Genomic DNA, 144,179 nt, shown 5'->3' on the forward strand with positions numbered 1-144,179 from the left:
CCTCAGGGAACTGATGGGCAAGGTCCCCTGGGAGAATAACATGACGGGGAAAGGAGTCGAGGAAAGCTGGCTGTATTTTAAAGAAACCTTATTGAGGTTGCAGGAACAAACCATCCCGATGTGTAGGAAGAAAAGTAAATATGGCAGGCGACCAGCTTGGCTTAACAGTGAAATCCTTGTTCGTCTTAAACACAAAAAAACAGCTTACAAGAAGTGGAAGATTGGACAAATAACCAGGGAGGAGTATAAAAGTATTGCTCAGGCATGCAGGTGTGAAATTAGGAAGGCCAAATCACACTTGGAGTTGCAGCTAGCCGGAGATGTTAGGAGTAACAAGAAGGGTTTCTTTAGGTATGTTAGCAACAGGAAGAAAGTCAAGGAAAGTGTGGGCCCCTTGCTGAATGAGGGAGGGAACCTAGTGACGGAGGATGTGGAGAAAGCTAGTGTACTCAATGCTTTTTTTGCCTCTGTCTTCACAGACAAGGTCAGCTCCCAGACAGCTGCACTCTGCAGCACGGTATGGGGAGGAGGTGACCAGCTCTCTGTGGAGAAAGAAATAGTTCGGGACTATTTAGAAAAGCTGGACGAGCACAAGTCCATGGGGCCGGATGCGCTGCATCCGAGGGTGCTAAAGGAGTTGGCCGATGAGATTGCAGAGCCATTGGCCATTATCTTTGAAAAATCATGGCGATCGGGGGAGGTCCCGGACGACTGGAAAAAAGCTAATGTAGTGCCCATCTTTAAAAAAGGGAAGAAGGAAGATCCAGGGAACTACAGGCCAGTCAGTCTCACCTCAGTCCCTGGAAAAATCATGGAACAGGTCCTCAAGGAATCAATCCTGAACCACTTAAAGGAGGGGAAAGTGATCAGGAACAGTCAGCATGGATTCACCAAGGGCAAGTCATGCCTGACTAACCTAATTGCCTTCTATGATGAGATAACCGGCTCTGTGGATGAGGGGAAAGCAGTGGATGTGCTATTTCTGGACTTTAGCAAAGCTTTTGATACAGTCTCCCACAGTATTCTTGCCAGCAAGTTAAAGAAGTATGGGCTGGATGAATGGACGGTAAGGTGGATAGAAAACTGGCTAGATGGTCGGGCTCAACGGGTAGTGATCAATGGTTCCATGTCTAGTTGGCAGCCGGTATCAAGTGGAGTGCCCCAAGGGTCGGTGCTGGGGCCTGTTTTATTCAATATCTTCATTAACGATCTGGAGGATGGTGTGGACTGCACCCTTAGCAAGTTTGCAGATGACACTAAACTGGGAGGAGTGGTTGATACGCTGGAGGGTAGGGATAGGATACAGAGGGACCTAGACAAATTAGAGGATTGGGCCAAAAGAAATATGATGAGGTTCAACAAGGACAAGTGCAGAGTCCTGCACTTAGGACGGAAGAATCCCATGCACTGTTACAGACTAGGGACCGAATGGCTGGGCAGCAGTTCTGCAGAAAAGGACCTAGGGGTTACGGTGGATGAAAAGCTGAATATGAGTCAACAGTGTGCCCTTGTTGCCAAGAAGGCTAATGGCATTTTGGGTTGTATAAGTAGGGGCATTTCCAGCAGATCAAGGGATGTGATCATTCCCCTCTACTCAGCACTGGTGAGGCCTCATTTGGAGTACTGTGTCCAGTTTTGGGCCCCACACTACAAGAAGGATGTGGATAAATTGGAGAGAGTCCAGCAGAGGGCAACAAAAATGATTAGGGGGCTGAAGCTCATGACTTATGAGGAGAGGCTGAGGGAACTGGGATTGTTTAGTTTGCAGAAGAGAAGAATGAGGGGGGATTTGATAGCTGCTTTCAACTACCTGAAAGGGGGTTCCAAAGAGGATGGATCTAGACTGTTCTCAGTGGTAGAAGATGACAGAACAAGGAGTAATGGTCTCAAGTTGCAGAGGGGGAGGTTTAGGTTGGACATTAGGAAAAACTTTTTCACTAGTAGGGTGGTGAAGAACTGGAATGGATTACCTAGGGAGGTGGTGGAATCTCCTTCCTTAGAGGTTTTTAAGGTCAGGCTTGACAAAGCCCTGGCTGGGATGATTTAGTTGGGTTTGGTCCTGCTTTGAGCAGGGGGTTGGACTAGATGACCTCCTGAGGTCCCTTCCAACCCTGAGATTCTATGATTCTATGAACTGGAAAGGAGATCTTTTAAAGCAGTATAAGTGGGACCTTAATTGGTTCCAGCTGTCTCCATTAGCCTAACAGCCTTAACTGACCCTTTGTCAGTTAATTGAGGTCAGGTGCCGGCATTAGCCTAACGACCTTCACTGGTTAAATTGGCATCAGGTGTCTTGATTGGCCTGGAATAGCCCTTGTTTGGCTATCCAGGACCTGCTCATTCTGAGGCTAATATACCTGCCTTCCACTACCCTCTTATATCCTTCTGGCCTGAGTCCATCACACTACATTAAAGGAACAATAAGATAGCAAACTGAAGCATTCACAAAGAATGATAGGAAATGACAAAGTTAAGGCATGGCCATGCTACTGTGGTTACACTTTAGGGCACTAGGTCTCTGAGACCTAGTTGGACTATGTCTACTTGATCTGGGAATCACACCCTCAGCTCCAAGTGTAGACATAACCTAAGTGTATATTTCAGTTTTGTGTTTTTAAAGAAAAAACACTAATGCTACCACATGTGATTATTTGTTTGACAGCACAGAATGCTCTGATCAGCACAATATCTGCCATTAATAAAGCTGGGGCCTTTCCTTTCTATACATACAACCTGTAATGGTGCATAAAGAGGTAGGATGAGTCCTGCCTTCTTATCTAGCATCATGTACACACCTATGTGCAGCTTCAGTAAAATGTTGGCAAACTGCATAACTGTACAACAAAAACCAATGTGTGTGTGTGTGTGTGCATGCGTGCGTGTGTGTGTGTGTGTGCATGCGTACGCGTGTGCCTATTTTAAACCACTGTAACTCAGATAAATCAAAATAGATTTTCATCAGACCACTAAAAAACTCACATCTATGATGTAAAATGTAGGTCCAAATTTCAATAATCTCTTCTTCTAAGAAGTTGCAAAAAATTTTACTTCAGCAAAAAGACATTTTTGCCCTCTCTTTCTGCAGCTGAAAGCAACTCAGCCATTTTTGGTAAAGCTTTCAGAATAAAACTTGCTCTCCAACCAACAGCAATCATGCCAAAACTCTGAGAAAGTTATAAGCAAGTGAAAGTGACACATTAGAAAGGAAAAGTGAAAAAGCTTGAGCAATCTGAACTAGAACATAAGAACGGCCATATTGGCTCAGAACAATGGTCCATGTGGTCCAGTATCCTGTCTTCTGACAGTAGTCAATGCCAGGTGCTTCAAAGGGAATGAGCAGAACAAGGCAATCATCAAGTGATCCATCCCCTGTCATTCAGTCCTTGCATGTGTCAGTCAGAGGCTGAGGAACACCCAGAGCATGGTGTTGCATCCCTGACCATTTTGGCTAATAACCACTAATGGACATATCCTCCATGAATTTATCCAATTCTTTTTTAATCCAGTTACAGTTTTGGCCTTCACAACATCCCCTGGCAATGAGTTCCACGGGTTGACTGTGCATTGTGTGAAGAAATATTTCCTTTTTTTGTTTTAAACCTGCTGCTTATTAATTTAATTACGTGACCCCGGTTCTAATGTTACATGAAAGAGTAAATAACACTTCTTTATTCACTTTCTCCACACCATTCATGATTTTATAGACTTCTATCATATCTCCCGTTAGTCACCTCTTTTTCCAAGCTGAATAGTCCCAGTCTTTTAAATCTCTCCTCATATGATAGTTTTTTCCACATCCGTAATAATTTGTGTTGTCCCTCTCTGTACTTTTTCCATTTCTAATAGATCTCCTTTTGAGATGGGGCAACCAGAACTGCACATAGTATTCAAGGTGTGGGCATACCATGGATTTATATAGTGGCATTATATTTCCTGTTTTATTACTTATCCCTTTTCTAATGGTTCCTAACATTCTGCTTGAACCCTGCTGCATATGGAGTGGATGTTTTTAGAGAATTATCCACAATGATGCCAAGATCTTTCTTGAGTGGTAACTAATTTAGAACTAATCATTTGGTACGTACAGTTGGGATTATGTATTCCAATATACATTACTTTGCATTTATCAACATTGAATTTCATCGGCCATTTTGTTGCCCAGTCACTTCGTTTTGTGAGATCCCTTTATAACTCTTCGCAGTCAGCTTTGGACTTAACTATTTTAATTATTTTAGTTTTGTCTGCAAACTTTGCTACCTCATTGTTCATCCCTTTTTCCAGATCATTTATATGTTGAACAACACTGGTCTCAGTACAGATCCCTGGGGAACATCACTATTTACTTCTCTCCATTGTGAAAACTGACCAAATATTCCTATCCTTTGTTTCCTGTCTTTAATCAGTTACTGATCCATGAGAGGACCTTCCTTCTTATATCCCATGACTGCTTAGTTTGCTTAAGAGCCTTTGGTGAGGGACCATGTCAAGGCTCTCTACAAGTACAAGTCCAGCTATAGGCATCACTTTACATTCTGCCTGTAACAGAAAACATAACATGTCAGATGCTAAGGTATTCACTGAAGGCCTGATTCCACACATACTTCCACAATAAGTTCTCTTATATGTTTAAGAGTTTTTGGACAGTAGGACTCCAGTCATGCAAAGAAATCTGCACAGTGGATCACCACACCCTCTGAAGTCAGTTGGGGTAGCCTACATAAATCCCTTTCAAGATTTGAACCTCAGTTTTACTCAACCCATGGAAACTTGCATCAGGATCAATGGGAGTCTATGGGGGTACAGGCTGAGTAAAAACCATCATTTGGCCCCACAAAGAGTAAAACCCAATTCCACCAGCATCACTGAGAAAAGCCAGAGAATCCTATAGGGCCAGATCCAAAGTCTACCATATTAACCTTGATTTAAAAACCACTTTCAAATAGGGGGTGCAGGTGTTATTTGGGATTGAGTAGGTGTGATGGGATGTTCACCCCATGCTAGCCCAAAAAGGGTTAATATAGTCCAAGCAGGGTTAAGTAACTTCATAGGACATACCTGAGAGAATTAGGTTTGATGACCAAGCACTGATTGAGCAGGCAGGACTAGTATAAAGCCAGAAAGTTTGCAGCAGAAAGGGGGGCTGCAGTCAGAAGCCTGTAGTCACTCTGGGTTGAGAGAAGGAAAGGAGGAAATCCACGGGGGAGCAGAAGCCCTGGGATCCTGGCCTGAGGGAAGGTTTTATCCAGAGGGGTGGTGGAGCAGAAGCCTGAAAGAGGCGGAATAGGAAAGACTCAGAGAAACAGCAGCAAGGGGCAGACGTTGGCCACTGATTCAACTGAACTGGAACCCAGAAGTGGGCAGGCCTGGGTTCTCCTACCAGCATTTGGGGAAGTGGCATTGCCTTAGATTGGAGGACTGCTGGGAATTATATATGATCACCTGAGTGAGACTTTGGTACACCAGAAGGGGAAGATACAGTAACCTGGCCAGAGGGCCAAGCCATGAAGATGGATCTCCTTGGGTCACAAAGTGGAAGCACTGCAACTCCTGGAGCATGAGAGGGGTCGCAGTGCAAAGGAGACAGAAGGGGGCACCAGACTGGGCGGAGCTATTCCTCAGACGTAGTTACAAGGAGGTGCCCCAACGGTGAGCACAGGGCCCTGCAAGAGAAGGGATTGCCAGCAGTAGATGCCCAGAAGGATTGCATTCCACAGCATATATAAGAAAGTTTAGGCCATATCCTTGTCCCATAAAATCAATGAGGGCTTTGCCTTTGACTGCAGTGGGACAGGGACTTGTCTCTGTTTTTTAGGGGCAGGCTCAAAGTATAGTTTCTGGCGAAAACTGAAACACCAGAACTGCTATGAAGTGGCAGTGCGCTAACAGGGCATTTTGGGCAATGACTAGCATATCAAGCATCCTGCATGTCCATTACTTCAGAATCCCTATACACAGCTTTGGTTTTACATACTGCTTCAAAATATTAGCTTCTTCGTAGTTCATTCTGACCAAAGTGTCAGTCAGCCCCTTCTTCACACATTGTCCTTGCAGAAATCTGTGCAGTAGAAGTACAGTTAGAGGTTTTTTTCCCCCAGTACTGCAGCTTTATGATCAAGAATAACTTTCACAACCATCTCAAACACAAATATTTAAATCCTGGGACATTTTCCTTTCTGCACAGAGAACAAAGTTAGCAAAATTACATATTCCATGACACACTCCCTACATACCAATATTGAAACACAGGAAAAGGAACGACTTCAGGACTTGACAGTTATTTCTTAACCTACTGTGCCACCGTGAGGCCAGAAAACAAAAATACAACTATAAAACACTAATTTTTGAGGCAGTGTTCTGTGGAAAAAATAAATATTTGCAGGTATGAGATTGTAAAAGTGCTTTCAATTTTCCAGAAGATAATATCTCAACTTCAAATATTTATAAAACAGAAGGAAAGAAATACTGTGACTGAAATCTCCCAACCAGCAGATTTCTGTGAAAAACACAATGTACATTTCAAACCGATTGCAAATATTGGCAAAATACATAAAGTCGTAGTGACTTACAAATCTGCAAGGAAATGCAGCTAAGGAATGCCATAGAACTATAATCACCATGGGTTAAGTTTAGAAGTATATGTAAGTTAGACCCAGAACGAATTTAGACTCCCTTCAATTTACTTACACCCATTTACTGATATGTAAGGGAGTCTAAGTACCTACACACTGAGAAGCCAGTGAAAAGGTATAAGGAATAAATTAATGGAATAGGGGCTATATTAACTTGCAGCTCCTTCCAGTTCCCCTGAGAACACATTACACAAATGTAGACTCCTTTGCACGGAGCGCCTAAATAGGTCTAAACATTAACAAACAATAAACCAGTCATCTAAGACAATCCACACTGGAGCACTCATCTGATTCACGAAAACCTCCAAAACAGTGATTAGTGTTCCTCACATGCCCATTAATGCTCAGATTCAGATGAAAATGAGACCCTTTTCATTTCTTCTTTAAAGTGAAGAATCAATACTGCATGTGATGGTTAACCTGTGATCCACCACTCTGTTAATGTGTAACGTTGCAGCCACAGTGGAACTGATAATGTTAAAGAGGTAGAAGCATTTGTAGGACACAGAGAAATATACATGCCAATATTATGTGACAAACTGTCAGAGATCAGAAAAGCTGCAGGAGTGGCAGGTTTTTATTTGTACTAAATATGTCAGAGGTACATGCTCACAATATGAAAAAGATGTGCCTCGAAATTTTGGAATATTCTATGCAAAGAGATACTACTTAACAGTGTTAAAGGTCTGCCATTCTGTGGCATTCCTTCAACACTGAGAAAGAAAACTTTGAAAAGAATACGAAATTTTCATTAGCAAATGCAGAGAATGAGCAAAGTGATGGTCAGGAACAAGAAAATATATACCGGCAGTACTGACAACCAGCAGGCACTGTGAGGCTAGGGGAGGGATAGCTCAGTGGTTTGAGCATTAGCCTGCTAAACCCAGCGTGATGAGCCCTAATCCTTGAGGGGGCCACTTAGGGATCTGGGGCAAAAATCCATCTGGGGATTGGTCCTGCTTTGAGCAGGGGATTGGCCTAGGTGACCTCCTGAGATCCCTTCCAATTCTATGAACAGAAAGGAAAGAACCTTTGATGATACCACCTTACCTGTCAGGGCCCCATCATCTCAGCTAGATAATCAAATATATCTAGTTGCCATGGACTATAATTTGGATATTGCATGTTTGCCATAAGGATGAACCAATTGTTCTGTTACTCATCATGGAAGTCCAGAGTAACTATGTTTTACAGGACAAGACTCAAACTTCAAAGAAAGATATGGCCCAGATCCAAAAAGAGTATATTTATATTGACATCAATGGGATTATACCAGTTTACAGCAGCTGAGAACCTGGTCCACAGATTCCATCATATCAATATTAGCCCTCAATATACTCAGAAATGGAGAAGCTGGAAGAGCTGTGTAGACAGGAATCATACATCAGGAAGACCCATATTTAATAGGGCTGACTGGAAATTTTCCATTGAAACTGTTCATCCAAAACAAACAAACAAACAAAAACCTGAAACAAAAATATTTTTATTTGGAAAGTATGCTGCAGGGCCTCATAGGAGTTAAGGTTTGGTTGCTTCATCAGATACTATGGTGATAAAGTGCAGCATAAGAACTTATACATAATTTAATAGTGTGTTTTGAGAAGACATTTCTCTCTTTCCTCTTATGCTTATTTGCAGTACATCATTCACAGCCAGTAGATGTTTCACTGTGCTGTTTTGAATTCCAGACAGAGTGTAGACCCTTGTAAACAAAGGAAAGAAAGCTGGAATTCAAGCTGTGTGGTAGTCTATTTGTTTATGTCTATAGTTGCAGCTGCTTTCTTTAAATGTCTCCAGTTTCAGATGGACTCTAACTCCTTGTATTATGACAACTACACTTCAAGGTGTAGCGTGAACTGTGAAGATAGATGCCTTCCCCTGGAAGCATTAAGACCTATGTACTATTCCTCCTCCCATCAATGAAATGGCCTTTGAGGAAGAAGCCGAAAGGGCCATTTGCCAAATCCACTTACAACAAGTGGAAATTGGCTTTGTTTTAAGTGGAGTTGGCCTGTATTTCCCACCGGAGAGCATGAGTGGCTCCCAGGCCCCGAGCCCGGCCAATCAGTGATTGGCTCCCAGTTGCACAATCAGTTTAAAAAAAAAAAAAAAAAGCTTTATAAGCTGCTGCCGCAGCTGCGTAAAATTCATCACTGAGTGCCAGTCCTTGCTTGATGTCAGACTGTTTTCTGCAGTTTTCACACCGAACTGTCTCCACCCTGTACTGATTGGCTAATTCTTCCAAGCCTCCTGCCCCATCCTCACTTATTTCAACCCCATCCTGCTGAAGTAACAGTAGCCAAAGGAGTCAACACTACCATATGTTTCTAACGCGCCGGGGGGGATCCAGACAGAGCCTGAGTGGTCTTTTTTGTGGTAGAGCTCATCTTGCCGCCACGGTCTCCTGTCAGTATCAATGGTTTCTTGGAGCCCAATATTTTAGGGTCTCTACGCTTAGGGTCTCAGTGTCTGAGTCACCAGCAGCCTCAGGGTACCATGTCAGAGATCGAAGGGAGCTGGGGGAGCTGACATCTTTGACTTTTTTGAGGTAGATTCCCTAACCTGGAGAACTCAGGGCAGAGTCTTTGGAAGACTTATGAGAAGAATCTCGGGTCTTCCTTTTAGATGCCCCTGCAGACTGTGGTTCAGAGATAACAGAAACACAATTTACTTGGAGACCAGCGAATGGGGTGCTGGGTCAGAAGCTAGACACAGCGAGCTCTCCATCATAAGGAATCAAAGTTTTATCTCCCTGTTCTTTCTGGCTCTAGATTTTAACAACAGACAGAAGTTGCACTTTGGGAAAATATGAGATTCTCCAAAGTTGCAGATGCAACAGGCATGGCCGTCGCTTACTGAGATCACCTCCCAGCACAACAGGCAACACTTAAATCCAGGAGAACCAGGCATACCCTCAGAGAGGGCAATACCTCCCTAGAGTGGTGTGGGGGGGAGGGGAGGAGGGGACTAAAAGCTATGTCTGTAAACCCTTTTTTAAAGAAGAAAACCTAACACAGCTAATGCTTACGAACTACAATAATATATCAGAGGGGTAGCTGTGTTAGTCTATAAGGTGCCACAGGACTCTCTGTTGCTTTTTACAATAATAAACTAACTACAAAAGCTAAGAACACAACTGAGGCAAAAAACTCATCTCGAACTAAGCTAAGGCTCTGTCTCTAACCAGGGTGGTTGAGAAGGAAGTGAGGATGGTTAGCTCACACAGTGCTATACAGCAATGGCCTGGGGCAAGAGGCAGAGTAACACGCGTGCACAGGCTGAACGACACTTCTGTGCAAAATCTCCAATTGAAGGCACAGGGAGCACATGCACAAGTAAAATGGAGCACCCACGGGGACACTACTTGAAGATCACAATGTTACTACCTATCACTTTCCGAATGGTTCCTAAAACAGAAAAGATCATATTGCCACTACATAAATCCCTGGTACACCCACACATTGAATACTGCATGCAGTTCCTGTCACTCTATTTCAAAAGGGATATTAGAATTGGAGAAAAGTTGTAAAGAAGGGCAACAAAAGTGATTAGGAACATGGAACAGCTTTCATATGAGAGGAAATTAAAAGACCAGGACTGGTCAGCTTTGAAAAGAGACGACCGAGGGGCGATATGATAGAGGTCTAAAATCATGACTGGTGTGGAGAAAGTGAATAGGGAAATGTTATTTACTCATTCACAAAAACTAAGGGTCATCTGAAGAAATTAATAGGCAGCAGGTTTTTTTTAAAAAAAAAAAAAGAAGTACTTCTTCACACAACGCACAACCAACCTATGCAACTCATTCCTACAAGGTGTTGTGAAGGCCAAAAGTATAACTAGGTTCAAAAAAGAATATGATAAGTCCATGGAGAATAGATCCATCAATGGCTATTAGCCAAGATGATCAGAGACACAGCCCCATACTCTGGATATCCCTAAATCTCCAACTGCCTGAAGCTGGGACTGGAGGACAGGGATGGATCACTTGAAGTTATCCTGTTCTGTTCATTCCCTCTGAAACATCCAACACTGGGTATTGTCAGAAGACAGGATACTGGGCTAGATGGATCACTGGTCTGACCCAGTATGGCCATTCTTATTTTCTTATGTAAATTGTGGTCCAGTGATGGACTCTCTGTGATAAGGCAGCCTGATACAGCAGGTGGAGGAACACGAAAATGAGTGCAGATGCTATTTTAAAAAATTCTGAAGTATTTCTAGATTAGTTTTCCTGTATATGATAGTGGGCTGTGGTATTACATTTGTTCTTACACCCATTTGGGATGACCTGCACTTTGGGATTTACAGCTGCTGAGTCATCCCAGACAAATGCTGATAAGATACCAAACCATCCTGCAGTCACACGTTCATACATACATACACACTTAGTTGTTCAGCTGTTAAGGACATGCTCTCTTCTCCTCCACTTGCAGGCCCTCTAGGTATTACTACCACAATAACTCTATTCAACATATCACAACCTTAACTCTGTCTCTCTTCCCTGCCTTTCTATACTTGTTGCCCCCTTTTCAAGCTACCCCTCCCACCACTATTAGCAGGGGGTGATGGATGCAGCAGTTGTAAGAGGAGGGGGATCATTCGGTACAGGGGGTGACAAAGTTAGTATCCTGGAAAGGTTCTTTTGTTTAACGTTTGAAACCTTCAATCCCACTGTATGAATGCTGTGTTTTGGTTCCAAGAGGTCTATCCTTAACGTGCAGCTACTGACAGAAAAGACTTCATCAGCAACTGCATATAAAACTTTGTTACTGTAGGATAAAAATCTAACAAAAATGTGCAGCCATTGATGAAGATTTTATCTGTTGACTGCCTGCTACACAAACTCTCAGTTATTAGGATTAATGGATAAAAGAATGATATATATAAGATATACATTTAGGATTTATTTGTTGCATCAGACCTCCTCAAGAGTCTCCTCTCTCACTTTTTGAGTAGTTAGACAATTTTTTAAAATGGTATCAACTGACAGAAAAAGGTCTGATTGCCACAGTTAAATTTAATCTCCCAATACATCAGCTTATTTTCAAACACCTGTTATTAAACATTTACATAAAGAAATCCAATAACTGAACAGAAAATTCAAAGGAGAGAACAAATACTGTTTGAAATTTCAGACTGAAAAGCTACCTACCTTAGGGAAATCCAACCTCCCTCCCCCCAAAAATATGTCCATTTTAAGTCCATTTCAGAGCTACATATGGAGCTGCAACCTGCACCCTCTATAAGATCACAAAAAGATAACTGAAAAAAGTTGCTTTCAAATGTACTCAGATTTATCTATACCAGCAGCATTGTTAGAGAGAACATTTCACCACATGAGGGCAGTGGCTACAAATAAAACACTGAAGTTTAGAAGTCATTTTGTACAGTTGCTCTGAGTTATACAGAGTCTTTCAATGTCATACATAAAAAGAATAATTAAACAAATGGACAAATATTTGTCCTGGAGGGAGCCTGATTCAAAGCCCATCAAAATCAACATATAGGAGTCTGCCCATTGACTAATGAAGTTAGATCAGACCCAGAATCCAGATTAATATTCTTGACTTGCATTTTTTTCTGAGCAGCAGTAGTTTTCATTATTGAGCTGAAATAAAGAATATAAACATATTACTTAAGCTCTAGAACATCATGAATCCTTAGCTTGAAAGTAGGCAAGCCAATATGAAATTCAGAAACCCCAGACAAAGCCAGGATTATTGGAGTGTCCTGTGTGGGGCTGACGAATGAAATCCACTCCATCTCCAGTTTGCTGCAGGCGTTTCCTCTTGGCATTCCCAGTGAAAATGTTCTTTTTGAAAGATTTGTATATCTCAGTCAAACTCCTTCAAGCAGGGCCCTGGCTCCAGCTTTTCTGCTGCCCCAAGCAGGAAAAAAAGAGCGGTGGCACTTCACATTTCTTCTGCAGCAGTTTAGCGGCAGGTCCTCCCTCTCTTCCTGTTCAGTGGCAATTCGGCAGTAGCTCAAAGAGGAAGCGAGGGAATGAGGGTCCCGCCGCCGAATTCCCGCCGAAGACCCAGACGTGCCGCCCCTTTGAATTGGCCGCCCCAAGCAACTGCTTCCTATGCTGGTGCCTGGAGCCAACCCTGCCTTCAAGGCACCATATTAATCTGCCCCTTCCTTGTCAAGTTTCACATTGCCCCTACTACCTCTGCTTTACTTACGTTCCTACCTTCACTGCCCGTTCAATTCTCTCCAGCAGTGGCCTCCAAGATTTCATAGCTTGCACAGAAGCCATCTGGATGATCTCCCTGAACTCACCACAAGATCTCTACCATCTCCACTGTTAAGTTCCTCTTAAAATCTCATGTCTGACCCTAGATTCGCCTAGAGTGAATCTATTTGTTGCCCCCTTTTCCCCGACCATTTTGTTGATCCTTAGATTGTGAGCACCTCAGGGCATGGATCATTGCTTCTTGTATGTCTGGATAGTGCCTAGCTAATTGCAGGTGCTACTGTAACAAATAGTTAATTATAATTAAATATTGGTTTGGCCCCAGCTTCTACCCCATGACTTTTCTTAACAAAAATTAAATCTTATCTCAAGTATCCATTTGTACTTTTACATAGGAAGCCATACAAATATTTTTTTCAGGTTATCCTTATTTTACTCATAATTTGATGATATACTGCCACAGTTGCAGTGAGTGGGGGCATGGATGTTAGATCCCCCTTGATACAATGAGGAGTTTCCTGGCAGCTTGTTCTCCATATGGCTCCAGGGCTCTTGAATGCCTTCCTGCCTCTGGTCTGAAATAACCCAGACTTGTTGACGCTAGAGGCCCACTTTTTTTTCTTCCCACCTGGACTTTGAGGAGAATTTCAGAGGCTGAAGTATTGGCCAGTGTGCTAGGTTTTATTTGTATTTAGAGCTACTGTGTAGTAGGATATGGTGAGATGATTAAAATTTGCATTTGGATTTGCTATTTTAAGTAATTGGCAGGGTGCCCAGAACCTCTGTACAAGGGATTTTTGTTGTCCTGAATCAAAATAAAATGTAAAAATACTTACAGGTTATCTAGTCCAAAGGCTAAGTGATAAATTAGGGCTCTTCAGCCATTGCCATGGTAGGACGCCAAAGAGGTCAATCATCCCAACAAGCTCTTTTGCACCAGCCAGCAAGGTTGCTGCCACCATATTTTGAAAGAGCAGAGTGTGCCCCGTCTCTATATTGACCCAGCTGTCCAGGCTATTGCAAACAGAATATATGGCCATAGTCCCACTCTTTGGTTGAACTAGCTTCCAGCATTCCTTGTGACCAGAGAAAGTAAGGGCAGGTCTACACTATGGGGGAAAATCGATATAAAATACGCAACTTCAGCTACGTGAATAACGTAGCTGAAGTCGAAGTATCTTATATCGAATTACTTACCGTCCTCACGGTGTGGGATTGACGTCCGTGGCTCCCAATGTTGACTCCGCTACCGCCGTTTGCGTTGGTGGAGTTACGGAGTCGACATGAGCGCGTTTGGGGATCGATATATCGCGTCTAGATGAGACACGATATATCGATCCCCGAGAAATCAATTGCTACCTGCCGATACGGCGGGTAGTGAAGACGTATCCTAAGTGATGCAATTTTGACTGACCCCATGGCAAGCACTCAGAGGGAAGGCTTTTTGAACATAGCTCTGTAGACTAGTCACAATCTAGTCCTTATTCCTCAGACTGTCCCAATTTAATGATACAGTTGAGTAATGCAGCAGTGATGTGTCCTTATGTGTGTTTGTGCAACACTGAGCACAATGGGTGAGATCCATGAATATAAACAAGTAGCATTAGCCAATAATTATTCTAAGAGTATCTTACATTAAACATAGCATCTTTTATCCCAAAATATTCCCAGTCATGTTACAAATTATAGTCTGATCCATTAGCTCTTTGCACCAACAATTTTTCATGTCTCATTTTGCCCTAGTATGCATATCCATACAAATTTCATTTGCCACTGAGGTGGAACATGTTGGCTGTCCACTGCAAACCTAATTCACAACAGGTGATAAGAGCCTTCTCACCCTGAAAACGGGGAAATGGATGTGACGGGACCTTACAACAACTATTAACTATTTTGAAAGATGATACACACACACACACACATATCACAATTTTGGGGGATACAATGTGGTTGATTCACATTCCCAGCTGATGTACGTTTATCCCAACTGATGATCTGGCCCACTAATTCTCTGAGGTATGCATACATGATTTCAATATTAAACAAACCCAACTACTGAATAAAGTAATTCTAAATTGCTTAAAGAAGGTTCTAGCTTTAGCTATCGGCACATGATTATATGTTTCTTTATAAAAGGCAAGCAAAAACACTGATTTCAACAAGAAAAATAATGGTTATAACAATAAACCTAATGGTTCACAAATGAAGAACCTACTATGAAAGAACAAGAAAGGAAATAAATTATAACATTCATTATGTTGAGGTGAAAGGAAAATTACAGGTCATTTTATACTGTAAAAGACTAATCAGTTTCTAACTTTAAATCCCACTCCAAAAGTAAAATTTGAAGTTGGGACACACACAAAAAAATAAAAACAAAAAAACCCAGAACAAAACAAAAAAAAAACCCTGCAAGGTTCTATATCATATTTCATACATTTGTCAGTCATCCTGCTTGTTTTAGCAAAGCCTAGCTATTTAATGGGAGTAATGGCCATATTTATAAGTGAATTTGCATTGTATAGAGGAAATTAACTGATTTTTTTAAATATCCCATTGGTGTTAAGCCCGTAGTTCTTTTGCCATGGATTTGGTGGTTGAAATCACAAGTATTTAATCTTTCCAAATTTTAACCCAATTTTCATAATTAACACAATTTACTAGAGATCTGTAATCAGTTCTGGGGACAAAAAAAAAACTGGCCGAACAGAAAAGAAAGGGAAAGAAATTAAATCAACTCAGTCTCAGAAAGGTGAATGAACAACAACTCTGTCCTTCTCCTTTTGGGTTTCTGATGACTAGACAGCAGCTTTCGCAGATATTGACCAGCAGATTCCTATTAGGCTTTAGCAACACTGTGAAACATCTACCATGCTGTTGGCTCTTGCTACAACATGATATGCAGCTTGGTTAAGACATTTCACACTTACCAAGTGGACAAACAACTGTATTATCACACGAGTTCCTGGAATATGCTTCAGCCTTTCATCTTTGATGGAACTATGTATATATATATTTTGGACATTTTTCTACATTTTCAGATATATTGATTTCAATTACAACACAATATAAAGTGTACATTGCTCACTTTATATTATTTTTATTACAAATGTAACTTTAGCGCCCTCGTGGCCAAGATGGAGTCTGCTCTGCAGGCAGCTCTGGCGAAGAGAAAGTGTGCGTAGGAATGCAGCAGGAAAAATCCCTTCCACCCCACGGGCACCTGTTCCAAACCCCCCAGAGTGAACACACACACACACAGGAAAAGTACAATGGATATAAGAAAGATAAATATTTATTTACAGAGGGATGAGAGGAGAGAAACAACAAGGGGAAATATAGGGGGAGCAGTAAAACAGGGCTGCATCCAAGCCAAGGCCCCACGGGCCCAGTGGTAGCACAGTCTGGAAGTGCAGACACTGAGCAATGTGTCTGCACACAGAGTTCAGGAGTGATGAGCAAAGTTCCAGTCCAGTAGTGAGTCTTGGGTACTCCTGGTCGTCTTTGGCACTAGTGAACTTTCCCCCAACAAACTCCTGCGGTGCCCTCTTCTGCCGCTCTCTGCAAAGCCACACAGAGCGACCACGGTCTAGCAACCTCCCTCCTTGTTCCCAATGCAGAGTCACAAGCCCCAGTACTCATAGCTCCATGCAGCTCTGGGCAGCCGTGATACTGGGTCCAGATCCGGCCTGTCCTTCTCGGGCGATTCCTCCCTGGCACAGTGCTCCTACTGGCTCCTGTCCTGGGGTGTCCCCAATTGGCTCCTCTGTCCTTCCCAGGCTTCAGGCAGGTTCTCTGCTGCTTCCTTTGCAAGGGCCTGTGGACTGCTGCCTCTCTCTCTCTTTGAGCTTCAGAGCACCACCTGGAGTTTCCCTCCTTTTTCCTCACTCTCCCCCTCCCTCCTAGGAAAAAGATTTAAAGGGGCCATTCTCTCTAAACCCCAAAGGGTTTACACAAATATTTGCACTGTAAAAATGATAACCAAAAGAAACAGTATTTTTCCAATTCACCTCATACAAGTACTGTAGTGCAATCTCTTTATCGTGAAAGTGCAACTTACAAATGTAGATTTGGTTTGTTACAGAACTGCACTCAAAAACAAAACAATGCAAATCTTTAGAACATACAAGTCCACTCAGTCCTATTTCTTATTCAGCCAATCACTCAGACAAACAAGTTTGTTTACATTTACAATAGATAATGCTGCCTACTTCTTATTTACAATGTCACCAGAAAGAGAGAACAGGTGTTTGCATGGTGAGTTTTGTAGCCAGCATCATAAGGTATCTATGTGCCACATATGCTAAACATTTGTATGCCCCTTCATTCTTTGGCCACCATTCTTGAGGACATGCTTCCATGCTGATGATGCTCATTAAAAATTGTGTTAATTAAATTTGTGACTGAACTCTTTGGGGGAGAATTTTGCATGTCTCCAGCTCTATTTTACCCTCATTCTGTCATATATTTCATGTTATAGCAGTCTCGGATGACGACTCAGCACATGTTGTTCATTTTAAGAACATTTTCACTGCAGATCTGACAAAATGCAAAGAAAGTACCAATATGAGATTTCTAAAGATAGCTACAGCACTCAACCCAAGGTTTAAGAATCTGAAGTGCCCTCCAATATCTGAGAGGGTTGAGGTGTGGAGCATGCTTTCAGAAGTCTTAAAAGAGCAAGTATCAGAGGGGTAGCCGTGTTAGTCTGGATCTGTAAAAGCAGCAAAGAATCCTGTGGCATCTTATAGACTAACAGACGTTTTGCAGCATGAGCTTTTGTGGGTGAATACCCACTTCGTCAGATGCAAGAGTCAGATTAAAAGAGCAACACTCCAATGTGGAAACTAGAGAATCCAAACCACCAAAAAAGAAAATCAACCTTCTGTTGGTAGCATTTGACTAGGATGATGAAAATGAACATGTGTCAGTCCACACTGCTTTGGATTGTTATCAAGCAGAACCCATTGTCAGCATGGACACGTCTTCTGGAATGGTGGACGAAGCATGAAGGGACATATGAATCTTTAGTGCATCTGGCATGTAAATATCTTGCAATGCTGACTACAACAATGCCATGCGTACACCTATTCTCACTTTTAGGTGACATTGGGAACAAGAAGTGGGCAGTATTATCTCCTGCAAATGTAAACAAACTTGCTTGTCTGAGCAATTGGCTGAATAAAAAATAGGACTGAGTGGACTTGTAGGCGCTAAAGTTTTGCATTGTTATTTGCACTTATTTTTGTACATAATTCTACATTTGTTAGTTCAACTTTGATGATAAAGAGATTGTATTACAGTACTTGTATGAGGTGAAATGAAAAATACAATTCTTTTGTTTTTTACAGCACAACTATTTGTAATCAAAAATATAAAGTGAGCACAGTACACTTTGTATTCTGTGTTGTAATTTAAATCAATATATTTGAAAACTCCCAAAAATATTTAAATAAATGGTAATCTATTATTGTTTAGCAGTGTGATTAATCACACAATTAATTTTTTTAATCACTTGCCAGCCCTACTTGAAACTGATGCAGTGTAAGAGGGATTCAAAGCACCACAGGAGTGTGACGTGCTCAGGATGGCAAAGACATGATCATAGAATCTGTGCTTTGTATGAACTGGAAAGGACACCATCAGGTAAGTCAGAGAGGACGACATTGAAATGATCAGGACCTGAAGAAGATTTTTAGCTGAAGGGGTCGAGACAAAAGTGTGGAGCTTAGATGTTGAGGAGAAAAAGTCTGGATAGAATTAGTACATGTGAGAGATACAGAGGAGTCAAAGATAACTCCCAAGTTATAGTACTTGTGGTTATCATGTGTGATCAGCATTGATGGGAAATGGAGAGTTTCAAAAGAATAATCAGAAATTGAGTTTTGGCCACGTTAAAATAAACTGTGGCAAACCATCCAGATCTTGTGAGTATATCATACATTTTACCTTTCCTTAGACTAAAGGAAAATATTGTCTGAAATTTTAAGTGACTTTGGCACTTGTGGAAGATTTCAGACTGACAACCCAAGAGACTAAAGTAGTATTTTTAGCCACAAAAGGAATTCAGTTTTAGCAGCAAAAATGTAAACTTGCCCTTCCAGTTCAGCGTTGGAGCTTGTCTAGGTGTCAAAGGCTAGCTCAGGCTTTGTATCCATTTAGGACTTTTTGCTGAAACTGAGAACAGGAATATAATTTATTGCTATTTACTGTTTGAATGGTCTTGTGGTTAAAGTGCTAGATAGAGATTTAGCAGATCTGGGTTCAGATCTCAACTCTGCCACAGACTTCCTATGTGAACTTGGGCAAGTCACTTACTCTCTCTGACTCAACTGCCCATTGATAAAATGGGGATAATACTTCCATTACCTAACCATTGCTTATCTTAGCTATTTAGACTGTAATCTCTTTGAGTCAAGAACTCTCCCTTGCTATGTGTTTATAGCATGTCCAATCTTTGTTGGGGCCTTTGGATACTACTGTAACATGTACATAATTACAGCCCTATGTAATTTACAATATTGCAGAAATTATGATCCCTCAACATTAGGCTTCCACGGCAGTTTTGATATTAGCTTGCTTTGCACAGTCCCCAATTTTGCATACATTTTGAGGTTTGCAACATACTTTTTTCACCATTAGTACAGTAGAATCCCAATTATCCAAGCTGATAAAGGCTGGGGCTTGGACTGTCAGCGCCACGCACGGCAGGGCTCTCGCTTTCAGCCCCATGCATAACTGTAATATACTTGCAGCAAAAGTTAGCATGCATTACATAATACTTGAGTGTTTATATTGTTCAAGCATTTTTTTCTTAAACAAATAGGTCTTCTCTGGCTTTTCCAAATTACTTCAATTGATAAAGGTCCATTATTACTTTTCCACAAATTTTCCATGTCTTGTCCGCAACTCAGATGCAATTATTTGACAATCATCCTGCAATTCAAGTAGGGCCTTTATATATATTAAAATCTTAACGGTAGCAAAAAGCTCTGCCTATAATATTAATTTGTGATGGTGGTTTTATGATGTAGACTTCTGTCCACTAGGAAATGGCCTGAGACAACCAAGTCATTTCACATAGGTCATGGAACAAACCTGAAATATTAAAGTTAATGCTTTGCTGTAACTTTCTTATGACCAATTACATTTCACTCAGTATTAGGATAGTCAAGAGTTGACATTCCTTTAAATAGAGAAACAAGGTGGGTGCACCAACTTCTGTTAGTATGAGAGAAAAGCTTTCAAGCTTACACACAGCTCTTCAGTTGGTCCAATAAAATGTATTACCTCACCCACCTTGTCGCTCAAATATTGTCTGGACCTACCCAGCAAGAACACTGCATTGCTTTAAATTGCAATACAAAAAACTCATGTATTGTTCACATTTTTTTTCTTACACAACATTTTTCATAGCCTACTACTAAGCCAGCCAAATCAATCTTAGTTATCCTATAACTAGTACGCAATTAATAGGCTATGATTACTGCTGCATATTATACAAAATATCTCACAGTTACCTTGTTCTTCCCTTATTTGTTTATTGCATCTAGTTGTGCTCTTTCATCATGTGCTAAGATCGTAAGGCAGGGATTAGAGCTTGGTAAAACTAGGGGGTGCAGTGGTCGGTCATGAAATGTTTGGTTTTCAGCTTATTCTTAAAAAAAAAAATCCCCCCCCCCCCCAACGATTTTGTTTTTTAAAATATTTGGTTTGAATTTCAGAGGTTGTCATCCTTTCCCCCTATTAATTCCCCTCCACCAGAGTGAAAAAAAAGCAGATTTTAAGAAGTGAGAGGGGTCACTTTCTCTAGTTTCTTTTTGTTTTAAAAAAGAAACAAAAAAACACTTCCAATAGAAATATGGGCAGGAAAGTAAAAACAGTTGAGAATGTTTTTTCCCCTCCAACAGTACCTTTTAATTACCCCTTGAAGAAAGATTCCAGTGGGTAAAAAATGTCTCCCCCCCCATTTTTCTTTATTTTTTGCCTTCTCCCCGCCCCTCCCCCCTCTTTTCAAGCGGACGAAGGGTGAGGGGACAGAAGAGGGAAAAAAAGGAAAAAGAAAACACTGAGAAAGTAGAATTTCCCCATAATTTCAAAACAAAAAAGTTGCTTTGTCTCCCATGAATAATTTTGTTTTCAACAAAGTCCTGTTTTTGCCTAAAAAGATTTCTACCAGAACTATCAAGAACTGTTTATTGCATGTCTGTACAGAACACAGCACAATGGGACCTTGATGAAAACCTCCAGCTGCTACTACAACACCAGTACCTAATACTCATAATTTTCTCTGCTTGATTATAAGAGATTATTGCAAAAGACTGTATTGCCCATCAATCCTTTAATTTTATTTTCCCCACATACGTGTGCAATAATGTTATTTGAGTTGCTCTGGTGTTTGGATTCTACAAAATAGAGATTTCATTTAATTTTGGCTACACCCATTTTTAATTACTAGTATAGTTAATAGCACTTTGATTCATGGATATGTTGTAATCCCAGAGGCAAGAGAAAACGTTGGTTGGAGAAGATACTAGTTTGGTAAATCCTACCTATCTAGCATTGGCTTTAAATGTGAAAGGAGGTCCAGAAAGGTTGACATCTGCCTCATTTCTCTGCTGTTCACATAGCAGGAGATTGGGAAATGGGGGCACTGTGAAATGAGTTTATTAAATATACCTATATTTGAAATTGTATTGTGACATTGGTAGGGAGATACAAAGACAGCAATAGAGAACCAGGCATAAATCAGAAGTTTATCCAGTGGACTTCACTGTTTACGAAAGAATTGCAATTTTCCATTTACTTTACACAGAGATCTTGCTTACAGTCAATGGCTCTGGTCATGTACATCTGGAGGCATTTCTTCAGCAGAGATTTACTGTCTTGATTATGCAAAGCTGTCTTGCAGTTAAGGATGGTCAAACTCACTTAGCTTGATTTTCAAGCCCATTCTAAAATCTTGGATTTGAAACTAAGAACAGAATTCAAACATTTTGATGTGCCAATCCCATATGGAGCTAGCAAAATACCAGCTGCTATGTGTGCCTGCCAGTGCTCTCTGCACCTGCACTTAGCAAGTAAAGACAGCATTTAGGCTCCTCCATTAGCAGTGTTTTATTTAATATTTATTTTAGAGGAAAAAGCAGCTTGAACAGTGGGGGAAGAGCTGACTTGAAATATCGTAGCAGGTCTTGCACTCCTCACTCACTCCCACTATCTCTACTGTATTCCATTCTTTACTCCTAATTCCTCCCCTATGCTGTCTTTTTCATTTCAGGCCTCTCAGAATAATCTTAAGCAATGGATCTTCTCCCTCTATCACAACTGACAGGGTAGGAAGTGAGGCTGCAGAAGCAGAGCTTGCCAGGACTTGTAGAATTAAAATCCACTCTTGACAATCCCTCCATTCTTCAGAAGAGAAAAAGGTGGCTCTGCAGTGCTCCATCATTTACAATACACCCTTTAAAAAACCTTATTGGTTGCTTATGCCCCAATTCTGTTACTGCATCTAAAAAAAAAAAAAAAAAAAAATGAATAAAACACATTAGTTGGATGGTTCTGCTACAGTGATCAGAAGCTGTCATATAATTTTAGCTTCTTTTCATATGTCTCAGAGAAGTAGTCCAGAAGAGATGACAATTACTCCCAGCTAGGGAAATCACGCTTAATTACCAGGTAGTATTAACTAGCTACCCTCTTTTGAAGCTTGGATGATCCATGGGAGGAAGTCCTGTGTAACTCCAACAATGAAACCCAGACTACTGAGACATCTCGTAGGCAGGAAAAACTACAAGAAAGTCTGGAATTGGGTGTGCATAGAAATATTCATATTCCTTTTCAGGGACTTTGCTGGATCAAAAATCCTCTCCTCTCTTGGAAGGCCACTCTGCCATTGTGCTTTGTGTAAAAGATGTACTCAAATAACGGACCTTCCTTAAAAGCAGAAGGAAAGAAGGTACAAGGAGATTTATTAGTTCCTGGAAATTTATTTTATGAGGGTTTTGGTTCTTTTTTTAAGCCACTTCGTTTATTTGGTGTAAAATTGGTGAATCCCTCCCACCCTCCGCCAATTCATTTTCATTTAAAACCTTTTAAAAGCACATTCTCAAAATGTGTCCCAGACTCTCTCTCATATTGTGTCTTATTTTGGGTTATGTCACTTGGACATTTTCCTGTTTTATTGCTGAAATTTCTGACTGGGCTTCCAGTTTAAACAACTGACAGACCAACATTGTTCCTGATTTATCCTTCTTGCTCTTCCTGAATCACATAACTCCCACCCAATAACATTTCCCTGGTGTACAGCTCACAATACAACTTTGGAGTAAGTACATTTCAATTCAGACTGGAAGATAGACTAAAGCAAGGTTCCTTAAAAACAATTAATGACATCAGTAAGTTAGCCACTGCTCTCCCCAGATACAATATCTGAATATAGTTGGTTTCTCAGAACCTGCTACATACCAAAAACATTAAGTAGCATGATTATTGTGCTGCTTCTGATCTCATTCTTGTTTTAAAATCTTGGTGCTCCAGAAAAAAGATAAATTCCTTCCCAAAATAGGTCTTCTAACCTGCCGATTGGTAGAGACTCTACAAATGGGATTTGATTTCAAAATATAATCTGCTCATTTTAATGAACTTTTTTATAATGAACCAGTAACAAAAAAAATATATAGATGGTGGAAAACATTGGATCTACAGAGTTCAAGACAATACGTGTACTGTAAGGACATTCATGCAGTGTCTTGACAATATACACATTGTAAAGAAAACAAAGGAGAAAAGAAATAGAGCTCCTCAGCCCACTTTAAAAAGGAAACAAACTGAAAGCTGTTGGGTTTATATAGCTTTGCTGAGACAAGGAATGCTGAGTAAGTAATAAACTTAGTCTTGGAGTAACTAAGTACTTCAGCTGTATTCCCAAATTTAGTCATTGGCTGATTTTCAGTACCTTTGAATAAAATATTTGCCATAATTGGTGTTTTCCCACATTGTGATGATTCAAATATCTGAAGATAACAGCTGTCTAACCTATAATGAGTGTTTTTTCATATCACACTAAACATGAGAGAACATGAGTCACCAAAATGTTACTGACAACACATCATAAACACAACACAAAACATCCATAAAAGATGTAAGTGCTCTCCAAGTGCTGTTATTTATTTCTGGAACTGCCCACAATGTTCTGGGACTTTCCAGACATAAAAAGGAGATATAGGCCACTGAAATGACAAACAAAACAAACAGATAAATGGTAGGACAAAAAGGGATACACACAGGCAATTCTTATCAACTAAACTAAAATTTATTAAAAAAGAAAAAGAATTGGTTAAAAGATCAGCATACATACAGACATGAGCACAATTCTTGAGGTTCGGATTCATAGCAGAAACGGTGAGCTTTGTAGTTGCAAAGAGTTCTTGCAGAAATAGTTCACAGGTTATAGTCCAATGTTTATATTCAGGGCGGTCCAGTCAGGACTGGGATCTCAATCCTTATGGCTTAGGCTTTCCCTGCATGAAGCCTCAAGGAGATCTGAGATGACAGGATCAGGACCTCGAGGTCTTTTATACAGTTTTCTAGCAGCCACTTGACCACACAGTCCTGGGGAAACAATTGGCTTCTGATGTAATCTTCTGTTTCCTAACTAACTACATGGATTAACATAAGAATTTATCCACTAAGCAATTTATCACAAACCTTAAAAAGACATATAGACAATGACATTATTGCATTCAAGATTCATCTAAATGTTAATATTCCCTTTTGATCTCTGAATTAATAGCTTTAGTGTCTACATGGCTAGTATCTATAAATAAACACACACAATTAGCATCACCTCTAATTCTCTAACAATACAGGATTGCACTTCAAAGTTCTAGCCTATCTAGCATGGAATAGCCCTAATTGTCATTCACATACTTTCTTACAGCTCTTTAAAAGGTTGGCTTTGGGTTAGTTAACCTGCAAGCTGTTTAACCCTTTCTGGCCATGTGTTACACTTTGAATAAAGTTTGTTGTAATTATATATCCGTGGTAGCAACACTGGTTTGCATGGTTATATTTTAATTAGACAAATGTCACAGGCACCTGCAGAAAGAGTTCCAAGAACAGCCAGGCTTGGGTTTATGTTTGGTTGTTACCACTTGAGTTAGCAATAAAACCAAACCCCAGTAAATTTGGATTATATACATTGAGTATATTCTGTTTAGAGCATCATGAAAACTGTAGGTGCCCAATGAGAACAAAACAGTAGGTTTGGCATAACAGCCTCAGTTGTCTGAATTATCAAAATTAATGGTCCAGTACACTTAGCTCAGAATGGGGGTTCCAAATCTATTTCTCTACCACTTAATGAATCCTTTATTGCCTTAGGATAGTTAGCATAGGCTATTCTATGGCCTTTAGAAATACTGTACATTCTCTGCCCTGCAGCTCCACTGACATGCAATGAAAAGTAAAAGGCTCACCTTTAGAGGACATGCCCTGGATGTGCACATAGATAAGAGCCACAAGGGGCTTAGTTGTACATACTCTTGCCTTTTAGAATGTGTGGTATGACAGCTCTATTTGTGTATTTGAATGTGATATTTTATATGACCTACATTAAGAAAACACTGAAGTTGTACACATCACAAGTTGTCAAAGTTCTATCTGTCTTAGGATTTCATATTTCTGCCCACCCTTGTAGTACGAGAACTTTCCACATTTAAAAAAAAAAAGCCTTCATAGATTCTCTGGCATTTTTCCCTCTCTGGGTTATAAAAATTGTTCAGGGCAGGATTTTCTTTAGGGTTAGGGGAGGGGGATTGAGCTGAGGGAAAGGTTTGTATAGGGGTAGGTGTTGGTGTTGTGGCTATCATGGTTATGCTAGGAAAGCTTTATAAAAAGAAGGAAGGCTTTTAATTATATGATCACAGACTGGTTCTTAATTATACACACGATAGCACATCACACAGTGTTTTCTGTAATCTTAGATATGCATTACTGTGTAGGCCAGGTAGAATCAATGAAAGTCCTTTAACATAGCAAGCAGCCATCTCACAGAACTTACCTTGCCTATAAAAGGCTTGACAACGATCACTGCTTTTTGGGCTGACCAGTATCACCTCATTGTTTCCTTGTGCTTCCCCATCTCTCTACTGCATCCGCTTATATCAGTTTATCCTTAGACTGTAAACTCTTTGGGGTAGGGACTGTCATTTGTTCTGTGTTTGTATAGCACCTAGAACAATAAGGCCCTAATCCATTACTAGGGCTGCTAGGCACTAATGGGATACAAACAACATTGATGAACTAACAATGTAGAGCAGTGGTTCCCAAACTTTAACAACCTGTGACCCCCTTTCACTAAAACATCAAGTCTTACAAACCCCCTCCTAAAAATGAATATTTCAAGGGATTTTCTGCTTTACCTGAGTATAAATTATAAAAGCAGTGATCTTGGAAACATAAAATTTGTTTTTATGACATGCTTATTACACACTATTTATTATTATTAATCATTACAGTATTTTTTATTACATTGTGAAAACGGTGACACTTCCAAGATCTCACATTCGTAGCTTGTATCATTTTGAATAAGCCTGTTATAAGATAAGGCTCCTATGTTTCATCAAGGAGTATCAAATGTGAAACATGAAGATATTTAAGAAGCCAATTCAAAGAGTTCCTCCTATACAAACATTCAAGTCTTGAGCAGTCCAGGCAAACAACGCACGTTACAAACCTTAAACTTGTTCTTCATAATAATCTTAAAAACAATACTAGCTGCCTGTTTAATTTCAAAAACAGCAAAAAATATCCACTTCCCTTCCCATTTCTTATAAGGAGTCTTGAAGTTTAAATCTTGAAGTGTGATAGATCTGCTTGCTTTGATCTGCTTAGCTCTTGGAAGTCCAGAGGCTGCTGGCCCAGTGCTGCCCTGGGTTTCTAGGGACAGCTCTGTCTGCCATTAGGGAATCCCGAACCCCCTGTAACATTTCACAAAAACCCAGGGGTTCACAAACCCCAGCCTGGGAACCACTGATGTAGAGCAATAATGAAAGTGTTGAAGTATTTCCTGCAGAGGAAATAAAAGCATGGATCCAAAACTTCTGCATCACAAAAAGAACAAGATGAATTGTGAAATGTTTCACAAGACATCTAGAAGGTTGACTTTCCACTGAAGAAACAAGCCTCCAAAAAAAAAAAAAAAAAACACCCCCAAAAAAACAAAACAAACAAACAAAAACCCCTGTTCTGCCCTCACTTGCTCAGGTATAACATCAACTGACTTCAGTAGGGGTTGAACCTTTATAACTAGGCTTGGAAGGATTTAATTTTTAATCCGTAAATGTCAGTGAACACTAATTTCACTGTACACACAAAGTATTTCTATAGACGATAATCAAAATTTACATATAGGCAAAGTAGGAAAAATATTACTTGATAACTTAGAGCGTGATTTAAAGATATTTGCTTTATACATTTTGATATGATTCTGATCATTTGTATTTTAACAGCTATAAAGCTTTAAATTTTTGAATCTTAAATTTGTGATTTAAATAATTATTTTTGGACCTGGCTCCCATAATTTCCTGCAACTGTGAAAATTTAAAGATAAAAAAGTATTTAAAAATAAATATCTAAATAAAATAAAATTCTGCCAAGCTTATTTATAAGAGAGGGGAGGACTGAGTACTCAGTTGGGTGCCCAAAGCTAGTCTACAAACTCTATATTTGGACACTGAAATAAGACTTTTGAAAGTCAAAGAATTCACCAATCCCAGTGAAATCAGTGGGAGCTGCATGTGCTCAGTACTTTAAAAAAAAGCCATATTTATTTAGGAGCCTAACTTAAACGACCACTCCTGTGTGAAAGTTTTGGCCTTTGAATCTTAACTATAGTAGATTTGTTGTTCTGGAATACATGACAAAAGAAAAAAGGATAAAAAGGTAACATCTAGAACCAAATATTTAAATAAAGTATGTCATCCACTCCTCAGCATTAAGACAAGCAGAGAAAAAAAAAGACAAAAACTAAACTTAAAATAAATCTGTGCTATCTGCATAAGAATAGAAATCGAATCCTAAGAACAATGTACAGTAAATGCTGACTCATCACAGAGCTCTAGAGAATACCAGAGAACATGACAGAAAGGGAACATTTAAAGAGCAAAAGAAGCTAACTGCACACAAATGTATTTTAGGGTAGGCTGGTAAGGTTGCCCAACATTTCCCATTAAAACACTCGGTTTTCAATTTCTTGTAACTTTGCAAACTTCAACCTTTGGGGCTGAAACTTTCCATGCTGGGTATCTGCCTCAGACTGAATATTTTGGGAAAAATTCATTCAAAATGGTCTACCCATTTCTGAGAATGAGGAGGAAATATGTTGCTTACTCATGTTAAAATAATTCTAGTGTGGCCTTATCTTTAGCATTTTGGAGCAGGGACTTGAAATTTGGCAGAGGGAGACCTTTGTATCAATGATGTGCCTTTTACAGTCCCAGAGAAAATTTAGCCATGTTATGAGCCTTCCAAAAAAACCCCCCAACAAACAAACCAAAAAAAAACCATTTGCACATGCTCAGTAGAGACTGATTTTAATCAACTAAATTCCCCTAAGATGCCATCTGCACTGGGCATGCTGAAGCCAGGGTGAACTGTGAGAAGGAAAACTCTTCTTCCCTGTGCAATCAATAACACCCTGCTGGGAGACTCAGGCAACTGGGAGAAGGAAGCTGCCTGATTTGATTGCAGGGGAGCCAAGAGGCTGCTGGGGGCAGAATGGGTTGCGGGGGGGAGGGGAGGAAAGAGGACTGACAGCCTTAATTCATTTCCTACCTTTCAGGGTTCAACATCACAACCTACATAATGTCCTTTTAATGTAGTTTGCAGGTGTAATACAAGGAGTACACTTCCTGTAAAGCTTAGTGTGTACCACTCTGTGATGAAGCAAGCAGCTGCTGGAGGTGAGAGAGCCCAAGGAGTATAGCCATTAAAGGGTTAATAACCAAGTCTGATTTTTATTAAAATTGAACAATTTATAAAGTCTCCACAAGAAAAAAAGAGGAAGGGACCTAACTGCAGAGCAGCTTCCTACTTCCATTTGCCCTGACAGTACCAGAAGTAGAGACAAGGGCACTCTTACCTTAGACTAGGATCTTCTTATCTGGACTGAGTTTTCTCTGGCCTCAGAAAAGGCCAGCATCATTTATTGGTGAACACCATTTTGGGTCACATGAGGAGTGTTTGTGAGTGTAACCTAACACAGCTCAACCTACTCCTAGGGCTGCAAGTTAACACAACAACTTCCCACTGAGGAATAGGAACCTGTCAAATATTTGTAGTGGTTGGTTCTAATTCAGGTTTGTTTTGAGAGTTCATGGGCGGGCAACTGGTATCCAGGCTTTTTATTGCCCCAGTCCAGAGGAAGCTAGAGTAGCAAGCTGTTTTAGTGGTTAAAACAGCAAAACATACACTTTGTAACAAATTAGTTAGATGGGAGTAGGAGGAAAGGGTTTTCTGAGCCTGGGTGTTGGGAAAGTGGGGAACCTTGAGGATTAGGTGTGTTTGAGAGAAAGTCAGTCCTGACAGAGAAACAAAGAGGGACTTATTTATAGCTAGGGTTGACCAAGACCACATGACACATTTTTAAAGATGTTAAACATGGTGTACACTAGGTGCGAAGTGGTGTTTAAAGTGTATTAGAACCTATTTTCCTCTCCAGACACAACCCCTGTCTCTGCTTTCAGTACATCACTAGCCCCAAATGCAGACCTCCCAGCAGGGAGGGGAAGCCTGTCACACCTGCTGCCTATCTACCGTTGTTCCCATTGACATCAGGAGAATAAGGGAATAAATTGTATTCTTATTCATGTGCAACTTCCATTAGGGCACATGTTGCTCCAGCTGAAGTTAAGAGAAGAATCTGGCCTTATGGAAAAAGGCAGGACATCACAGGAGCAACCTGAGCCATTATTGTTGTGTTGTATTAGTGCACAAACCCAGAGGATGACATCTTGGATCTTACATCCTAGTTTAGGACAAGATGCAATTAATGGGTTTGACAAACCGTAAGAAGGAGGATAAGGGAAAGAGTAATGCATTCATGCAGTGCCATAAGCTGGTTATGTGCAGAACTTGATGGTTCCACTTGGTTCTATTGTTTACACAATCACCTGTGATATTACTTGGAAGTTCTTGTTCTTGAAGATTAGAGCTTGATGTGACCTACGTTAGGCAAGTGTAGTGTGTCCTTGTTTACTTTTTGGTAGTTTGAGTGCTGTACAGACTGGATAAGTACCAGGGGTAATGCTGCAGCAAATTCCTATCAGTCCCAGTTGTAAGTTAAAGTTTATAATTAAAAAAAAAAGTCACCTTTGTCTAAAATATGTTTGAAAGGCATATTAGGACACTTCTTTCCTTTGGATTGAGGGACTTCATATAGTAGGGTTTGTTCTGTAGATTAAAAAACCCTTTTCAAATAACTGAATTCAATCTGCTGAGATTATTCAAGATCAACTTCTGTTTACCTTTGACAACTTCCCTAGGTTTAGTATCAAAGTGTGTGTGTGTAGAAATATCCAATTTTTCTCTTGATTTGCCACCTTATGTAATTACACTACATTATACTGATACAGAACACCAATCAAAACAAGCATAGAACTTATGTGAGTGTTCTAAACAACTAACAGTAATAATTGCAGTGACTATTGCCTGTGCTTTTCTGATTACATTCTCCTCCCCGACCCCCCAACTGGTTTGGAATCTAATACAGATGTATGTTTTCCTGATTACAAAAAACAGTGTTCAAGTATTGTCATTTTGGCCATTTCAGGAAAGTCTGTACCTTGCATTCAGACTTTATTATACTTCCTCATAATTGACACTTTCAATAGGCAACTTACATAGATTCTGTATACATTGAGGGGTCATAATTTAACTCAGGGAACTGATCTTTTTTCATCCCATTCGGGATGAGTCTACATTTAACAATGGTAAAGAACAGATTTAACTTCTAGATGTTAAAAAATACTTTTAATTAAGTGGCCATGAAACAAACCCAGAAGTCATGGTGCCTCTAGCAATAAACAACAATTTAAAGTTACTTGCACTACTAACAGTATTCTTTTGTGAGAGTTTGTCTTTGAGAGTTTCATTTTCTTTGGTGGAGGCAGAAATAATTATAGAAGTTATTTTTGCCTAAAAGGTATCAAAAGGATAAAATAAGTTTGAGTCCACTTGAACACTTTCTGCTTCCATCACAAGCACACAGTCTGTATCGTGCAATGTATGCATGGGGGCAAAGGCAGGGGGGAGAAAGAGTTCCAGGGAGAGAGGATGCGTCTCCTCATCAGTCTGACCCCACTGAGCCCTTTAGCAAGTGATGGCAATTTGGCATTCAGTGAAAGTCATTTCATTGGGATTATGATGAATTTTCTATGGGTGCTGCTAAAACCCACCTCTTGACATTATTCTGCAAGCTGTTCAAGCACTTGAATCAGAGACTGTCTGAAATTTTCAGAGTAGAGAAGAACTGGCTACAGAGTCAAAATAACAATGAACACTCTCTGTTCTACAAGCTGAAATTGATGGTGCCACATAGCATTAATAAGAGTTCTTAGAAAAGGCAATGTACTCTTGCACAGCACTTAAAAATATAACCATGACAGTGTCTTGCTGTCCAGTATGAATTGTACTTGCTATACAAACCTTAGGTGTGTTCTGTGCCTTACAGCGTACTGTAGATGACTGGAGAAGAGTCACTCGCCAGCCAGTGCATCTCATCATGGCCAAGCCTGGTGTAGCAGCTTCTTCAGCTCTGGCATCCCATGATAATGGACAATTCAAGTGTGGGACAGCTTACCCCTTTTCACAACTCATTCCTCCAGCTAGATCACTTGTAGTTCCACACATTCCAGGGTAATAAAGAGTCCAATAAAAACAGAAGTCTAACAAATCTGGCCTTCAGCCCCACCATAGGCTCAACAGCCCTTATCCTGCTTTGTGTCAGGGTTTATTTTACCTCTCTTTCTTTGGGATGCAGTAAGGGAACCCACAACCTCCCTCTGCTCTGGATTCCAGCCAAGGACCTTGCATTAAATAGCCAGGCTCTGCTTCCATAGACTTACTGCTGCTTCTCTAGTCTAGACCACTTTTACCTTCAGGCTGATGCAGAGTCCCCTAAGACTCCCTAGCAGCATGTAACCCTTTACAGGCAAGACTTCCTCCAGTTCTCTAGAAAGTCTCTCCCTAAGTAGCTCTTCCTGAGAGCTCTTCTTCTGGGGAAGGGATAAAGAGGGAGGAGGGGCCTCTCTCTCAGGATTCTCTCAGCTGTTGTGGGTCAGCCACTTTACCACAGATGGGGCTGTAATTGTCTGCCGTTTAACCTCTTTGTGCCTGCTATAGTTTCTTGCTTGTTCTATATGCATTTGATGTACTAGTTCTCTGTTTGTGGACTTCATAGAAAATATTCTGACAATGCATTTGCCTCTGCCCTCTCTGCTTGTATTTCTGTTATCATGTTTGTTTCTTTGTTTTTATTTTTGTATTTAATATAGATTTATGAAATATCTCATAAAAAGTGGCTTAAAAAAGAATTTGGTAAAACCCAGAACCAAGTGGTCTAGCTGAGAGACCAAGTTTTCCTCAGCAGATGACCTCAGATCAGGTTTGGAACTGACCAAAGCCAGGATTTCCCACACTTTCAAATTCCTTTGAGGTGGGCATGGTGTTTCCTGACCTTTTAATGCAGAAAAGGTATTACCCTTCAAGGACTGACCTAGACAAGACTTCCAATATCCCTGATAGAGCTTTCCTAAACATGAACACAGATGTACTTTCCCTGGCCCTGACAGGCCAAAATAATAATAAATAGACAAAATAAATAACCCACAAAGCAAATAACAATGCAAGTGTAGAGAACCAAGGCAAACACCACACACATAGGGCATTTCTGGAGAGAAAAATTTGAATCAGGACACATACACATGAATAAATATGTCAGAGAAGGCCCAGTATGAAATGAAGCAGTGCAAAAAGCAAAGCAAAAATAATAGGTGGGACTGAGATCTTGTTCTAGGTGTTTGTAGGTCACTGATAACTCAAGGCAAAAATAGACTCAATCCAGACCTCTACTGGTTAATAGGTGCTTATATACTGCCAGGACAAGCTCATTGCAAATGCCATAGGTAAACTAGACTATAAAGATCATTTACGCCTGTATAACATATTTACTTTTTAAAACCCATATGTTTTCTAAAAGACTATATTGCTGTCTCAGCACCAGATTCTGTCACCCTTCCTCACAGTAATACTGCAACCAGCTCCATAAAGGTGGACCCCAATGCTCATTGCAGGATCAGGGCCCTACTTCAAAAGTACAGTAGTTCAATTGAAATCAATAAGGCTACTTGCAAAGATACTTCTTATTCTATGTGAGCAAGAGTGACAGATTCTGACCCTTAGCTATTTTGTGTGTGTAGGTCAGGTTTTCTCAGCTATTTACTAATCCAGTAGTTTATATGTCATTTATAGTTTTAAAATTTGCAGTGTACCACGAGCATGCAAGGTAAATGGTCAGCACTTATGACAGGCCAGATTTTCAAAAGGGCTCAGCAACCAGCAGCTCTCATTGTGACACTTGTGCCAGATTTTCCAAAGAACGGTGCACCCAACATACTCAGATCCTTCGTGCAGAAATCTGACCACTTATTTTGGTGCCCAGTGGGAGCTGAGCTCTTTGGAAAGTCAAGCCGTGAATGTGGTGGTTGAGCTCTTTTAAAGGGCTTGTCTGGCCTGTAACTGCTACAGTGACTGGATCTCTGAATATCTTTAATTGATACCAATAAAGCCATTCTTCCTGTAAATGACTTAAATTAGGCAGGTCTCCCCTCCACCACCACTTTCTCTTTTTTTGCTAATGGTGTATTTTAATATTAACATTTTGGGCCAGGAACTTTTTCTTTTTTTCTGTTTGGAAAGAGCCGAGTATTTCCATTCAAATAGAAAAATAACAAGAATATGTTACATTTGAATAACCCCTCTCACTTCTAAAGCACTCTATGAATTGTTAATTGAAATGCAGTCACTTCTAGGGTGTGGCAGGCATTCTGCTCTGCACTGGAAATAGTTCACAACAGTCTTCAGGCAAGGGCTGAAGAATAACTGCCCCAAAGGGAACATCAGTGGGAATTTCTAGGAATGCAGAATGTAATTACACAAAATGGATTTTAGCCAGGGTTAAACCCTGTATCCTTGCAAAGAGATGAGATGGAATTTTTAACAACTTGGGAAATATGGGTCTCAAAGTTACATTTCATCTGAAAGATCTGGAGTCAAAGTGAAGAAGAGCTAGAGGGCAGGAGAAGCAGGGAGACAGCTCCGCCACCCTCTGCCAAAAGCAGAGAGAGATCTCCCACTTCTAGCTTGGAGGGGGAAGCAGTTCCCCCTCCTGTTTCAATCTACTTTAACCACTGTGAAAGATGGCACCTCCAGTGGCATGTTCCCTTCCAAAAATCCTGTTGGAGCATTGAGTAGCTACTGACTCAATGCCAACCAGTTTAACGCCTGCACTTGCAGCACTTGTGTTTTCCTGGGACCTCTCCCAGCAAAATACTGACCAGATATGTTTCTGCTTAGCCTGTGAAACCTGAAGAGCTCACATACCAAGATGATGTGGCCACACACATATTTGAACAGGACAGCCTGTTGTAATTTTTATAGCACCACAGTGGTGCTTGTTGAACTGTTCTTCTGCATATGGGATCTGTTCATGTGATCCTAAGCTCTCTGTGGCAGGAACCAGGTTTTTTTGATGAGTTTGTCATTTGCCATGTAATGATATGGTGCTCTATAAATAACAAAAATAGAAGCCCCACCTGCTTGTGGATCATAACATTCCCAGGCCACTTTTATGAAGAGAGGAGGTTTGTCCTGGTGACCTTGACCACAATGCCTCTTCACCACTCTCCACTCCCATGGTGCAAGGAATGTTGGTAAAACTTCCACCCCAGAAATAGCTGCATTTCTAGCTAGGATGCTTTATTAAATGCTTGGGCATCCTTTTGGATGAATAGTGCTGCACATGAAGCAACATAGGCGATGTTCCTTCAAAACAAAATTCCCTTCCTGGGAGACGGGGAGGCTTTCCATGGGGCTGGCCTCACAAACTGTGAAACAGTGGCAGACAAAGCAATGCTGTACCTCACTCCCAATTCGTGCCTAGCAGTGGTCCCAAGCTTGCAGCTCGATAGACGACCACAATCACTTTCCAGTATAGGGGAGAAGAGTCCCGTTTAGCAGGAGAGCAGGTGAGGCTCCCCCTGGATCCGCACTATTAAAACGCAGCTGGTAGGAACCTCCCCCGCCCTGGCAATCCCCAGCTGCAGGGCAGCTCCAGGGCCAGGAAAGGGGAATTCAGGAGGGCAGCGTTCTCGCGGCACGGAACAGCCCATCCAGCAGCGCAAGCCGGGGTAGAGGCTCGCAACTGCTAGGCACCGCCGCCACTCCCTGCGAGCCTGCACCCCGCTGCGGCCGGCTCCCGGGGCCTTGGCTGCGCGCGCGCGCGGCACCGCACCCCCGCGCCCGGGGAGGAGCGAGCCCCACACCCGTCTGTGGGCAGAGCCAGCCCGCCGCCCCTCCCCGCGGAGTGCGGCGGTCCGGGGGAGGGAGGAGGCGGAGGATGACTTCATGCCGCCGGAGCGCCGAGAATTTGGGCGCTTCAGCTGGCGCTGGGATGCGGGGAGCGGAGTGACAGCGTGAGCCGCGGACACAGACCCCCCGCTCCCGCACTGAGCTTCGGCCGCCCGGGGGGTCCCCAACGCAGCAGCGGGGCGCGGGGGAGGACGATGCACTGAGTCGGTCGCTGGGCAGGTGAGTCGCGTAGCGTGTCCGCGGCAGCGGGGCGTCGAGCCGCCGGGAGCTGGGGGACGGAGCCTTTCCGACAGCAGCGAGCGCGCAAGCCGGGGGAAGCCCGCGGCTCGCTGGGAGAGGCTGCAGCCGTGGGGCCCGGCCGGGCGGAGGGTGCTCCTTTCAGCTCGGATAAGCAGCGGTCCAAGTCGGGGTCCCCCGCCCTGGGTGCGTGACCCGGAGCGTGGGAGGCTCAGCTGAGCCCGGGACTCTCTGATGCGCGCGGGGAGGCGGCCCCAGTAGCTCCCGGCTGAAAGCTCAGAGCAGCTGCGAGGTGCCGGGCCTGGGGGCTTCCCTGGGAGGCGGCCGAAGAAGCCTCCTCACCGCCCCAGAGAAGCTGCCAGGCGTCAGCCCCCGGATTCCCTGCAGTGCCTCCAACACTGGGAGCGTTTGGCTGGAGAGACGCAGGCTGGCAAGTGTCTGGAGCTGTGTTTGGTTAATCTGTCACTTCCCTTCAGCAACAGAAAATCCCTCCAACTGAAACATGGATTCTTTTGCGCCAGAATGTGGGATGTTTGATGCCAATTCTCTGCTTCACAGCAGGGCTGCTTCCCTTCAGCTTGTCACAAGCCAAGTAAACAATGGGAATTATATTTCCCATTTATTGAACAAAGAAATTTTAAAGTGGGAAGACCTATTGGATCATCTAGTCCATGCCTGCCACAGGTGCAGGATTGTTCCCTGTAGCTGTTTTATTTTCTAGTGCTTTCTCCAGGCTACTTTTAAATTTCCCCAGTGATAGGAAACAACATCTTAAGGTAGAAAGGTTTGACTGGAAAGGAACCATATTAGATAGAAGTTGGTCTCTTGGTTTACATCCCTAATTCTGGAAAGCATCTATAACCGAAAGCCAATGTAGTAGAAGTTACAGGAGTAGCAGTAGTGCCTAAAATGGATTCTGCTGCTGCTCCGTGTTCTTTTATCTTATGTTTCGATCCAGAGCATCAAGGTAAAATGTCCGATACCACTAAGAGTTCCTAGGTTTAGTAGAACAGAAGGCTTGGTGAACCACTGATTGATGGTATATATTTTGGAAGAGTAAGAGGAGCCAGTTCTGCTCCCATTAGTACAGCCATATTACAACTTGTCTATTGACGCTGTATCTTGCTTATGGAATACACCCAGGAGTTCGTGTTTCCTTGATGAGAGAGATTTTTAAGAGTTGAGCCAAGGGAGGAAATCCACCTGGCGTGTGTGTGTATATATGTATATGTATTTGTTTTGTTCTAATACCCCAAACAGGCTTCTCTGTACAAGAAAGGGACTAAGACTGGCATGCAGAGACAGATCATTAAACTGAGAACTGATTATAGGAGCTACTGATTAGCAACTCTACATGGGTTGAAAGAGAAAATAGAAGATGCTTGTGGGAGGACAAGGAGGGGGCGTGAGTTTATATTGAAAGAAAGAGGTACTACTGAGAAGAGGATAGTAGAAGTTTAAACAGCTGTTTTATTTATATTTTCAAGTGAAAGTGTGCTGACTTGGCCTGTCTCCTTTTACGTGTCGGTCAAATGAATGGCACAACTGAGGCCTCTAGATGCTACTGTAATTAGATGAAATGCAGATAAGAAAGTAACTCTGGTGGTTTCCGCTCTTTCTGGGAAGATGTGGCTTAGCAGTGTTGTGGAGATTAGAGCAGAAGGCAGAGGAGATGATGTCAGTAGAATCAGGGAGTTATAGGACATCTAAGTGTGTTCACTGGTTTGGAAAAATACTAACAAAGAACGATTGGTTAATGACCGTATTAAAGATGAATTCAGCTGACACAAGTATTGGCTCTGAAGAATCTCCATTAAACATGACAATTAATTTTAGTTTCTAAGGTATCCCTTTTGGAACACTCATAATAGTAGAGCATTGGTCTATGTCTCCATTTCAACCCAATGAAGTTGTATTATTTTTTCAATCAAACTATGGCTTAAAATTCATTAAAAGTCTTGGAAGTCTATTATGACACTTTTACATGTTGTTCTGATTAACAAAGATCATGCTTGATCTTTGCTAATTCCAAAGGTGCACCTGCTAGTATCATATGTACTGGTTTCTCTCATAGCTGTCCCTGAGTGGCTCACACTCCTGTGTCAGGCCATATAGTCTATATTCTAGAGTTCATCTGTCTGCTGAAGAGAACAGGTGATATTTTTCCATTTTATGTTAAATTATATAGTGTCAAATGGCATAAGTAATCACTTACATTGACACAGCATTAGTGCAGTAAATAGAACTATTTGTGTTTTCTAGGAAAAGAAAGTAATGCTTCTACCTAGTGTTTTAACTAACAGCTAATAAAGCTGGGGTGGTGGAGGTGGGGATCTAGTGAGACTCTAGCATTATTGAGTAACAGACCAAACACGTACATTCACATCCGTGAGGATGTCGATATTATTAGTTTAGTTTAAATGGAAACTTCAGTTGCTTTTATTTGGGTCCTTGGTGCACCTTGCAGATGCATGCACAGTGTAATTAAATAAAGTGCACAGAGAGGTAATATTTGACTATTAAAAAGAACTCTAATGCACTTGAAACTGCAGAGATACAATTTAATTTGTGTTAGTGCCCTATGGTTGAATTTAAGCAACTCAGTCAGTCTATTCTCTTATCTTAGATTTAAAGAGATTGCAGTGAATATTGTTTCATGTTTCATGTTTCCAAATGTTGGCTTGAACTGACAGAAGTGCCACATTTCAGAGTAAGCACATAATCTTTCAATTATGCTTTTATTTTGTTACTGTCTTTTGAATCTGCTAATTTTCCTAAATTAAGCAATCTTCCAATCCTTATGTCATGTCAACGGTATAAATCAGCATTTCTCAAATGCAGTCACATGTGGCCACCAGGGGCTTTTCTTGCAGTCACAGCTTCCTGGGGTGGGGGTGGGTGGCAAAATAGTGGCTCCTCCCCCTCCGTGTTGCTCCCGGATGCACGGTCTTGGTGTTAGCTGCTGGGACTGCCAGCAGGGGTTGCGCTTCCCCCCCCCCCCGCCCCCCCCCGCTGGAGACACCAGCGGCACAATGCGGGAGGAGCAGGCAGCCAGTGAATTCCCCACCTTCCTGGGGGAGTGGGGCTCAGGCAGATTTGAGGCAGATTCTGGCCGACGGGCTTCAGGCTCCAGCTCCAGGCTCTGGCTGTGCGGTGGCAGGCCCCAGGCTTTGGCCACAGGGCTTCAGGCTCCAGCTCCCCGCTGCCTCCCCCAGCCCCCACCCACCAATCCCCAATGCCCCTGGCCCCCGTTGCCTCCCCTGACTCCCCATCCAGGGCTTAATTTGTCCCCATACTTGGCAGGGCTGTGAAAAGTGATACTTGTATGTTAATATCACTTTTCACAACAGACTTACTAGCTAACAATAAATAAATTACAATGATTTGGCTTTGTATAAATATGCATATTTATTTTTCCTAAAGCTAAGATCTTTACAAATAGCTGCTTCAGCTGCCCCTGTAAACATGTTTTTCAATTATATTTACAATTCACTTTATCATCCTGAAGGAATACTTTACTAACCTTGATGAGTTGCATACTCTAAAGATTGCATTATTGTACTTTGCACACCAAAAAAGTTAGCATAACATTTCTTATACACCTAATTTTATAAGAAATAGTCGTTATTTGCAAATATAGAGGGGAAACTTCCCTCTGCGATTCAAATGGCACCTGTCAACTTTCATATCTCCCTCTTTCTGTGTAAGTAGATCTCTTACTAAAGTCTGTTTTTAGTAATTATTGTCAATCGAAGACCTGTGTGTGCACAGATGAGTATTGAAGTTGATTACTGCAGTACAGATTTGAGAGAATATCCACTGTTAATAAACAGTGATGGGTACATGATATATCTTCATACCCACAGCCAATTAAGTATGTCAAAACATTTTGCACTTCAAAAATTGGATGCTGAGACCCTGAAACTAACACATAATTAGGCTAGGCAGAATACATATTTTTGTAATTTTGTCAAATAATATTTTAAGCTTTTTTTAATTTATCTTTTTTAAATGTTTATGGTTTTAGAAAATTATGTAGTGAGTAAGTAATGGGGATCAGACAATAATTATTTAACAATGGTAGAAGTTGATATTTCCCTGACCTGCTTGCTTGATGTTCCAATGAAGGATATACATTTTAAACAGAATGACATTTTTTTTTTGGTACTGTTAGCATGATTTTTGTATTTCACTTTATTGGGAGAAATGTGACTTCTCCTATGGAACTATGGTATAGTAAAATATGGACTGTCCTTGTAATGAATAAACATTCACATCAAGTACATACACAACAGAAATGACAAAAGAGGATAGGTATTTAGAAATGTGGTCACCCTTTTCAGCGTACTCAGAGGAAAAGGGTTCCCCAACCAGCAAGCCAGAATCTTTAGCCAGGGTCTTTGAATATTAACCTTGTGCTTAGTAAGTAACTTATGATGTTGTATGTTAATGTTTTATTGTAACTTTGCCTTAATAAAAAGTTTTAAAAAAATATAAAGATCTTTAAATCACAGTCTGATAGGTTCTGAAGCAGCAGTTTTCTTACTTTTGCCTGTCTGTAAATTTAGATGATTATCCTTTGTGTTTGTGCAGGGAAATTGACATTTACTGATTATGCATAAGCTTGGAAGGATTAGATTTTTAATGTGCAGAGAAACGGACACACAAGGCTAGATCCACAAAGGGAATTTAGGCTCAGTGTTGCTGTGTCTAGGGACTGGCCTACACTACAATATCAGGTCGGCATAAGTATGTCGCTTAGGGTTGTGAAAAATTTCAGGCACTGGGCAATGTAATTAAGCCGACCTAGACCCCCCATGAAAACACTGCTAGGTCCACAGAAAAATGCATCTGTCAACCTAGCTACTGCCTCTCAGAGAGGTGGATTTACTACAGTGACTATTTATACACAGTGGAACAGCTTCAAGAGGAGACATTAAGACATATCACAGAGCTTAGTGGTTAGAGCACTCACCAACACTGTGGGAAACCTGGGTTGAAATTCTTGCTCCACATTGGGCAGAGGGGCTGGATTTGTACCTGAAACTCCCAGATCCTGAGTGGATGCTCTAAGAAATATAAAAGGGGTGGCAGAACTCCTCCCCCAGCTCTGGTTTCAGTGAGGCCCAATCCAGTAGTCATGCTGTGAGTAGTCCTATAGGATCAGGCCCCACAGGTAAAATAGGCAGGGCAATGCCTAGTTTGAGGATCCCTCTGAGGCTAAGGCATGAGCTAGGCAGAGTTTAGGCAGCTGTGCACATGCCCGCTGGTAGATTTGCAGATTTTAGGTGCTATGGAACTTTATCAGCAGAAATACAGGCACGTATGGCTTTAGGCAGCAACTGAGTAAGGGTTTTGAAGATCTAAATTTTAGATTTAGGTGCATAAAGTCACAGTTAGGCCCCTAAATCCTTTTGTGGCGCTAAACCAATATCACATACATTTCTCCCAAATGCAAAATGAATTTGTAATCTTTTAAAAAAGAGATTGTTTATGCTGCTGCCACATCTGCTGTGTTTCAGTTCAGGAGCACATGCAGATCAGATCAATCTTCTTAATTTGTCATGTCATAGCATGATTAAAGGAAAGACCAGTTCTGGCAAATTATCCTTTTTATGGCCTCTCTGTGAAACAACTCCACTAAAGTAACACAACTTAAAAAACAAACAAACACCCTGTATATTCAGGAACTTCCTTTATTAAAAAAACAAAACCAAAAAGCTTACAAAGGAGTTTATATAAAGATATCAGGAACAATAGAGCAATAATTAAACTGATAAATATCTCAGTTAGGGGTGTTTAATCCTAGTGTCTTGGCCTCCAGTAATTGCATTCTGCATCCTTAAATTCTTCTTGTGGTTTCAATAAGATACAGTATTCATATTTTCCCCTAGATTAATGTAGTTGCTGCATTACGCTACATTTCTGAGGTGGCTAAAATGGTTCCTTACATGTCCCTAATCTACTTCCTGGGTTAAACTGAGTTTTTCTAAAACTGTTCTCCACAACCCTTCTTGAATAATTAAAGACAAGAAATAAATTCCCACCTCACTTTCTGTATGCATTTCAGTGTGTCACAGGTACTCTGGTCTTTCCCATTGTTACTTTCCTTTCAAGTCTTCCCTAAAAGAATCTTTAGAGATGTTGCCTCTATGATGCTGGCAGACCAGGTGCCTTACTGAACACTTACAAATGCATTTTGAAATTATTAATATGGGAAATCACCAAAAACCATTTTAACCGTAAGTTTATTTATTAAGTCCAAAGGCCAAGTACTTTATGTAGTTGCTCTAAACATGCCTAAAAAGCCTAAATAATAAGCAGGTTACTACATCCAAACAGTAACAAAATATTTATAAGCATTTGATCAAGATACTTACAAACGGGCTAAACCCAGGGATGCTTAGGGCTTGGCTACACTTACAAATTTGCAGCGCTGCAGCAGGGTGTGAAAACACACCCTCTCCAGCGCTGCAAATTGCGGCGCTGCAAAGCGCCAGTGTGGTCAAAGCCCCAGCGCTGGGAGCGCGGCTCCCAGCACTGTACGTTATTCCCCACAGGGAGGTGGAGTACGGACAGCGTTGGGAGAGCTCTCCCAGCGCTGGCGCTTTGACTACACTTAGCGCTTCAAAGCGCTGCCGCGGCAGCGCTTTGAAGTGTAAGTGTAGCCAAAGCCTTAGACTCATATTGGTCAGCTCCAGCGATGAACCCTTGAAGAGTTTACTTTTTACACCCTTTAACAAACAAATGATGTCGCTGCCAGTTACTGACTTCAGCTAAAAACCTACTTGGAGACAGTTCTCCCTTATTTCCAGTCTTAATCCAGATAAGATTTATAATTTCCTTTCCTCCCCTCCTTGCTGCCCAACAGTTTTCCTGTTGCACCTGGGTTTACGCAGGCTTTAACACTGGTGTGTGGAAGTTGGGGAAGGGCTATGTTGGCTTATTTTGAGACAGATTCTGTTAGATTTAAAATCATCTGCAGTCAGAGGCCTTCTTTTTTAGAAACTTCCCCTTATCTCATTAGTTATTCTTTGAACCAGACATCCTCCCTTCTTCATTCCTTTTGGCCTTAAAACTCGTTATTTCCAAGGCCTTCCTTCTACTTGCTAGTCAGAGCCTTTCTTTACAACACACACATATATATATTTCCTTAACCAAACTTAAGATAACTATAATTCTTGAATTTTATACTTATCCTACAGCTAGAAACCAGTCTTGCTCAGCTGTATGTTAGCACTATCAAAATAAATATTAGATGTTAAGTCTAAACACATTTTTATCAACTTTATAGAATGCTTATATGGTGCTGTGTGTATTGATCTCTCTTACAACCTCTATAGCCTGTGGTGCAAATTTATGTTTGCATTGTAAACCTCTGTGGTTGTGTAACTCCCCAAACAGGAAAAGAGGCTTTAATTAAGGGAAAAGGCTTGTTCTACTACAAGATTGCCCATGGAAGGTAAATAAGGTATTGCATAGCATCAAAGCAGAGAGGCCCTGTTGATGCATTTCTAATTCCCTTCAGGAAGGAGAGATCTATGCATGAATTCATCCCATCAGTTTGGACTCTGGAGTGGAGGGGATAAAAATCCCTGACAAGGAGAAATGGAATCTCTCTAATGCTGTTTGGACTCTGAGGGGCATAGATTCTTAAACATAAGCAAAGAGATCCTCATGCTGCTTGGCATGGGTTAGCCCTGAAAGACATTTTGAGCTGACAGGTTTCTACAGCTCTGTTACCTTTTGGATTACAGACTGAAACTCATTTGCGTATTATATGCTTGCCTGTTTTTAATCTGTAAATAATAATTCTCATTTCTTTTTCCTAGTTAATAAACCTTTAGTTAGTTTATTACAGGATTGGCTACAAGCATTATCTTTTGTGCGAGATCTAAGGTGCAAATTGACCTGGGATAAGTGTCTGGTCTCTTGGGACTGGGAGCAACCTGAATACTTTGTCATCTTTGGTGTAAGTGACTATTTGTCACTAAGTCCAGCTTGCTTGGATGGCAAGATAGACTAGAGTCAGTGCTTAATTTGTGCCAGAGCTTGCCAGGACTGAGCCCTGGCACCTCTAGTCTTGAGAGCCCTGCCACCTCTGGGCTTGCTGCATCATTTATGAATGTAAAAAAATTGCTTGTGGCCTGGCACCTCTTTTATTACAAATTAAACACTGACTGAAGTGCCTAAGGGGACTGTCTGTGACTCCATGGTAAGACTGTCAAATAGTGCTCCAAGATTTCCCCAACCCAGTAACAAATGTCAAATCTAGTTATAGAACGTACCACCAGTTTGGGGTGTCTGCCCTGCTTTTCGACAGTCTTCCCGGAGGTTGGCACACATGGTCATGAACCACTCCAGATATTGTGACAGCATCTCTGGTTTTGCAGGGTTTATAGGGTGCTAAATCTTCACTATTTCCATTGAGTGCTTTAAACTGAGTAGCAGGTTCTAAACAAAACTATGGGAGGTGAGGTGAAATTGCATCTCAAGCTGTAAGCAAGCATGCCCTCTTCCAGCAGCGTTCTCTCTTTGGTTGTCTTAACCTTGATGGCTCTTTCCTGTTGGCTCTTGTTCCAAAGCCTATTCTAAAAGATTCCTGACTGCATCTATCTAAGTTACCGTGGCAACCCATAGCTATCCTGTAGAATGTCTCAAAGCTACAGTTCCTCAGATGGTTATACATACTTTTTTTTAAAAAATTTATATTTATTTTAAACAGGTGCTTGTCTATTTAGTATACCCCTACAGGAATCACCATTTTAAACTTAAGGTGAGCACATAACCATTGAGAAAAGAGCTCACCACATGCTGTTTTAAAATCACACAAATGCTTGTTAACTCTCCTCCCCCACACTCCTCCTTCCTTCTTTGATTCTCTTTTTAGCACTGTTAAACCTCATTTGAACTATCATGTATCATATTGGTCAGAGCTTCCAAGAAAGGATATTATTACCTCAGATGGATACAGCAGAGGTAAAGCCTTAAATACGGCCCAGGTTCAAGAACTCCATTTACCTGTTGGTCCTTTGGAAGAAACTTCTTAGGCAAATCTTGGCTTTTCTAGGCTCTGATCCTGCAATGAGTTCCATATGGCAGTTGAAGTCAGTGGAGCTCCCTGTGGCTGTAAGAGATCTGCCCATCTGAGTTCACTGCAAAATAAGGGCATATTGTTTTATTTCTTAAAAAAAAATTATGATGCAGCATGGCTGACACTGGAAGAATGCCAGGAGCACAAAGCAGTAAAGTTGATACTAAGCTTTCATAAAGCTGCATCTGGCAAATATATGAAAGCACCAAATATGACCATATATGGACTGGGAGACCAAGAGGAAAGCTCTGTCTGAAATCTTTTCATAGTTTCATATCGCTTCAGATGTAGTACAATTAGTGGATGATGGCATTCTTACCAAGCTGAGTTAGTGTTTGTGTGTTGAAATGTGGTGAGAGGAAATACTAAATGGAGCAAGATTGGTTAATTCATAGATTCCAAGGCCAGAAGGGGGACTCTGTGATCATCTGATCCAGAGATCAGCACCTTTGGCATGCGGACCGTCCAGGAAATCCGCTGGCAGGCTGGGACGGTTTGTTTACCTGCAGCGTCTGCAGGTTCGACCGATTAGAGCTCCCACTGGCCGTGGTTCGCCGTTCCAGGCCAATGGGGGCTGTGGGAAGTGGCAGCCAGCACATCCCTCGGCCCACGCTGCCTCCCACAGCCCCTATTGGCCTGGAACGGTGAACCGCGGCCAGTGGGAGATCTAATCGGTCGAACCTGCAGACGCTGCAGGTAAACAAACCATCCCAGCCTGCCAGCAGATTTCCTGGGCGGTACGCATGCCAAAGGTGCTGATCCCTGATCTAGTCTGACCTCGTGTCTAACACATGCCATAGAACTATTTATGAAATAATTATCACACATCTTTTAGAGAAACATCTAATCTTAATTTAAAATTTTCTGATGATGGAGAATCCACCACAACCGTTGGTAATTTGTTCCAATAATTAATTAAATAACTGTTAAAAATGTACACCTTATTTCCAGCCTGAATTTGTCTAGCTTCCGCATCCTACCATTTGGTCATATTACACCTTTCTCTGCTAGACTGAAGAACCCATTATCAAATATCTGTTTCCACATGTAGGTATTTATAGACTGTAACCAAGTCACCCCTTAACCTTCTCTTTGTTAAGCTACGTAGACTGAGCTCTTTGAGTCTATCACTCCATGCGAGAAATGGAGCATGTGAAAATTTCAGACTCTTAAGGGGCTGACTTAGTGTGTAACACTAAAAGAAAGCATCACGTCTAAATATAGAATACTGAATTTTAAGTAACCTTTATTTGTAAAGCTTTGTGAAGCCAAAGTCTGACATGAGATGTGCATGGATAATATGTGATCTGAGGAGGCAGCATGGCTTGAAAAATGGGTGTGATTTCTATAAAAATAGAGATGGCATGCATTGGGAGCATAAGGGCACCACAGTTCATCACCTAGGTAGGTTAATTGTACACTGTAACACAGTAGTGCCCGAACTTTTCCTGTTGCACCCCCACCCTCACCAGTAATGGAATCTGTCTGCACCACCCCTCCATTACTGCACAGTTGGTTCAGCAGAGGATTGTGGGCTGGGGGCGGAGCTGGGGCCGGGAGCTGGACTGAGTGGCGCTCCCTCCCCAACCCCTGTGGGGCTGGCTCGGCCCTGCTGCACCCTCCGAACTTTCCTCCGTGCCCCCTTGCTGTAACATATCAATCACTTTTATATAATAAGTATTGTGTAGGTTAAACTACTAAAACCAAAACCTCAAACCTCACTCTAAGCGAAGAGTTTTTGGGTTTTTTAACCTCAAATCGGAAGAGGTTCCAGAGACTTGATGAAGCCCATTGGAGACTGCACTGTTGGTATTAATTTTACATGCAAGGTGGTGTGGTGATGGGGAGCAGTATAACAACATAAGGTGAAAGAGATAGGAGCCACAGGATGCTGGTATTATCTAAGAGTAAATGGTGATGTGTGTAAGAAATATGAAACTTCCTAGCACACAGGTCTGATGGCTGTACTAAGTGTGGTGGTACCAGAGCATGCTCAGAGGCAATGCCGTGGTTCAGCTGGCATGGTGAAACACAGTAAGGCAAAAACTGACAATTGGAGACTAGGATATGCATATCCTCCATCAGAAATGCTGCATGCCCTGTCATCTCCACATCAAGCCACTATATGCATGAGAAATATGAATGCCCAGAAGTACTGCCACAGTTACTTGCTAGATATGTACCAGCAGCAAACAGTGGAACCCCAGATATTATGTAATTTTGGAACATACATGTGACATCTGCCTCGCTGTGCTACAGACACTCAGTACGCAAAGACTTCCAAACAGACTAGTAGGTCTTATACAGATGACTCTCCACATGTCATAAGCCTCCAGTATTGGGAATCTGATTACACGGGTACAGGATATGAGAGTGGGGATTAACAGAGATGTTATATACCATGCAATAACTGATTGATTGCCACTCTGTGCCTCGGAGGTGGATGCATTTCGGTTGTACTCTGTATGTGTGTTTATGTAATTGCTTTTAAAGACTGCAGATCAAGGACACACATTTCTCTTAGCTTCCACTTTACATATTTGGGGAATTTTTATAGATGTTATATAAATATTATCTTGGAAGATCTGAGAACAATTTCCAGCACTTTGTTTAATGCACAGCATTTTTCGTATGTGGGTTAAAAGGTGCTATGTAAATATATTCCCACAGTTGTACAGTCAGTAGCACAAATGACTGTCCTTTGATCTGTAGCCCTCATCTCAAGTGGAAGATACAGGTTTCTAAATATGCTACAGGACATTTGACCCACGCTGTTCAAAAATGTCTCTCGTCCATGACTGCTGTGCCTCATAAAGGCTACACTTTAAGGCCATTCATTTATTGTAGAATGCAGCTGTCTGCCTCTGATGCTAGATTCCAGTGGGGAGCATGCATACATGTGCCCTGTCCTGACTAGTAGTTCATTTCCAGATTAAGTCTGAAGTGTTAGCTCTAAATGGGTCCCTCTCTGCCTATTTTAGAGGCTGTCTCATTCCTTTTGTGATTCCACAGCACTTACGCTCAGCCAAGATGCTTGAGATAATGGTACCAGGTTTAACAAGAGATGCAGCTGATAGCAGGTTGTTCTCATTGGCTTTAGAATTTATTTCCCCCATGCTCACTTGGTCTGCCAGAGCCTGACTTTGATGATCCTGCTGAAAGATCCATTTATTTTCCCAGGCTTTTCTGGAGGGAGGTATTAAGCAGGGGTTTCAAGTGGGTAGCCAGGAGAGTCTTTTGTTGGCAATAAGCCATTTTATAAATCAGGTTCTTTTTAAATTAGTGTCTCAAAATTGTATACATTTGCTTATGGAGAATTGATTAACGTACCTGAAACAAATCTAAAATAAATGTCTGGATATTTATGGAAAAAACTTACACTTAAGTAGCTTCCATGCTGAGTTTACTATAACTGAATCACAGAAGATGAAAAGGAAGGCATGAATAAAACCATTCTTGGCAAGACTTATTCAAGTCAGAGAGGTAACATTCAAATAGTTAAAAGTAAGCCAACAGAAAAGGACATTGACTATGGATGCTCAAATGCAAGATGGAAATTAGGAAGGCTAAGAGGGAGTTGGAATAGTAAACTACTGAAGATCTAAAATGAGACACGGGCTTCAGAATGTTGCTGAAAACCAGGGTACAATACTCTATCCCAATTCAGGAGTCCTTGTGGGCCGTTTTACACAACCCCATGCTCTGAGTAACTCTAAACATCCAACTACCAGAAGCTGGAACTGGACAACAGGGAATAGGTCACTTGATAATTGCCTGTTCTGTTAATTCCATCTGAAGCATTTGGTACTGGCCACTGTCAGACAGGATACTGGGCTAGATGGACCATTGGTCTGACCCAGTTTGGCCGTTCTTATGTCTGTCTTGCTTCCCACAAAAAAAAAATGCCGCTTTTATCTGTCCGAGTCAAACTAGAAAACTAGCTCCTTCCAAGTACATCTGTCAGCTGTTTGAGCAAATTCGGCAAAGATTTCTGCAGCTTCTTGTCGTCATCAGTTTTACTTGGGGCTTCTGAAAACCCCACATTAATATGGACCCAACAAAACTGCCAAAAACTTATTTTGAACCACTCATTTCTTGTCATTTCCTGTCTGCAGTGACTTCACAGCGAGCGAGCTTTAGAGACTAATTCACTTTATACCAAGCTTTTCAAGGATAAGTTAGCTTCAAAAATCAATCTCAGAGAGATTCTTAAAGGTGGGATCAGAGTTCAGCCTTCACGACCCTATTTATGGCTCCTTGGTGGGGCACTTTTTGAACGTTTACAGTGTCTTCAGATATACACACTAAAAGTACCACTTTTTTACCTACTTCTTGTTTGTTACCGATGAAAGTTGTTGAAATAACAGAACTGTGTAGTTCCATGCATTTTTGTTTGGCTTGTCATATGACTTACCACTTTCCTCACCTTACTTAAACACTTTACACCTTATTAAATGCCTGTGATTATGTTTTTGTGCCTTGGTTCTTCCAGCTATTCCAGCTTTTTGTGTGGGACAATAACAACTTTGTTTGGTCTCTTTATACTGTCGGCACTGAACTTCAGTACAAATTTGTCTATTCTGAGTTCAGAGTATTTACCAAATTCTTTGTTAGAAACCCCACATTAGTATAATGATCTTTCAACATTTGTCCATATGTTATCTGAAATTCAAGGGATGATTAAAGTTGCACTATCTACCCAATTTTTCTGAAGACTAGAATTTCACTATTCTGAAATCTGTCTAGGATCAGAACAGCTCAGTCTGGGTACTGTGTCTGATAGTGTGAAGAGATAATACACACTTAAATAGGATGCAGTCAGAGAATGATTACTGTCTCTATTTATTAAATCTCAAATCAGAGTATGAGACACACAAAATGAAAGTGGAACAAACAGCAACAATTATAATTTGAAGTTTAAAAAAGGCTCTGAAAAAAAACAAACAGCTTTCCGCAATAAGAAGGTGTAGATACCCATTTTGCTAATAATTATGGGTAAATTGCTATTCTTTATCAGAGGGATAGCCATGTTAGTCTGGATCTGTAAAAGCAGCAGAGTCCCGTGGCACCTTGTAGACTAACAGACGTATTGGAGCATGAGCTTTCGTGGGTGAATACCCACTTCGTCGGATGCATGTGACCAATACATCTCTTAGTCTATAAGGTGCCACAGGACTCTTTGCTGCTTCTGCTATTCTTTGATGTCATGACGCATTTAGCATCTCTGGCTTAGACTTCTCCACCCCTTTTTTTCCCCAAAGGACTGAGAAGAAAGTCAGGTCCACACCATGTGTAGAGGGTGTGTGTGTGTGTGTGTGTGTATGCTACATATTCACATCTATGGCCTATCTTCTTGATTCCTTTCAAAACTATGTTAAACTAAATAGCAAAGGCTTTGCAATATCCTATAAAGAAGATCCCGATGGGAAAACATGGGTTTTATTTAGCTTCCTCCCACTTAAGCAGTTGTCGTCTTTTCTTCTAATTTCTTCTCATATCTTGATGGAATTTCTGCGCTGTTTTTTTACAACCTGAACATTGTTTTTTAAATTTGGATCATTGTTCATTTTGTATCTTTATGTAGGAAGGCTTCAATTAAATACATAAAAATAGGCTCACAGACCGATATGCACTTAGCCTTAAAACGTACACATGGCATCTCCTAATCTCATTTACATTGGCACACATCACCCTGTGTCTCAAGATTGACTCAGGTTATGGACTCTGTGTGTGTATCAAGATGCACAGCCATGTCTCTCAATCTCTTAAGGCCAAAGTTTTCTTTGTGAAATTGGCAGTTAAATATGCAAGCTCCTCCCCAAAACATGAGTATGTGGGTAGAGGCTAATGAGAACTTAGTTCCTGGATTTGATGCATTTAAAGTAATTGAAGGTGATGTCTTGAGAAACAGCCAAAAGCTTTGGGGTGGTTTATTTCATGTGAGACTGATATCTGTTATACGTTGTGGCCTTAATTTATCAAATATTAGTGATCACTAAAATGTGAGGCCTTGCTTTGAGCCAAAAAAGCAAGGCAGTTTATTAAAAACTTGTCCAATACATGCACAACATTAAAAAACAATAAATCTGATTCTGGTCTTCTACAGCAGAATAAATCCAAAGATAACTACATCAACTTCAGTGTAGTTACATGAATATAAAACTAGTATGAGATCAAAATCAATACCAAGATGTAGTCCAGGGGTCGGCAACCTTTCAGAAGCGGTGTGCCGAGTCTTCATTTATTCACTCTAATTTATGGTTTCGGGTGCCGGTAATACATTTTAATGTTTTTTTAGAAGCTCTCTCTCTATAAGTCTGTATATTATATAACTAAACTAGTGTTGTATGTAAAATAAACAAGGTTTTCAAAATGTTTAAGAAGCTTCATTTAAAATGAAATTAAAATGTTGCTCTTACGCTGCCGGCCCAGTCAGCCCACTGCTGGCCTGGAGTTCTGTTCACCTAGGTCGGCAGCGGGCTGAGCGAGGCCTGTGGTCGGGACCCCGGCTGGCAAGGGACCGTCAGCCAGAACCCAAGACCAGCAGCAGGCTGTGCGGGGCCGGGACTCAGAGGGCTGGAGTCAGGGCTGGGGGCTGGGTATTTGGGGGGTGTAGGTGTCAGGGCAGAGGGGGGCCTGGGTATGGGTGTGGGTGTCGGTGTCAGGGCTAGGGTTGGGGGGGGGGGGGATGAAGGAGTCAAGTAGAGGGCTGGGTGTGTATGAGGGAGGTACAGGGCTCAGGGCAGGGGCCTGGGGGGTGTGCAGGGCTCAGGGCAGAGGGCGTGGTGTATGTGTGGGGGTCAGGGCTCAGGGGAGAGGGCTGGGTGACTGCCCCCCCTAAGAACTCCCAACCCCACTGCTCCTTGTCCCCTGACTACCCCGTCCTGGGACCCCTGCCCCCCAGGACCCCACCCCTATCTAAGCCTCCCTGTTCCTTGTCCTCAGACTTGACCCTATCCCCTACCTATCCCCTGACTGCTCCGACCCTTATCCGCACTCCAGTCCCCAGCCATACCCCCGGGACTCCCATGCCTATCCAACCACTCCCCGCCCCTGACAGGACCCCCAGCTCTCCCAACTCATACAAACCCCCCAGCTCCTTGTCCCCTGACCACCGCCTCCAGAGACCCCTCCTCACCCGAACTGCCCCCCCCGACCCTCCTTGCTCCCTGTCCCCTGACTGCCCTGACCCCATCCACCCCTACCCCTCACAAACCCCAGGACTCCCATGCCCCATCCAACCCCTGCTCCCTGACTGCCCCTCTAGAGACCCCGCCCCTAACCCCGGCACCCCACTTCCCCATCCAACCCACCCTGCTCCCTGTCCCCTGACTGCCCCCACCCCTTATCCAACCCCCCCAGCCCGGGGCCCGTTACCTTGAGGCTCCACGCTGAGCCAGACACGCTGCCCCGCCGGAGAGCGCTGCCCCGGCCCTCAGAGCGCTGCAGAGCTCCAGTTGAGCGGGGCGCGTGTCTGCCTCCCCGCGGAGCCAAACGCTGCCCCGCGGGAGCGCACAGCCCCAACCCCCAGAGCCCTGCAGGCGGCGGCAGGGCTCGAGGGGAGGGGCCGGCAGCTTGCTGCACTCAGCCGGGAGCGCGGACCCCACGGCTTGCCGTGCCGGGAGAGTGGGGCCATTTGCCCACCCCGTGCGCATGGCTATGCTTCTGCTCCCGCAGGGAGGAGCAGAGGGCAGAGGAGAGCGGGCCAGGCTGGGCAGGATTTTTAATGGCACGCTGGAGTCCGGACAGGCTCCAGCGTGCCATTAAAAATTGGCTCGCGTGCCACAGGTTGCCGACCCCTGATGTAGTCAAATGAATAAATGTACAAGCAGTCCTTGGACTTGCGACACAATTGGTTCCTGAAAATTGCGTCATGAGTCAAAACATTGTAACTCGGAACCGCAATCCGCTCCATTGCAGGACCAAGCGTCATAAGTCGAATCAGGGTGTCAATTCAGAAACGTTGTAAGTGCCATTCGTCGTAAGTGGAACATAAAGTCGAGGACTGCCTGTATCTTTTTAGAAAAACCTAAATAGATACCTCACAAGTATCCCAGTGGAAGATGAGAGGTTTTACTCTGTGCCTAGAGGGCCAGCAAACTTTGACTTTCAGATTAGTGGAGATAGCAAATTGTAGAGTCAGGAGAAATTATTTGAGATATCCATGAAAGCAGGATAAATCTAAGGACTTATAGCAGAGGCTACACTGCTGAACTGGGCATCTGGATTGGCAGGCTAAGTAGAGAAGCAGTCCAGCAGATAATTAGAACCTTAACCATATATATGTATGTGTGCACAATTATCTGCAGCAATCCAAGTAATATAGAAGAGAGACCAATTTTGGGACATCTTTTAAGAATGCCCAACGATAGGCTACCTAAGCATTTCTTTGGCCACCGCAGGGCAAGAGACAGGCTGATCTAGAGGCACACTCAATAGCACAGTAATGGCTGAAGTGGCATTATTGCATTTGAATATAAAAGGCCTGGAAAAACAAGCCCAGGATAGGGATGGTTAGTTCTGTTTGACTTCTGCCTCTGCACCTGGTGGTGTCGGAAGAATGATGATGAACTAACTGACTAAATTTTTGAATTGCCCCAGCACACAAATGAGTCTGGTTCAGTCTTAACCCCTGCTATGATCTCTCAGACAAGGCAAGCACAACAAAATCAGGTCTTGGACGTTCTGTGCAAATAACATAATCACCTTCCTGAGCTGCTCTCTTGTTGCACGGAGTACCTGTCCAGAGCAAGCGTAGTTAAAGCAGAGCCAGCTGAATCCTCCTACCAGGACTCGGATAGACAAAATTGAAGGCTGTATCTATGATTCGGTGTAGATAATGATAACCTCACTCGCCACCAACCATGGGTTAAACAGCATAAACTGAAGAGTAGTGTCCCTATCTGCCAATGCCCTTTGCAATGGCAGTGTTTCTACAAGACTCTGTACTAACATCTGAGTATGAAATATTATTGTCCAATTTCCCATCCCTAACTTTAAGACAAATACAGTGTTCCTTTCCCAATAGAAAAGGCAAACTGCAAAAGTCCAGCAGAAGGTGAAGGCACCATTAAGAACCTTGCATCCTCAAGGACACTTACACTAGAAATAAAATGCTGGAAAAAAATAATCTTCTCCTCCTCAGCCTTTAAAACCTGGCGGTGGTAAGGACGCTTGCTTTTAAGGCTGTCCCCATTTCCCCACTCCAGTGGATAGTGTGAGCTGACGTCAGGGAGCAGCCTCTGCTTGACAGTATCAGTAAGTTCGCTTATTTGCCTAACAAGTCTCTTCAGTAATGGTCCCAAGCTTTGTACGCTGTCTTGTCCTTGAGAACTGGTATAAATGTCTGTTTCACTTAAATTTATTTGGCTTATGCCCAAATAAATTTGTTAGTCTCTAAGGTGCCACAAGGACAACTCCTTGTTTTTGTTGATAGACTAACACAACTACCACTCTGAAAAATGTTTTCACTCTAAGTCCATCAATGAGAACCAGAAGAGAGGGCACTTTTGCCCATACTCTTCTGCTTTCACACTATGTCCCCAAGCTACATTACCATGCAATTGCTTTATATTAAGAAGAACTTTTTGAAATAGGTGTGACTTTCATTCTGATCTTGATGTTCTCCTGTACACAGGAACTCTTTCACTAAACTGAAGTTCTTTTTAGTTTTACAGCAAATGCTATAAAATTACCATGCAAAGTGTTTCTGTGTGGTTGTCTCATGAGGAAATCAATCCAGGATTATAATAACTAGCTCCTATTGTTACTAAACATTTACCCTCTTAACTATAAATTACATTTTATAATACAATAAGACTTTTCTTGTTCCTAGGAAATGCAAGATGTCTCTAGTTCAGGATTCTTGTAATGGACTGGTGTATTTTGTTAAAGGGAAAAGATGCATTACAGAGCTGGATGAAATGTTACGATGAGAAGCACTTCTTTTGATGTATAGACTGAATTATATTTAAAAATTACTTTTTACTTTCAAATATATCTTACCAGGCTTTTACAGCATTGGTTGAAAACTCTTTGGGGCAAGGATCATCTTTGTACTGTGCCTAGCATGGTGGTGTCCTGGTCCATGATTGATATTCCCGTGTGCTCTGATGATACAAATAAATAATAAATACACAAGACCAACAGGTGTTATGAAGGATAAGCATGAAATATAATGAGAAGCTTAGTAGAGAATGGCATTTCTGAACCAATTGCAGTAGTGATCAGGGGTCTGAGAGAGATCGTATGCTACCCTGGCTGCATGGAAACTCAATGTAAAAATAGAAAATAATTTCTAACCCGTTCTCCTAATACTTATTTAACAGTCAGACTTTAACAGTTTTCCCTCTGATTTGCATAAATCAGGTGATTAGTTTCTCAATGGTGGCAGTCATGTTGGGGTTTGTTTTTTATGTGGCTCTGAAAAGCTAACCATAACTGAAAGTGTTACCATGAAAAATGTTCAGAACAAGTTCTTGTGATGTGGGTGTTTTTAACCTTTTGTACTCTGATTGCTAGGCTGAACTCAGTGACTGTTACTGTTTCATTGAAATTATTGAGGTTAGCATGAAGAGGGCATTATTTTTAGGATTTCACCCATGCTTCCAAAGAGCGTCCTCATTGCATTGTCAGGCTTTGTCAGGACCTGAAAGTTTGTACACACCCAGCTACCACTCTTGTCTTCAGAGAGCAAAAGATAACCACCATCTTTGTGTTTGTGGTGAATCTGAGTCAAGCTATACATATTGCTTCTGTGGAGGATCCCAGGAGGGGGTGGTTGGGGGGACAAGGAGCAGGGGGGGTTGGATGGGTCAGGGTTCTGAGGGAGGCAATCAGGGAATGGAAACTGGGAGGGGGCAGGGGCCAGGCTGTTTGAGGAGGCACAGCCTTCCCTACCTGGCTCTCCGTACAGTTTTGGAACCCTGATGTGGCCCTCAGGCCAAAAAGTTTGCCCACCCCTGGCGTAGCAGCTGAGTTCCAAGTACCACTCAAAGGGACATTTTTCACTGATGTGAGTGACCTGAGCAGTATCTTTCTGATTCCACCTCCTTCCCCCAGTATAACATACAGAGGCTAAAGGTAGATCGAAATAGGAAGATGAGCTTTCAGGCCAGGAGGATGGGGAGTGGGGTGGAAGCATTGTTTACCCAAGCCAATGAGAAGAAGGAAAGCTCTCCTTATGCTTTTTAGCAAAAGAGGGGGAGGAGTGTGCTCCCCACACCTGCTACCATTTTTAAGTCCTTGATATGTAAGTGCTTATATAAAACTTTCCAGAGTAAAGAGGATCCAAAAGCTCTTTACTCTACCCATGAGACAGACAAGTATTCTCTCCATTTCACAGAGGGAGAAATTGTAGAAACCTTGCAGCCTTGCATTAGTAATGCCCTCAACACCACAAAATGAAGCAAGTAAGCAACTGACATTCCAGGTGAGGCATTTCAGGCACTTGGCAGGTATGTCAATGCCATGAGTGGGGCCTGCTTGGCAGCAGTACCCACAATCACAAACTGATCTGGGCTCTCCTGAAGAGCAAGGGACCTATAGCCATGGTTTCCATAGCTGCCAAAAAACTCTCTGAGGGTGTCAAGTATCAGAGGGGTAACCGTGTTAGTCTGGATCTGTAAAAGCAGCAAAGAATCCTGTGGCACCTTATAGACTAACAGACGTTTTGCAGCATGAGCTTTCTGAGGGTGGCCGTTCAGTCTTACAACTCAAGCCTTTTTTTAAAAAAACAAAAACAAAAAACATTTCACTTGTATCTTTACATGGCAAAGAATTAGAAACCATTTTTTGTTGTTGTTTATCGTAAAGCTGAGATTAGCCTTGACATTTCTAGGTTTGCCACATCTGAGAAAGGTGGAAGGGATACCTGCCAATTTTGCAGGCCTCACAGGCTACTTCTGAAGCAGTTTACACTAAGTAAAGATATCATAACATCTTTCATATCACACCAGATTAGGAGCCAGGATTTCACTCACTCTGAAGAAACACTGCACGGTGCAGGAGAAGGAAAAGACTTAATCCGTTTTTCTCTCTGCGTTACTAGAAAGTTACAGGCCAAGTTTCCAAATATAAGATCATAGAAATGTAGGGCTGCAAGGGACCTCAAGAGGTCATCAAGTCCAACCCTCTGTGCTGAGGCAGGACCAAGTCAACCTAGACCATCCCTGACAGGTGTATGTTCCACTTGTTCTTAAAAACCTCCAACGATCAAATTTCAAAACCTCTCTTGGGGTACGTCTTCACTACCCGCCGTATCGGCGGGTAGCAATCGATTTCTCGGGGATCGATATAGCGTGTCTCATCTAGACGCGATATATTGATCCCCGAATGAGCTCCTGTCGACTCCGCTACCGCCGTTCAGGTTGGTGGAGTTCCGGAGTTGACATGGGGAGCCGAGGACATCGATCCCGTGCAGTGAGGACGGTAGGTAATTCAATCTAAGATACTTCGAAGTTGCGTATCTTAGATCGATTTCCCCCCGTAGTGTAGATCAGCCCTTGGAAGCCTATTCCAGAGTTTTACCATCCCTACAGTTAGGAAAAACTTTCTACTATCTAACCTGAATCTTCCTGGCTGCAGATTAAGTCCATTACTTCTTGTCCTGCCATCAATAGACACTGAGAACAATAGATAACTGTCCTCTATATAACAGCCCTTAACATATTTGAAGACTGTTATCAGGTCCCTTCTCAGTCTTGTTTTCTGAAGACTAAATATGCCCAGTTTTTTTAACCTTTCCTCGTAGGTCAAGTTTTTTCTAAACCTTTCATCATTTTTGTTGCTCTACTCTAGACTCTCTCAAGTTTGTCTCTTTCTTAAAGTGTGGAGCCCAACATGGAACTGACTGTCTACATCAGGGTTTGGCAACCTTTCAGAAGTGGTGTGCTGAGTCTCCATTTATTCACTCTAATTTAAGGGTTCACATGCCAGTAATACATGTTAACATTTTTAGAAGGTCTCTTTCTATAAGTCTATAATATACAACTAAACTATTGTTGTATGTAAAGTAAATAAGGTTTTTAAAATGTTTAAGAAGCTTCATTTACAATTAAATTAAAATGCAGAGCCCCCCGGACTGGTGGCCAGGACCCGGGCAGTGAGTGTGCCACTGAATATCAGCTCGTGTGTCGCCTTTGGCATGCATGCCATAGGTTGCCTACCCCTGGTCTACATAGTGTGCACATGTGTTTTGCAGTCATAGCTGCAATTAAAACTTACCATCACAGGCACACATCTATTCTTCTACTAATTCCTACCATAATAGCTAATATAGTGACCGGTCTACAAAATTAACAAACTGTAAGCACACTCTCCCCCCCCCCCCCAAATAAATAAATACATAAATTGCACAGCAGACAGAATTTTACAAGGTTGTTGCTGTATTTCAAAGTCTCTTCCAAATGTACATTGAAGAGTTACCTGTATTTTCAATGGAAAACAGTGACAAAAAGGAGGGACTGATACTTTAATGACGTATGGAATATAATTTGTTTACTCCTCAACTATAGACACCAACATAGCTCATGGTTAAGCCACGACTAAAATTCATCCCTAGAGTCTCTGAACTCCTAGAATGGGATCTGAGGACAATGTGGGTGAAACAGAGCTCAGAAAACAGTGTTCTAGAAATTTTAGTCTGATCAGCTTCACATTCACGTCTTTTGTAGTTCTTCCCTTTTGAGAAGAGCAGGCAATTTGCACACAATGCCTATTAATTTATTTCAAATTAGAGAAATATTTAATTATGACCTTCAGCATTTAGCAACCCCTTCTTTCTCCTGTATTCTGCCATCCTTCCTCCCTCCGACCCCCAAAAGCCAGCATGTTGCATTAAATTAAAATGCAGAGCCCCCCTTTTTGGCCTGAGGGCCACATCAGGTTTCCAAAATTGTATGGAGGGCCAGTTAGGGACAGGCTGTGCCTCCCCAAAGAGCCAGGTGTGGTCTGGCCCCCGCCCCCATCCGACCTCCCCTACTTCTTGCCCCCGATGCCCCCCCCAGGACTCCTGCCCCATCATATACCCCCATTCCCTGTCCCCTGATGGCCCCTCCGGGACCCCTGCCCCATCAACCTCTCCTCTCATTCCTGACCACCCCCCTGAGACTCCTGCCCCATCCAACCACCCCTTCTCCCTGACCACCCTGGAACCCCTGCCCTTGCTGCCCCACCTTTCCTTCCTGCCTTCCCCCCTGGGCCCCAATCAACTCCCCTCTTCCCCACCCTCTGACCACCCCAAACCCTATCCCCACACCGATGCTGACCACCCCTCAAACTCCTCTGCCCTCTATCCAACTCTCCCTGCCCCCTTACCGCGCTGCCTGGAGCACTGGTGGCTGGCGGCTGTGTTGCCCAGGTGGAGCGAGCCATGCTACCACGCAGCACAGAGCACCGGGTCAGGCTTCGGCTCTGCAGCTGCGCTGCCCAGCCTCCCAGAGCATTGCACCCATGGCACAGTGAGCTGAGGCTGCGGTGGAAGGAGAACAGCCAGGGGCGAGCCTCCTGGGCCAGGAGCTTGGGCCGGGCAGGAGGGTCCCGTGGGCCAGATGTGGCCCGCAGGCCATAGTTTGCCCACCTCTGTCCTTGGTGGTTTTTAAATAAAAAAGATAAAACCAAATTGTGTTGTGTACACTTGTAACAACCCCTCCTCTTGCACCCTGCAGGACTTGAACCCTGAACATTCATCATTTTACAGTCTTTTCTTACTGAGGCTACAGGACTATATTAACTGGCAATGAATAGGAGAAGGCCGTTATCCCAAAGGGGTGAGGGGTGTGGGAGGCTGGTGCTATGAACTGGGTTGAGGAGATTGTTGAGGGAAGCCTGGTTCTCTTTTTGATAAGGGGAGTTGGAGGAGCTCCTGCCCCATAAGGTGCCTGAGGGGGTGAGGAGTGGATATTGGGTCTGAGGGAGTGAAGTTGCAGGGGATTACAAAGCCAAGCTCTCAAAACCTAAGAAATGCCTGATTTATGGTTGCCTGGGCAACCTTAATTCTACTGCCTTGTGGTTATGTAATGATAGTCTTTTTAGGTATGTGCTCTCACACAGTTTTTCCACAGGTTCTCTGTCTTATTCAGTGTTCAGGATGGACACACAATGAGGCAAAATTAAAGATGCATGGGAAACTGTACATTTCCTAACTTTCATGTGCTTAATTGTGTGTCCTGAATAACTAGTTTTTTTAACACAGATTTTTTTTTAACATAACATAAAATAAAATGAGGGAAGGTTTGTGTGTCATCTTGTGGTGTTTTCAGCTTTAAATTGTTAACTTTCTAAGGTGAAGATAATCAATTGATGGCATGATCCTTGATAATGAGAGAGAGCTGCTACAAGGAATTTCTTGCTACTTTTTAAGGAATGGTGTTGCAGTTCATTAAGCTAATCCGTGAACAATCAGTATTCCCTTCAGCACTCTGAAGGCCACTGATGAGAAGGAGGTTGGTGGAGGATTGGAGATGAGCCCAGAATACTGTGTTGGGGATGGTGGGGTGCTGAGATAGAGGGAAGAGTTGCAGCCAGGAAGAGAGAGATTACAAGATTCATTGTGCATGGCTTTGTGTCTGAAAATTTGCACACAGGGTCACTTCTATGATGGAACTGGGATGGCAGCTGCCTAGAGCAGTAAGTTCTCCAAAGCTAATATTAGACCAGTGGTTCTCAAACTGGGGGTCAGGACCCTTCAGGGGGTCACGAGGTTATTACATGGGATGTCACGAGCTGTCAGCCTCCACCCTGACCCCTGCTTTGCCGCTAGCATTTATAATAGTGTTAAATATATTAAAAAGTGTTTTTCATTTATATAGGGGGGTTGTACTCAGAGGCTTGGTATACGAAAGGGGTCACCAGTACAAAAGTCTGAGAACCACTGTGTGAGACCTATCTGTGTGAAAAACTGGAGCCTTGGGACCAAGTTGAGCCCTGATCAATGCCTGCTGAAATCAATACAAGTTGCACTCCCTTAGTTCAGGGCTGAATTTGGCACAAACTATATTTTTGTCTTTTTCAAAAAAAGATCTGTTCTTGGCTATAGTTTATGGTGCAGGATAAATTCTGCTTATCTCCAACAACCTTTATTCTTTGAAATGGGAAACCTCTTATTAGGGTTGGTCAAACAGTTTGCGCCCAGCTTGAAACCCATGTGATCTGGGTGTATTTGAGCCTTCTGAACTATAGCCATAATTTACGAGTTCAGGTTCAGCAGGAGCCTAGAGAGCTAGTGCTATTGTCTACGTGAATCCATCCAGAAGAGACAATCTCAAAGTGAGACAGCTCAAAAGAATTCTTCAAGCCTTGTTTGGCTGGAAAAGAGCCCTAAAGGAGTCATACTGACTTTAACAAATTAAAAAAGCAACTAATAGTATTTTGTTTTTTTAATCTGGTCGGTCCACTACACCCTCAAATCCTGTTGCCAGTATCCTCTGGTGAGTCAGGTAGCCAGCTTCTTATGCAGCAGTGGGGCCCAGAATTTCTCTGCTGTAACCCTTCCATTTGGTAGGGCTCTGACTCTGAAACCCCAGAGTGCAAAGTATATTAGGAAATCTTCCTCCCACAAACACACTTTTTTGGACCAAATTAAGTAGTATCTTCCTTACCACTCTGAAACATTATGGAGCGGAGGGATAGGCTGCTAACCCTTCCTGTCCATATCCTGCTGTAGGGCGGAGAAGGAATGACTGTGGTAGTTCAGATAAGATCTTTGATAAATTGGTGCAAGCAATTAACCACAAGGTCTAACCACATTAATCCTCTTATTTAGGAACTGTAAATCTAACCCCTAGTCTCTATGGGCCACATTTTCAAAGTCTCCTTAACCCATTCTCCATTTGCACATGTGCAATTTCTTGTGTGGCGGGGGGGGGGGGGCGGTTACCCATCATCTGTGTGTACAAGTTATTGCATATGCTATTTCATACATACAGCTAATGACGACTGAATTTTCAAAATCTGACCCTCTGAGACTGCCCAGCAAAAAAATCAGCCCACAAAGTTCCTTTAGCTAATTCTTGTTGTAATGCACCTTTGAAAGGAAGCTTCAGGGGCCAGGATGGAGAACGTGGCCTGTATAAAGATTTTGGGTAACTGTTTTCTTGGCATGAGTACAAAACACAGTTGTGCACAGATGCTATTTTAAATAGCCCATCTTTTAAAATGATTGAGAAGTTATATCATGCTTGTCAGAGACCAGGGTGCTATGTGAGAATCAAGGAAGTATGTGCTGTGTTTTGGTTTCTTTCCTTCCTTGCACTGTGCTATCTCCCTGCTTCCTGGCCACCCTCCTCTTGTCTTCTAAATGAAACATTCCAAAAACTATCCTGTTGGAAAAAAAATAGGCTTTGAATTTTTGCTGAAAAGTGGGACGATAGCCACACTTGAAACTCAGTCTTCAAAGCACAAAACTAGCACTGATTCTCTGTAGTTCTCTAGAATCACACAAGCTCTTTGCAGTGATCTAAAGGGGCCTCTTTCCATTATCTAAGGTGCTGATGTATGAGTGCTTGTGTTTGCTGAATGAAATTTATCTGTCGAAAACTAGGAGTAAAATCCACAGACTCTGTGTAATATGGTGCAACCGCTCATTAAACATTTGTGTATGCAAGTCATTTCTTGGTTTCCATCTGTTGTCAGCACACAGAAACTTGTCAGTATTGTTAATGAGGCAGCTTGGATTAATACCACTTGTACAATGTAGGATTGCCAAAAGTCTTGTATCAGGCCCTCAAAACAATACGATTAGCTTAAACATGAGATTTTTTTTTTAAATAAAGAATATTGGGTTCTTTATTTGCCTTGTTTTTGAGCTTTTCAGATTCATGCTTCCAAGTTTCTCTTCAAACATTGACTAGATTTCTTTTAAATATTATTATTTATTATCTGAAAGCTGAAATTCTCATGTAATCATGTAGCAAAGGATCTGGGACTTGAAGAATAACAGATTTCACAAGCCTCGTGATAAAATTATAGGAGTTCACAATATTGAAAATGTCTTAATCAAAGCTGCGATTTGAGTGGCTAGCTGAAGAGGATTCAGTTTCAAACCATGTAATTCTCTCCCAAGGAATGCACGCATCTGAATTGTAAAGCTTCTACCCCAGTCAGATTGTTACACAACATTGAAACTTTCCACTCAGCTGAGCAATGGGGACTGTGTTTTAAGTCCCTGTGCCCTTTCTTCCCCAGATGATCTGGGGACAGAACTCCGAGATGAAACTGCTAGCCTGTCCAGTTGTATGGGCCTTGTTTGAAGGCTTCTGCCTGCTGCCGTAATAAGGAGAAATTACAAAACTGATGAGAGTCTGATTCACAGTTTAAAAAAAAAAAAATCCCACTTTTAGTATGAATATTTTTTTTAGGATAAATACTTTAAGTACACTGCTAGTTTTAAGAATTATTTTCCCCTTCTTGGGGAATCTATTAGAGTGGGACCAGATTATTGGGTAACCACATCTACTTGCATTTGCCGAGTCTGCTCACTGGATAGATTTTTGGTATCCAAATGATGCCCTCTGTAAGACTGGGAATGCCACCACAAGCCTAGTGTTCTGTCTTCGTTTGGCTGAAGCAGCTCACTATACACTATAAGGAGTTTGAGGCACAAGTGGTGTTCTCATCCATCCTACCTGTGCAGGGAAAAGGCCTGGGTAGAGACCGTCGAATTGTGGAAGTTAACAAATGGCTATGCAGGTAGTGTTGGAGAGAAGGCTTTGGATTCTTTGACCATGGGATGGTGTTCCAAGAAGGAGGAGTGCTAAGCAGAGATGGGCTCCACCTAATGAAGAGAAAGAAGAGCATCTTCGCAAGCAGGCTGTCTAACCTAGTGAGGAGGGCTTTAAACTAGGTTCACCGGGGAAAGGAGACCAAAGCCCTGAGGTAAGTGGGGAAATGGGATACCAGGAGGAAGCACGAGCAGGAGACTGCAAGAGGGGAGAACGCCCGTCTCAGACTGAGAGAGCGGGACAATCAGTGAGTTATCTTAAATGCCTATACACAAATGTAAGAAGCATGGGAAACAAGCAGGGAGAACTGGAAGTCCTGGCACAGTCAAGGAACTATGATGTGATTGGAATAACAGAGACTTGGTGGGATAACTCACATGATTGGAGTACTGTCATGGGTGGATATAAACTGTTCAGGAAGGACAGGCAGGGCAGAAAAGGTAAGGGAGTTGCATTGTATGTAAGAGAGGAGTATGACTGCTCAGAGCTCCGGTATGAAACTGCAGAAAAACCTGACCGTCTCTGGATTAAGTTTAGAAGTGTGAGCAACAAGGGTGATGTCGTGGTGGGAGTCTGCTATAGGCCACTAGACCAGGGGGATGAGGTGGACAAGGCTTTCTTCTGGCAACTGGCAGAAGTTATTAGATCGCAGGCCCTGGTTCTCATGGGAGACTTAAATCACCCTGATATCTCCTGGGAGAGCAATACAGCAGTGCACAGACAATCCTGGAAGGTTTTTTGGAAAGTGTAGGGGACAATTTCCTGGTGCAAGTGCTGGAGGAACCAACTAGGGGCAGAGCTCTTCTTGACCTGCTGCTCACAAACCGGGAAGAATTAGTAGGGGAAGCAATAGTGGATGGGAACCTGGGAGGCAGTGACCATGAGATGGTCGAGTTCAGGATCCTGACACAAGGAAGAAAGGAGAGCAGCAGAATATGGACCCTGGACTTCAGAAAAGCAGACTTTGACTCTCTCAGAGAACTGATGGGCAGGATCCCCTGTGAGAATAACATGAGGGGGAAATGAGTCCAGGAGAGCTGGCTGTATTTTAAATAATCAACCTTGAGGTTGCAGGAAAAAAACATCCCGATGTGTAGAAAGAATAGTAAATACGGCAGGAGACCAGCTTGGCTTAACAGTGAAATCTTTGCTGATCTCTAACACAAAAAAGAAGCTTACAAGAAGTGGAAGATTGGACAAATGACCAGGGAGGAGTATAAAAATATCGCTCAGGCATGCAGGAATGAAATCAGGAAGGCTAAATCATGCTTGGAGTTGCAGCTAGCAAGAGATGTTGAGAGTAACAAGAAGGGTTTCTACAGGTATGTTAGCAACAAGAAGAAAGTCAAGGAAAGCGTGGGCCCCTTACTGAATGAGGGAGGCAACCTAGTGACAGAGAATGTGGAAAAAGCTAAAGTACTTAGTGCTTTTTTTGCCTCTGTCTTCGCGAACAAGGTCAGCTACCAGACTGCTGCATTGGGCAGCACGGTATGGGGAGGAGGTGACCAGCCCTTTGTGGAGAAAGAAGTGGTTCGGGACTATTTAGAAAAACTGGACGAGCACAAGTCAATGGGGCTGGATGCACTGCATCTGAGTATGCTAAAGAAGTTGGCGGATGTGATTGCAGAGCCATTGGCCATTGTCTTTGAAAACCCATGGCGATTGGGGGAGGTCCCGGATGACTGGAAAAAGGCTAATGTAGTTCCCATCTTTTTAAAAAAAGGGAAGGAGGAGGATCCGGGGAACTACAGGCCAGTCAGCCTCACCTCAGACCCTGGAAAAATCATGGAGCAGGTCCTCAAGGAATCAATTCTGAAACACTTAGAGGAGAGGAAAGTGATCAGGAACAGTCAGCATGGATTCACCAAGGGCAAGTCATGCCTGACTAACCTAATTGCCTTCTATGAGGAGATAACTGGCTCTGTGGATGAGGGGAAAGCAGTGGATGTGTTGTTCTTTGACTTTAGCAAAGCTTTTGAATATGGTCTCCCACAGTATTCTTGCCAGCAAGTTAAAGAAGTATGGGCTGGATGAATGGACTATAAGGTGGATAGAAAGATGGCTAGATCGTCGGGGTCAACGGGTAGTGATCAATGGCTCCATGTCTAGTTGGCAGCCAGTTTCAAGCGGAGTGCCCCAAGGGTTGGTCCTGGGGCCTGTTTTGCTCAATATCTTCATTTAATGATCTGGAGGATGGCATGGACTGCACTCTCAGCAAGTTTGCAGATGACACTAAACTGGGAGGAGTGGTAGATAGGATACAGATTGACCTAGACAAATTAGAGGATTGGGTCAAAAGAAACCTGATGCGGTTCAGCAAGGACAAGTGCAGAGTCCTGCACTTAGGACAGAAAAATCCCATTCACTATTACAGACTAGGGACTGAATGGCTAGGAAGCAGTTCTGCAGAAAAGGACCTAGGGGTTACAGTGGATGAGAAGCTGGATATGAGTCAACAGTGTGCCCTTGTTGCCAAGAAGGCATAAGTAGGGACGTTGCCAACAGATGGAGGGATGTGATCATGCCCCTCTATTTGATGTTGGTGAGGCCTCATCTGGAGTACCATGTCCAGTTTTCGGCCCCACACTACTGGAAGGATGTGGAAAAATTGGAAAGAGTCCAGCGGAGGGCAACAAAAATGATTAGGGGGTTGGAGCACATGACTTGCGAGGAGAGGCTGAGGGAACTGGGATTGTTTAGTCTGCAGAAGAGAAGAATGAGGGGGGATTTGATAGCTGCTTTCCACTACCTGAAAGGGGGTTCCAAAGAGAATGGATCTAGACTGTTCTCAGTGGTAGCAGATGACAGAACAAGGAGTAATGGTCTCAAGTTGCCGTGGGGAAGGTTTAGGTTGGATATTAAGAAAAACTTTTTCACTAGGAAGGTGGTGGAGCACTGGAATGGGTTAGGGAGGTGGTGGAATCTCCTTCTTTACAGGTTTTTAAGGTCAGTCTTGACAAAGCCCTGGATGGGATGATTTAGTTGTGAATTGGTCCTGCTTTGAGCAGGGGGTTGGACTAGATGACCTCCTGAGGTCTCGTCCAACCCTGATATTCTATGATTCTATGATACACACTGCCTGCTCTTCTCAGAGAAGGCCTAAGACTTTGGTTCTTGCAGACAGTGTGAAACCCCTTCTCTCTGCCTTTCCTTTCTTTGGCAGGCTGCAGATCAATTAACCTGAGCAGGGTATTTGGAGTATAACTGGAGTCACTGAATCCTGCCCTGCATTTCACTTCCTCTGGCTGTGGAAAACATCTGTGCCTTCTGTCTCAGTTCTGTGCTGACACCTGACTCTCCACAAGAACACCAGGCAGTGACACACATTAAAAGGAATGACCAAAAAAAAAAAGACAGACTGGGGAATGCCAATAAGACTTTAAGGCTATGGACGTTCATTTCTGTCTCCATTATGGCCTAATAGTCGATCGGTGTGTGTGTGTCTCTCTCTCTCTCTCTCTCTCTCTCTGTTTTGTCATTCCTTTTAGTATGTTTCACTTCTGGTGTCAGACCTTCCTATATTGTTCCTGGCCACAGCGGGCATTGTGGGATTTGGCCTCAGGCTTCAATCTTCAGGTTCTCTGACCTGGAACAACAGTGAGATGGGTCAGCAGCAGAGCCTTGTATTTCTATAGCTGCCATGTACTACAGCATTGAATTAGCTTAAACAAAACAAGAAAAAACACACATGCACACCCCTGCCCTCCCAGATAGCAGCACTAAAAGGTCATGCTGAACAAAGCACCGTATGTGGGGGTTGGGGAGAGGGGAGGGGGCGGATGAACAACTGACAAGGCAGTGCTTCTCAAGAGCTATATGAAGGAGGTTGCCTCAGAAAGCAAACACAGCTGGGACAGGAGGGAGTAGTGGTTAATGACACTTTAACTGGTGCCTTGTAATGAAAGGAGGAGATAAAATATGTTAAGCTCTATGTCCCAGATCACTGAAACCAGCATATTCTGTGTTGATTCGCAGCATGGGGTAGTTGCAGAAGGAATTGGTCTGCCCTATAGTTCTTAGTGTTTTTTTGGTTTTGTTTTGTTTTTTTAAATCTTCAACCAGGGATTTTTTTCTGATGGTGGTATGATTCTCTGCTAGGCAGTGCTTAGGAGAACAACAGGCTATAATAAAAAGACCCCACCCCCTCCTTCTCTCTTTTGATATAGAAATATGTGGTGCTCCTACTTACACTTGCCAGCTTTCCTCTAGAGCAGGGGTCGGCAACCTACGGCACACGTGCCAAAGGTGGCACGCAAGCTGATTTTTGATGGCACGCAGCGTGGGCTGAGCCACTCAGCCCGCCCCCGCGCTCTGGGGTTTCCACCGCCAGCTCCTGCCAGCCGGGGTCCCACTCAGCACCCGCTGCTGGCCTGGGTGAAGGAACCCCAGGCTGGAAGCAGGCTGAGACCTTGGCTGGCAGGAGCCAGCGGCCGAAACCCCAGAGGGGTGGCGGGTTGAGCCGCTCAGTTGCTGCTCTGGGATTCCAGCTGCTGGCCCCTTGCCAGCCCGGGTCTTCCCCCCCCAGCCGCCGCAGCCTCACTCACCTTGCGCAGGCCTCCTGCCAGACAGGGTCTAGACCTCCGGCCCTGCTCAGCCCTACCAGCCGCCAGTTCCACTCACCTCAGCTGCTGATCTGGGGTTCCAGCCACTGACCACCTGCAGTGGGGTCTGGATCTCCAGCCTAGCTCAGCCGGCTTTCTGGCCTGGAGTCCCAGCAGGCCACCCTGGGCTCTGCTCCTGGCCTTGGATCGCTCCTCTGCAGCCTCCTCACTGTGGCCCACTGGCCCTAGCCTGGGACAGTGAGGGTTGCACACAAGGCAAGAGGGGGTGCAGCTTAGCACCCCCATCTTAAAATTGCTAATATCAGACCATTCTGCGTTTGACCCTGTGCCTGCCTTCTATCGTGGTTTTTTTCCTCACTGAGAGTTGAAGGGAACATTTGACACAATGGCAGCTCCTAAGAAAGCGAAGCTAGATGTCCGATCGTTTCAGCCTGCTTGGACAGACACATTTGGATTTATTGAAATAAAGGACCGTGCTATTTGTACTTTCTGTTATGAAAGTGTTGTTTGTCACGCATCAAGTGTTCGACATTTTGAAACGAAGCACAAGAAAACCTTTCTTGACGAAGCAGACAAGACTGAATCAATTAAAAAGGCAGTAGCAGCCTATGAGAAGCAAAACAGTGTTTTTAAAAGCTTAAGTGTAAGTAAAAATCAAGCTACAGAAGGAAGTTACAAGATTGCACAGTGCATTGCAAAAAACGGAAAGCCGTTTACAGATGGGGAATATATAAAGTTTTTCTCAGCAGTTCAGAGATTTTGTTCAATGATTTGCCAAATAAAGATATAATCATATCTAGAATAAAAGAACTGCCCATCTCTGCCAGAACAGTTGAGAGACGCATAAGTGAAATGGCAGAAAATGTTAAGGAAAAGTAGACTGCTGCATTGAAAGACACAGCAGTGTTTAGTGTTGCAGTGGATGAGAGCATGGATATAAATGACATTCCACGTTTGGCAGTTGTTGCAAGATACTGTGCTTCCAATGAAATCCAAGAGGAACTTTGTTGCCTAAAACCCCTGCATGGCACAACAAAGGGAGAAGATATACTGGAAAGTTTTGTAAACCATTTTGAAGAACGAGGAGTTGTCACACACAATATTTTTCTGATGTCAACAGATGGTGCTCCTGCCATGGTTGGAAAACAGAAGGGATTTGTAAAGTTACTTGAAGATCAAATTGGCCATCCGAAAGTCAAATTTCACTATATCATCCATCAAGAAAACCTGTGTGCTAAAATTTCTAATTCAGAGCTTAATAATGTGGTGAATACAGTGGTGCGAATTGTGTATTTCCTTGTTGCTCGATCTGCTTTGACTCAGACAGTTTCAAGCACTGCTAGACGAGATGGACAGTGCTTATAACGACATCCCTCTTCACAGCAACATTCGGTGGCTAAGTCGTGGCAAGGTTTTGGTGCGCTTTGTAAACTGTTTTGATGTAATAATGGCCTTTTTGTCAGGGAAAAAAAACAAAACTACCCCGAACTGGATGATGACAAATGGCTGTGTAAGCTCATGTTTCTAACAGATATCACTGCTCACCTAAATGAACTCAACCTCTGTCTCCAGGGTGCAGGGCAAACAGTTTTGGAACTTTATGAAACCTGGAAAGCATTTGTTGTGAAACTAGCAGCTTATTCCAGGGATATTCAAACTTCTACTTTCCACTACTTCCAACTTATAAAAGAGCTATTGACACTGTCAGTGTTGATGAGATTGGAATGTACATGCAAGAACTGGAATCAGAATTTTCAGACAGATTTCAAGATTTCCAGTGATTTGACCTAATGCATTCTTTTCTAATTAAACCTGAAAAGTTCAACGAAAGCAACTTGGATTTGTCTGTATTTCAGTGGATGGGTGTTGAAGATTTTTAAATGCAACTCATTCAGTTAAAAAGCTCAGAATTATGGACATCAAAGTTTGTGGATCTACGGAGCGCACTTGAAGCTACCGAGAGAGATCATGGGGCCTCTATTCTGACCTGCTGGATGTCCCTGCCAGTGAAATTTAACTGTTTGAAGAAAATTGCGTTTGCAATGCTTTCAGCATTTGGATCCACATACCTATGTGAACAGGTATTTTTCACACATGAAATCTGTCCTCTGTCCCTTTCGGAGCTGGTTAACAAGTGATCGCTTAGAAGCCTGTGTGCAGCTTAAAGTATCCAAATACGTGCCAGACATTGGGAAAACTCGGCGAGGATCACACTAAACTGATAAAATCTGCATTTTAATTTTAAATAAAGCTTCTTGAAACATTTTGAAAACCTTATATAACAGTAGTTTGGTTATATATTATAGACTTATAGAGAGACCTTCTAAAAATCATTAAAATGTATTATCGGCACATAAAGCCTTAAATTAGAGTGTATACATGAAGACTCGGCACACCACTGCTGAAAGGTTGCCGAACCCTGCTCTAAAGAGATGTGGTTACTGGGGTTATGTACTTCTCTGAGCGTACGGTAGAAGGAATACCTTCAATTTTGCAAATACTGGGATCATTATTTTGTTATCTAGGGTAACTGGCAAGATTTTCAGGGTGACTACTGCCTACTATTACATTAATGTTCCATTAAGTGGTAAAATATTCTTGCTAGAAATGGACCTAAAACCCAGGCATGTTCTAGACAATTATTATTTCATCAGGAAGTGCTAACTAGGCTAAACTGTTGCTTAGCAACAGAACCAGGCAGACTTTAGAATTTAAAGCAGCCGGTGAACACATAGGAACAAAAGGCAAAAATAATTGAAACCTTGCAAATGTAAGACTCAGACTAACGGAAGTCTGAGTTAGTGTGTGCACAGTGTTTATATATTATATATTTATCATAAGAAGATCCTGGATTGAAGAGCTGTTACTAAGTGACATAAAAGCTAAAATACTGTCAAATTGTATCCTTTTATAATTTCTAAAGAATATTTAGAACAAAATCAGATTATCTAGTGGCTGGGGAAACTAATGCAAATGTGAAGTAGAAGTTAAGCCTGCCACAGAAAAATTGCTTAAGAAACTGAGTTATTAATGATCTGAACATTCACCAAATAATTCATAAATGAAACATTTATGAAAATGTATGGAAGGATTGTGGTTTAGTGACTTAAATATAGTCTCATAACCTTTTAATTTTGGTTTTAAAAACTACATGTCTCCATTCACCAAAATTATACTTGTAGAGAAATAACTTAATTTTATGGATTTCCAAGTAGTACTTCTCTTTGTAAAAGCTGGAAATATGCAAATCCTCCTGAGTGTGTTCTTGGGGAAACTCCATATTAGCATGTCAAATATGAACACAAGAAACATGTCTGCATAAAGTGATGGAGAATTTCCTTGCTCTAAGCTGTAATTTATTTTCATTCAAAGGGGTGTGAGGAAGCAAATGAAATGCCTCCTTTTTGGAACCCACAGCAGCTGATTATTTTGCTGGCAAACAAGCATACTGTCTCCCATCCTAGTAGTTTTTGCCATTGTTCCTTTCACTGCCCCAGATGAAACAGAGCTCTTCAGCTCTGGGTATTGCTACACATACTTGAATGATGAATCAAAGGGCTGATCTGTGTTTTTAAAAGGTCACCAAATGCTATCAGTTGCTTTATGGCACTGGAGTGTTAAGGGGGAATCTGTCCCAAAGACATTTGGTATGGAACAAATCCTGTGCTTCTGTAATAGCCCAGTATATAGTGTGTATATATACATGAAGGAAAATGTAATACACCAAGAAACTGGAGTGTTCTTCATATTGGATCAATGAAGGTATTCAAGAGGCCATGCTTTAATAATGAAGAACCATTGCAGCTGACGTTTAGAGATATCTGCAGAATATATCTCTAACCACTCAGTGACAGACTTGAAGGTGGCAGTTTTGCAACAAAAAAACTTCAAAAACAGACTCCAAAGAGAGACTGCGGAACTTGAATTAATATGCAAATTAGATACAATTAACTCAGGCCTAAACAGAGACTGGGAATGGTTGGGTCATTACGCTAATTGAATCTATTTCCCTATGTTAAGTTCTCCTCACACCTTTAATTTAAAATTGGAGATATACCAATCTCCTAGAACTGGAAGGGACCTTGAAAGGTCATCGAGTCCAGCCCCCTGCCTTCACTAGCAGGACCAATTTTTGCCCCAGATCTGTAAGTGACCCCCTCAAGGATTGAACTCACAACCCTGGGTTTAGCAGGCCAATGCTCAAACCACACCTTCTATGGGTCATCTTAATTATCACTTCAAAAGTGTTTTTTTTTCCTCCTGATGATAGCTCATCTCAATTGATTAGACTCTTCCTGTTGGTATGCATACTTCCACCTTTTCATGTTCTCTGTATGTATAAATATCTCCTGTCTGTGTGTTCCATTCTGTGCATCTGAAGAAGTGAGCTGTAGCTCACGAAAGCTCATGCTGAAATAAATTTTAGTCTCTAAGGTGCCACAAGTACTCCTGTTCTTTTTGCAGATACAGACAAAGGCCTGGTCTACACTGGGGCGGGGGGGAGAGTTCGAACTAAGGTACGCAAGTTCAGCTATGTGAATAGCGTAGCTGACCTCGAAGTACCTTAGTTCGAAGTACTTACCCATCCTCACGGCGCGGGATCGAAGTCCGCGGCTCCCCGTCGACTCCGCCACCGCCATTCGCGGTGGTGGAGTTCCGGAGTCGACGGGAGCGCGTTCGGAGTTCGATATATCGCGTCTAGATGAGACGCGATATATCGAACTCTGGGAAGTCGATCGCTACCCGCCGACCCAGGCAGGTAGTATGGACGTACCCTAACATGGCTGCTACTCTGAAACCTGCAGAATATATGTCAGTTACAAAATTACTTCCTGCACCCAATGGGGTTGAAACTGTGCTGGAAACAAAACTGTGGCTAGCATGGCTTCCCTGACCACTAGGAACAGGTCTTGTATGTCTGAAAATAAACTATAATTATAGAAGTTCTAGATAAGCATCCAATGGTGCATTTAAGGTATCAGGGAGGGAGAGTGGAGTTCTGTAGCATGGTTTTCACTCTAGACAAAGAAACTGTGCAGGAACCTTGCTAGTCACAAGTGTGTTTAAATATGGTTACGGTGCTATAATTTCAACCCTGCAAATTACAAACCCTAATTGTTGTTGTGGACTGTTCTAACTTGCACATTTTCCCCTTCTTAAAATCCTTGTCAATTTCTTCATGAATTGACCTTTTAGATACTGCACGCCTACAGTCCCCTTTGTCAATCTTTGCACCATTTTTAGCACATGCCCCCCTATTGACTTTGCCACTTTTCTGATGCACTGTGGGCCAATTTCACAGAATGCAGGCATCTGGCTTTGTTCTCCTCCTTATGCTGGTGTAATTTGTGAGTAACTCCACTGAATTTAATGCACTCGTGAGAGTTGCTTAGAAATAACACCAGTGCAAGTGTGAAAGAGTCAGGCCCATTATATCTAACAGAAAACCTGCATTGTGGTGACTTTAGTTTTCCTTGTGCATAGCTGGAAAGAAAACTGAGTGAAAGGAAAATATATTCTATGAGTGCCAAATCTCAGTCCCAGGGCCCTCAGTGGAAAACCTCCTTTACGATTTCAGTGGAAACAAGATTTGGCTCTTAGGACTAGATTGCCTGTTCTAGGCAGAGGCCGTATTAAGGGCCAGGCAGAATCTGATTTTTAATAAATAAGGTCCAGGATGTTGTTGCAACCTTTTAATATAATTGTAATTTGTAAATTTAGTGATGTGTAACCTTAAAATGATTTTCTATGGTATTAGACTTCTAAATGAGTCCTCTACACAGTTTACCTCCTCTGTTTGGCATGATACATAGTTAAGAAACAGAGTCTCAGCAGTATTGTCTAATTTCTTTTCATTAGCTGTTAGCTTTATTGACATTTTAAGCCAATGGAAAACATTAGCAAGACTCTCTCATATTGATTAAAATAAGATCACACAATTAATGCATGCTAAATCTCTAATAAGGTATCTGTAACTGGATTTTATGGGAGTGAGAGAATGAAAGATTGTGTACATTCCTTGGGTTGTCAACAGCTTAAAGAACCTGAATTAGAACTCTTCATTCACACAAGGTGCATTTGTCTTTGTTAGAAACTATGGCAGCTATAGGAAAGCACTGAGGCCATGGCTACACTTGCAAATTTGCAGCGCTGCAGCAGGGTGTGAAAACACACCCTCTCCAGCGCCGCAAATTGCGGCGCTGCAAAGCGCAGTGTGGTCAAAGCCCCAGCGCTGGGAGCGCGGCTCCCAGCACTGTACGTTATTCCCCACAGGGAGGTGGAGTACGGACAGCGCTGGGAGAGCTCTCTCCCAGCGCTGGCGCTTTGACTACACTTAGCATGTTAAAGTGCTGCCGCGGCAGCGCTTTGAAGTGCAAGTGTAGCCATATTCTGAGAGATGTTCAGCCAGCATATCCCTTAATTCTGCTGAATAGAAGTTGTCCTGCACCATGGTGCTGTTTCTTTACCTACCCCCTTCCCCTCAAAAAAGTACAAAATGTACTATATATCTTTCATGTGCATCTTTATTTTAATTATTCTGTCACCTGTTCACTCATAAAAATAAAACTGTTTCTCTTTACTTGTTGCCTAAACCAGTGGTTCCAACCTATGTAGACTACTGTATCCCTTTCAGGAGTCTGATTTGTCTTTTGTACCTCAAGATTCACCTCGCTTAAAAACTACTTGTTTACAAAATCAGACATAAAAACACAAAAGTGTCACAGCGCACTGTTACTGAAAAATTGCTTGCTTTCTAATTTTTACTATATAATTATAAAACAATTGAATATAAATATTGTACTTATATTTCAGTTTTTTCAGTTGTGGCCTTGCCTGAAGCCCGAGCCCCAGATGGTGGGGCTGAAGCATGTCATTTAGTTTTGTAGCGCCCCCTGTGGCGTGGCGCTCTGGGCAGTTGCCTTGCTTGCCAGCCCCTAATGCTGGCCCTGCACGTGCGATCCCCCTAAACTCATCCCATGACCTCTGGGGCTTGAACCCCCAGGTTGAGAAACACTGATCTAGATGAGTTGAATACCCACTGGAAGACCGCTGCATACCCCCAGACATGTATCCCAGTTGAGAACCACTGGCCTGAAAAGTACTAACACCCATGCATTATATAGAAGAGCAATATGCATCTACAATTACAAAGATGTAGATCAAAGTAGGGGGAAAGGTTTATTGTAGATAAGTATCCATTTGCAGAATAGTGGAAATCCAAGATGAGACAGGCGTAAGATCTATTAGGTTATCTAGTCCCTTCTGGTGCAGAATGACTCCACGGTAAGAATGGAAAATTCAGATGGCAGCAGTTGATCCAGGCAGCTGTTTCATTGCTGTTCTAAGATTTCCTTTGGTAAAAAGCATTTAGAAACTGTCATGCACGGTAGTGGCTTGAGACAATTTGGTTGTCTGCTGCAATTTACAAAAATATTTATTGTAATGTTCTTACAACCAAGGTTCTGGGGTCTTTTTAAGGGTTAGGTTTTGTACCACAGAACTTGCCTTGGTCTAGTTCCTAGAGAGTAGTTAGAATATCCATTATGACGCTCCCCAGGTTTGTGAGGCGTCCTGGTACCACCTACTCTTAGCATGGGGGAGCCTTGTCTGTGCCTGCTGTGTCTCAGCTCCCTGACTCCACTGGCCATGGGCAACACAAGCACTCCCCTCTTAGCCTGCACTGGTTCTGCTGTTTCTCTGCAGGTTAGTGATAGGCATGCTCCAACCCCTGAGCCCTCTGAGCATCTCCCTGGAGTGTCCGGGCCCTGGTCAACTGGACATTCACAGAATCATTGCTCCCAAAGGAACGGTACCCCCATAGCTTACCAGTTCCACCATAGTTCTGCTTAACACGCAGCGCTTAGATAGGTTTATAGTGAAAACAAGCAAATCTTTTATTTAAGAAAGAGCAGTAGAAAGTAGAAATACTGGTAACAAAATGGTTACATATAAAATAAAAACATAACTCACATTCTAAAACCTAGACTTCATTAACTAGTTCCTGTCATGTCTTATAGAGCCAAAGCTCAGCCAAAATCCTTCCAGAATATTAGTGCAGGCTTTGCTGTGATCTTCTGTTCGTAAGACAAGTCATGCTGTCCTCTTGCCTCCTCAGTGGAAAGATACATTGGTGGTACACTGGTCTCCCAGATATACTCCAACCATCCACTGTCTTTATTTTAAAACAGGATCCCCTCCTGCTGTTTTATTTCTTTCTGTACGTTTTCTTTCTTGAAGATTTCACAGTCTCTTGATTAGCATTTGGCTCAGTCTGTAGATAAGCTTCCTTTGTGAAGCAGACAGTACACACTTGACCAGCCAGAGAGAGGTAAGTGTCTGTCCTGTCTACCTGACAGGAACATTTTTTTCATCTTCTGGTGACCTGTCTTAACTTACATACCTAAAGTGCCTAATTTTTCAGTATAGACCCACAATTCCTTAAATATTATTCATACATACATTTTGCAAGGATTATGATGACCAGTGAGCTATGCTACTAACTCTCTGCAGAGACCTGGTGAATTATTGTACATCTATTTGATTTAGGGGATCCCTGTTACAATGTATGGAGACCAAAAACTGATTACAACTGAAAAAAAGGAGACCCTTTTTTTTTTTTTTTATTCTGGTACAGGTTCGTTCATGTAGACAACTAAGTAGCCTCCATCTTACACCTTTCTGCCCCTGCCCTACCCCCCCCCCCCGAAATCCTCTGGAGTATCCTCAGTAATAACCTTAGGGCTTCTAACAATAAATAGCTATTGTCACATTGGCCACCAGTGGCAATATGCATAACAAATACCTGCAATATTACACTTCTCCCCCTTTAAATTATTAGTGATAAACTTAAAACATTAATATTAGGGCTGTCAAGTGGTTAATTTTGAAAATGTAGAAAAACATCCACAAATATTTAATAAATTTCAATTGGTATTCTATTGTTTAAGAGTGTGATTTTAAAACTGTGATTAATCACGATTAATTTTTTATCTCAATTTTTTGAGTTAATTGCATGAGTTAACTGCGATTAACCAACAGCCCTAATTAACATTATAACAACAAAACAGCCTAACTAAGAGGTGTGGATGGACTACCTAATCTTCAGGCAATTGCAAGGGATTATTCTGCCCTTTTCTAGCGTAATTGCCTTATTACTACAAGTCCAGTCTGTCTCTAAGTTTTTGGGAGATCTTCTGGAATGGTACAGTGGAAACACCTGTGGTCTTTGATCACTAGCAGGTGCAGAAGAGCTTTTTGTTGATAACTGTCTCTGCAGGCTTAACTTCCAAGTCCGCTGTAGTGGTTGGTACAGGGTCCTGAGCAATCTCACTATTTCTGGATGCAGCAGTTGGATAGTCTAATGACTCCATAACACCTCATACCTTAATCTATCTGAATGAGAATTCCTAACTCCTCATGGTGCTGCAGACAACCCTTATTGTGATGTCTCCCATCTAGTAAATCAGTCACCCAAGAAAGTGGTCCTGCCTGTGCTACAGTGTGACCTGATAATTTTTGCAGTGGCCTTCACTAGTTAAGAATATATACTGCATTACCCACACCTCATACATCATAATATAACTCTTGTGTTGCCTGCTTTTCCCTCGTGTTAGCAGCTTGAGCAGAGTGTAGAGTCCAGATTGTATTCTTAGTTTCCTTCCTTCTGAAGGTAACTTTTCTGTTGTGGTTTGTGGTGTCATGCAATACTGGAAAAGAAGCCTCATCGGCTTGGCTTCTATGCTATCATATGCCATCGTCTTCATTCCCGTTTCTATGATTTGCACAGCCTGCTCCATTAAATCAGTGGTTCTCAAACTGGATCAGAACCCCAAAGTGGGTGGCGACCCCATTTTATTGGGTTGCCAGGGCTGGCTTAGACTTGTTGGGGCCCAGGGCCAAAGCTAAAACACCAGGTCCAAGGCCAAAGCCTGAGAGCTTCAGCCTGGGGCAGCAGGGATAAGGTTATAGGACTCTTGCCTGAGGCTGAACAAGCCCTTGGGCTTTGGCACCCCTGCCCCTGGGGCAGTGGGGCTGTAGTGGGATCAGGCTTCAGTCTCCACTCCTGGGGTCATGTAGTAGTTTTTGTTATCAGAAGGGGATCGTGGTGCAATGACATTTGAGAATCCCTGCGCTAGGCCATTGAAAGAAGGGTGGTATGGGGCAGTTCTATTGTGTGCGCGTTTTTTTTTGTGTTGTTTTAATAAATTCCTGAAATACAGCACTACTGAATAACAAGTTTAGCACCACTGGTTTACTTACTGGAGGTATGATTATCTAGGACCCTAATAATAAGTACGCATCCTGGACATTTATAGACTCCTTTCGGTTGTAATAAAGTTGGATTTCTGTGCTTACCCTCTTTGTCTAGTGATTTCTAATCATTTTCTGCACTCAAGACAATAATGAATCTCTGTCTTTTTATCTGTGCTGTGTTGATTAGAGAAGTAAAGAGGATGGTTTCTGTAGACTATCTGACAAAGGAAATCTACTCAGAGTATGCACATTACCCAATGCTTTTCCAGGTTTTATAATCAAATTCATAGCCACAAACTGATATGTTGAGAGACCATCTCTGAATTCTGGCAGATGCCATAGGTAAGGATATGTGTGTGTAAAAGCTGTTTCCACAATTTCAGGTGACAGTACGTGAGCATTCTTTGTTTGTAGTTTTTTTTATCTCCATCAGATTCACTAGACTTGTGCAGTAGTCTTAATTTAATGAGCTTTAGTTCCCCACCCCAATAACAAAACCTATAAAAAGTACAATTAGATACATTATGCCCCATCAAATCTTGAGCTGTAACTTGATCCTACTATGGAGAAGAATGGAAGAAAGATCACAAAATCTAAGCTTGGTTCAGAGAGGTCATCTTTAAATTAAACATTTTGTAACTGTTAGTGTTTTCAGGAAGTATGGGGTATGGAGGAGGGGAATTAATTAAAATATTGCATTGTAAGAGTTAATCTGGAACCATGAAAATCTGAATTTGAAATGGCCTTTGAAAGATCCCCTGGTTGCACCTGTAATGATAGTCATTACTAGTCTTTCCATGCTAAATATTAGTGCTATCAAATACTTTAATTATATTTTTATTATGTTTTCAATATTTTGTTGTTGTTGTTGAATTGAGTCCAGCAGAAAATGTTACTGGAAAAATGTCAGGAAATTATTCAATAACACTTGGTAGCAGGCTATTCATAAACATTTCATTTTTTTAAAGAACCTTTAAAGTTAAGGGATGAAATTTTGGCCCTATTGAAGGCAATGGGAGTAGAATCAGGATTTTATCCAAGGAGACCAAGTTAATGCAGTTAGGTAAGAAATTAAGATCATGTTTCATGAAATATTAATGTATATACTAAAATCCAGATTCCACTCATTCCAAAGAGAATGAAAAAAGGGTTTTTAAGAAGGAATGGTAATTGCTTGGTGGTTGCACTAAATAAATCAGACTTCCAGTCATCAAGCAATCACCATGAAAGGGGATTTCTGTAGTGATGTCACTGAAATTCCATATTTAAGGAATAACATCTCATGATTCTGCCTAAAATGCCAACACAAAACAAAATTGTGTTTAGTGACACTAAGGAGATTATACAGGCACAAAAATTAGAAGTTGTCAATAAATATTGCAGCATATGTATTAGGAAACCAAGCCTATTGATCAAAGACTTCATTTCTGTTGGGTTTAAAAAAAAATCTTCTCAGGAGTACCTTTATTACTAGTTTATACACAAGAAATATATTTTCAGTATAATACAGTAACTCCTCACTTAACATCATCCTGGTTAACGTTGTTTTGTTACATTGCTGATCATTTAGAGAACACGATTGTTTAAAGTTGCACAATGCTCCCTTATAATGTTGTTTAGCAGCTGCCTGCTTTGTCCACTGCTTGCAGAAAGAGCAGCCCATTGGAGCTAGCTGGTGGAGGCTTGAAACCAAGGTGGACTGGCAGCCCTCCTACCAGCTCCCCTAAGTTCCCTGTGCGCAGCTGCCGAGCAGGTTATCAATTGCAGGCAGTTCAGCTGTCCCTCCCCCCGCTGCCATGTGCTGCTCCTGCCCTCTGCCTTGGAGCTGCTCCTGGGAGCATCCTGATTGTTGTGCGGAGGATGGGGAGGAAGAGGGGTGCTAATTTCAGGGTATCCCCTCTCCCCCTGCTTCTGCCCCCTGCTCCTTTACCCCATCGCCACAGGGCGGGGGAGGAGGAGGACATGACAGGGTTCAGGACGGAAGAAGCTTGCTGGCAGCAGCTTCTGTCTCAACTTGCTGATCTACTTAAAAAGGCAATGTATTTAGAGTGGGGGTAAGCATACTTAAAGGGGCAATGCGCATCTCTCACACACTGTGTGTGTGTCTGTCTCACACTCATACTCTCTCTCTCACACACACACACACATGCACACACACATGGTGTGTGTCTCTGTTTCTCTCTCTGCCATGCTATGTTTCCTCCCTCCATTCGTGTTGTCTTGTAGAGCGTGAGGCTACATTAACAACAATGTGTTAACTCTTGAGGGCTCAGCGGAGTGCTAGTTTATCATTTAGCAGTAAGGCATTCCCTGGGAAATATCTCTCCCTCTTCCACCTTCTGATTTCACCACCTCAGCCAAGCTTCTTACTCATCATTACTGTGTACAGTATTGAATTGTTTGTTTAAAACGTGTGTGTGTGTAGTCTTTTGTCTAGGAAAAAAAATTTCCCTGGAACCTAACCCCCTCATTTACATTAATTCTTATGGGGAAATTGGATTTGCTTAACATTGTTTTGCTTAAAGTAGCATTTTTCAGGAACATAACTACAACGTTAAGCAAGGAGTTACTGTATGTGTACATTTTAAAATAAGAATTCAGAAGTGTTCATGTTATATGCCTTGTGAGATACTCCTGATGAGATACTCCAAAAGGAGTTTATATTCTTTTGTTACTCGAGAATAACATGGAAAAACACTCCTGAATTCTCTGTAATATAGTATACATTTATTTTATTTATATCGATATATAAAAAAGAATGTGATGTAGTCATTACTTGAAGGTTCGCTAGGAAAGCTTTGAGCAGCCCACTACTGTTCTGCGTCCTGATAGCATGCAACATTCCCCTACATACCAGGAGATTTTTTTAATTTCACTTGCTGCCAAACCCCATTAATATCTGAACATGTGAAATAACCCAATACCTGCCATCAGAAAAGAGGTCTCGTCACAGTGTGAGCTCAGCATGTATGGGGTTGAAGCCACAAGCTCTCACCAGCACCTGAGTCAGGAGTCACCCAAATGCCACCTGGAGGCAGTGCCTCTTAGAAGTGGGACTGCTTGCTCACACCTGGGAGAGAGCTGCTGAGAGCAGAAGGGCTCTCTGGCAGTACAGCCAGGATGGTGGCAGGCTAGAGAAGCTTGCCAGACTTTAGGCAAAGTCCCTCGAAAGAGGGAAGTAGAGAACCCTATACCAAGGGCAGCCGTGCTGCAGTCCCTGGAACAAAGGCTGTAGGAACCCTAGTATCTAGGGGAGAAAAAGACCTAAGCCTGTCAGGGCAGAGGGGGATTATTTATGATGCCCCACTGATCAGGGAGGGAACCTTAGTATCTGGGAGCACACGCAAACTTAGGCGATAGAACTAGAATGACTTAATAAAACAGATCTGGGAGGGGAAGCATTAAATAAACTCCTGGGTTTATGTGAATTGATGGAGAACCAGGAGAAGAAACTGAGGTTAGGGTGACAGCTGCCATGATGTGGGAGTGTCCTGTTCTAACTGTACTCAACAATTGGCCTGGTGTTTCAGGGTTACTGAGTGCTTTCCACTCCTGTTTTGTTTAGGAGTGCTGAGTATCCACAGCCCCTACTGAATAACTATTTTATGGAGAGTTATGGAGGTGAAATAAAGACTGTGTCTATGTATCTCCTGACACCTAATTCCTGGAGTGGTATGGGTATTCATGTTGGAGGAAACCACCTCCCTGTTTGTTGTCATCTAGTAGATCTGGTGGATAAAGGCCCTCTGAAGGAAGGAAATGGAGATCCTTGGATTCTGGCAGTATGAGCTGTAGATCAGTAAATCCGGCGAGGCCGGAGGTGCTAGAGTAGTACCACTGTGAAAGATGGCCACTTGTCACTAATTTCTTCCCATGACAGACAAATCATCCTAGTTTCTAAATTCTGAGGGAAAGTTAAGGGTAGCCCTTTAAAACTATGAGCCATGTTTGCTCTAGAAATTGCCATAACTGGTATGGGGAGTGAGTGTATTGCAAACACCTGGGGCAAAACACAGTTGAAAACATTCTAAATGAAATTGAGCAATAGTGTGTACTTCATCAATTTTGTGAGCAAATCCACTCTGATCAGCAAAGTGATGTACAGCTTTCTGCAGAATGAAAGAATGCTCCTTCTGGCAGTGTGCTGTTGCTGCATTTAACAGATTAAGGCAACATCCTGGCAAGAAACAATTGCTGTGTAGACTTGGGACTGATGCTATATTAGCATCAAACTTCAAGCTATTTGTTCTTGAGGAGCGGTTCCTGTGGGCTAGATACTTACTTACTCATTGGCTTTGCACTTAGTCTTCTTGAAACCTGCCCTAAATAAAAGAACCAAACAGTTATTACTTAAGGTGCATTAAAATCAAGTAGTAAATCTCTGTCTTGTCATGTCAAGTTTGACACGTTTTGGAGGAAAGCACAGGTAAGTCTGAAGTCTTGTGTTGGATTTTAACCTGGCCTTTGGCTAGTAATGACACCATTATCCTCATTCTCTCATCCCCACCTTATATGCTTTTAATCCATTTATTTATTTTGTTTAAAAAAATATTTGCAGATTGGGGCTGAACTAAATAGTAAATTCAATAAGTATTAAACGGCTTCAGTGTTCCACATTGTTATGAGGAGACAACATATTACAGGAATCAGTACATATATCCTAGCATGGATTAATGTGAAGCCCAAGAAAGCTTTGGTTAACTGAAAGGCACAGCACCGTTCTGTGTATACCAGACAAGCTTTTGGTCACTGCTGACCTCTTTTAATTCCCTCTTTCTTCTCAGCAGGTTTCTTGTTTCATGCGTCTCATTCCCAGGAGTGAAATTATGTCAGCCATTCAGCTTTGGCGTGTGACACAGTGTCACTAGTTCATTCTCAGAAGCATCATAGTCTTGAAATTCTTTGTGGATAAGTCACTCTTACAATGATATTCAAGATGGCTATATTTAGCCAGATAAAATATTGTACATGGCCCCCTTTCCCTGGCTTCTCAAATAGCTCGTCAGTAGATTCCAATATGGCAGACTAGGCTGATTAACTGATTCTGGCTGTGCGAAGATGGAGGGAGCGAAGGAATGAAAACAAAAGCAGGGTGGGAATGGACAAGATTTGTGAGGATAGTGTTTGTTTGTCTTATAAAAGCCCATTCATTTTTAAAAACAATGAAAATACAGGATTTGTTAGAGGAGAAGTCGTTGAATCTCTTTTTGTATTCTAAAGGATTGCTTAATATTGGTATTGGCTTGTAGGAAATACTTCATAGTATGCAGTAGTAACAGATGCTTTAGGTTAACAATAATATGTCAATGAAGATTCTATACGTACTTGAGAACTGTTGGCATCAGCTGCTGTAACTTCAGCTACTGGTAGTTAAATCTTACCACTGCGTGTGAATATTTTTACAGAGAGGGAGCGTACGCTGTTTCCTTTTTAACAGTGTCATTTTTCTGCAATATACTAACCCAGTGAAGCTCAGCTCGTACTTATCACCTGTTCTTCATAGCTTCTTCAGCACAAGGCAGTCAAGTGAAATGCCTGTGGTCCCAAAGAGTCAGTTGCATTTAAGATCTTCCAGGTATATGATTTTTGTGCAACCACTGAACTACACCACCTGATTCAATCTGAGTGTTTTCTTTTAAGTCCATAGCAGCCAGGGAGGTGGCTGTAAAAGGAAACATCTACAGTTTCGCTGTTACCTTCACACTCTAGGGCAGCAGTTCTCAATCTTTAGCAACCCAAGGACCCCCCATTTTGATTTAAATTTTTTCAGGGACCCCCAAGCCCCCCTCTCAGCCCTTGCCCTGCCCCTTCTCTGAGGCCCTGCCTCCACTCACTCTATCCCCCCTCCCTCCCTCACTGTCCCCCACCCTCGCTCACTTTCACCAGGCTGGGGCAGGGGGTTGGAGTGCAGGCTCTGGGAGGGAGTTTGGGTATGGGCTCTGGGCTGGGGTTGGGGTGCAGGAGGGGCTGAGGGGGGCAGTGCTTAGCTTGGGTGGCTCCCACCCGGCACATCCTTCTGACAGAGGCTCCTAGGCGGAGGATAGCAAGGGGAGCTGCGGAGTCAGTGCTTGGGGCGGGGGCAGCACGCGGAGACCTCCTTGCCCCACCCCCTGGAACTGCAGAGATGTTGCTGCCTGCTTCCGGGAGGGGCACAGAGACAAAGGCCTTGCTCCTTCCCCTCCCTCTCAGCGTCTCCTTCACAGCTGTTCCCTGGCAGGAAGAGGAGTTTCTTAGCGGGACCCGCAGACCCCCTGGAGTACCCTTGGGGACCCCCAGGGGTCCGCAGACCCCAGTTTGAAAAATGCTGCTCTAGGGCACCTACAGTTACCCTTCCATAGGCTCAAGACGTAGCCTTACACTCTGTGGGTTTGCAGGGTCTTTGACCAGCGAAAGTGCCTAACACAGTAATATCCTTAATCTCTATTAACAATCACCAAAACCGAATGCACACGCTAAGCATACCATGCTCACTACTCCCGATAAGGCAGACAAACTTTTCCTGTTGGCCAGTCAGGATCAGGTTATCTGGGGACTCCAGCTTGTGCACAATATAGTTGGCAAGGTGTTGGGGTCTGGCAGCTCTGATCTTGGGCTGTGTTCTGGAGTCAGTTCCAAAGAACTTCGTTTTGGATCCCAGTTTATATAGTGAAACTTGAGTCCTGCTTAACTATACCGTAACCAATCGTTTTAGTAAAGTACTACAAAATTAATTCTTTGACTAATCCTAGCATATTGCGAAACAATTCTTCAACCAATCATACCCACCACCATAGTTTGATTTATACCTTGAAAAATTAGTTATGTAATAGACAGAAACAGTCAAAGAACCAGGCACAAGCCATAGAGATGAAACAATAGAGAAGTAGGGATCAAAAAGGGCAAAAGAATAAAATAGTAGAGATTTCACACCCACAACTGTTGATAAGCGATTCCTTACCAGTCAGAACGCTATCAAACAAAGTTTCTTTAAACATCTTAAGATTTGTTTCTTTATATGGTGATGGTGGGTGCTATTAGGACAGGATCTCCTTCTTAACAGCCCAATATTACATTATTTTAATGTGAGGATGAGACTTTCTGGTTCTTGGCTCCTGGTTGCTGCTATCTTAATATGGCTGCAGAAAAAGGCCTCAGACCTTACATGTTTTTTTCCTTCTCTGCACTGTATGCTGTGACAATAGTGTTCAGCCCTGTGAAAGACAGAAGGTAGTCCCTAACATAAACACATTGTGATAGCTAGAGAAAGGGACTCTCTTTAGGACATTATTTTCCCCCAAAAAAGTCTTGGTAATGGATGAAAGTATTTTTTGCTGTATACATTTTCACTAAGTAACCCTTTGCTCAGTCCTGTGGAATTGTTGATATACTTTCACCCACTTAGCCAGGTTTAAATTGGCATCAGGGACCAAATTCTTCCCTTGGTGGCTTCATTGGAATAGCACTCATGTAAATGAGGGCAGAATTTGGCCCCATGTGCACTGCCTTTGGTCAAAGCATACTCTATTCCTGAGGGCATTCTGCACCAAAAAATTTAAAATTCTGCAAAATTCTGCTTATTTTATTTGTCAAATGTGGAGGTTCCAGCATGGCATTGGGGAACACAGGCCACTGGCTGCACGGTGGTGGTGCACAGCGGTGAGGCTGCACCCCACCCTGGCACAGTGCAAGGACTGGGCCTGCCCCAGAAACACCCAGGGCCCTACTCCTCTGTACCAGGTTCACCAGGTGTGGGCAGGCAGGCTCAGCAAGGCAGGATCCAAGTGTGGAGAGGTTTAGTGTGGGGGATCCAGGTGTGGGTTGAGAGGGTTCTGTGTGGGGCAGTCTGGGTGCAGGTGGTTCAGTGGGGGATCTGGGTGCAGGGGGAGGGAGGATCTGGATGCACAAGGGCTGCTTGGGGGGGGGGTTCTGGATGCAATGGTAATGGGACTCTGCAGGCGTGTGTGGGTGGGATAGAGCTCGGCAGGGAGGTCTCGGTGTGGGGAGTTCAGTGGGGGGGTCCAAATGCTGGGGAAGTGGGGCTCATTGGGGTTGGGATCCAGGTGCAGCTGGTTGGGGCTCAGTGACTCGTTAAGATGTTCCAGATGCAGGGGGAGTGGGCTTGCAAGGGAGGTTCTGGGTACGGGTGGAGGTGAGACTTGGCGGGAGGGTCTGGGTATGAGGGAGTCTGGATGCACAGGAGTTGGGTGGATGGGGGAGCAGCTCCCTCCTGCTGCAGCTGAGGAGTGATGGGTGCAGGAATCTTGTGGGGGTGGGAGTGAGGGAGTTTGCAAAGCTTCCTAAAGTGAGGGGAGACATCTAGGGATGGGTCTGACATGGCCCTGCAGGGAAAGAGGAAGTCCCTTCTTCCCCAGCCCAGTCGGGACCAGCAGCTGAGCCCGGTGTAGGGTAGGAGCCAGCAGTCGGGTGTTCCCCAGTGTCCTACCCACTGCCCCACAGTGATTTGCTTCTCTGCTGGCTGTCCTAAGCACCCAAAACATACTTCTTGGGGAAGTTCGCATGATGGCTCTTGTGGCTTCCCTTTGCTTCCCTGTCAGAAAGTCATTTTTCTGCAGGGAAGCAGTCAAATCTGTGGAGGACATAAATTCTGTGCATGTACAGTGGCACAGAATTCCCCCAGGAGTAATGCTCCTTCCCTCTTCTTTGTGGATCTTCGTGCTCCCTTTTCTATCGAGTACTGGTGTAGCAGACTTGACTTGTCTGAAATTTCTTTAATGAAACCTAGCCATCTAGATCTCTGCAGGAAGCTTTAGGTGAGCATGCTAATGGAGTTTGGGCATGTAAAAGAAATATGATTGTCAGAAGGAAGCCTACAAAATTTAATGATTTTTCAAGAACATTCTCCCATAAAGGGAAAGGAGAGGAGAGGTACTGAACCACGAGGAGATGATGCAGATCAGATCTTCAGTAGGTGTAAATCAACATGGCTCTACTGACTTCAGTGGGTTTATTGCAATGCATTGACTTTGAAGCTGATACCTCAGCAAGGCAAATTAACTTATGAAGCCCTAGTGGTATATACGGTACCAACATTATCAAAGCACAACCTCTGCACTGCAGGGAAGAACATTAAACATGCAGAAACAAAGCAGAACTTCACTAATTCAAACTGTTAATTCATGTGCCTTGTATTTCATGCAGAAAAGAACTCTTTCCAACTCCCACTTTCCTCCCACTTCCCAGCAAACACTAAATAGCAGAGTTCTTATGGTACTAAATTTATCATTAAAAATACACTTGTGAATGTATTATGAAATATTATTTCAAATATTTAAACTACAGTTATCAAAATAGTTTAATAAAGAACATTTGTTGTACAACATCCTTGCTCTTTTTATTTTTGTTCATTTTATTCTCTTAATTCGCCAACTTCAGTAGTTTGAGGGGGTCTCTGTGTTACTACTGTAAATCCGGCACATTTTAAAGGTTTCATTCTTCATGATCAGAGGCATCTAGTTATCCTCTTCTGCCTCCCTGTCCTTTTTTGTCTTTCCCATGTTTTAAATATGGACCTTTTTTCTGCTCCATGTTTAGGTACTGCTATGTGGATATTTGTTAGCAATGACTGATGTGGAATCTACATATGCAGATTTTATTGCTTCGGGAAGAACTGGTAGAAGAAATGCAGTACATGATATCCTGGTGTCCTCTACAAGTGGGAACTCTAGTGAACTATCCCTAAAGTTATCAGAACTTGATATAAACAAAAGAGGTAAGCACTTGTATTTTTTTATTTCAGCTGTTTACAAAAGAGAAAACACAAGAAATTTAGTAAATCTGGTTGGCATACACACACTGCTTCCCATGGGTGAATGGTTAAACTCTAACCCTTCATCTGATGTTGCAGAATCAGTGGGTTTTGCTACTCATACAGAAGCTCAGATTTAAAAATGGCTTCTCTTCCCAAACTTGACAAAACAGAAATGAGTAGTGACTTTCTACAATGTGTTGGAGCTGGCGACCTACATAAGGATTTTGCTTATGGAAGATAAAATGTTCTTTTCACTGTGAAAGAATAAGAAGGTTAAAAGTCAGTTCAGAAGGTCATTGTAAATGCCCTTATGGTTGGTTTTTAATGTGGGTTTTTGTGTTGTTGTTTTTGGTGAGGAGGCTTAGTCTCCAGTGTTCAATTATACACCTACTCTTGCCTCTTTGGAGGCTATGGGGTAGGCTAGTGGACACAGCCTAGGAGCCAGGCATGTCTGAATTGTTCAGTTGTGTGTGTTTGTCTTTGTGCTTTTTAATCTTGGCTCTGCCACTAGTACTTTGGGTGGGCTTGCACCAACTCATTTAAGCTTTCTCTCTGTTTTCTGTTCCCAACTGGATAATGGGAATGAGGACTTGGCTACACTGGAGAGTTGCAGCGCTGGTGGTGGGTTTATAGCGCTGCAACTTACTCACCGTCCACACTTGCAAGGCACATACAGCGCTGCATCTCCCTGGCTGCCTCGAGTATAACTGTTGCAGTGCTGGTGATGCAGCACTGCTCCGCCAGTGTGGCCACCAAAAGCGCTGTAATTGGCCTCCAGAATTTTCCCATAATGCTTTTAACTAAAGAACTCTTTGTTTTGTTATGATGGCTCTCTGAGCTGCTTATCTAAAAAACAAACACAGCTCCTGTTTTCTGTGAATGAGGCAGGTAGGGGGATGAATGTCTACAGCTAGTGTTTGCTTGAGGAGAGAAACAGCACGGCCAGGGGCGGGGGAAAGGGAGTCCGTCGGAGCAGCTGCTTATCTGGTCTGCAGGCTGTTTGCATTTAAGAGTGAATGAGGGGTCGGGGAAATGGTCAGAATTTGCAAGGCAGGGAGCTGACACAGTGTCGGCTCCAAAAATCCCCTCTCTCTCTCTCTCTCCCCTACGCTCCCTGTCACACTCCACCCCACTCCCCTCTTTTGAAAAGCACGTTGCAGCCACTTGAACGCTGGGATAGCTGCCCATAATGCACCACTCCCAACACCGCTGCAAATGTGGCCACACTGCACCGCTGGTAGCTATCAGTGTGGCCGCACTCCAGCGCTTTCCCTACACAGCTGTACGAAGATAGCTGTAACTCCCGGCGCTGCACACCTGCAAGTGTAGCCAAGCCCTAAGACATACCTATCTAAAAGGTTACGCTGAGGAGTAATTACTATTTGTACAGCAGTTAAGACAGTGATACTCATGATTATTATTATTTTGTTTTATTTGAAGCTTCTTTTCCTATTGATGTTTTTTCCCCCCACGCACACCTGTAGTAAATATTGACATTTTCCCCTTTGATTCTAATGGCTCTGACATAAATCTATATTTACTCCATCTGCAGCAGATTGTTTGGCCCTAATTGGAGGAGAAAACAGTGGGTCTGAGAAAGGACAGGCCAGCAGCTAGCTTGTAGGGCCACATATGCACTTTCAGTGGGGACAAAGAGATCTGAGAGTTTCTCTCTCTGCTGAACAGATCAGAGCATAGAGATTGTGGAGTTTTGTTTGTTTATCTTCCTGGACTTGTGTACAAGCCAACTTGTATCCTTAGTTGATCCACCTCCAATGCGATCACTATTTACAGCCTTCTGGGGCTGTATACTCAAAATTCCTACAGATAAGATTCAACATATCCCTTTAAACTTTTTTCCTACCATAAATTTACATTTTACAAAACTGCAATTACACAGTCAGACTTCAGTGTTTTGACTACATTCAGTATCTCTTAATGATGAAGGAGCAATTACTAGCAAGAGTGACTTTCTCTTGTGATCGTTCAAAGGAATTTGATTTAATTTGTGTTAGCATATTTATCACATAGATGCAGTAGGCTTTGCCGTGATGAGAAGAAGACTTAAGATCTTGAATCTTCATAAATCCTGGGAATGGTTAAATAATGATTAGCCTAAATTTGATACATGTTTCAAGATTATATTTAGTTTGTTTGAGACCTCTCTTGCAGCTTACATAAATGCTAATAATTTCAGACAAGTTTTCAGGGCAGCTCAAAATCTTATAAGGTCAGCAAGGTACATGGAAATACCATCCTACCTCCTCTTAAACTACATAGTTGGATATATTGTTAACCTTCCGGAATCGGGAATGGTCAGGATTTTTTGAAATGTTGTTCTCCTCCTCCCCCCAAACCCTCCCCCTCCCCCAACTGACTTTGCATAGTGAATGTAGTTCTTTTAAAGGTGCTAAATCAAAAGTCTCAGAAACTGAGGTCTTCTGCAGTGTCCCTAGCACTGTTACACCAATGGCAGAAAAGGATGCCCCACCAAACCTGTGTCAGGGTAAGAGAGTAGATTGCCCTCCAGGCCTGTCCAATACCTGGTGGTGCTTTTCAGTTTTGGCAGCTTTCTGATGTAAACGCCTGGTGCTGAGGAACAGACTGATTTTGCCAATGTACATGCTGCCGAAAAGGTATCAGATTATTTATGCTGAAAAGTGCTCTTTTATTAGTTAAATTGCACCACTATAGTGACAAACTCAACTAAGTTGGTAGGTCCAAAATTTGACTCCTCTTCTACTTCATATTTGTTTGCAAAAGTACAAGTAATTATGTATAAGGCTATTCCTTCAAAACAAGTACTCCAGTACTCTCTAGTCAAAATCAATTAGCTGTAATGAGCAGCTTCCTAATAACTACAGAGTGGGCACATTTAATTAATCGTGTATTTAAAATAAATACATAGTATCATTTTTTGCAGCAATGTGACTTTTATTCCTATGGGAGAATTGCTTTTCAGATTGGATAAGTAGGGAATCCACAACAGGAAACTTGAGACATCTGTGCCCTCAGTAATGCCTGACCTGACAACAGAGAGCAGGGTTTTGTGCTCATAGAGAAGTTGTTAGCTCTGAGCTGAGCTTTCACCTTGTCAAAATAGACCATGAAACCCAATTTGAAGTATTTGTTTATTTCAGAATTCAGCACAGACTAGCCCAGCACCTGACTTAACTAAAGTGACCTATGTAACAAGGTTAAAAAGTACAGTGAGGGATGTTGGCTTATGAGATTAGATTGATACAAATTGCTGAAGAGGGGAAAAAAAAAGTTACAGGTGCAGTATATGCAGTTGCATCATAGGGAGTAGTGAAAACAGAGGGTCCAGGCATCTCAGAGTAAAGCAGGACTGTTTATTTAGGCAGAACAATACAGAATTGGAATGATAGCTGAAGTTTGGATCAGTAAAAATGAGTAGAGGAGAAGATAAATTTTGATAGGATTAAGTCAGTGATGTGACCTCTGGGAGAGTTGATGGACCATAAAAGGCCAAGAATATCTGGAAGGAAAAATAAATTAGAGATTGATCAGAGAGGTCATTAACAGCGATATTTAAAGTATTTCTAGTGTTGCCAACTCTCACGATTTTATTGCAAGTCTTGCAATATTTCATTTCTTAAAACCCACCTGCTGGAATCAAAACATTGCATGAGAATCTGTTTCTGCCCCCCAATAAGATTCTAGCCCTCATGGTTTCAGGATAAAGGCTTGAAAACATGGCCCAAGAGCACCATGGAATCTCAGAAACCAGAAAGTAAATAGAAAGAACCTAACATTTATTTTTTTAAGCCAATCATGATTTTTGGATGTAATACTATATCTCACTCAATGAGTCTCAAAGAGCAAACGTCAGTGGCAGCAAATGCAAGACAACTGGTATTGTAGATTGGTCAGTGGTGGAATGAGTTGAGAAGAATCCTTAAAGGAAAATTCGCTCCTGTAGCCTTAACATTGCACCTGTGCTCCGGAAGCATGTGCAGGAAGTTATTACTCACCACAGTTCTCCCTACAGGACAAGAGAAATGTTAAAGCTCCAGAACTGTTCAGTGTGTGTGGAGTGGGATGAGCCAGAGTGGGCACTGAAAATCGGATTTTACAGCCACTTTTGTCAATATATACTAGTGTTCAAAAAGATAACAAACATGGGAGAATTTGAGGTGAGGAAAGAGTTCACAGCTTTCAGCTGGGAAAAGGAGACTTACTTAATCGTCAAGTAGGAGGTGTCCATATGCCAACAGAATTCCTATTAATTGTTGGGTCATTGATAATGGTGGGTTGGAGAAGAGGGGACTGCAGGATCTGAGGAGTTGGTGCAATGCAGATATTGACAGGTGTTCAGAGAAAAAGGATGTCAACAAAATTTTTTTTAAGTGTTATCTACAAGTCAGCCCGTAATGAATAGAATAAGCATCAATGTTAGTGAATGCATCCAAATAGCAACCTCCCATGCTTACCCTTTGTGTAATGTTCTCCAGGAAAGAGGGGAACAGGGAGAAGTTATGCTATGAGAAGCTTTAAGCCAGGTATGATCATAGATCATCAGATCATACCTGGAACTATTTTTTTGGAACCTCCAAATGTGTAAGTAGATCAGGAATGTTTAGAAAGACGTGATTAGGTTTATTTCTGTTTATTTCTTATGGCTAGTGGACTCCTCTGTGCTAAGCCCAAATGCTTTTGTTTTGGTGTAACCTTTAAACTGGACTTCAAGAAGGTTATTCTTGTAAGTGGGTTTTTTAAATGTAACAAAAGCCTAAATTCCAGATGTATTTTTTTTGTTTTTATTAAAATTTAATCTTTTTAAAAACAGGATTGGATTTTTGATGTCCGAAGAGGTTTGTGCATGTTCTTTTTAATTAGCTGGTGACAACAGCTGATTTCTTTATTTTCCTTTCTCAGCTCTTCCCCGGAGTGGGGGTGAAAGGGCTTGAGAATTCCCAAGTGCGCCTTCCTGGATTTCAATGGGATTTTGCATTTGGGTGGTGGCAGCGTTTACCAGTCCCAGGTCAGAGAAAAACTGTAACCTTGGGAGTTTAATACAAGCCTGGAGTGGCAAGCATTAATTTTTAAAATCCTTGCAGGCCCCCACCTTCCAAGTGCCAGAGTGGGAAATCAGCCTTGGCGCACCCTGTGACAATGTTTAGATGTTCAAGGCCTAGAAGGCCTTATGATCCTCTAATCTGACCTCAGCATGACTCATTCCATAGAATTTCACCCCGTAATTCATGCATCAAGCCCTATAATTTATGCTGTAATTCAAATATCCATTTTTAGGAGACATTCAATCTTTAGAGTACAAGTGATGAAAAATCCACCACTTTGTTTGGTAAATTGTTTCAATGGTTAATTACCTTCTTATTCCAAATTGAAGGTGTCTAGCTTCAACTTCCAACCATTGGATCTTATCTAGCTGCTAAAAGAGCCCTTTACTATCAGATGTGTTCTGCTCGTGTAGGTACTTATAGGCCATTATGAAGTCACTCTTAACCTTCTTTTAGATTAACTACATTGACTGACCTCCTTAAGTCTATTGCTGTAAGACATACTTTTCCAATCTGCAAATCATTCACGTGTCTTATAATGAGACAACAGAAGTAGTGGCATATGTGGAGTGTACTCCGTGCAGAAAGTACTACACACAGTTAATGAATTTAAAAAGTAATTGTACCAATATTGTTCAATATGGTACTTGTCTACCATAATGGTGTAGCCCAGCAGATAGCTGTATTTAGGCACAATATAAACAGTGATTTTCTTATATAGCCAAATTAATATAGTAAAGAAACCTGGAAAACTGTTAACATCTTTCAGTTTTAGTAATCTTAATGGTACTTGCAATGATAGATAACTGTTCAGCCAGAAATAGGTTTGTCAAGGTGTGTCTTTAAATATGCAGTCTTGATATTTCATCAATATAGGGTTTCTTTAAAGCATATTGGAATTAAATGCACTATTATTTTGTCAGCATAGTAGTTTTCTTTTTGGCTTTATTTCTCAGATACTTTCTGACATCTCAAATTTGAGACCTTAGGGGTGAGGCAGTATCTTTTATTGGAACAACTTCTGAAAGCTTGTCTCTTTTACCAACAGATGTTGGTGCAATAAAAGATATTACCACACCTATCTTATCTCTCTAATATCCTGGGACCAACACAGCTACAGTAACACTGCAAAATTCTTAAATTTGGCAAAGGATAAAATTTTATTCCAGGAGCAAAATACAGATCTAGACTGGATCAGTCTGAAAATGGGTTGGTTTTTTTCCCCAATCATTCCCCTCCTCTGTTCATTCCTTGCAGAAGGTGAAGGAGATGCACAAAGAAACCCAACTGAACAAGCTGGGGAGACCCAGGGGGAAGCAGAGAAACAGGAAAGCTGACATCCAACTTTGACCGACAGGAGCAGCTGCTGGATGTTTTCAGACTGCAGGAGTTTACTGGAAACAACTTTGTTTCCATGAGTAAGCTGGTGGAAAAGAAAATGGATGCGTTTCACTGCTGGAACCTGCTCAGCATAATGCTAAAAATGGGGGCGCGGGCTGTGACAGCAGACAGAATTTGTTCTACCTCTGTCATTAGCAATGGTTGAAACATTACTAATCGTGGGACATTGTCATTCGATGGATCTTTTCATAACCACTTGGTGGGAATGCTTGTAGAAAGTAGAACAAAGTAGATAATTCTTGTAGCAAATGGTCTTTGAACCATCAGAGGATTTAATTGTGTTCTGTGGCAAAGGTTTGAGTGATCCTCAGAGTTTAAAATTCTCTGGCCAAAGTGATCACCTAGTAAAAGAACTATATAGAAAGCACTGGTTTTAGAACTCCGCATCTGTGATTTACAGCTCTGTTATTTACAATGTTTTGTATTGTACTACTTATAAGCTCCACCCTGCCCTGTCTCAAATGCTTATGAAGAATATTTCTGTTACTGTGAATTTTTCTACCACTTGTTTGAAAGGGCTGTTTTTTTGCATAATGTGGTGGTGTGCACATGATAAATTAAAATGTCAACCGCTAAATTGATTATGCCTAAAACTATTGACTCATCAGCACTCCAATTTATTACTAGATGAGCCTTCAGAGTGATTCACTAATGTGAATATTCCCTCAGTTGGGTATGTTTTGTGTCTGTGGTACAGGTCAGCTACTTGACTGTAGTTACTTGCAGATCAGGGATTTGAGCTGAATCTTTACATTTTGGTTTTTCCTTGTATTTTTTTCCTCTGATTTATTTTTCTCTGGGACTTTTTAAAATAAAATAAAGTCCAGTCATTTTATTATTGTTTGAGTAAATGTATAACCTGGATGGTTTGAAAAACATTGATTTGAAAATAATGAAGCCAGTCTTGCTGGTGAAGCTGTGGTTCCTGCTGTTAAACCTATCTCTTGTCTCCATGAGAGAAATTGACCAGCCTGGCTGTTCCAGAACAACCATTCTGGAATTACTCCCCTCCGTGGACTTTCGGTTCTGGAATGAAAATGATTTTATTCCAAAATATCTCCTGCTTTTCTGAGATTTAATTATTTTGGAATAAAGTCACTCTGATTCCAGAATATGTACACCTGGGTAAATTACTTTGGAATCTCTATTCTCTAATAAGGTGTTCTGCAATAGCTATGATGGTCAATTTTCCCCTGGGCAAAAAAGGCCAGAGATTTACACTAGTGCTTAGTCTTGAGGCAATCCCACATCTCCCTGATCTAGGTGAGTGAGAAGGATGACTACTACTGTGGCAACTGCATAGGCACCAATCACAGAGTAAAAAAGAAATGAAGCCTTTTTTTTTTAAATAGACAGTGATGTCACTTTTCCTTCGGTTTCAAATGTTATGCACTTTTTAATGTTTGTAAATTCTTACTAATTACTAGTGTGATTGCTTTCTGGTATATTAGTCATCAGTTAATGAAACATTCTTTACTGTTATGGCCACGGCTGTTGTTTCTACAATATGTATCATGATACTTGTCACATGAAATTTTTTGTGAGATGTGTAAACTCTCTGATCAGTATTATGAGCTCATTTATTAGTGTTAATAAATAACAAACCAGCAGTTTTCCTGTGGTTCATTAGCACAATCTGGCCCCTTTTACCTCCTGTTGTTAGGGACTTTAACCCCAACAGCGAAATTCGTTGTCTGTTCAGCTAGAGAGACAGTCAACACCAGCAAGATCCCATTTAAAAGCCTTTTATTGACAAGTGCACGCATCAACAAAAGGCCGCTCGTCTCCAGTGAGAACCAGGGCCTTTTTACAGCTTAGCATTAGCCTATATAGACAGTTTTATTACGTCATACATCACTCACTTGAGCAAAACCCACCCCCCTTTGTTTAACAACTTAAAACTAGACACTTTTAATATACACACATGCCTAGACTTTGTCTACAACTTTAGATTATTAATTATCTCTTAACAACACCCAAAAGTTAGAAATACAGGGGAGTTTTTAAACAAACCTATAACTCAACCAAAAGTTAGAATCTGAACCGTGGGATGCTAGAGTTCCTTATCAGCTCTTCAAACACTGTCCTTAGCACAGCTAATGGTATGCCAGCCATGCAATCCCTGGTTTATCTCAGGCTTGTCTCACGTTTTTCCAGGGCTCTGTTAAACAATGCTGCATTTCAATACTTTTCCACTCTGGGATTATCCAAACCTTTGCTAGCCTGATTTCAGTCAGGTTAGCATAACTGTTTTATCTGCTATATTTTCATTCAGGCCTAACACTGTTATCTGAAAGTTGGATACCTAGCTGTCAAACTCATAGCATTCCTGGTGCCTGCAGGAATACCCTGTTTCCTTTCAAGCTAACAGCTGATAAACTCATACTAATTGTGCCTTGATTAGTTTCCCTTGGAGTCCCTTTGAAGGAAACTAAACTGTTGTTCAAAGGTTTCCCTTCACTTCTGCATCAGGGGGTGTGGGGCATGATTTTCCACTGTGGCATGAAAGTTATCCCAGCACTAACGGTGCAAAGTAGTAATACTCTAGTCCCCAACAAAACATTTTGCTAGTCTCTTCCTCTGGATTTACAGCTCTGTTGGATATTTGCCTGGAAAATGCCATTAAGGAGTATGAACAGGAATAAATACAATGCATTAGCCCAAGTGTTTGTCCTTGCCTATTTTTTCCTTCAAGCTCCTAGTTCATGGACTAGAATTCCATTTTCTCCTTCCATCTCTAACTAGTATGTGTTCTTTCCCCTTTATTTATTCCCATCTTGCTGTGCTTCCTACTCTCCTCTTTCATAAGGGGAAAGTGATACCTTTCTTTTCCTAAGACCCCAGTTCTGCTGCTTCTACACCGAGATAGCACTTTATGCTGTTTTATAGTGAGAATTCTACATACAAGCTGCTTGTCTCCCTAGCGTCAGCATGCCTCAGTTGAAGTCACCACTAAATTGGGCCCTAAATATGCAATTTTGTCCCTTCTTGGCAGTCTCTAAAGCCCCACCCTCTGTCCTTTCCCTATGCCTTATTGTCTCCTCTCTTGTAGGAAAAGTGCTAGAGAGTTTGGTAATTTTAATGCAATATGATTCTATAGAAATTACTCTAAAAACCTATAGGATGTAACTAACATGGACTTAATAGGGTGACTTAAATGTAGCTACCAAAACCTTAAGCATGGAAATCTGAAATTTAGGGAAATACTTGTGTATTCCTTTCCACCTTCATCTTACCTGTGCTATTGATAACATGTGTATTAGGCCTTCACTTCCATCTCCAACAGATACCAGAAAAGCAGTAAGAACCCTTATTTCATCAAACTTGCACTCTGTCAAATCTTTGCAATGATCCTTTAATGCTTTTAAATCAACAGATCAGCACATCTGACTTGCACACATTCCATGCATCTGAGTGGTTGTGCCATAAGTATGCTAGCAGTACTGTTGCAGGCAATGTTAAGGAATTCCTCTAATTAATTTCCATGCTTTTAAGTTTGTGGATGGAGTGTGTTCTGCCACAAAGGACACATCCCAGGGTGTTTTTAGATTTCTTGCAGAACAACAAAAGGAAAGTGAGGCAATCCCGCAGGAATAAAATGCCCAAAAGGGGTGATTTTAAAACACTAATATTCTCATGGTATCAATTTATTTATCAGACCACCATGAAAATACTGCTCAAAGTTTCTATTCTGTATTTTGGTGTTTGCCATTTCAATGAGTGTTCAAAGTAAAGGTTTAAAGTGCCTGTTAAAACTGAACTCTAACACAGCATTAACTATGGTGCAGTCACTGTTTCACCTTAATATTGGTCCCATGGGTTCTGCCTCCCTTACCTGGGTATGCTTCATTAAGGTTTCTGGCCCTTTTTTGCTCCCTTGTTCTGTTCTATTATGATCTCCTTCCTGTCTGGGGTTTTGTTTTTTCCATGATTCCCCTCCATCTCCCTCTTAAATAGGAAACTGATGCATTGGTAGAGGTAGGGGCTGGATGACTTGCTCTCCAATGGATTCTCCACCTTCTCTGTAGTAGGAGAATGCTGTACCTCCTCCTTCCTGTGGCCTGTACACCAGAAGACATGCTTTGAAGTATACCCACAGGCTGTGGATATGAAGAGTACACACCAGCAGCTGGTAGGAAGGCACTGCCTCTTTATGGTATCTGTATTAGTTATATTCCTCAGAAGCATCGTGGATAGTCAGTGTGACAGACTGACACTATGTAGTATCCTGAACTGGAATTAAGATTAATTTACCTCACTAAAAAGCTTATCCTTCTTGAATAAGGCAGTGGTTCTCAAGCAGGGGTACAGGCTACATAGAAAGCACTAGTGAAGCCAGTGTAAACAAAAATTTCATACAGACAATGGACTTTATACTGCTCTATATATTATACACTGAAAAGTACGTACAAGGTATAAGGGTTAACACTTCAGGGTACATCATATTCAAAATGCAATTGTGTATGTGGTTATTTATTTGCTAAATGGATTCTTCAGAGACCAACAGACAAAAGAAAAGACTTTTGGATAAAAGCTTAGGTTGTAAACTGACTCAGGACCTTCTTCCTGATCCAGCAAACAGACTCACTCCTACTAGAGGGCTTTAATCTTTTGAAGAGGATTGGAGAGGACTTGGCCTACTGAGGCCTGTTGTATTCATTTAGTTGGAATAAGCAGGCCAAAAGGTGTTAACATAACCAATCGCTCTCCAACAGTAAACAGTTGGAAACAAGGTCTGGGGGTTGGTTGACGGCAACTTCAGGCTGTTTAGTACTATGGCAAACACACCATTAAAAATCCCTTTAACCTTGTATTAAAGATACAGAAAAGGACCACTTACTATTTGAAAGGCTTTAATTTTAACAGTTCTTGTTTCCTTTAGCTTTGACCATCTTATTTGGTAACATCTCTCTGGGGGAAAGAAAAGTTGAGATGAGCTGGAGGAGTTGCTGCTATTAGTCTGATACCATTTCATCTGAGATGGTGTTTGGGATTCAGCTGTAGCCAGTGGAGTGGCAGAGTTATCTGAGTCCCTCTCCTTGGCATGGTCTGGTTAGAAACTCATCTCAGGATTAGGATGACAAAGGCTTAGGGTCACAGGAGATGAGTGGCATTTTGCTTCAGTAGCCTCAGTCAGTTCTCTTCCATCTTCAAGGGGGAAAAGTCTCTGTAAGGACTCAAAAAGGGAGGGAGGGTGGAAGAGCTTGTGTCATTTGTCCACCAGTTAGGCCAATATACATTTATTTGGTTCATTAATTTCTGATCCACATCATCTGTTTTTAACAAGGATCATTTCAACATAGTCTTAAAGAAGTCCTGCTGATTAGTTCAATGGGTCTCCCTTACCTATCTTTCCCCCCCCCCCCCCATCAACACTTGTTATAGGTTGTGACATTTTATGAAGTTTCATATACTTTATACTTCTGAGCTCACAATGAGAGTGAATTTGTAGGCCAATCACCACAACAGGCCCCTTAAGACTGAGCTGAAGCTCTGATGAACTCGTAACCACAAAGAAACCCCTAGGGGTGATGTGATGTTCACTAAGCTTATTAGCATGGATGTAGGTTCTTTTATTATTTCAAGATGTTTCATCTGTAGTGCTTTTTACCTTAAGAATAAAGTAGAAACTTGCATAGGAAGTAACTTACAACTGGTTAAAAATAAATCACTCAATCAGTCTGTGGGGAAAGCAAGCAGACTGGTCAGCAGGGAGAGAAACAGGCCTCCACCCAGAAAGGCAACAGATGGGGAGCTGCAAGCAAACAGTAGGTGCCCTTTCTGACCCCCTGAGGGGAATACAGATGCAGTTGCTGAACTGTGACAGGGATGTGGCAATAGGGGGTGAGGGGACACCTTACATGACCTAGCTGATATCTGGACCTCAGACTAGTTCTAGGTTTAACCATAACTGATGTGCTTCATAAGAAAAGCTTCACTTCAACAGCAGGAGCATGATGCATTGCAAGGAACAATGAGATACTGTGGCTAGATACCCTTAAATCCTTATGTTTTAAATTAGATCAAACAAGAATATGCAGTAAATTAGAATTGTAGCTGGAAACTTTTCTTCAATTCCTGCATGCTTGCTGACTAAATACCAAATACCAAACAGTCCTGTTTGCCTTCATCCTGAATTTAAAAAGAAGGAAAAAAAAACACACACACAACCCTCACCACACACCCACAAACAGACCTTTGGTCAGGTGATTCTAAAAAAAGGAAAAATTAAAAAGACAGATTGTGAACATGTATAATACATATTCCACTTATGTTTATTCATGCTAATTGCTACAACTATCTTACTGTACATATTGAGGGTCATGTAAATAGCAATATTCAAAACAAACTATGGGATAGTGCATTAATAATAACTGTTGTACATGATCATCTTTTACAGGATCTTACAACTACTTTGTATTTCAACAGCTCTTTGAACAGGAATCTAATCGCTCTAAATTAACTATTAGATAAGCAAATAATTAAACAAAGGTTGAAAATTGTACAGCTGCTGTGGTGACACCAGCATCTTTTGGAAGCAGCAATACTTGGTCCTTGTGCAATATGTTCTATGCATATGGTGGAAAGATGGGGTGAGGAAAAGAAAAGGCTACTCAGGGTTTGTCTACACCATGATATCTAACTTCAGCTATGTGAATAGCATAGCTGAAGTCAACATACTTGAGCAGTGTCTTCACTGCACTAAGTCGACATCTGACGCTCTGTTGATTCTATTTGCGCTCCTTGTTCTGGTGGAGTACCAGAGTCGACGGGAGCATGTTCAGCAGTTGATTTATCACATCTATACTAGATGTGATAAAATTGACCCTTGTTGGATCAATCGCTGCCTGCCAATCCGGTGGGTAGTGTAGACAAGCCCTCAGGGACATTGAGAGCTTTGCAAATGAGTATCAGGATTTTAACCTCTGTTATGCAGGTGAGAGGCAGTGGGGCTATCAGATGGATGTTCTCTGGACAGCCTGTGTGTGTTAGCCAGGGCTTACTCCACTGTACATCAGTTAGAGAGTTTCTTTAGCATCTGAATCGACTCCCATTGCACTCATCAGGCCTGGAGCTCACAAACATGGATCAATGGTTTGTGTGTGAGGGTTTGTGTGTGAGCTGAGGGATTAGGGTTCCTGCCTAGTCAAACAGAAAAATATTGGTCTAACTGATATAATTTCTAGAGCTACACATTAAGAAAGTGCTTTCTGGAAACCTGAGAGCTATCATTTAATTTTATATTTATTCTTAATCTGTGAAATTATCTGGATACCGGTAGTCCCTCTAAAGACAGAAACTAGCACAAAGATTGTACATGTTAGCAAAAAATGTTCTTTTGCCCCAATGATGATTCATGGAGGTTTTTAATTGTTACTTTGAAGTTAAAATAACTAGCATACAGACAAAAGAATTGTAGCCATATCTACCTGCCTTGGAGTCTATATGACCACTCATTTTCACCCTCCCTCATGTTTCCCATTAGTACCACCAGGATATCACCCTTTGCCTCATAAAATAAATTTAATTATGATTTCTGCAGTCTACCCTCTATCTATACCATTTCCTCAAATTGCCAGCATTTTATCCACAGTAACACTTCCTGTGGGATATGTAAATTAATGCCGCAAGTGTACTCATATACTTTACACTAGCTTCATTATACCACCTGAGGAACTGACCCAAACCTACAAAAACACAAGCAATTTTGCACGGACATTTCTGGTGCAGATGCAACATAGGCCCTTCTCTGCTAGCTGTGCAAATCTGAGAAGTGCTTGTCTGGTCATTAACACTGATCAGTAACAAAGTGACCCACCCTATCAAGTCCAAATGGTATTAAATACATACATCTATTATAAGAGGGGGTACTCAGTGCTCAAGTGATATATCAACATGCCCAACATTGCTTTAAATCTAGACTTTTTGAGGGGGAGAGGGGTGAATATATCTTAGTTGTTAGTGCTTTCCACTGGGCCACCAAAGGACTTGTACAAACAAAAGACCCATCACTGTCTAGGAGGATTTACAATCTAAATATAACTGTAACCCCTCTGCCAGGCTGAAACGATAGCAGCAAGGGCCAGGTTCAATACCTAGGGGTCCCTTCCCCACAACGTAATGCAAACCAGCTCGAGCCCCCACCCAGTGACCTGGGAAAATCTTACACACACCCCTGGGCGCCTCAAGGAGGCAATACTTCCCCTCTCGCAAGCACAGACTCTTGGTGTAGCAGAAAAGGTTTAATTACATAAGATAAACAACAACAAGCATTAAATCTGGAAAATACCTTAACTAGAGATCATGGGTCAAACCGTGAGCAAAGACCCACCCCAGCAAATTGGGCTGTGTCCTTCTTTCTGGGCCCTTGAGTCCAACAACCCCCCAAATCACCCACAGTCCCAAAAGTCCCACAATCCAAAAGTCTCTGTCCCGGGTCAGTACAGCCCCAGAGTTCAAGAGTCTCTTTGCAGAGGTCCCCCTCCCCAGCCTGGGTAGAAAAGGGGCACCATACGTGGTTCGGGGCCAACTGCCCTGCCTCTTCGTGGGGTTCTGCTTCCACCGCCGTCCCCGCAACCGCTCAGCTCCACTGGCTCTGTGGGCTGCTCTGCTCTGCCAGCTGCTCGGGTCCACCAGCTGTCCTGTGATCTGCTCCGGCCGTCCTCGCGAGCTGTTTGGCTCCACTCACCCAGGGCTGCACAAACTGCTCCACTCCGCTCTGCCAGCTGCTCTGCTCCACGGTATTGCTTCAGGCTCCCCCACTCATAAGCACAGTACTCAGTGCTCTCAGCTCAGCAAGTCCAGCTCTTTAGTGATTCCAGCTCTTTAGTGATTTCAGCTCATAGTAGGGGAGCCCCAGTGAGTTTAGCTCAGTAACCTGTATCTAGATTCTTAAGGGAATCAAACATTAACTCTGACATTCCACAGCGGAGAGAGGCACAGGTGGAACTGGTGCATCTGGCTCACACAAGAAGCCTGCACTACCCAGTACAGATATCTGTCCCCAGACTCTCTCTTTTCAATGGGTTTTGGAACCCATGTGCCCCATCTAGCAAGCACTATCCAGCTGACAATGAAACCCCCCATCACAAGACAATTTTGTAGTTCCCCATTTACCCAATCAGGACAACATTTCATTCCTCCTGCCCCAATAACAACGAAATTGGGGCTCCCACAGCTGTGAAAATAACCATCCCATGCTGCTTTGTGGTATACTAAGTGGGGTGGGAGTGCCCATGCAAATAACCGAAATACCAATGCAACACTTTCCGCACTCCCCATAATTTACCACCAGATGTCAGGGTGGGGCTCATCCTGACTCTGCTTACATAACATCTATACAATGCCCAGCCAAACAGGGCCCCAATCCTAGTTGTGGCCTTTTGATGCTACCACAATATAAACTGTTATATTCCTAACAGATAATCCTATCATAATAGGATATTTAATCTTGTAGCAAAGGGGTGTGGCCTCCCTCAGACTGACAGCAAGGGAAAGTCAGATGCCCCCTGGTGGTTGGATCCAGGATGACTTAGGCTCCATGCCAGAAGCAAAAGGGTGGGACAGGAACAGGAAGTATAAGAGGTGGGCCCTGCAGCTCAGCTGAGTGAGAGATAGATGCTTCCAGCATCTGTGGAAGACTTCTGTTGTCTCAAGAACACATGCCAGGTCTGCTAGATGTGCTGAGGAGCCAGTGGCAATGTATCCTAGGGGAATGGAGGATGACCCTGGGGGCTCAGGTATACCCTAAAGGGAGGGGACGAAGTGGCCTGTGGCACCTGATTACTGTTTGGCTATGGTGCTGGCTGATTCTAGGTCAGCGTGTTGTGGCCAGATCCCTGCTGACCCAGTGGCTCAGCCACTGTTAGGGCCCTGGGCTGGGATGTGGAGTCAGGTGGGCCTGTGTCCCTCAACACCCTGCCACCCTACCCATGGGGTGGCAGCCTCCCCACCTCAGGCCAGGAGGCCTGGCCTAGTCTGCTGAGCTAGGTGTCTGCTCAACACCTGCTGATGCCCTAGATTCTTTATTTGGTGCCCTGCCCTAGTTGAGGGCCTGGGCCCCTGAACTACTTGTGTCTATACCCTGCCTAAGGGTTGGAGCCAGAGACTCCTAACTTCCTTCTTTACTTAAACTGTTTCAGGAGTGTCAAAAGGGGCCTCCCTCAGATGGACAGTGAGGGAGAGACACCTGTCTAAATGCTTACAAATCTATATAGCCTTTTATATTGCTGCTTACTCATTTTACTGATAAAAGGTTGTTACACATAAATAAGATGTTTATGTTTCAATGAGCTTCTTCCCCCCCCCCACCCCATCCTCCAACTCTATATCTAATCCTGAAATGAAGTCAAAATGTAGTCTTTGTAACATCTCATTATATTCATCATTTGCCTAGCAGCAAACTGATGTCTTCAATACCTTATAAAATGTATTTCAGGGAACAATGTATGTTTTCAGGGCAAGGAATGCACAAGTTGATTTAATAAGTCTTTCCATCTGTAATTTCTAAGATTCTTCCAGTGAATTATGACTTCACTCTGAGAACAAGCAGAAGAACAAGCTGACCTGTAACAGGAAGAATATAGAAAATTAGCACAGGAGTTTTCTATTTTTTAGAAAATCTTCCCCACCTTAATTTAAATAAAAAAGGGGGGGCGAGGACAAGAATACATTTCTCCTGAAGTGTTGACCTAAACAAATCTGAAGATTATACAAATTGTTTTATTACTGATTTAAACACAATTTAAGTAATCTGGAAACTAATAATTGATTAACACAACACATCTGCCTCCTGGTGGCCATCTGTAATTTGAGAGAGAATTTAGAAATAAAATTCATCTGATGCTGGAAAGGGATGCCTGAACTAGAAAGGAGGAGCCAGGGAGTTGGGAAGAGGGAGAAGAGAGGAACTATCAAGACTTCTTAAAACCATAAGAACAAAATATTGTAAGCCATTTGTCTCTTGTATGTATTTCTTTACCTGGGTCTGATGCCTCACCCAGAGTTTTTTTTTTTTTTAATAAATTAAAAGAAAAGTTGTATTCTGTCTCAGACCATTCTTAAAAGTTTTACTTATTTCCTCAAAGGAAGAAACCTTTGCATCTAGCTTAGGTAGCTGTGCTAAGCCAGTATCCTGTACAATTCCAGAACTGCCAAAAGGGGTGCCCACAGAATTCCATCCTGGATTCTCACATTTAACAGCAGCGCTATTCAAATTGCTTTCTTTCTTTGCCACTCTCCCAGCAATCCTGTAGGCTTTATGTACAATGCTAATAGCAAGTTAGGAGCTGGTTTTGCAATGTAGGTAGATCTGAAAACCTCAAAGGCTTAAAATAAAAAAAGTTTGCAATAGTTGGGAGTAATGAGACTTGCCATTGGCAGGTAGTTTAATCCCTGACTTCTGATAAATACAAAGTACCATGAGAAATTCCAAATAGCAAGCCCAGAAGACAGGAGTATTATTACAAGAGGATACACAAGGGTGCTGATAAAGGACTCATCTCTATTGCCTTATCCTAGTCACAGGACCAGGATCCAGGTTACAAAAGGGTACATATATTCCAGACATAAAGTAGAGGCCAGTATCTGTTGACTTCAGGGGCACAATGCCCACAAGAAAGCAGCTACAGTTGGGGAAATGAAGTAGAAAGGGAGGTATGTGAGTGCAGAACAAGAAACAAGGTCATTATAGTCATTGATTTAAATGTGCCATTGTATCAGAGGTGCTCAGTACTACAGGATTTAGGAGAAGCAAAATGTGCCATTAATTGGCTTATAAAGAAAACTATATCAATAGTTTCTAAACATGTCCCAACAACATGAGAACAGCAATAGGGTACTTGTCATTGTGCAATGTAAATGCAAAAGTCTCTGCCAAACTATTTATTTCCCCCAGGCTGAACCAAGTCATCCAAACTAATACTAGTTTGGATCCCTTCCACTTTCTCCACCTGCCTTGCCAAAACATCTGTTGCTGACTCATGCACTCACTTCAGGATCAGCCAGGTGTCTTGCCTTTTCCCTCTGCACAGAAGAGGAAGAGGCATTTATTCTATTTACATGATAAAGACCAAGGGTCCTGAGCTTGAATGTTGACCTCAAGTGGCAGAAACAATTTGTACAGGACAAGAAATCCAAAATGGAGCTTCTTTAATATATGTTGGCCACCATCAACTCTCAGGGAGCATCTGGACTCAGACAGAAGTTTTCCATTGTTTGTCTCCAGTCACACACACAGTTTGAGGGCCACTCTTAGGCCATAGTATAATACCAGTACTTCTCCCTTTGTTCAGGTGTGGGCCTCTTGCATTTCATCAAGATTCTGATGATAGTGACTGCAGCTCTGGAAAAGTTTAGGATTCCAGGTGAGCACCTCTAGATGACTGGCTAGTGAAGGGGGTGTTTGCATGGAAGAGGGAGATAATGTACCTTTATTGTAACCCAGAACCAGTATTTCCTCAGCTCTGGTGTTTTAATGTGCATCTGATACACATGCTTTTACTTATGTTAGAAAATGTCTGGTCTTGTCAAAAGTTCTGTCTAGCACCCCTAAGGAATCCCTCCTTACACTATGTGTAATGTGACCCTATTTTCAAAAGCTGGACACTTTTGTGGGGACATGTCTAAGATTTGAATGATCATTCAAAAGAGAAAAGAATTAGTCAGAATGGAGAAATGAGCTTTACGTGGCAGCCACTGTAAACTTAAATTCAGAGTCCCCAAAGGTTAAAAGACTGCAGTTTGACAGTAATGGTTATGCCTTCTATAAGAGTGTCCCCAGATGTTATGCTTTGCCTATTTTCTTGGAAGATAAATGTCTTATTGAACTGTTACAAAAAATAGGCACCAGTTCAGCAAGGTATTTGAGTATGTGCTTAATGTTATGCAATGGAATTGTTCATACCAAAAACGATGCACATATTTAAGTACCTTGCTGATTTGGGACCCTGGTTGGTTTTTTTTATTTTTATTTTTTTTTTTTTTTTACACACTTCAATAATCTAGAATATATTGTATGTAAATACAGAAAGCTGAACACTAAGTAAAAACTCCCAGATATTTTGACAGTGTGACAAATAATGGATTTTAAATAGTTCAAGATCTTCTGCTTAAGTAGTAAATTTAATACTCAAGGACTCACTAGAAAAAGTAGACATTCACCATGTGTGCTGGCCTTGGTTCAAAGTCATCCCACATACTTCACTATAACACACAAACAGCAGCAAAAACATTTAATGTCACAGTAGGAAACTGCAAAATGTTATCAAATATTCTGCTGAAAATGTCATGGGTTCTGCTCCTTTGGGGAATTAACCAGCATCATACTTCCCTAGAGATTTTTTCAAAACTAAATGCCTTGTTTGCTCTTGCATACAATTGTATGCAAGGCAATTGTGCTGATGTAGGAATTGTACAAATATAACCTAACATGCTGCTTCTATCATTATTAGACCTGCAGATACCTACTTTCATGTCAAGTATTCAAGCCACCATAGAGAATCCTTCTAAACACAGCCTTGTTGGCCTCTCCTTAAGAGTATATTAAACAGCTTTTCTCTGGAGTTTTGTTCTCCTCTAAAAATACTTCAGTCCATGTCATGTGGGGGACTGAAGTCAGAAAACATTTGCACTTTATCATTTTCATGTAAAATGGACTGCTTTGGTGCTGAGGATTTCAGTGCATAACTAGCATTAATGTGTAGTGGATTTACCTTAACATTTCAAGCAGCAAAGAGTCTTGTGGCACCTTATAGACTAACAGATGTTTTGGAGCATGAGCTTTCGTGGTGAATACCCACTTCGTCGGATGCATGTAGTGGAAATTTCCAGGGGCAGGTATATATATAAGCAAGCAAGAAGCAGGATACTTAACATTTCAGTAACCTCAGTGCCTGATTCATCACGGCATTATTCCAGTTTTACATAAGTGAAATTCCAGTGAAAGATGTTTCAGTGGTGATTTGGACTCTTGGTGTTTATGGACTCATACCTGCCAACCTTTATTTACACAATTAACCTCTATGCATGCCAGGTCCATAAGACTACAGTGTCACATCCAAACTATTTCTGTTGGTCTGGAAGCATGTACCAATGTTACTTGTTTCACCATTATATGTAAAGGAGATATTGCTCAAACTGGTATGAACATTTAAGGTTTGACCACTATATTTAGTGCTCATGTGAGTAAGGACTTGCACATTGGGGTCCAATCCTATAATTTTGTCTGAAGTTTTGTTGGATAAATTATGCCAGGATGGCTATTTTCAACAGTGAGAAACTTCTGACCTTAGGGACATTTGGACACTTCCTCCTGCAGCCCAGGTGAGTGCCGCAACCACCAGGCTAAAGGTTATAAGTCACAGCTGCTTTTCTGGCCATTATGCAACTCCCCTCCCCCCCCACCCAAAAAAGTCAATGTTTCAGTAATATCAAAATGAACCATCTTTTGTTTCAACTTTACAGAAACATTTTGATTGAATCAAAGCTATTTGGTGCACTCAACATGAATTGGCCAATAGTTTTGGATCAACTGAAACTGCATTTTTCAGCTGACAAACTAGTCCCTGAAATTTTTTTTGGCCTAGCTCCACTGCCATAGTGGATTAGACTACCAGGGTAATCCAAACTAAATGCATTACAGGTGAGTGTCTGTCAGTTAACATAATGACACTAAAAATTTCATTTTCCATCCCATGCTTTATACAGACTAATCTCCCCCACCCCCATTTTGATTGGTGCAATGATGCACCTTGAATGGGTGGAGCAGAGGGAAAGTAGGGGGAAAGTGATCACCCCAGGTCCTACCTGTGCCCCTACCCAACCCCAGGCATTGCAGCAACTGCTCCAGCTCCTGCTTTCACCTTCAACATCCCACACATGTGCAGTTAGTGCCTCCCTATTGGCAGAGGCATGCCCTGCCCCCACCACTGGCCAGGACCTGATTGGCTGTTTGGGAGATGAAAGCCAATGGGAAGGCTGTAACTTGAGCAGGGTGGCATGGGGCAGAGCAGATCACAGATTAGCCCTCCTCCACTAATTCTGTGGCTGGGGTGTGAGTCCCCTGTTTCTGCCATCCCTGGACTGGTGCTGTATGCTTGAACTGAGGTTTTCACTGAGGTCTTCAAAGTGACAATTTTTTTTTCTTGATCGATAGTTAATTTATCACAATGTGATGAATTCAAATCATTCCTTCCACAGTGCACTGATCTACATTTATCATAGTGTTTCATCTGCCGTTTTGCTGCCCATTTGCCTAGCTTTTATAGGTCCCTCTAAATTTTCTCAGTGCACAGCCTAAATAATTTGGTGCCATCTGCAATTGTTTCCATCTAATTTTTATTCTGTTTTCCAAATCACTTGTTTTAGACAGCACCTGTCCTGTTACTGATATTGTGACCATCCCACTGTTAGCCCCTTGCTCTGTTCATTCATAGTCATTATTTTGTACACCATGGTAGAACTTTCCTTTTCATCCCTTCACTACATAGGGCCAGATGTTGGTCCTCGTTAAGTCCTCTTTGCATTACTACAGCTGGACAAGGGGAGACTTAAAGCTGCCTATATCAAGCAGTTGAGGACTTCTTTAGCATGGCAGTTGAAGAGGTTGTTATATCAGAAGACTTGTAACTCAAGATCCTTTAAATATTAAAAAAACCCACAAGATCCCATAACAAGATGGTAGAGTTCATTCTCAGCATTAGAGGCCAGTGTGAGCTTAAGGTCATTTGCTCACCCCACTCTCAGTGTAATGGGGATTCCAGGCCAAGGAGGGTCTATGAAGATATTAGGGGTAGACTTGGAGCATATTGTACCCTAGCAATCCTGGGCCAGGTAGCATATTTTAAGAGCAGACCTCTTGCCACTCAAACCAGCCACAGAATGGTTAGGACATTAGTTGTCCTCAGGCTCAAAAGGGATGGAAAGGTAGTTTAGAGGCACCTTTTCTTCCTCCTCTCCCTCAACTGGAGGGAACACGAGTTCAGCAAACCCAAATCTAACTCTTGGTTTCCATAATACCCTCTTGTCACAGATTCTTTCAAAGGTCCAGGTAAATCTATTATCCTTTATTCACTATGTTGTGGACATTCTCAAGGAATCCTAGTAGACTGAATGTGTGTGTGTAGTTCCCCACCCCCCACTACCTCTGTAAAAAGCTGTGCTCCCTTCTCTTTTGACTGCTCAGCTCATCTTTATTACCCAGCATTTTCTTGATGAAAATGCTGCAAAGAAATCACTTAATTTCTTTGTGGTGTCCTTGGTATCTAATGCCTCCTAGGTAACACAGTAGATCTACAAGTTTTCACTTCTCTGTTACACTTTTTTTTTTTTAAAGAATCAGAATGTTTCTTTTTCTTTTCAAATTTCCTCATCACCCCATTCTTTCTTTCTCTTGGCCTCCTCACTTGGATTTCCATTTTTGAAGGAAACCTGCTGAGCTCAAACAACTTCCTCATCATTTAACCGTCTAGGTGGGGTGGTGTAGCCTTCCTCATGCCACTCTGATATGTTACGCTTAAATTACCTTCTGACTTCAAGAAGTTTAATTTCATTGCTATTGATTCCAAAGTCTTCCTGGCCTGTTTACTTGCTTTTGTTTAATGATCCCCTTTTCTAATGTCCTCTATTTATCTAACAAACAAGTATAGTGCAGGAAGGGTCAGCACATGCTTGGTCTGACCCCCTAAGCGAGAGCTCAAATGTACAGGTCAGATTCCATTACCATTCTATTCTCAATTTATTCCAACTACATTCAATGGTGGTGGTGGTATTTTGTGATGTGGAGGGTTGGTTGTCCCAACAGACAAGCTATTCCACTAAACAGGCAGGGTTTTGGTCACCATCACAGCATGACTGGGCCCTGGGATTAAAGTAGGTCCAATGCCCTTTTGTCAGAGCAGGCACTCCCACTTGAGATAGGAGATGGAACGTGATGCACAGACTGAAGCTGCAGGGAGAGAAGGTCTCCTGCAGTGGTCCCTGAGGAAGGGAGTTGGGTAAGAAGACTCAGCTGAAATTTTTTAGGGTTTTTTGGGGAGAAGGCAAAGAAGGTGGGACAGGCCATGCACCTTCCTGCTGTTTGAGCAGCTGGAGAAGGAACAGTACCTCAGAGAGGAGTAGCTATGCCCAACTTTAAGACAAGGTGGAAGATGCGTGGGGTTTTTTGTTGTTGTTGTTTTGTTTTTGGTAACTGTGTTACAGAACAAGATACCAAGGAGTCTCTCATCCAATCACAGGCCTCAAGTTATTAAAGAACGAGGTAACCTCTGGCCACAAGGTGGTGTACAGGAGGCTGCTACAGTGACTAATGGCCTGTATTAGATATTAAGAACCAGTAAACTGTTAGTGAAAAACTTCCTCCCATTGCTACTCTGGAGCCATCCAGTCTTTCACTAAGGTGATATTTTGAATGGAATGGTACAGTCTCTTATGGAAAATTGGTCCAGTCAGTAACTACAAAGCACGCAACAAATGACTCAGTCCTTATTTTTTCAAGTTCTACAACAGAAAAACAGGATAAAATTATGTTTAGACATTAAGGAGTGACAGTATTAACTAAAAAAAGACAGAGTTTAAGGCTAAGTGTATATGCTTGAATAAATATACCCTGTGAAGATGATATGGGATGTTGAGCCCTTGATTTCACATATACATTGCAGTAGGTATTATACAATCATACCAGCCTAATGCTGGTACATTAATGGTGAGGAGGCAATTTTGTTTTTAAAATCTTTCCAAGCTGTCAAATCACAGCATGAGAATGAAATCTTGATTTCTATGAACTGTTCTGTGAGACTGTACCCCTAGGAAATAGGATTGTTAAACAATTAAAAATCAGTTTTAATCAAATTGTTAAATTTCAATTGGTATTCTATTTGTTAAAGATTTTTGGATGTTTTCAAATATGTATTGTGTAATTGAAATCAAAAGTGTACAGTGATCACACTGATGCTCATTTTAAAAGATGTTTAAATTTGTGACTGAACTCCTTGGGGGAGAATTGTATGTCTCCTGCTCAGTGTTTTACCCACATTCTGCATATATTTCAGGTTATAGCAGTCTCGGATGATGACCCAGCACGTTTGTTTTTAGGAACACTTTCACTGCAGATGTGACAAGAGGCAAAGAGGGTACCAATGTGAGATTTCTAAAGATCGCTACAGCAAGGTTTAAGAATCTGAAGTGCCTCCCAAAATCTGAGAGGGATTAGATGTGGAACATGCTGTCAGAAGTCTTAAAAGAGCAACACTATGATGCAGAAACGATAGAACCTAAACCACCAAAAAAGAAAATAAACCTTCTGTTGGTGGCATCTGACTCAGATGATGAAAATGAATGTGCATCAGTCTGCACTGCTTTGGATAGTTATCAAGCAGAACTGGTCATCAGCATGGAAACACGTCCTTCGAATGGTGGCCAAAGCATGCTAGACATTCAGATGCCCCTTCATATCTGACATGTAAATATCTTGCAACATCAGCTACAAACGTGCCATGTGAACATCTATTCTCACTTTCAGGTGACATTTCAAGTGGGCAGCATTATCTCTCGTATATGTAAACAAACTTGTTTGTCTTAGCGATTGGCTGAACAAGAAGTAGGACTGAGTGGACTTTTAGGCTCAGTTTGACATTGTTACATAATTGCATTAAAAAACAAAGAATCTACGTTTTTAAGTTGCACTACAGTACTTGTATTTCAATTAATCTCATACCATTTTTATAGTGGAAATATTTAATAAAAAATATAAAGTGAGCATTATATACTTTATTGTGTTGTAATTAAAATCAATATTTGAAAATTTAGAAAAAAATACAAAACTATTTAGAATTTCAATTAGTATTGTTTAACAGGGCAAATAACTGATTAATGGTGATTAACTGTGTTAGGGAGTTAACTGACAGCCCTACTCAGAAATATAAATGTATTGTATGTTAAGTTAAGATGTTGCATGCAGCCTTAATGCTCCACAAACACCAAAACGTTAGGGTAATCTCTTTTGCTACAACTTGCTTACTTGTAACCTCACCTACCACAATCAGAATTTGTTTGTAACCTAGTTAACTTTGCCAGGGCCTGATTATTTTTGGTTACTTTATTATTTACAGGAGTGAAATGAGTGCTTGTAATCTAAGGCTCTAAGCCCCTATTGAGCAAAGCACTTCAGCTTTGATCCAACCTCCCTTGAAGCCAATGAGAATCTTTGTTGACTTCAGATCGGCTTAGTGTAAGGCCCTTAAGCAGTTGTTTAAGTCCTACTGAAGTTAAAAATTGCAGACCCACAAAAAGGCCAGACGAACCCTGGAGATCAGGGTTGGAGTTCTAAGAGCAACTTAAAAGCAGTAACTTGTATGTGTTTTAGTGTGAGTGTTTCATACTGTGGGTCACAATCCCCTTTTAATGGAGTTGCCAAAGCTTGTGTTGGCCCTGGGCACCAGCAAGTCTGAAGCCCAAGCCCCACTGCTCAGGGACAAGGTTACATGCTCCCTCAGCCAGGACAGAAGCCCTTGGGCTTCAGCTTTGTTCCCCCCCACCCAGGGCAGCAGTGCTTGGATAGACTCAGTCATTGGTGTCCACCCCTCCCCACACACACACCCATTGTGGGGTCATGTAATTTGTTAGAAGGGGGTCATAGTGCAATGAAGTTTGAGAACTGATCTTTTAGTGTATTGTGGTCTTGAAGTCAGTCAATACCAGCATGCTCTAGTGTGTTGGAGCTGCTCTTTGGGCCTGGACAAAGGGGGGGGAGGGAAGAAGATGTGGCCATAGCCTAGTCTTCCCACTCCCATTAAGGTGTCTCGTGCTAGAGGGATGTGAATGAAAGGAGTTGCCTCCTCATGACACTACAGTTGTGCCTAACTACCGTGCATCTGTACAGCAGATGCGTACAACCTGGTCCTAAGCCAAAAGGTCCTCTCAGCAATCTTTGAGTGTCGAGGAGATTTGCTACTTACTTAGTACTGCTTTTTAGGGCCCGAAGCAAAAGCAGCAGCGTGGGCTTGCTTCCAAAGCCCTCCAGGTATGTCTACACTGCAGGTGGGAGTATGCTTCCCAGCCCAGGGGCATGGGCATGTGGTAGCTCTGCTGGCGGTAGCATGCTAAAAATAACAGTCTGGATGTTGACCGGAGGTGGCTCAGTAACCACCCAAATGAAAGCCTGCCTGTCCCCCTGGGCCCTTACTCAGAGGGCTGGCCCATGCCACAATACCCACACTTCTATTTTTAGTGTGTTAAAATAAGCAGGGCTAGTGCATTTCTGTTTATCAGGCCTGGAGGCACACTCCCAGATGCAGTGTAGACATCCATACTGTCTTCTTGCACACTCCCTTTCCACAAAGCAGGTGGGCTCCCATGCCCTCAAGCAGTGGCCTTTGGAAAACAAAGAATGGATCCCTTTAAGTGAACATTAAAGCCTTCAACAAGCTGGCTAAATGACCAGCATCTCTAAGCCCTCTCTTTTTAGGGTGAATTGAAAGCCTGTTAAAATAGGCTGGAATTCACAAAGGCCTCAGTGCTTTTCTTCCTTCAGAGAAAGTGCCCTAAACAGATTTGAAATAATGGTTACGGTTTCTTCTTCCCCTAGGAGAGAGATCCCAAAGCAGCCTCAAAGGGTGTGAGCAACCAACCAACCCATTCTTATAGGGCACTCTATTCCCTCTAGTAGAGTGACTGTCTAGCCACTCCAGCGATCCCTAGCTGCTTTCCTCACAAATAATCCAGGCAGGGTTTCTGGGAGGCTGATTGACAGAGCTCAGAAACAGCTGAGGTTCATTAACCCTTGCTTCCCCAGCCTGGAATCCTGTGGCTTTGTAAAAGACGGTTACTCACCGTAGTAACTGTTGTTCTTCGAGATGTGTTGCTCCTATTCATTCCAGTTAGGTGTGTGCGCGCCGTGCGTGCATGGCTCTCCGGAACATTTTTACCCTAGCAACTCCGGCGGGCCGGCTGGGTGCCCCCTGGAGTGGCGCCGCTATGGCGCCTGTTATATACCCCAGCCGGCCCGTCCGCTCCTCAGTTCCTTCTTGCTGGCTACGACAGTGGGGAAGGAGGGCGGGTCTGGAATGGATAGGAGCAACACATCTCGAAGAACAACAGTTACTACAGTGAGTAACAGTCTTTTCTTCTTCGAGTGATTGCTCCTATGCATTCCAGTTAGGTGATTCCCAAGCCTTACCTAGGCGGTGGGGTCAGAGTGAGACGTGGCAGAGTGTAAGACTGCTGAGCCGAAGGCCGCATCGTCTCTGGATTGTTGCACCAACGCGTAGTGGGAGGTGAAGGTGTGGACAGAAGACCAGGTGGCCGCTCTACAGATGTCCTGGATGGGGACATGGGCCAGGAAGGCGGCCGACGAGGCGTGCGCTCTCGTCGAGTGAGCAGTGAGGCGGCATGGTGGCACGCGAGCAAGCTCGTAGCATGTCCGAATACATGCCGTTACCCAGGAGGAGATCCGCTGGGAGGAGAGCGGCTCGCCCTTCATGCGGTCAGCGACTGCTACAAACAGCTGGGTCGAGCGCCGGAACGGTTTCGTCCGCTCGATGTAAAAGGCAAGGGCCCTGCGGACGTACAGGGTGTGCAGCTGTTGCTCCCGAGGTGAGGCGTGCGGCTTCGGGAAGAAGACCGGGAGGAAGATCTCCTGATTAAGGTGAAAGGCCGACACTACCTTAGGGAGGAAGGCTGGGTGTGGTCGAAGCTGCACCTTGTCTGCGTGGAAGACAGTGTATGGTGGACCAACTGTTAAAGCATGGAGCTCAGAGACTCGTCTTGCTGATGTAATTGCGACGAGGAAGGCTGTCTTCCAGGAGAGGTAGAGCAGAGAGCACGTGGCCAGAGGCTCAAAGGGCGGTCCCATAAGCCTGGCCAGAACCAGGTTCAAATCCCAGGCCGGGGTAGGACGTCGTATTGGCGGGTACAACCGGTCCAGGCCTTAAGGAAGCGGGAAACCATCGGGTTGGAGAAGATGGACCGACCTCCCATAGATGGACGAAAGGCGGACACAGCTGCCAGGTGCACCTTCAAGGAGGAGACCGCAAGACCATGCTTCTTAAGGTACCAGAGGTAGTCCAGGATGGTAGGGATAGGGACTACGAATGGATTGAGGCCCCGTTGATCACACCAGAGCGCGAATTGCTTCCACTTCGCAAGGTAGGTGGAGCGAGTGGAAGGCTTTCTGTTCTCTAGCAGGACTTGTTGTACTGCCGCCAAACAGTCCCTCTCTGCGTGGGTCAACCACGCAGGTACCAAGCTGTAAGATGGAGGGACTGCAGGTTCGGATGGCGGAGTCTGCCGAAGTCCTGAGTGATGAGGTCCGGCCATAATGGAAGGGGAATGGGATCCCGAACAGAGAGCTCGAGCAGCAGGCTGTACCAGTGCTGTCTCGGCCAGGCCAGAGCTATGAGTATGACGTGGGCTCTGTCCCTCTGAAGCTTTAGTAGCACTCTGTGCACCAGCGGGAATGGAGGGAAGGCGTAGAGGAGGTGATCCGTCCAGGAGTACAGGAATGCGTCTGACAGGGAGCCTGGCGAGCGACCCTGGTACGAGCAAAACAGGTGGCACTTCCTGTTGTCCTTGGAGGCGAATAGGTCTATCCGGGGAAACCCCCACCTCCAGAAGATTGTGTGCACAACATCTGGACGGAGGGACCACTCGTGGGAGAGGAACGACCTGCTGAGATGGTCGGCCAGCGTGTTCTGCACTCCCGGAAGAAAGGACGCTTCCAGGTGAATTGAGTGGGTCACGCAAAAGTCCCACAGGAGCATCGCTTCCTTGCAGAGCGGGGAGGAGCGGGCTCCGCCCTGCTTGTTCACATAGAACATCGCCGTCGTGTTGTCCGTGAACACCGTTACGCATTGGCCTTGCAGACGGGCGTGGAAGGCGTGGCACGCCAAGCGAATTGCCCGCAGCTCCCGGACGTTGATGTGGAGGGAGAGCTCCTGGGGCGACCAGAGGCCCTGGGTGTGAAGGTCGCCCAGGTGAGCCCCCCATCCCAGCGCCGAGGCATCCATTGTCAGTGTCACGGACGGACGAGGAGGGCGGAACAGGACTCCTGCACACACGACCTCTGGGTCCAGCCACCAGCTGAGCGAGGCAAGGGTAGGCTTCGTGACCGTGACTACCCTGTCTATGGAGTCGCGGTGTGGGCGGTATACCGACACCAGCCAGGATTGAAATGGGCGGAGGCGCAGCCTCGCGTAGGCGGTGACAAAACGTGCACGATGCCATGTGGCCCAGGAGGCGTAGGCAGGACCGAACTGTCGTAGTGGGAAAAGCGTGCAGGTCTTGAATGATGGAGACCATTGTCTGGTGCCAAGTTCGAGGGAGGCAGGCCCTGGCCACCGTGGAGTCGAGGACCGCTCCGATAAATTCCACTCTCTGCGATGGAGTCAGTGAGGATTTCTCGGCATTGACGAGAAGGCCCAGTACCCGAAACAGGGATAGTATCTCAGAAATTTGGTCTGCTATTAATTGTTGGGATGGCCCGCGAACCAGCCAGTCGTCGAGATAAGGGTAGACGTGAACTCGACGACAGCAGAGGTCTGCAGCAACTACCGCCATGCACTTGGTGAAGACCCTCGGCACGGTGGATAGGCCGAAGGGTAGTACCGCAAACTGGTAGTGCGCACTGTTGACCATGAAACGTAGATAGCGTCGATGGGGAGGGTAGATCGCGATATGGAAGTACGCGTCCTTCATATTGAGGGCGGCAAACCAGTCTCCCGGATCCAGGGAGGGAATGATGGTCCCCAGGGTTACCATGTGAAATTTGATCTTGACCATGTACTTATTGAGCTCCCGGAGGTCCAGTATGGGTCTGAGGCCTCCTTTCGCCTTGGGGATGAGGAAATAACGGGAATAGAATCCCCTGCCCCGCCTGTCTTGTGGCACCTCCTCTACGGCACCCAAACTCAACAGCGCCTCGACCTCTTGTAAGAGGCATTGCTCGTGAGAGGGGTCCCTGAAGAGGGACGGGGAAGGTGGGTGGGAAGGAGGGGGCGAAATAAACTGAAGGCGGTAACCATGCTGAATAGTACGGAGTACCCAGCTGTTCGAAGTTATTTGGGACCATGCTGGGAGGAAGCGGGAAAGGCGGTTGCAAAACAAAGGGGTTGGATCCTGGAAAGAGTCTGATGGGCCGTCCTCGGGCGTCCCGTCAAAACTGCTGCTTGGGCCCTTGCGGGGCCTTGGACGACGCCTGGGCCTGGCTGCGCCTGCTGCCGGATGGCCTACGGCGGTTTAGACCGTTCCGCCGACTATTATAGGGCCTTGACCTGGCCTGGGTAAAAGGCCGGTACGGTTGTTGCTGCCGGAAAGAGCGCCTCTGGGTAGCTGGCGTGTGCATACCCAGAGTGCGGATAGCTATATGACAGTCTTTCAGGGTCTGTATCCTGGAGTCCGTTTTCTCCGAGAACAGGCCGTGAGTCTCAAATGGCAGCTCCTGCAGGGTATACTGCACTTCCGGCGGCAGGGTGGAGGACTGCAGCCAGGAGATGCGCCGCATAGTCACTCCAGAGGCCAAAGTTCTGGCCCCTGAGTCCGCCGAATCCAGAGCAGCCTGGATGGAGGACCAGGAGGCTTTTCTGCCCTCTTCGACCAGAGCCGAGAACTCTTGCTGGGAAGCCGTCGGGATCAGCTCCGAAAATTTAGTGAGGGACACGAAAATGTCAAAGGTGTACCGAGCTAGGAGGGCCAGCTGGTTTGCAATTCGCAGCTGGAGACCCCCCGCCGAATACACCTTCCGGCCCAACAAGTCCATGCGCCTGGCGTCCTTCGACTTTGGCGCCGGGGCTGGCTGTCCGTGCCTCTCACGGTCGTTAACAGACTGCACGACGAGTGAGTCTGGAGCGGGGTGGGTGTACAGATACTCGTATCCCGTGGGGGGGGACCGAGTATTTTCGTTCAACGCCCCTTGCAGTAGGGGGGATGGATGCCGGCGACTGCCAGATGGTAGTGGCATTTTTCTGTATTGTCTTGATAAACGGGAGGGCCATCCGCATCGGGGCCTCAGCGCCAATGACATTGGTCACCGGGTCTTCGTCTTCCGGGACCTCCGCCACCGGGAGTTCAATAGCTCTCGCCACCCTGCAAAGAAGGTCCTGGTGGGCCCGCAGGTCAATCGGGGGAGGGTCCGCCGTAGCGGCACCCGCCACTGCCTCATCCGGTGAGGAAGACGAAGACAGAGTCTGTACCACTACCTCTGTCGGTGGTTGCTCTGGGGCTTGGGAAGCTGAATCGTGTCCCGGAGGCAATGCGGGACCTGACGGCGACAGGGTCTCCCCCGGTGGTGTTGGGGGAGGCCTGCTCACCGTGGCCTCTGGCACCCTGCGTTCAGCACCCGCTGGGCGCTGGGGAAAGGGGAGCCCTTGGGGCTCATGGTAGGCCCAGGGGACCCAAAAACCCCACTGCTGAGGTCCAAGGTCCTGGCTCTGGGTTGTAGCCCGGAGATCTGTCCCGCTGCCCGCCTGGGAGGCGACGGATGGCTGACGCGAAGGCCACGGCGGGGCAGAGGCGCTGATGGAGTGCGCCGTGGAAGGAGGCAGCTTGTCCCCGGACGGTGCCGAGGATCGGTGCCGACCGTCACGGTGCCAGGATGGAGATCTGGACCTTAGACCACTTCGGTACCGGGAGCCTGAGCGTGATCTCGATCGTCTGTGACGAGAGCGGCTTCGGGAGTCGCGATGTCGAGATCGGTACCGGGAGCCGGACCTCCGACGGTACCGTCGGTCCGGTGACCGGGACCGTGAGCGTTGCCGGGAGTGCGACCGGTACCGCGATTCTGAGCGGTACCGGGACTGCGATCGGTGCCGGGACGGGGAGCGATACCGAGACAGAGATCGGTGCCGGGATCGGGATCGACGAGACGGCGACCGTTTCCTGGATCGGGACCGGGTCCGAGACTTGGAGCGCCGTCCATCCCGTCTGTCGGGGGCCGCATCATTGCCAGCTTGCCCACCGACTGAACAGCCCGCACCGGCGGTGCCGGGGGCTCGGTGCCTCAGCGAGCTCAATAAGCTCTCTCGCCGTCGCGAATGTCTCAGGCGTGGATGGGAGATGCAGCTCGACCACGGTCTGCACCGGAGAGCAGGGAGGTACCGGACTCGACGGCTCTTGAGGTGCCGGAGTCAACGGAACCATGCACAGCTTGTGCACTACCGCAGCCGGTGCCGGAGGTGCCGGTGATGGCTGGGTAAGCTGTCCCGAAGTTGGAGGCTTAGGAGCCGAGTGCGCCGTCTTCCGCTTCCTCTGTGGGGAGAGGGAACGGTGCCGGGACTTCGGTGCCGTCTGCAACCCTTTAGCTGCGTCGGTACCGGGACGGCTCGGTGCCACTGGTGCGCTGCGCGCCGAGGACGGTTTCGGTGCCACCGAGGACGGAGCGGGAGGCTGAAGTGCCGACTCCGTAAGGAGCTGTTTGAGGCGAGAGTCTCACTCATTTCTCGTGCGCGGCTTAAACGCCGTGCAAATCGGGCACTTATCTGTCCTGTGAGATTCCCCGAGGCAGCGCAGGCAGGAGTCGTGCGGGTCGCCGATGGGCATGTGCCGCTGGCAAGCCGCGCAGGGCTTGCACCCCGGTGCCTTGGGCATGAGCCCGCACCGGTCGTGGAAGAAGAGGGGCTAACCCCTCTAATTCCCTTACTATACTATAACTACTAAACTTAAACTAAGTTAACCAACTATATACACTGAAAAGATGGAGAAACACTAGGGCTGTGGAGGTGAGAGAGCACTCCACTGTTCCAACTGGCCGTCATGGGCGGTAAGAAGGAACTGAGGAGCGGACGGGCCGGCTGGGGTATATATTCGGCGCCATAGCGGTGCCACTCCAGGGGGCGCCCAGCCGGCCCGCCGGAGTTGCTAGGGTAAAAATGTTCCGGAGAGCCATGCACGCGCGGCGTGCACACACCTAACTGGAATGCATAGGAGGAATCACTCAAAGAAGAACTCAACTACACTCCTCACTGTGCCAGCAGCCTCTGATGGATAATACATCCAATCAGACACACCAGGAAAAAATGGAGAAACAAAAACTACAAAACAAAGGGAGTTAGTCAGTCCTCTGGGATGGAGAGTTATAAATTCAACATATTATAAAAGTTTGAGTAGTTAATTTTTTAAATCTTATTTTACTACCACGTGTTTATACAGACAGAGGGAAAATGGAGAGTTTACACACATTCCCCACAACAGGAATATACATGTATTGATAGCTATTGTGGACCCATTAAAATTAATTGGTCATCGAAATTGTGAATTTCAAGTGAGGATTCTCCTTTAACTGCTTATCTCTGCACTGTTTGGCAGTTGAGTAGGTATCAGGTTAGAAGGACAAATCCTGCTGTCAGTGGTGTAAATCCAGAGCAGCAGCAGCGAAGAGAATGTTTCATAGCCCTACGCTACGAGTTTGTCGAATTTAGCCGCGTAAGTTCGATTTAACCCTGCACCCATCCACATGACAAAGCCATTTTTGTCAACTTAAAGGGCTCTTAAAATTGATTTCTGTACTCCTTCCTGAGGAGGGTATTAGCACTGAAATCAACCCTGCTGGGTCAAATTTGGGGTAGTGTGGATGCAATTCAACAGCATTGGCCTCTGGGAGCTATCCAGTGGTGAGCTTGAGCCGGTTCGCACTGGTTCGCGCGATCGGGTTGTTAAATTTAGCAGCCCCTTTTAGAACTGGTTGTTCCAGGACAACCAGTTCTATAAGGGCTGCTAAATTTAACAAAAGCTCCTGCCCAAGCTCACTTCCCCCTCCTCTCCTGCTCCGCCCCCTTTCTCCTCCCCCTCCCCTGCTTCCTGCGAATCAGATGTTCGCGGGAAGCCTGAACAAGCAGGCAGGCAGGCAAGCTGGGGGGGGAGGGGAGGAGGGGAGGCGCGGCGGGGCTCGGCTCCTGCCCTGGGGTCCAGCTGGGCGGCGCAGCGGGGCTCGGCCCCCGGTGCCGGCCCGGGGAGTCGGGCCCCGCAGCTCCGAGCGGCGCGGCTCGGCCCCGGTGCCCGCCCGGGGAGTCGGGCCCCGCGGCGCCGGTCGTGGTCCTGGCAGAGTGGACCCGGTCCTGGCTCCAGGCAGTGTGGGAAGGGGGCAGGGAGGGGGTGGGGTGTGGGGGGTTGGATAGGGGTCAGGGCGGTCAGAGGGCAGGGAACAGGGTGAATGAACGGGGGCAAGGGTCCCGGGGAACAGTCAGGAAAGAGCAGGGGTTGGATGAGGTGGTGGGGGCTGTCAGGGACAGGGAGAAGGGGTGGTTGGATGGGGTAGGGGTCCTGGGGGGCCATCAAGAATGAGAGGAGGGGTTGGGTGGGGCGGCAAGGGGCAGTCAGGGGACAGGGAAGGAGGGGATGGGTCAGGGGTCCCAGGGGGTGTGTGTCAAGGAACATGAGGGGTTGGATGGGGCACGACCCCCCTCCCCGGGGGGGGGAGGAGGGAACCGGTTGTTAATATTTTGGCAGCTCATCACTGGAGCTATCCCAGAGTGCTCCATTGTGACCGCTCTGGACAGCACTCTCAACTCAGATGCACTGGCCAGGTAGACAAGAAAAGCCCCACAAACTTTTGAATTTCATTTCCTGTTTGGCCAGCACAGCGAGCTCATCAGCACAGATGGCCATGGAGTCCCAGAATCACGAAAGAGCTCCAGCATGAACCAAGTGGGAGGTACTGCATCTGATAGCATGGATTTGTCTCCCTATATGGCCATCTGAACTCCATTCCAAAAAGACAAAATGCTGGAATATTTGAAAAAAATTTCCTAGGGTATGAAGGACAGAGGTTATAACAGGGACCGGCAGCAGTGCCACATGAAACTTAAGGAGCTCAGGTAAGCCTACCAAAGAACCAGAGAGGTAAATGGCCACTCTGGATCAGAGCCCCAGACATGCCACTTCTATGATGAGCTGCATGCCATTCTAGGGGTGCCCTTACAAGTATCATAGAATCATAGAATCATAGAATTCAAGATCAGAAGGGACCATTATGATCATCTAGTCTGACCTCCTGCAAGATGCAGGCCACATAAGCCGATCCACCCACTCCTTAGCAAGTGACCCCTGCCCCATGCTTCGGAGGAAGGCGAAAAACCTCCAGGGCCATTGCCAATCTTCCCTGGAGGAAAATTCCTTCCCGACCCCAAATATGGCGGTCAGCTGAACCCCGAGCATGCGGGCAAGACTCTCCAGCCAAACCCTCTGGAAAAGGTTATATCATACCAGGCACTTAATTGACCTATTGACTAAGCCCGTTATCCTATCATACCATCCCCTCCATAAACTTATCTAGCTTAATCTTAAAGTCATGGAGGTCCTACTGTTTCCCTCGGTAGACTGTTCCAGTATTGCACTCCTGATGGTTAGAAACCGTCTAATTTCAAGCCTGAATTTCCTGACTGACAGTTTATATCCGTTTGTCCTCGTGTCCACATTAGCACTGAGCTGAAATAATTCTTCTCCTTCCTGGTATTTATCCTCTGATATATTTAAAGAGTGCAATCATATCTCCTCTTATCCTTCTTTTGGTTAAGGAAAACAAACCGAGCTCCTCAAGTCTCCTTTCATACGAAAGGCCTTCCATTCCTCGGATCATTCTAGTGGCCCTTCTTTGTACCTGTTCTAGTTTGAATTCATCCTTCTTAAACATGGGAGACCAAAACTGCACACAATACTCCAAATGAGGTCTCTATATAACGGGACTAGCACCTCCTTATCCCTACTAGAAATACCTCGCCTAATGCAGCCCAAGACCGCATTAGCTTTTTTAACGGCCACATTACATTGCCTACTCATAGTCATCTTGCGATCAACCAGGACTCCTAGGTCCTTCTCCTCCTCCGTTACTTCCAACTGGTGCGTCCCCAGCTTATAACTAAAGTTCTTGTTAGACATCCCTAAATGCATAACCTTACACTTCTCACTATTGAATTTCATCCTGTTACTAATACTCCAGTTTACAAGGTCATCTAAATCTCCCTGGAGAATATCCCGATCCTCTTCCGAATTGACAATACCCCCCACCTTGGTGTCATCTGCAAACTTTATCAGCCCACTCCTACTCTTGGTTCCCAGGTCAGCAATAAATAGATTGAATAAAATCGGACCCAAAACCGAGCCTTGAGGAACTCCGCTGGTAACCCCCCTCCAACCGGACAGTTCCCCTTCAATACTACCCTCTGCAGTCTCCCTTTAACCAGCTCCTTATCCACCTCTGGATTTTCATTTCGATCCCCATCTTTTCCAATTTAACCAGTAATTCTTCATGACTGAAATCCAGATATATGAGATCATTTCCCTTGTCTAAAAATCTGTTACTCTCTCAAAGAAGGAGATCAAGTTGGTTTGGCACGATCTACCTAAATCCATGCTGTAATCTATCCCAGTTGCCAGAACCACTCTCTCTTTTAAGATTTTTTCCATGACTTTGCATACTACAGATGTTAGACTAACAGGCCTATAATTCCCCGGGTCACTTTTTTTCCCCTTCTTGAATATAGGAACTACATTAGCTAATCTCCAGTCAGTCGGTACAATCCCCGAATTTAGGGATTTATTAAAGATTATCGCTAACGGGCTAGCAATATCCCTCCCTGTGCTTCCTTCTTCCCCTACCCCTCCCAGGCTACCTTGGCAGTTATTTCTCCCCACCCCCACCCCCATTTGTGTGACAAATTAATAAAGAATGCATGAATTTGACACAATGACTATTGCCTCTGCAAGCAGAGATCAAAGGGGGGAGGGGAGGGCAGTTGGCTTACAGAGAAGTAGAGTGAACCAAGGGGGTGGGTTTTCATCAAGGAGATGAAAACAGAGCTGATACACCATAGCCTGGCCAGTCATGAAACTGGTTTTCAAAGCTTCTCTGATGCACAGCATGCCCTGCTGTGCTCTAACCGCCCTGGTATCTGGCTGCCTGTAATCAGCGGCCAGGAGATTTGCCTCAACCTCCCACCCCGCCATAAACGTCTCCCCCTTACTCTCACAGATATTGTGGAGCACACAGCAAGCAGTAATAACGATGGGAATACTGGTTTCGCTGAGGTCTGACTGAGTCAATTGCGCCAGCGAGCTTTTAAACATCCAAAGGCACATTCTACCACCATTCTGCACTTACTCAGCCTACAGTTGAACTGCTCCTTACTACTGTCCAGGCTTCATGAGCCATGGGAGCAAGGGGTTGGCGTGACCGCGCGGTGCTGCCAACTGGAAGAGCAGCCTGAGGCAGAAGCCTCCAGCTGGCATGATATTCCAGGCAGGACTGAATCTCCATTAGATGAAACTTAAAGAAGAGAATGACCTGGAGTCATTCCCATTTTTGTCCAGGAGCCCCCGACCAACCTCACAGAGGCCAGCCAGGAGTATCCACATCTGCCCAGGCACCCCTGACCAACCTAACTGAGGTCAGCCAGGAGCACCCATAGAACGCTGATGATGGTTAGCAGTCGTATTGCACCATCTGCCGTCTGCAAGGCAAAGCAAGGGGATGCTGCTGTGTAGCACTGCAGTACCATGTTTACCAGCAGCACTCAGGAGACATACAGTGACAGTGAGCTGAGCGGGCTCCATGCTTGCTGTGGTATGTCATCTGCACGGGTAACCCAGGAAAAAAGGCAAGAAACTATTTTTTGCTATTGCTTTCACGGAGGTGGGAAGGGAGGGGGACCTGATGACATGTACCCAGAACCACCCGTTACAATGTTTTTGCCCCATCAGGCATTGGGAGCTCAACCCAGAATTCCAATGGGCGGGGAGACTGCAGGAACTGTGGGATAGCTATCACAGTGCAACACGCTGAAAGTCAGCGCTAGCCTCGGTACTGTGGACTCACACTGCTGACTTAATGCGCTTAGTGGGGACACACAATGGACTGTATCAAATCAATTTCTAAAGAGTCAACTTCTATTAAAATCGACCTAATTTCATAGTGTAGACATACCCATAGTTTCAGGCAAGTCAAGTCCAATATGATCATGTAAGCATAACACAACTTCACCCATAGATTCCTGCATCAAGCCCTTAATCTATGCTGTAATTCAATTTTATCTTTTAGAAAGGCTTCAATCTTAATGTAGATCCACAGCAAATGAACTAAAGTCAATGTTGTTACTCCCAATTTACACATGGGTGACTAGGAGCATGATCTGGCCCAAAGTTTTAGGCCTCAATCATACAATCTGATCCATGCAGGCTGACTTATGCCCATGTGGAGTCCCATTTTGGGACTCCATGTGACTGCCAGATGGCAGGACTGGAGCCTTAGTTTAATCATTCCATGATTTCTGTCCTTTAGAAAGCCAAGAGACTGACAGAGCAACTTCTGTTTTTAGAGTCCACAGAATAGTTTCTTCAGTGTGGTAGGCATTCACACTGAAGAAACTATTCTGTGGACTCTAGAAATGGAAGCTCCTGCAGAATAGATAAATTGTATAGCAAACAGAATAGCTCTTGTTTCAGAGCCACCAGAGGGAGTTCAGCCATTGGGTATGAATTACTCTTACACCAAAAAGTGGTTATTTAAAAAAAAAAAACCACCAACATACCACACAAACTTCTCTCTAGTCTTATCAAGCTATTTTAGGCTTAACTTCTTTTGGGTACAAGCATGATATATAGTTCACTGCTTTCTGCAAGAGAACTAGATGCATGTGCTCTTACACAGAATATGGCTCTTAAAGTCTGAAAAAGACTGAAGTTCCAGCTGGTGTAAAGACTAGAAACCTTCACTTAAAACTTGAACTGTACCTTCTTTTTTACTTGCCACTCAGTGATACGTTACAAGGAATTATGGGAGAATCATAGAATATCAGGGTTGGAAGGGACCTGAGGAGGTCATCTAGTTCAACCCTCTGCTCAAAACAGGACCAATCCCCAGACAGATTTTTAGCCCAGTTCCCTAAATGGCCCCCTCAAGGATTGAACTCACAACCCTGGGTTTAGCAGGCCAATGCTCAAACCACTAAACTATCCCCTTCCCCCTTAATAAAAATACTGCAATAAACAATGGGACAGCATCCTTTTTATTTGCCATTTACAAATACAGGACCTGATTCTGCAACTTGTATTCACAGTATAGCACTTGCACAAAAGAAGGTCCTGTTAACTTCCAATGGCTCTTGATAAAGAAGCATTAAAATATCCACCAAAAGAATTTTGTTATAAACACACAGACTTTAAAGCCAGAAGGGACCATCATGATTATCTAGTCTGAACCAGGCCACAAATCTCACCCTCCCACTCCCATAATAGACCCGTAACCTCTGCCTGAGTTACTGCAGTTCTCAAATCATGATTTAAGGACATCAAATTACAGAGAATCCACTATTTACACTAATTAAACCTGCAAGTCACCCATGTCACATGCTGCAGAGGAAGGCAAAAACCCCCAGCATCTCTGCTATATTTGGGGTCAGGAAGGAATTTTCCCTGTTCAGATTGGCAATCAGTTAGACTTTGATCATGTGGGAAAGACCCACCTGGGGAAAAAAATTGCTGTAGTAACTCAGAGCCCTCCCCATCTAGTGGCCCACCGCTGGCCATTATAATACAGCTAAGGCAGATGGGGCTGTTATACATAGTCTTTCAAATATTTTTCTTAGCATGAGAGCAAGTGTTCATCCTTAGGAAGGCAGGCAGTGTGGTACTAGTTTGGTTATTTAAGATTATGGTTAGAGGGAGCCATAACCATTTATTCTTGGCCATAGTTTCTGATTAGAGTCAATCCCAGAGGCAGAGTTTCTCCCTGGAAACTGGGCTTTGCTATTGATCAGATATCCTTGAAAGGGAATCATCCTGCTTGCTCTTTGATCAGGTCTGTTCCAGGACTGGTGTATACGTAACTAAAAACAAGTTACACTAAGAATACACCCAGACTGCATGAGTGATGTCTATTAAAAGGCAGCTGTGCCAGTCTACTAATCTGCTACTGCTCTGCAGAAAGGCACCAAAATAACTAATCAATCAAAATCAAAGTGATAAAAATTTACAGAACACTCAAATCCAATAAACAAGCAAGTCTCCACCTCAGGTTAAGTATTCCAAGCTTGGCAGAAACACTAAAATAATTAGAACAGAAGTGAGCACTCACCACCTCAAAGATATTGAAACAGCACAAGGGATGATTTATGTACAGAATCTTAGTACAAGTCTGAGCACAGCAAACAAGTTATAGTTATTTTCTATTAAAATGCTGTATAAAAGCATACCAAAGAATCAAGTACTTGAGAGTTCATCAATGTTTGTTTATCTGGAATATCTTATGTATGTCAGAAGTTTACCACACCTGCTGGACCAGTTACATCATGGAAGGTGAATCTGAGTTGCACCATTCTTGTGAGAGTAGTAAACGAGCCAGTATTTTACTATCTTTATAATTATAGTTCAGTTGTCTGGCCCATGATTTAACATTTTGATTTTTGTGATTCTAATAAGATTTAACACTAATTTTTCAGGGGGAAGAGGCTGTTCTTATTTGTTCAGAAGAGTTTACAGACTTGGATAGATTGATTACTACTATTTAAGGATCCTTAGTCAATTATAATCAGTTCTTTGCAGTTCCATGGCACCTTTCAGCTGAGGGTCTCAGACAGCATTATAAATTTAACTAATTAAGCCTCACATCACCCCTGTGAGGTAGATAAAGGGCATAAAGATCATTTTACCCATTACTAAAATACAGCCACCTCTGGAGTGGAAGGCACTAGCTATTTAACAGCCACACAACAGCTTAAGATATGAAGTAAAAGAGAATATTGCATCAGATGGTGGGACTGGAATTTGCAGGGATATATTTAGATAGGTAGAATTTAATGTTATTCAACTGGTATTTGACCAAGACGCTGGGATTAATACTCCCTTACTTTAGAATGCCAAACTGAACTGATCCTCCAAAACAGTTGAGGTTCACTTGTCAAATTAAAGACCTTTTCCTGCAGTCCTTTGAGGCAAATCGCCTATTGAAATAAATAACAGGTTCTCATAAGGACTGGAAAGAGAGAGAGAGAGACACACACACACACACACACCCTACAGAGTATGAGGTACTGTGGTCATATTTTATGCCCCAACTTCTTGGAAGTATATACTAAACACTTAAAAAGATCAAATACTTGCAGAATGTAACACTACAAAGCACAGAGGGCCAATTTTTGCCCCTATTTACATGACTATCTCCTATTGGCTGGGGAAATGAGGCAGACTAGAGACCAAAACAATTAAAAAACAAATACAACTCATATTATATATATATATTGTAGCAAAGTGAGACTCACCTCCTGTTAGTCATCTTGGGAATTAGCTCTCCAGCAGTCAGAGCACCCTCTGCAAGCCAGTGGCTTACCTGCCTCAGGCCCCATGTCCCACCCAGACCCCTGTGCCCTTTACCTCAGGGTTCTGCCCCTGCAGTACCCCTGCTCTGGGTCTCCCCTCCCAGGGGAACCCCTGTCCTCTAAACCCACCTTGCCTCAGGGACTACTGCCAGTCATCATCCAACCCCTGCTCTCTGGAGCAGACTTCAGTCTATAAACCACTCATTATTGGCAAAGGGGGAGGGCAGTTTGGACCTGCTGCCTCTGCCTAACCCCAGGCTGTACCTTTGCAACCCCTTTTCTTGTTTTAGCTTTGAACAAGGCCTGAAGATTTACCAGGCTAGAGCACCACCCCTCCCCAGCAACCAACTCCTTCTCTTTCTTCAAAGCAAGAGAGAGACTACTACAGCTGCTGGCCCCCACTTATAAGGGCCAGCTGGGCCCTGATTGAGCTGGCCACAGCTGGGGCTGCCTTCCCAATCAGCCTATTCTTATTGGCTCTCAGTCCCAGCCCTCTCCAAGGGCTGGCTTTTAACCCTTTCAGGGCTGGAGTGGGGTAACTGCCCCACTACTATATTTATTTCTATAAGAAAAAAAAATCACACTTCTAAGTAAACAGCAGAATCTAATCTTTTAATATGGTCAGCTGTATTTTTATTATGGATTTGTCTTATTTCAATTTTATTAGGAAATTAGAGCAATAAAATAATCTATTACAATAATGTATTTACATATTATTCACAACAGATAATATAAAGATAGTCATAAAATCATAGACGATTAGGGTTGGAATAGACCTCAGGAGATCATCTAGTCCAACACCCTGCTCAAAGCAGGGCCAACCCCAACTAAATCATCGCAGCCAGGGCTTTGTCAAGCTGGGCCTTAAAAACCTCTAAGGAGGGAGATTCCACCACCTCCCTAGGTAACCCATTCCAGTGCTTCACCACCCTCCTAGTGAAATAGTGTTTTCTAATATCCAAACTAGACCTCCCCCACTGCAACTTGAGACCATTACTCCTTGTTCTGTCATCTGCCACCACTAAGAACAGCCGAGCTCCATCCTCTTTGGAACCGCCCTTCAGATAGTTGAAGACTACTATCAAATCTCCCCTCACTCTTTTCTTCTGCAGACTAAATAAGCCCAGTTCCCTCAGCCTCTCCCCATAAGTCATGTGACCCAGCCCTCTGATTATTTTCGTTGCCCTCTGCTGGACTCTCTCCAATTTGTCCACATCCCTTCTATTGTAAGGGGCCCAAAACTGGACACAATACTCCAGGTGTGGTCTCGCCAGTGCTGAATAGAGGGGAATAATTACTTCCCTCAATCTGCTGGCAATGCTCCTATTAATGCAGCCCAATATGCCGTTAGCTTTCTTGGCAACAAGGGCACACTGCTGATTCATATCCAGCTTCTCATCCGCTGTAACCCCCAGGTCCTTTTCTGCAGAACTGCTGCCTTTTCTGCAGAACTGCCAGTCAGTCCCCAGCCTGTAGCAGTGCATTGGATTCTTCTGTCCTAAGTGCAGGACTCTGTACTTGTCCTTGTTGAAACTTATCAGATTTATTTTGGCCCAATTTTCCAATTTGTCTAGGTCACTCTGGACCCTAGTCTTACCCTCCAGCTTATCTACCTCTCCCCACAGTTTTATGTCATCTGCAAACTTGCTGTGGGTGCAATCCATCCCATCATCCAGATCATTAATAAGGATGTTGAACAAAACTGGCCCCAGGACCGACCCCTGGGGCACTCTGCTTGATATTGGCTGCCAACTAGACATCGAGCCGTTGATCACTACCTGTTGAGACTGACAATCTAGCCAGCTTTCTCACCACCTTATAGTCCATTCATCCAATTCATACTTTTTTAACTTGCTGGAAAGAATACTGTGGGAGATCATATCAAAAGCTTTGCTAAAATCAAGATATATCACACCCACTGCTTTCCCCATATCCACAGAGCCAGTTATCTCATCATAAAAGGCAATCAGGTTGGTCAGGCATGACTTGCCCTTCCTGAATCCATGTTGACTGTTCCTGATCACCTTCCTCTCCGCCAAGTGCTTCAAAATGGTTTCCGGGAGGACCTGCTCCATGATTTTTCCAGGACTGAGGTGAGGCTGACCGGTCTGTAGTTCCCTGGGTTCTCCTTTCTTCCCTTTTTTAAAGATGAGCACTATAATTTCCCTTTTCCAATCGTCCGGGATCTCCCTCAATCACCACAAGTTTTCAAAGATAATGGCCAATGGCTCTGCAATCACATCAGCCAATTCCCTCAGCACTCTTGGATGCATTAGATCTGAACCCATGGACTTGTGCATATCTAGCTTTTCTAAATAGTCCTTAACCTGTTCTTTCACCACTGAGGGCTGGTCACCTCCTCCCCATACTGCGTTGCCCAGGACAGCAGTCTGGGAGCTGACCTTGTCTGTGAAGACCGAGGCAAAAAAAGCATTGAGTACTTCAGCTTTTTCCACATCATCTGTCACTAGGTTTCCTCCCCCATTCATTAAGGGTCCCACACTTTCCTTGACCTTTTTCTTATTGCTAACATACCCGTCAGGTATTCAAACCCTGGCAGGTGAGCTTAGGCAAGTCACATCCCTGTTCTGTGCCTCAGTTTCCCCACCCCTAAAATGGGGATTATATTGACCTACTTTTGTTAAGCACTTTGAGATCTACTGATGAAAAGCACTATATAAAAGCAAGATATTATTTGTAGTTTATCCATCTCTTTGGTGCCTGCTATTTTAGTAGCCATAAAGATAAACAATGGTGAATATAAAACAGATATTTCTAAATTGCTTCTGAAGCCCTGAGAAAAACCTACATTAAATGAGTATCATTCCATGAATTACAATAGCTGCTGTTGGAAAAGGAACAAATTCATTTTTGTTTTGACATTCAATGAGGTTGTGTAACTATATGTTCTGCATTTTGTAGTAAGACAACATTAAACTAATTTCTTTATCGATTTCCATTTTACCCAGACTAGCAAGTACGTATTAAAGGGTATAGTTGCTTTTAATATGTACCACTGTGTGTCACTGGGCTTGTCAGACTTCATTTCCCTCTGATAGTTTAAAGAAATTGTATTTAGATGAATTATGAACAAAGGCAGGCTTGTCTTTCTGAAAATGAAATTAATACCTTAAATTGTCTATCTATATGCAGGAGAATTGGGTTCATTGTCTCCTATTTCCAATCTTGGGTGCAATCCTGCAATCAGATCCAGTAGTGTGGACTTCTGCACCCATTTGGGGGCCATTGAAGGCAATACTGTTCCACAAAGGTCATGCTGGTGGTCCCAGTTGTAGAATCAGGACTTTAGTTTTCTATATGACGAGAGTATAGAACAGGGGTAGGCAACCTATGGCACACGTGCCGAAGGCGGCACGCAAGCTGATTTTCAGCGGCACTCACACTGCCTGGGTCCTGGGCACCAGTCTGCATTTTAATTTAATTTTAAGTGAAGCTTCTTAAACATTTTAAAAACCTTATTTACTTTACAGACAACAATAGTTTAGTTATATATTATAGACTTATAGAAAGAGACCTTCTAAAAACATTAAAATGTATTACTGGCACGCGAAACCTTAACTTAGAGTGAATAAATGAAGACTCGGCACACCATTTCTGAAAGGTTGCCGACCTCTGGTATAGAATCTCAGCCTCAACTCTGTTTTAGCACTAGTTTAATAGTCAGTAAGATAACTGTTAAAGTTTCATAGTGAAATAAAATGTCTAATATTAAAACAGCAAAGCTTTTCTTTCAAACTGGGAGCAGCTGTAGGTGAAAAGGCTACAGAATAGGGCAGGCAATGCAAACTAGAAGGAAGAGATTTGCCTCAAGCCTATGAGGAGAGCAAGGATGAGTTCTGCCTTGGAAGAGCAGACATGCAGCATTTACACTGCAAAGGTGAGTGCCTAAACTTGCAATACAAAAAGGAACAATGTGGATATGCAACATGACGAGACAAGACGTGATAAAGCGATCCCCAATACATCAAACACTACCCACCGATTTGGCGGGTAGTATAGACATACCCATAGAGAGCTACATATGTGGCCATCAATGGTAAATAGATTGAGAACCACTAGTTTAGAGCAACTGTGCCTGTATTTTCCCTCAGCAGTCCATCAAATGCACCCAGTCTCAAGCTTCTAGCTCCCCAGCTCTCTCCTTCAGCCCAGACCAACATTTCACTCTCTTCTGACCAGGGTATGTCCAGGCTGAACAATTCCCAATTGCTGTCTCTGCTATGTCTTTCCCAGCAGATAGGTTGTCTGAGCGGACCTGTTTGCTTTCTCTTCCAGGAGGAATAACAGAGTGATTGCTACAGACGTAAGTTTCCACATAGCTTTTTCTAAGCAAGCCTACTTCATTCTTAAAAGGAAAAGCATTACAGAAAACCCATTAAACAATAAAAGAACCTACACTCATGCTAGTGAATGTATAGAGTTCATCCTAACATGGATTCTGGAAGGTCTAATCCTTACAATTCTACCCTAAGACCTGTGGCCCTCCCTGAACTAGGAGTCCTGGCTGTTGACTAGATCAGGAAGAAGGCCCTGAGCCAGTTTAAACTCAGGCTATTTATCCAAAAATCTTTGTCTGTTAGTCTCTAGAGAATCCAGTTTGAACTAGCATGTACATATCTCTGGAGGGCCAGAGGGGGCTTCAAAGGCTGTGTGGTGGGGTGTGCTATACTTCCCACATTGGCCCTGCAAGTGCTGAATTGGCCAGGTGGGTCCAATTAGCTAGTTAGGCTGCACACAAAGGAGCTTTAGGCTGTGGGCAGCTAATTAGAAAAATGCTCACCTGCGAGGGAATATATCATTCTTGTCTTTTAAATTCTACGATGGAAATGTTAATATACAATAATTAAACCTATTGCCAAAATACTGCGAAGAGCTTGTTGGCTTGTGACTGGTCACTTCAACCCTTGTGATAGAAGGTACTGCTTGAACCACAGTAACCAGCAGTGGGAAATGACCACATAGGTAAGTGGTAACCAGGAACAGAACCCTAGAGAGGGCTCTGTGTGAGCACTGGGCTGAAAACAGTGATCCATGAGGAATGAGTGACTTGGAAGTGTATGGTAAGAGAATCAAGAATGACACACAAGTTTGTGACGTGGCCATTGAAGTCTAACGGAAGTTGGAGCAGTATCAAAACAAGATGCTTCTTCATCTCCCTAGATCTAAAATTTTGTATCTACTTACCACAAATTGTACTATCCTACTTTTAAAATGCAACTAAAACAGTTTAAGATAAACAATAATAATATCTCCGGCTTGCACTGAAGCACCAAAATAATGTAATAGAAATTTTTATATACCTTTATAGCATATATAAAATTATTTCTGTTTCTCTATATAGGTATTGCACCCTGCAATGCTACTCTGGTGCTACAGGACAGATGTCATTTCCTTCTCTATTCCTACTCCTGCCCCCAATTTTAAGCAGATTTTTCAAAGTATCAGTTCTCCAAATCATAACTATTTAAAGAGAAACAAGTAGAGAAAGCAATGGGGGGGAAAACAGCAACATGTGTCAGCAAAACACTATTTCTTTGTGCAATATTACTAAAGCATGACCTCTATGTTACTCTATATTACTTTTCTGCATTTTTACTTAGTGCACTTGGCCCTGTGTAAAAATTGTTTGAGGTCTTATTGCTCTAGCCAAATGAACATGAAGCTCTAGTTGAAAGGAGAAGTGAAAATACATGGGAGGGTAAGGGAGAGAGACAGGAGGCATATAGCAGGAGATATGCATACACACAGACAAATTAAAATGTGTATTAAAGAGATTATGCACTACTCATTTTATTGTGTTTGCCTGAAAGGTTATCATTTAATATCATATCCTTTGGAGAGAATAAAATAGAAGCCTGGCTTTTAACAGAGACATAAAATATAATATGGCCACATTATTATCCAAACAAAAAGCATAGTATTTATTCAATATAGTTATTATTAATTTTGCAAAGTGATTGTGGGAGAGAGTCTTACTAGTCAACATAGATTACTCGTCTTAGATATGTTTTACGAAATAAAGGTACAGATAAAATCAAAAACGGGTAACACACCAAAGATAAGGAGGCAAAACCTACAGGGTAAGGCTGAGAAGGGAGTTGATTATGAAAGAATGAGGTCAGCCCCCCATGCAGAAGGAGTGATAAATGTTGGGATCTTATGGTGACAAATATATTGGAGAGTTCTAAACAAGTTGTGGGCGAATCAAATGGGGAAACTTTTTATTCAGAAAGAAACTTGGTGGTGGAAGTACAGGAAGTGACAAAAGACCAGAGAAAAAACTCTGGCAAAGGAGTAGGAGCAAATGAGGCACAGAGGAATACAAGGATGTGAAGAAATTGGCCTGGAATGTAGCTGCAAAAGTGAAAGTGAAGAGCTCAAGGAGCTTAACATAAGACTTGTAACAAAGGAAGGGGCAAAAGAAGTGTATAGACTGGTGAAAACACAGGACAGAAGTACTAAAGACATAAAGGAAGTGAGGTTCATCAAAGAGGAAACTTTTATGGTGTTGACTGATAATCACATAAAGGATCAATGAAAAAGATACTTTGAACAGCTTTTAAATGAAGAAAACCTAAGAGAGCAATGCTACTTCAAAATGCTGAACTTTGGTGTATTGGAGCTTATAACACCAAATGAAGTGTCAAATGCTATAAGAGAAATGAAAAATAAGGTCTTAGACCCAAATGAAATCCCTGTTTCCATCTGCTGACATCCCTGCCCAATTCAGTCATGGCAAAACTCCCAATGATTTCAGTGGGAGCTTTGCCTGAATAAAAACTGAAACATTTGCATATGGAGATCACCACGGCTGAGAAGGAATCCAGCTGGGAGGACTGCAGTAGCATCACCGGGGAGGAGGAAATGATGCTCCATCTCTGCTTCCAATGCACCATCCATAGAGATTTAAAAAAATGGTACGCAGCCCTGGCACCGAGTGATGAGGATTCTTCCCCCAAAGACGGAGGAGGAGAAGCCATGTACCCCCAAGGCTGAGATGATAGTGGCCACTGCTCCAAGAGGAAATGAGGCATTCCTCTGCTGGCCCAATATGGCACCCCAGGAGGTATGCTGCCTGCCTGGGCCCATATCTGAGGCATTATGCAAGAATTGCCAAGGATCATCCAGCCCTCTGACTACTACCTCGTGCCACTCATCCATGCGGGCACTAAAGATACTGCAAGGTATGACCCTGAGCAGATCAGAAGTGATTACAGGGCTCTGGAAGAGAGGATGAAGGAGTTAGGGGCACAGATGGTGGTCTCATTGAGCCTTCTGTTCAAGATGGGGCCCAGACAGAGACAGACACATCCTGGAGGTGAATGTGTGGCTGCACAGATGGTGTCTCCAGGAGGGCTTTGGCTTTACATATAAAATGATGGGGGTCTAAATTAGCTGTTACCACTCAAGAAAGAGATCTTGGAGTCATTGTAGATAGTTCTCTGAAAACATCCACTAAATGTACAGTGGTAGTCAAAAAAGTGAACAATGTTGTGCATCATTAAAGGGATAGATAATAAATCAGAAAATATAATATTGCCTGTATATAAATCCATGGTATGCCCACATCTTGAATACTGTGTGCACATGTGGTTGCCCCATCTCAAAAAAGATATATTGGAATTGGAAAAAGTTCAGAAAAGATTAACAAAAATTATTAGGGGAACGGAACAGCTTCTGTATATGAGGAGAGATTAACAAGACTGGGACTTTTCATCTTGGAAAAGAGATGACTGAGGGAGGGATATGATTGAGGTCTATAAAATCATGACTGCTATTTACTCCTTCTCATACCACAAGAACTAGGTGTCACCAAATGAAATTAATAGGCAGCAGGTTTAAAACAAACAAAAGGAAATATTTCTTCACACAATGCACAGTCAGTCTGTGGAACTCTTTGTCAGAGAATGTTGTGAAGGCCAAGACTATAAAAGAGTTCAAAAAATAAATAGATAAATTCATGGAGGATAGGTCCAACAATGGCTATTAGCTAGGATGAGCAGAGATGTTGTCCCTAACCTCTGTTTGGCAGAAGCTGGGGATGGGCAACAGGGAATGGATCATTTGATGATTACCTGTTCCGTTCATTCCCTCTGGGCCCCTTGGCATTGGCCACTGTCAGAAGACAGGATACTGGGCTAGATCAACCTTTGGTTGGACCCAGTATGGCCGTTCTTATGTTTCTTGACTGTGAGATGCTGGTCTGAGAAGGATTGTTGAGCAGACATGGAGCCACCTATCAAGGAAGGGAAAGAGTATTTAGGATGCAGACTGGATAACCCAGTAAGGAGGGCTTTAAACTAGATTTGACAGGGCCATGAGGCAAAAGCCCACAGGTAAATATAGAACAGGGATTGACAACCTTTGGCACAAGGCTCGCCAGGGTAAGCACCTCGCGGGCCAGGCTGGTTTGTTTACCTGCCGTGTCCGCAGGTTCGGCCGATCATGGCTCTCACTAGCCATGGTTTGCTGTTCCAGGCCAATGGGAGCTGCGGGAAGTGGTGGCCAGCACATCCCTCGTCCTGCGCCAGGGGAAATATGGGCAATCGCAGCAGGGACAAAGGATACACGAGGGATTATAGAAGGGCAATATAATGCACATATTAAATGTCTGTATACTAATGCAAGAAGTATGGGGAATAAACAGAAAGAACTAGAAATACTAGTGAATAATCAGGATTATAATATAACTGGCATTACAGAGAGTTAGTGGGATAATTCACATGACTGGAATATTGATATAAAAGGACAGTCAAGGAAAAAGGGAGGAGGTGTTGCCTTGTACATCACAGATGTATATACTTGCACTGAGGTTAAGATAGAAGTGGGAGAGAGACCTTTGAAAGTCTCTGGGTAAGGATAAAAGGATAAAAACCTAGGGTGATGTCATGGTAGGGGTCTACTACACCACCTAACCAGGAAGAAGTGGATGAGGCTTTTTTAAAACAACTAAAAAACTCTTGCAAAGCACAGGACTTGGTGGTGATGGGGGGAACATCAACTACTCAGACATCTGTTGGGGAAATATACAGCAGGGCATAAGCTATCCAACAAGCTCTTGGAATGCATTGGATACAACTGTTTGTTACATAGGGTGGAGAAAGTGATTGGGGATAAGCTGTTCTAGATTTGATTCTGACAAATAGGAAGGAACTGGTTGAGAAGTTGAAACTGGAAGGCAGCTTGGGTGAAAATGATCATGAGATGGTAGAGATCATGATTCAAATGAATGGTAGGAGGGAAAACAGCAGAATCTAGACAATGGACTTCAGAAAAGCAGACGTTAGCAAACTCAGAGACCTGGCAGGTAAAATCCCATGGCAAACAAGTCTAATGGAAAATAGAGTTCAGGAGAGTTGGCAGTTTTTTAAAGACATTAAGTGCACAAGGGAAAACTATCCTAAAGCATAGAAAAGACAGGAAGTGTGGTCAGAGACCACTCTGATTTACCCAAGAGATCTTCAATGACTTGAACCTCAAAAAAGACCCTTCCAAAAAGTGGAAACTAGGTCAAATTATGAAGGATGATTATTAAAAAAGTTAACGCGAGCAAGTAGGGACAGAATTAGAAAGACCAAGGCATAAAATGAGATTAAACAAGCTGGGGACATAAAGGGTAATAAGAAAATATGTTACAAACACATTAGAAGCAAGAAGAAGGCCAAGGACAGGACAGGCCCATTACTCAAAGAGGAGGGAAAGACAACAGCAGATAATGCACCAATGGCCGGTGTTAAATGCCTGTTTTTGTTTTTCACCAAAAATGTTAGCAATGATTGTACAAGTAATCTACTGAACAACAGTTTAAATGGGATAAGATCTGAGGCTAAATTAAAGAAATTGACAATTACTTAAACAAGATAGATGTCTTCAAGTCAGCTGGGCCTGAGAATATACAAACTAAAATACTTATGGAACTGACTGAAGAGATCTCTTACCCATTAGCGATTATCTTTGAGGACTTATGGAGGACAGGAGAGTTACCCAAGGACTGGAAAAGGGCAAATATAGTACCTATCTATAAAAAGGGTAATAAGAACACCCAGGGAATTATAAACCAGTCAGTTTAACTTCAGTACCTGGAAAGATAATGAAGCAAATTATCCATTTGTAAGCACCTAGAATAAAATAAGGTGATAAGTAATAATCAATATGGATTTGTCAAGAGCAAATCATAACAAACCAAGCTATTATTTTTCTTTGACAGGGTAACAAGCCTTGTGGATTGGAGGAAGCAGTAGATGTGATATATCTCAACTTTAGTAAGGGGTTTGGTACTGTCTCACAGGACCTTCTTATAAGCAAACTCATGTTTTGTTCCAACTGCTAAATAAAACACTTTGTTTTAAGAAGGCTGTTGGTCACTATATCACTGGTCACAGGTTCCCGACGGAAGGAAATGCAGATGCCTGAAAGCCAGTCAGATCTGCAGGGTGATAAGTGTACACAGGATAGTGTACTGGGGTCCTGGTCTAAGAGTAGAAGAATCAAAAAATTCAAGATAAGGGCAAGAGACTGAGCATTTAAGATGGTTGCACTTAGAATACCAGAAAGGAAACTGAGGCACTGTTAACCCCATAACCATGGCAAAACGTAATCTCCAGGGAAGGAGCTATGGTGTGTGTGTTTAAAAAAAAAATCTAGGATCAGTCAAGAAAACTCTACTCTTACTGGGATTCAATTTAATAAAATATTTGTTTCTTGATATAGCAAAACTCTCATTTTTGAAACCATCAGTAATTAATTTTAATTTTAATTTTAATGACCATTTAAAAGTTTCCATTTTTTAAAATAAAATGTACACAGGATGATATGCCCTTGTGTGCAGAGAACTTGGCCATAGGACCTTAACATAGTGTTTAAATGGTACTCAAATGAAACACAAGTCTTGGGTGGGACCTCTGCACATTGGTGGATTTCATCTATACTGTTCATTGCATTTTAGCAATATATAGAGGGAGCCAACTTTCACATCTTTACAGAAGAAAGTTATTCTTCTGAGTAAGCAAGAAGAGGACTCAAGCACACAGAATGCTTTGCAGACCTCACTCGTGAAATAGCATACTAAGGTCAACTGTATTACTATTGCTTTGCTTCTCTCAGTAATGTCTCAGTCCTTCTAATTTGTGTCATAACTGAAAAAACAATGCTGTATCCTAAAACAACAAGGCATAACAAGCTTCAGAGTGGGAGTGTATCAGAAATAAAATATAAAGTGTGCATGGCTGAGAATCTAAAAGAAGATTATTGTAGCTCATTCTGTTCACTCTTTAGCTTACATGTATAAAGTCCTGATTTACATATTATTTTTACACAACTATAATACGAATAGGATTACATACAAAAAGCTACGTTGAAAGTGTAGACAAGGCCTTAATGTCTGTATTCATCTTTCCAGCTTCTATCTATGAAGCATTGTTTAATTTCACACATGCAGACACACACGACTTGGTGTTTACAACACCATGGTTCACGTTAAAGAAGTTGAAGTATGGGCTGGATGAATGGACTATAAGGTGGATAGAAAGCTGGCTAGACCATCAGGCTCAACGGGTAGTGATCACGTCTAGTTGGCAGCCGGTTTCAAGTGGAGTGCCCCAACGGTTGGTCCTGGGGCCGGTTTTGTTCAATATCTTCATTAATGATCTGGAGGATGGCATGGATTGCACTCTCAGCAAGTTTGCAGATGACACTAAACTGGGAGGAGTGGTAGATACGCTGGAGGGTAGGGATAGGATACAGAGGGATCCAGATAAATTAGAAGATTGGGCCAAAAGAAACCTGATGAGGTTCAACAAGGAGAAGTGCAGGGTCCTGCACTTAGGATGGAAGAATCCCATTCACCCTTACAGACTAGGGCTAGGAAGCAGTTCTGACGAAAAGGACCTAGGGGTTACAGTGGACTTGAAGCTGGATATGAGTCAACAGTGTGCCCTTGTTGCCAAGAAGGCTAACACTATTTTGGGCTGTATGAGTAGGGGCATTGCCAGCAGATGGAGGGACATGATCATTCCCTTCTATTCGACATTGGTGAGGCCTCATCTGGAGTACTGTGTCCAGTTTTGGGCCCCACACTACAAGAAGCATGTGGAAAAATTGGAAAGAGTCCAGCAGAGGACAACAAAAATGATTAGGGAGCTGGAGCACATGACTTATGAGGAGAGGCTGAGGGAACTGGGATTGTTTAGTCTGCAGAAGAGAAGAATGAGGGGGGATTTGATAGCTGTTTTCAACTACCTGAAAGGGGGTTCCAAAGAGAATGGATCTAGACTGTCCTCAGTGGTAGCAGATGGCAGAGCAAGGAGTAATGGTCTCAAGTTGCAGTGGGGGAGGTTTAGGTTGGATATTGGGGAAAACTTTTTCACTACGAGGGTAGTGAAGCATGAATGGGTTACCTAGGTAGGTGGTGTAATCTCCTTCCTTAGAGGTTTTTAAGGCCCAGCTTGACAAAGCCCTGGCTGGGATGATTTAGTTGGGAATTGGTCCTGCTTTGAGCAGGGGGTTGGACTAGATGACCTCCTGAGGTCCCTTCCAACCCTGATATGCTATGATTCTATGATGATTCTGCTCACAGGCCAGGACGTCTAATTTAGCATAAATGTTGGAAGTCAAATCATGAGGAAAATAGAATGGAGTATAAACTCTGGCAAGTCAAGTGTAAAAGTATAATTAAACAGGCCAAAGAAGAATTTGAAGAGCAACTAGCCGAAGACTCAACAAGTAACAGCAAAAAAAATTAAGCAATCAGAAGTCTGCAATTAGCTTTAAATGTAATTTTTTTTTAATTGTAAAATCCCCCTAGAACAAACATATCTGATGCTCTAGACTGGTTTCACTGCAATATGTATCAATTAGTTCCGCTTTGGGAAATCCCTCCCTATGCAATGTTCATTATTAACATAAAAGTTAGAAGATGCTGAATAGCTCATGATTTTTAATAAAGATTTTAGTCATTACAAAGAATTAGACAGTGAAAGAGAGCATTTGAAATTTTAATTTGCTGTTTATTCTTACTGGATGTACAGTCTCTGAACATTTATGCTCAGAATGAATGAGTGGCACAGCTCTGCAAAGATCCAAAACAAGTTACTGTCAAACACTAGGTACTAGGACCAACCATTTCAAAAGTAACTAATGATGTTGGGTGCCTCAGTTTTGGGGTTCCCAATTTGAGGCTCTGTAAAGAGACCTGATCTTTTGAGGATGTCCACTCAGCACTTCTGAAAATCAGGGCCCTTTCAAAACTCAGTTTGGACATTCAAAATCTTTAGTCAGCCTTTTTCACAAGGTGATACTGGCCCTTTAAGCAGGGCCAGTGTACCTGTGCCTCATCTGCTGCCTCCAATTTTGGCTTTAAAAAGGGTACCTGTGCCCTAGTGAAGTGAGACACCTGTTGAGAGAGACTTGTGGAGTCAGGACTGTCTATGAGATTTGAGCTGCCAGAGAGCATGTGTGGTTCCTGGGGAAAGGTTGGAGAACAGCAATATGTGTTTGCTGCCATCCCCAAACCAGAAAGCCACGGTCAGAGAGATGGAGAGGGTGGAAGGCCAGCCAGCAGCAAAAAGAGTTGCCTGCTGGCTCTCAGCTGAGGAGCTGAAACCAAGGGCAAAAGGCAGAAGAGCTGTATAAGTGCTTGTAACCGTGCCTCTGTGGGTCACAACTGAGAATACCAAATTCAGGACAAACTGTTGAGAAATAGGGCGGACACACCCCAAGCTAGTGATTATTCTCCCATGAGATATACCAAACCAGCAATGAAAGTAAACTTCTATTTCACCAAGCTGGCTAACAAGTTGTTGCCGGCACAGAATGCTCGAGGACAGCAACAGTGGTTCGTTGCCCGGTGTGCTTCGCTCCAATAAACACACCAAGGTGGAGAAGCAGACAAAGTTTATTTGAGACCTCAAAGCGGTGCAGGGAGACACAGACACGTCTCAAATCAAGCACACAGATACAAGCCGTTTTTCCCTTCTTATACATGATTTCAGCTAAGCATTCCCATTACCCCCACACTACTCAGCCCCCTCTACCCCCCCTTCTTGCCCCTCCCATCTATTCCCATGTAGCAAATACACTTTGCAATAGCAATTACATTAAGCAGTTAAGTCATACTTGGCAGCAAACAAATCATCTCGTTAGTGACTTTCTCTTGACCGGTTATTTTGTTTTACTCCCTCTTAGCCAGGTGCAAGCAGGCCTTATTATTGCCTCCTGGTATCAGTGTTGCACTGATAACCATCCTCTGTTGCCGGCCTGTTAGGTCGATTAAAGTTCAAACATAAACATGGAAGCACTTTGGTCAGACATGGAGTGACTTTAGTTCATTCAGGCC

General features: G+C 43.1%; 1 protein-coding gene and 2 long non-coding RNA genes across 3 annotated transcripts; 1 reads left to right on the top strand and 2 right to left on the bottom strand.

Annotated features, from left to right (window-relative positions):
- Positions 1-21,193: 21,193 nt before the first annotated feature.
- On the bottom strand, positions 21,194-32,099 carry LOC120399440. The gene is made up of 2 exons (XR_005595158.1): positions 31,537-32,099; positions 21,194-22,339 (listed from the first exon to the last, which is right to left on the bottom strand). It is a non-coding gene; the product is annotated as an uncharacterized LOC120399440 (long non-coding RNA).
- Positions 32,100-35,201: 3,102 nt separating this feature from the next.
- On the top strand, positions 35,202-96,145 carry PKIA (cAMP-dependent protein kinase inhibitor alpha). The gene is made up of 3 exons (XM_039527677.1): positions 35,202-35,697; positions 87,876-88,053; positions 94,392-96,145. Exons 2-3 carry the CDS (start codon positions 87,903-87,905, stop codon positions 94,469-94,471), a joined length of 231 nt encoding a protein of 76 aa, XP_039383611.1. The 5' UTR covers positions 35,202-35,697; positions 87,876-87,902; the 3' UTR covers positions 94,472-96,145.
- LOC120399441 lies at positions 91,441-99,893 on the bottom strand. The gene is made up of 3 exons (XR_005595159.1): positions 99,376-99,893; positions 98,371-98,596; positions 91,441-91,591 (listed from the first exon to the last, which is right to left on the bottom strand). It is a non-coding gene; the product is annotated as an uncharacterized LOC120399441 (long non-coding RNA).
- Between the last annotated feature and the right edge of the window lie 44,286 nt (positions 99,894-144,179).

This window comes from Mauremys reevesii, linkage group 2 (genome assembly GCF_016161935.1).
Source record: "Mauremys reevesii isolate NIE-2019 linkage group 2, ASM1616193v1, whole genome shotgun sequence".
In the NCBI taxonomy this organism is placed as follows: domain Eukaryota; kingdom Metazoa; phylum Chordata; order Testudines; family Geoemydidae; genus Mauremys; species Mauremys reevesii.

Excerpts from the sequence above, each read along its gene's own strand:
- PKIA (XM_039527677.1), top strand. The coding sequence starts at position 87,903 with ATGACTGATGTGGAATCTACATATGCAGATTTTATTGCTTCGGGAAGA. Across the intron at positions 88,054-94,391 it reads ACTTGATATAAACAAAAGAG|AAGGTGAAGGAGATGCACAA; the intron begins GTAAGCACTTGT and ends CATTCCTTGCAG.